At 45.0% G+C, this 143,255-nt stretch overlaps 5 protein-coding genes across 7 annotated transcripts; 1 reads left to right on the plus strand and 4 right to left on the minus strand.

Annotated features, from left to right (window-relative positions):
• Positions 1-4,815: 4,815 nt before the first annotated feature.
• ACAP1 (ArfGAP with coiled-coil, ankyrin repeat and PH domains 1) lies at positions 4,816-61,866 on the plus strand. Its single transcript, XM_067469695.1, has 23 exons — positions 4,816-5,142; positions 15,902-15,959; positions 16,057-16,176; positions 19,748-19,801; positions 20,639-20,697; positions 27,852-28,035; positions 28,442-28,486; positions 31,279-31,374; positions 34,395-34,469; positions 36,236-36,345; positions 36,443-36,494; positions 38,425-38,525; positions 40,762-40,873; positions 42,740-42,945; positions 44,470-44,539; positions 47,861-47,955; positions 49,117-49,286; positions 50,562-50,594; positions 52,276-52,469; positions 52,853-52,962; positions 56,198-56,308; positions 57,758-57,807; positions 61,131-61,866. The coding sequence occupies exons 1-23, from the start codon at positions 4,883-4,885 to the stop codon at positions 61,235-61,237; spliced, it is 2,472 nt and encodes an 823-aa protein (XP_067325796.1). The 5' UTR covers positions 4,816-4,882; the 3' UTR covers positions 61,238-61,866.
• A 2,609-nt stretch (positions 61,867-64,475) lies between these two features.
• LOC132779293 (monocarboxylate transporter 13-like) lies at positions 64,476-78,037 on the minus strand. The gene is made up of 5 exons (XM_060782980.2): positions 77,833-78,037; positions 74,244-74,387; positions 70,786-71,043; positions 66,761-67,276; positions 64,476-64,807 (listed from the first exon to the last, which is right to left on the minus strand). The coding sequence occupies exons 1-5, from the start codon at positions 78,035-78,037 to the stop codon at positions 64,599-64,601; spliced, it is 1,332 nt and encodes a 443-aa protein (XP_060638963.2). The 3' UTR covers positions 64,476-64,598.
• Positions 78,038-80,255: 2,218 nt separating this feature from the next.
• LOC132779175 (monocarboxylate transporter 13-like) lies at positions 80,256-86,137 on the minus strand. Its single transcript, XM_060782882.2, has 4 exons — positions 85,885-86,137; positions 85,286-85,429; positions 83,080-83,853; positions 80,256-80,551 (listed from the first exon to the last, which is right to left on the minus strand). Exons 1-4 carry the CDS (start codon positions 86,084-86,086, stop codon positions 80,364-80,366), a joined length of 1,308 nt encoding a protein of 435 aa, XP_060638865.2. The 5' UTR covers positions 86,087-86,137; the 3' UTR covers positions 80,256-80,363.
• Positions 86,138-100,187: 14,050 nt separating this feature from the next.
• On the minus strand, positions 100,188-114,344 carry LOC132777531 (monocarboxylate transporter 13-like). Of its 3 annotated transcripts, none has more exons than XM_060779867.2 (6): positions 114,194-114,344; positions 111,817-111,916; positions 110,142-110,357; positions 106,451-106,594; positions 102,952-103,725; positions 100,188-100,820 (listed from the first exon to the last, which is right to left on the minus strand). In XM_060779867.2, exons 3-6 carry the CDS (start codon positions 110,350-110,352, stop codon positions 100,558-100,560), a joined length of 1,392 nt encoding a protein of 463 aa, XP_060635850.2. In that variant the 5' UTR covers positions 110,353-110,357; positions 111,817-111,916; positions 114,194-114,344; the 3' UTR covers positions 100,188-100,557. The 3 variants fall into 3 exon arrangements, with proteins under 3 accessions (XP_060635850.2, XP_067325797.1, XP_060635849.2); XM_067469696.1 differs by having other exon boundaries at positions 111,817-111,923; XM_060779866.2 differs by having other exon boundaries at positions 111,817-111,952.
• Positions 114,345-127,400: 13,056 nt separating this feature from the next.
• BCL6B (BCL6B transcription repressor) lies at positions 127,401-141,289 on the minus strand. Its single transcript, XM_060779859.2, has 8 exons — positions 140,967-141,289; positions 137,458-137,679; positions 134,858-135,304; positions 131,071-131,126; positions 130,593-130,769; positions 130,210-130,340; positions 128,423-128,560; positions 127,401-127,701 (listed from the first exon to the last, which is right to left on the minus strand). The coding sequence occupies exons 1-8, from the start codon at positions 141,131-141,133 to the stop codon at positions 127,570-127,572; spliced, it is 1,470 nt and encodes a 489-aa protein (XP_060635842.2). The 5' UTR covers positions 141,134-141,289; the 3' UTR covers positions 127,401-127,569.
• Between the last annotated feature and the right edge of the window lie 1,966 nt (positions 141,290-143,255).

Consider the following 143,255-nt stretch of genomic DNA (forward strand, 5'->3'; position numbering starts at 1 on the left):
TATAAAATTATAATAATTGCATAATTGCATGCTGTGAGACTGATCGATTCTTAAACCTTTCTTTCTGGGAAAAGGGGGCGAAAGCGACTTGCAGGTTTGGCCAGGAACGGAGATATTCCTTGAAACCCTAAAACCTTGAATTATTTAAAGCCGTAGGGTTGCGTACGCATCTGTGTATTGTGTGTGTTTTTTTTAATTGTCTCCTTGTTTTGCTGGGAATTGATATTATTTTCTCCTCTTTTTTTGTATATAATGAATAAAGACTGTTTTGGACAAAAGTGAGTTTTGTTTGGATCCTGTTTTGGGGCGAAACGGTGGCTGAAAGGGCCATCTACACTGGAGAATGAATGCGGATTGACACCACTTTTAACTGTTGTAACTGTTCATAGAATCACAGGATCCTACAGTTGGAAGAGACCCCGAGGGCCATCCCGTTCAGCATCCTGCTAAGCAGGAAGGCACAGCCAAAGCCCTCCTGGCAGATGGCCATGCAGCCTCTGCTTCAAAAGCTCCAAAAAGGCGACTCCATTGCACTCCCAGGCATTACTTACTTACTTACTTTTACTTAGGCGATCCCTCGCTTTCCGAGGATGATTGTCTTCCAGTATTCTTGTGGGTCTGTATGTGGCTGTGGAGCCCTATTCTTGACCTGCATCTTCTTCCGCAGTGAGGGCATTGGTTTCCAGGTGGAAGGCGGTCCCGGTCGGGGTTGGCTTGATGTGCCTTCCTCTTGGCACGTTTCTCTTTTTCACCCTCCACTCGTGCCTCCTTGAATTCTACAGCACTGCTGGTCACAGCTGACCTCCAGCTGGAGCGGTCAAGGGCCAGGGCTTCCCAGTTCTCAGTGTCTATGCCAGAGTTTTGAAGGTTGGCTTTGAGCCCATCTTTCAATCTCTTTTCCTGTCCTCCAACATTACGTTTTCCGTTCTTGAGTTCGGAGTAGAGCAACTGCTTTGGGAGACGGTGGTCGGGCATCCGGACAACATGGCTGGTCCAGCGAAGTTGGTGGCGGAGGACCATCGCTTCAATGCTGGTGGTCTTTGCTTCTTCCAGCACGCTGACGTTTGTCCGCCTGTCTTCCCAAGAGATTTGCAGGATTTTCCGGAGGCAGCGCTGATGGAATCGTTCCAGGAGTTGCATGTGATGTCTGTAGACAGTCCACGTCTCACAGGCATACAGCAGGGTTGGGAGGACAATAGCTTTATAGACAAGCACCTTGGTCTCCCTACGGATGTCCCGGTCCTCAAACACTCTCTGCTTCATTTGGGAAAATGCTGCACTTGCAGAGTTCAGGCGGTGTTGTATTTCGGTGTCGATGTTGACTTTGGTGGAGAGGTGGCTGCCAAGGGAGCGGAAATGATCAACATTTTCTAATGTTACACCATTAAGCTGTACCACTGGCATTGGAAAGGGGTTGGCTGGTGACTGCTGGAAGAGCACTTTGGTTTTTTCAATGTTCAATGACAGGCCGAGCTTCTCGTATGCTTCTGCAAAGGTGTTTAGAGTGGCTTGTAGATCTTCTTCTGAATGGGCACAGACCACGTTGTCATCAGCATCAGGTGTATGTCCCAGGCATACACCACTATTGAATAGCACTTACTGTCAGGAGGATCTTCTTAATGTTCTCAGTGGTTCTCAACCTGGGGTCCCCAGAGGTTTTTGGCCTTCAACTCCCAGAAATCCTAACAGCTGGTAAACTGGCTGGGATTTCTGGGAGTTGTAGGCCAAAACACCTGGGGACCCACAGGTTGAGAACCACTGGTTCAGGTGGGTGTCGATGCAGGGAATGGCTTTGAGCAACATGAGCCATCATCCCCAACTGCTGTGGATTTGGGGATATGTTGCAGCATCTATCAACGATACTTCAAGTAGTGCCAAAGGGCATTCATTCTAGGCGAAATCTTTGGTTTGTAGGGGAAGACCTATCCTCCCTATTGTCACTGATAGGTAGGTATGTAGATAGATTAGATAGATTGATAAAACAGATTTATTTATTTATTTATTTATTTATTTATTTATCATGTCATCAGCAACCATACCATTGTATTACAATTCTAACAGAGCAAAACAAACACACAGATGAAAAAGAAAAAGAAAACACACAGATTTTGCAAATTTGGTAGTTGGTTAAATGTCCTTTGACCAGTATCTGGCCACTTGGAGTGCCTCTGGTGTTGCCGCAAGGAGGTCCTCCATGGTGCATGTGGTAGGGCTCAGGTTGCATTGCAGCAGGTGGTCAGTGGTTTGCTCTTCTCCACACTCACATGTCATGGATTCCACTTTGTGGCCCCATTTCTTAAGATTGGCTCTGCATCTCGTGGTGCCAGAGCGCAGTCTGTTCAGTGCCTTCCAAGTTGCCCAGTCCTCTGAGTGCCCAGGGGGGAGTCTCTCATTTGGTATCACCCATGGATTGAGGTGCTGGGTTTGGGCCTGCCACTTTTGGACTCTCGCTTGCTGGGGTATTCCAGCGAGTGTCTCTGTAGATCTAAGAAAACTATGTCTTGATTTAAGTCGTTGACGTGCTGGCTGATACCCAAACAGGGGATGAGCTGGAGATGTCTCTGCCTTGGTCCTTTCACTATTGGCTGCAACTTCCTGGCGGATGTCAGGTGGTGCAATACCGGCTAAGCAGTGTAATCTCTCCAGTGGTGTAGGGCGCAGACACCCCGTGATAATGCGGCATGTCTCATTAAGAGCCACATCCATTGTTTTAGTGTGGTGAGATGTGTTCCACACTGGGCATGCATACTCAGCAGCAGAGTAGCATAGCGCAAGGGCAGATGTCTTCACTGTGTCTGGTTGTGATCCCCAGGTTGTGCCAGTCAGCTTTCGTATGATGTTGTTTCTAGCGCTCACTTTTTGCTTGATGTTCAGGCAGTGCTTCTTGTAGGTCAGAGCACGGTCCACAGTGACTCCCAGGTATTTGGGTGCGCTGCAATGCTCCCGTGGGATTCCTTCCCAGGTAATCCTCAGAGCTCGGGATGCTTGTCTGCTCTTAAGGTGAAAGGCAAAAGGAGTTTTATCAATCCAATAAAACAGATTGGATTGATAAAACAGATTAGAGAGAGAGATAGGATGGGTAGATATAGATAAAATACATCTATCTGACAGATAGGTCAGATGGATGGATAGATAGACAGGAAAGCGACCTGTTGCCCTCTCCTCCGTGTCCCTCCTCCTCCCCCCCACCACCGCCATTCTCTGTTCCCGGCTCCTCCTCCAGGGGGCACTGTTCTCCGCCATTCTTGCCTTCCTTCCAGCCAGGTGTCTCTGCTCCACCTGGTTCGGATATATAGGTCAGATGGATTGATAGCAATTCTAGAGTTGGGTTGTTGTAGGTTTTTTTCGGGCTGTATGGCCATGTTCTAGAGGCATTCTCTCCTGACGTTTCTCCTGCATCTATGGCAAGCATCCTCAGAGGTAGTGAGGTCTGTTGGAACTAGGAAAATGGGTTTATAATTCTAGAGTTGGAGGAGACCCCAAGGGCCATCCAGCCCAACCCCAATAGATAGATTAGATAGGTAAGAAAGATAGGATAGGTCAGATAGATAGATAGATAGATAGATAGATAGATAGATAGATAGCAATTCTAGAGCTGGAAAAGACCTCAAGGGCCATCCAGTCCAACCCTGATAGATAGATAGATAGATAGATAGATGATAGATAGATAGATAGATAGATAGGGAGGTAGATAGATAGGGAGGTAGGTAGATAGGTAGGTAAGTAGGTAGATAGATAGGGAGGAAGGTAGGTAGATAGATAGATAGATAGATAGATAGATAGGGAGGGAGGGAGGTAGACAGATAGGGAGGAAGGTAGATAGATAGGTAGATAGATAGATAGATAGATAGGTAGATAGATAGATAGATAGATAGATAGATAAGATAGATAGGAAGGTAGGTAGGTAGGTAGATATATAGGGAGGTAGATAGGTAGATAGATAGATAGATAGATAGATAGATAGATAGGGAGGGAGGTAGACAGATAGGGAGGAAGGTAGGTAGATAGGTAGATAGATAGGTAGATAGATAGATAGATAGATAGATAGATAGATAGATAGATAAGATAGATAGGAAGGTAGGTAGGTAGGTATATATATAGGGAGGAAGGTAGGTAGGTAGGTAGATATATAGATAGATAGGGAGGTAGATAGGTAGGAAGATAGGTAGGTAGATAGGGAGGAAAGTAGGTAGATAGATAGACAGACAGATAGATAGATAGATAGATAGGGAGGAAGGAAGGAAGGAAGGTAGGTAGATAGATGGATAGGGAGGAAGGTAGGTAGGCAGATAGACAGACAGATAGATAGATAGATAGATAGATAGGGAGGAAGGAAGGAAGGTAGATAGGTAGGTAGATAGATAGATAGATAGATAGATAGAGAGGAAGGTAGACAGATAGACAGACAGATAGATAGGGAGGGAGGAAGGTAGGTAGGTAGGTAGGTAGATAGATAGATAGATGGATAGGGAGGAAGTTTGGTAGGTAGATAGATAGATAGATAGCAATCCTAGAGCTGGAAGAGACCCCAAGGGCCATCTAGTCCAACCCCAACTGATAGATTGATAGATAGGATAGGATAGATATATAGGATAGATTAGACGGGACCAATAGGTCAGATAGATGGATGGATGGATGGATGGATGGATGGATGGATGGATGGATGGATGGATAGATAGATAGACAGACAGACAGACAGACAGGAAGGCGTCCTGTTGCCCTCCCCTCTGTGCCCCTCCTCCCCCTCCCCCCACCCCCCAGTGCCTCCCTCTATTCCCGGCTCCTCCTCCAGGGGGCGCTCCTCCCCTCCTTCCTTGCCTGCCTTCCTTCCTTCGAGGAGGGCGCCTGGGCTGCCTTCCTCGGTGGGGCGTCCCTGGGGCGCATGGCTCCCCCTCCGTGGGGCGTCTCCGGGCGCCGCTCTCCCCGCCCTGCCGGGAAGAAGGAGCTGCTCCTCCTCTCCTCCTCCTCGCGCCCCTTCCTGCGGGCTCCCCTCCGAGGCTGCTCCCCGCCTCCCCCTCCTCCTCCTCCTCCGAGGCCGGTGCTGTGGTCCAAGTGGAGGAAGAGGAAGAGGAGGGGGCGCCAGGCCGAGATGACCGTCAAGCTGGACTTCGAGGAGTGCCGCAAGGACTCGCCCCGATTCAGGTGGGTCCCACCAAGGGGGAGCTCTTCGCCGTTGGCCGGCCGCCTCGGGCCGGCTTCGGACGCGCAGGGAAAGCCGTGCCAGGCGCCGGCACTCCCCGCCCGACTCTCGCCTCCAGCTGCAGAATCCGAAGGGGAACCCCAAGGGACATCTAGACCGACCCCCTTTGGGTCACTCCCGCTTCAAGACAGGCAGGGACAAAGTGGGAGAGGGCTGGAGGATCCTCCAATAGGGAGAAGACCCCTAAAAGCAGGCAGGGGCCAAGTTGGGCCCTCCAGGGGTTTGGGACTTCAACTCCCACCATTCCTAACAGCCTACCGGCTGTTAGGAATGGTGGGAGTTGAAGTCCCAAACCCCTGGAGGGCCCAACTTGGCCCCTGCCTGCCCAAAGGCCACTTCTGGGCACTCTTAAGTCAAGGAAGAGATTGACAAAGGGAAAGGTGTCCCCTATATCATGCTAAAGTTGGAAAGGACCCCAAAGGCTATCTAGTCCGTCCATCTTTTGCTATTTCTGGGTTCTGCAGAATGATGGGCAGAGTGTCCAGAGGAGGTCATAGAATCCTACAGTTGGAAGGGGCCCTAAAGGCAATCTACTCCAACCCCCTTTCGGCCATTGCTTGGCAATACAGGTCAAGAGAGATATTGGGTTGTGAGTTTGCCAGGCTGTATGGCCATGTTCTAGATGAAGCACTCTCTCCTGACGTTTCGCCCACATCTACGGCAGGCATCCTCAGAGGTTGTGAGGTCTGTTGGAAGCCAGGAAAATTTGGTTTATAGATCTGTGGAATGATGTCCAGGGTGGGAGAAAGAACTCTTGTCTGTTGGAGGCAAGTGTGAATGTTGCAATTGGCCACCTTGATTAGCATTTGATGGCCTGACAGTTTTTAGGTGTTTTTAGGTGACTTGAGGAACTCTTTGTTGAGAGGTGATTAGCAGTTCCTGATAGTTTCTTCTCTGGAGTTCCCCTGTGTTGGAGTTTTGTTTGAGATTGACACTTGGAAAATAACAAAGTCCAATTCCCTTCTGCCAAGCAGATATTATCTATCTATCTATCTATCGATCTATCTACCTATCTATCTATCTATCTATCTATTATTATTATTATTATTTAGAATTGGAGGAGACCCCAAAGGCCATCTAGTCCAACCACCTTCTGCCAGGCAGGAAGATAATAGTATCTATCTATCCATCCATCCATCTGTTATTATTATTATTGTTATTATTATTATTAGAGTTGGAAGAGATCCCAAAGGCCATATAGTCCAACCCCCTTCTGCCAGGCAGGAAGATAATAGTATCTATCTATCTATCTATCTATCTATTCATCCATCCATCCATCCATCTGTTGTTGTTGTTGTTGTTGTTGTTGTTGTTGTTGTTAGAGTTGGAAGAGACCCCAAAGGCCATATAATCCAACCCCCTTCTGCCAGGCAGGAAGATAATAGTATCTATCTATCTATCTATCTATCTATCTATCTATCTATCCATCCATCCATCCATCCATCCATCCATCCATTATTATTGTTGTTGTATTATTACTATTATTATTATTGTTAGAGTTGGAAGAGACTCCAAAGGCCATATAGTCCAACCCCCTTCTGGCAGGAAGATGATATCTGTTGTTGTTGTTGTTGTTGTTGTTAGAGTTGGAAGAGACCCAAAGGCCATCCAGTCCAACTCCCTTCTGCCAGCCAGGAAGATAATAGTATCTACTTATTATTATTATTATTATTATTATTATTATTATTATTATTAGAGTTGGAAGGAGCACCCAAAGGCCAATCCAACTCCCTTCTATCAGGCAGAAAGATAATATTCCCTATTATTATTATTATTATTATTATTAGATTTGGAAGAGACCCAAAGGCCATTCAGTCCAACTCCCTTCTGCCAGCCACGAAGATAATAGTATCTAATTATTATTATTATTATTATTATTATTATTATTATTATTATTATTATTATATTTGGAAGAGACCCAAAGGCCATCTAGTCCAACTCCCTTCTGCCAGGCAGGAAGATATTATTATCTATTCTATATTATTATTATTATTATTAGATTTGGAAGAGACCCAAAGGCCATCCAGTCGAACTCCCTTCTGCCAGGCAGGAAGATACTATTATTGGAAGGGACACCCAAAGGCTATCTAGTCCAACACCCTTCTGCCAGGCAGAAAGATAGTATCCATATTATTATTACTATTACTGTTAGTGTTGGAAGAGACCCCAAAGGCCATCTAGTCCAATCCCTGTCTGCTAGACAGGAAAAGCACAATCAAAGCCCTCCAGACAGATGGCCATCCAACCTCTGTTTCAAAACTTACAGAAAGGGGATTCCACAAGACCCTAGGACAGGCATGGGCAATCTTTGGCCCTCCTTCAGGTGTTTTGGACTTTAACTCCCACAATTCCAAACAGCCTAATGGCTTGTTGTAGGTTTTTTCAGGCTGTATGGCCATGATCTAGAGGCATTTTCTTCTGACGTTTCGCCTGCATCCAAAACACCTGAAGGAGAGCCAAAGTTTGCCCGTGCGTGCTCTAGGCAATAGCATATCCTTCCAATATTTAAGCATGGCTTTCATGTCGCTTCTCAGCAACCTATTCATCTTATTGATGCAGCCTGGAGTCCCATTGGCCTTTTTCGCTGCCACATCACACTGTTGGCTCATGTTCAGCTTGTGGCTTCCTTAAACCTCCTTGATCCGTTATGAGGAGCCTCTTGGGCTCCACCCTTGAAAAAAGTCCTCCCAAATCCTCCCATTCTCCACTCAATGCGCCCTAAAACCCTTCCCAAAGAAAGAGCATCACAACTCCACAACGTTTTCATTCTAATTCAATGGATTTTGGGGGGTTCTGCTGGAGTTTTTCAACTTTGGAGAAGGTGATGCCAATAAGTTGTTTTGCAAGTGCGACTGATTGGGGATTTGGAGATTTCTAAGTCCAAAAAACACGAAACTTTGGACCAGCTGTGGCTGAGAAACCAGAAGGCAGAATTCCCTCCAGAATTCCCTGCAGCTGTGTTTTCTTTCAGGCTCTCTCTTCTCTTTTTATTTTTTGACCCAAGACCTTGGAGAAAGTTACTTTTTGGGACTGGAGTATCCATTTCTGACCAATGGAATGAAAGCGTGGGGAATGTGCCTTTCTTTCATTATTTTCAAATCCCGCCGGCAGCATAGTTTTGTAGAGATGTCGTCTTTCAAGGGGAACGTTTTTTCCAAGCTTTTGGAACATCGTGGTGTTTGTTTGACAAAGCGGAAAAAAAGAATATCACTTTAAGGAGCCAAGGAAGAAATGACTCATGTGGCTTCTCTCTTAAGGGAGGTGGGACTGTTTGCTGCCAATGAAGGTTGCCAACTTTTCCAATCAGCCCTGCTCCTGCGTCTCTCTCTGTCAGCGTATAGAACGGCCTGCCTCAGGGGAGCGTGCTTGCTCCATCCATGTTTAACATCTACACAAATGACCAGCCACTGCCAGAAGGGACAGAGAGTTTCATCTATGCTGATGACCGTGCCATTACTGCTCAAGCAGGGAGCTTTGAGGTGGTAGAACAGAAGCTTTCCGAAGTTCTAGGTGCTCTTCCTGCCTATTACAGGGAAAACCAGCTGATCCCCAACCCATCTAAAACACAGATATGTGCCTTTCATCTCAAGAACCGAGAAGCATCCCGAGCTCTGAGGATCACCTGGGAAGGAATCCCACTGGAGCATTGCAGCGCACCCAAGTACCTGGGAGTCACTCTGGACCGTGCTCTGACCTACAAGAAGCATTGCCTGAACATCAAGCAAAAAGTGGGTGCTAGAAACAATATCATACGAAAGCTGACTGTCACAACCTGGGGATCACAACCAGACACAGTGAAGACATCTGCCCTTGTGCTGTGCTATTCCGCTGCTGAGTATGCATGCCCAGTGTGGAACACATCTCACCACACTAAAACAGTGGATGTGGCTCTTAATGAGACATGCCGCATTATCACGGGGTGTCAGCGCCCTACACCACTGGGGAAATTACACTATCTAGCTGGTACTGCACCACCTGATATCTGCTGGGAAGTGGCAGCCAATAGTGAAAGGACCAAGGCAGTGACATCTCCAGCTCATCCCGTTTGGGTGTCAGCCAGCACGTGAACGACTTAAATCCAGACATAGTTTTCTAAAATCTACAGAGACACTCGCTGGAACACCTCAGCAAGCAAGAGTCCAAAAGTGGCAGGCTCAAACCCAGAACCTCAACCAATGGCTAATACCAAATGAGAGACTCCCCCCTGGGCACACAGAGGACTGGGCGACTTGGAAGGCGCTGAACAGACTGCGCTCTGGCACCACGAGATGCAGAGCCAACCTCAAGAAATGGGGCTACAAGGTGGAATCCACGACATGCGAGTGTGGAGAAGAGCAAACCACTGACCACCTGCTGCAATGCACCCTGAGCCCTGCCACATGCACAAGGGAGGACCTTCTTGCAGTAACACCAGAGGCACTCCAGGTGGCCAGATACTGGTCAAAGGACATTTAATCAACTACCAAACTCACACATTTTGTATTTTCTCTGTTTGGTTGCTTTGTTCTGTTAGAAATGTAATATAATTGACTGGCTGCCCTCACACGAGAAAGAAAGAGCATATAGATCTGAAAAAACCAGCTGGGTAGGAATGGGACCATTCCCCTTTCTTGCCAGGGAGGATTTTACCTTCTCTTGGCTGCCTACAAGTTGAGCACAAGAGCAATCGTAGCTTGCTAAGTTGGCAACCTCGGTGGTAAAGCATGCTCATAGGAAAAATAGGACCATTTCCCTTTTTTCCTGCCAGGATTTTGTGTTTCCTTTGCTTCCTGCAGGTTGAGCACAAGAGCAATCATAGCTCAGTAAGTTGGCAACCTCGGTAGGGAAGCACGCTCATAGGAAAAATGGAAACATTTCCCTTTTTGTCTGCGAGGATTTTGTGTTCTCTTGGCTTCCTGCAGGTTGAGCACAAGAGCAATCGTAGCTTGGTAAGTTGGCAACCTCAGTGGTAAAGCATGCTCATCAGAAAAATGGGACCATTTCCGTTTTTGCATATGAGAATTTTACCTTCTCTTTGCTGCCTGCAGGTTGAGCACAAGAGCAATTGTAGCTCAGTAAGTTGGCAACCTCAGCAGGGAAGCACGCTCATAGGAAAAATGGGACAATTTCCCCTTTTACCAGGGACAATTTTACCTTCTCTTTCTGCCTGCAGGTTGAGCACAAGAGCAATCATAGCTTAGTAATTTGGCAATCTTGGTAGTATTTATTTTATTTATCGTGTCAGGGGCAACCAGACAATTGTATTACATTTCTAACAGAACAAAACAAACAAACAAACAGACAGACAAAACACAAAATTTGCAAGCTTGGTAGTTGATTAAATGTCCTTTGACCAGTCTCTGGCCCCTTGGAGTGCCTCTGGTGTTGCCGCAAGGAGGCCCTCCATTGTGCATGTAGCAGGGCTCAGGGTGCATTGACCCCAAATGACCAAGAGAAAGAATGATATGAGACCTTGAAGGTCATCTAGTCTGACCCACTGGGAGTAAGGAAATCGAGAGTTAAAGGAAAGCTCCTCAAGATGGAAGGCATGTTGATATATGTCCTACAAAGCTGACCACTTTAACACTCAACAAGCTGGTTCTTCAAGCTGCGTTGTGACACCTTTGTGACTTGAACCTGTGACCACTTCCTGTCTATGACATCCGTGTACAGGAAGTGTGCGGTTTCTACGCAAAGGCATGTGCACACCGGAAACCCCGCAAACCATTGGGGGTGGAAGAGAAGGGAGCACATGGCTGGCCTTTTCCATTCAATGGGTGACGAATGGAACCAAACCCAGCGCCTCCATGTTGGCGCCACTTCAACGTCCACTTCTCATTGATTACTGAGATCATTTTTGGAATCTTAAAAGACCTCTGTTTCTTTAAATTTGCGTTTTGCTACTTGTCTTTTGAATGAGCTAAAAACAATGAAGCACCCCAATACTTCCATTGCCAGAATGTCTTTCCTATGAGCATGCTTCACCACTGAGGTTGCCAACTTACCAAGCTTGGATTGCTCTTGTGCTCAACCTGCAGGCAGCAAAGAGAACACAAAATCCTTACAGGCAAAAGGGGAAATGGTCCCATTTTTCCTATGAGCATGCTTCACTACCACTGGAGAAATTACACTGCTTAGCCGGTATTGCACCACCTGACATCCGCCGGGAAGTAGCAGCCAATAGTGAAAGGACCAAGGCAGAGGCATCTCCAGCTCATCCTCTCTTTGTGTATCAGCCAGCACATCAATGACTTAAATCAAGAAATGGTTTTCTAAGATCTACAGAGACACTCGTTGGAACACCTCAGCAAGCGAGAGTCCAAAAGTGGCAGGCTAAAACCCAGAACCTCAATCAATGGCTGATACCAAATGAGAGACGCCCCCCTGGGCACACAGAAGACTGGGCGACTTGGAAGGCGCTGAACAGACTGCGCTCTGGCACCACGAGATGCAGAGCCAACCACAAGAAATGGGGCCACAAAGTGGAATCCTCGACATGCGAGTGCGGAGAAGAGCCAACCACTGACCACCTGCTGCAATGCCACCTGAGCCTTGCTACATGCACAATGGAGGACCTTCTTGCAGCAACACCAGAGGCACTCCAAGTGGCCAGATACTGGTCAAAGGACATTTAATCAACTACCAAACTCGCAAATTTTGTGTTTTGCCTGTTTGTTTGTTTGTTTTGTTCTGTTAGAAATGTAATACAATTGACTGGTTGCCCTGACACGACAAATAAAATATATAAATAAATACAGTGCAGATGCATTCCAGGAAGCAGAAATCAGTTTGGGATATATCCAGGTTATCAGAAGCTAAGGTTGAGACATGCTGTAAGTGACTGCAACTCCCACCATCCCCAGCCATCAAAAGTGAGGGCGAGGAATTGCTGTCTGCCTCCATTTAGGGGTCCACGTGGCTTTGCATTTCTGCATAAGGAAGGCCAGATCATGTTTTGCCAAACTCTCTCGCTTTTTCAGCCTCTTCGTTTTGTGGTTGCGTTGCAGTTTCCTGCCGCTTTCTGCGTTGCAACCGCTTCCTGTCAGTTGCCTGAAAGCTCACTATTTTCACCCTGATCTCAAGAGTCTCCAATTTGGGCCATTCACATAGACCTGCAGAGTGATGCATTAAGAGAATAATAATAATAATAATAATAATAATAATAATAATAATAATAATAATAGAGTTACAAAGTTGGAAGGGACCAATGCAAGTGACAAATGCAAGATACTCCACTTAGGCAGAAAAAACGAAATGCACAGATACAGAATGGGGGACAATGCCTGGCTCAAAAGCAGTACGTGTGAAAAAGATCTTGGAGTCCTCGTGGACAACAAGTTAAACATGAGCCAACAATGTGATGTGGCGGCAAAAAAAGCCAATGGGATTTTGGCCTGCATCAAGAGGAGCGTAGTGTGTAGATCTAGGGGAGTAATGCTCCCCATGCTCTATTCCGCTTTGGTTACACCACATCTGGAATATTGTGTCCAATTCTGGGCACCACAACTCAAGAGAGATATTGACAAGCTGGAATGTGTCCAGAGGAGGACAACTAAAATGATCAAGGGTCTGGAGAACAAGCCCTATGAGGAGTGGCTTAAGGAGCTGCGCATGCTTAGCCTGAAGAAGAGAAAGCTGAGAGGAGATATGATAGCCATATATAAATTTGTGAAAGGAAGCCACAGGGAGGAGGAGGGAGAAAACTTGTTTTCTGCTTCCCTGGAGACTAGGACGCAATGGAACAGTGGCTTCAAACTACAAGAGAGGAGATTCCATCTGAACATGAGGAAGAACTTCCTGACTGTGAGAACCGTTCAGCAGTGGAACTCTCTGCCCCAAAGTGTGGTGGAGGCTCCTTCTTTGGAAGCTTTTAAACAGAGGCTGGATGGCCGTCTTTCAGGGGTGATTTGAATGCAATATTCCTGCTTCTTGGCAGAATGGGGTTGGACTGGATGGCCCATGAGGTCTCTTCCAGCCCTTTGATTCTATGATTCTATGACCCCAAGAAGTCATCCAGTCCAACTCTTTTTGGCCATGCAGGAAGACACAACCCAAATTTTCCTGACAACCCAAGCTCTCCAGCCAATGCAGATGTCCTAAGAATGTCCAAAGATGTTGCAAAAATACCAAAAGTGGAAATGGATGGGGTAATTTGGAGACAATAAAGCAAGTTAGGGATTTGTGGTCCTTTGACGTTCTGTTGGTGATTATTATTGTCCTTGGAGCCTGACAGTTGTCCATCCCAATTCATCATGATGGCAATGGTCATAAAGTTTGGGAAAGATCTCTCCCAACCTCCTTCCAAATTTTGACTGCAACTCCCAGTACCTCCCAGCATTGACTGTAATGAGTAGGGGTTGCTGGGAAGAGGGGCCCAATAGCATCATAAGGGGCAGGGGATTCATAGTGTTTTTTAGTTTTACTTACTTTGCCTGTCAGAGCCTTTATTTTATTTGCTTTGATTAGAGGTAATTAGAGGTGCATCTAAATGGCAGAATTAATACAATTTGACCCTCGTGGACGACAAAGTTAAACATGAGCCAACAATGCTATGCAGCAGCTCAGAAGGTCAATGAGATTATGGCTTGCATCAAAATGAGTCTAGTGCCTAGATCCAGAGAAGTCATGCTACCCATGCTCTAGTTTGCCTTGGTCAGACCACACCTGGGAATCATAGTGTGTTCAGTTCTTGGCACCACAATGGAAGGGAGATGTTGACTCTAAGCTGGAATGTGTCCAGAGGAGGGCGACTCAAAGAGTCAACAGTCTGGAGAACAAGCCCTATGAGGAGCGGATTAAAGAGCTGCGCATGTTCAACCTTCAGATGAGAAGACTGAGAGGAGACACGATGCGGACCATGGATAAATACGTGAAGGGAAGTCATAGGGAGGAGGGAGCAGGCTTGTTTTCTGCTGCCCTGGAGACTAGGACATGGAGCAATGGCTTCAAACTACAGGAAAGGAGATTCCACCTGAACATGAAGAAGAAAAAACCTACAACAACCCAATGAAGAAGAACTTCCTGACTGTGAGAGAGAGCTGTTCAGCAGTGGAACTCTCTGCCCTGGAGTGTGATGGAAGCTCCTTCTTTGGAGGCTTGGAACAATGGCTTCAAACTCCAGGAAACGAGATTCCTCCTGAACATGAGGAAGAACTTCCTGACTGTGTGTGAGAGAGAGCTGTTCAGCAGTGGAACTCTCTGCCCCAGAGTGTGGTGGAGCCTCCTTCTATGGAAGCTTTTGAACAGCAGCTGGATGGCCATCTGTCGGGGATGCTTTGAATAAGATTTACTGTTATTATTATGTTTGGGATTTGGGCAGTTGATGCAAATGTCGCACAGACTGCAAGGACCCACCATGCCCAGCTCTGTGACTGTTGTCGTCTGAGAGTGATGGGAGCTGTAGTCCAACCCATGTGCTCAGGTTGGATAAGCCTGGCTGATCATGGAGGAGGTGGTGGCTCACAAAACCCTGCCATTGCTGAACATGCTTTCCAACAACTTGCAAAGTCTTGCAAACTTGCAAAGACTTTAGCATCCAAACCAGCTTCCTTTTTGTCCTTCTGCAAATGCAGAACGTGGAAGGATCGTACTTCCCTCCCGTCTACAAACTGCAAAACTCAAAACATGTTGCATTAAATGCCGATTTAAATGCCAATACTCCAGAGGACAGGAACAGGATTCAAAACGATCTTGACAGATTAGAGAGATGGGCCTAAACCAACAAAATGAAGTTCAACAGGGACAAATGCAAGATACTCCACTTAGGCAGGAAAAACGAAATGCAAAGATGCAGAATGGGGGACAATGCTTGGCTTGAGAGCAGTACGTGTGAAAAAGATCTTGGAGTCCTCGTGGACAACAAGTTAAACATGAGCCAGGAATGTGATGTGGCGGCAAAAAAAGCCAATGGGATTTTGGCCTGCATCAATAGCCTAGTGTCTAGATCTAGGGAAGTCATGCTCCCCATGCTCTGTTCCGCTTTGGTTAGACCACACCTGGAATATTGTGTCTAATTCTGGGCACCACAATTCAAGAGAGAGATTGACAAGCTGGAATGTGTCCAGAGGAGGGCGACTAAAATGATCAAGGGTCTGGAGAACAAGCCCTATGAGGAGCAGCTTAAGGAGCTGAGCATGTTTAGCCTGAAGAAGAGAAGATGGAAAGATGATAGCCATGTATAAATATGTGAGGGGAAGCCACAGGGAAGAGGGAGCAAGCTTGTTTTCTGCTTCCTTGGAGACTGGGACGCGGAACAATGGCTTCAAACTACAAGAGAGGAGATTCCACCTGACCATGAGGAAGAACTTCCTGACTGTGAGAGCCGTTCAGCAGTGGAACTCTCTGCCCCAGAGTGTGGTGGAGGCTCCTTCTTTGGAAGCCACAGGGAGGAGGGAGCAAGCTTGTTTTCCGCTTCCTTGGAGACTAGGACGCGGAACAATGGCTTCAAACTACAAGAAAGGAGATTCCATTTGAACATTAGGAATCTGTGAGAGCCGTTCAGCAGTGGAACTCTCTGCCCCTGAGTGTGGTGGAGACTTCTTCTTGGAGGCTTTGAAAGAGGCTGGATGGCCATCTGTCGGGGGTGCTTTGAATGCAATATTCCTGCTTCTTGGCAGAATGGGGTTGGACTGGATGGCCCATGAGGTCTCTTCCAACTCTTTGATTCTATGATTCTATGATTTAAAAAGTATGGCTACTTCATATGTCTCTTTTTCCCATCAGGGCGGCCATCGAGACGGTGGAAACGGAGGTGTCCTTGTTGGAGACGCAGCTGGAGAAGGTGAGCAAGGGGTTGACCTTCAGTGTGGGGTTGGCATAACAATCTGGAGAGATGAACTCCCTTGCTGATGCTTGACTTCTTTCCCCATTCCTCCCAGTTGCTGAAACTGTGTGCCACCATGCTGGAGTCTGGGCGGCAGTACTGTGCCCACAGCAAGACCTTCGTGTTGGGTGTCCAAGAGCTGTCCCACAATTCCGCAGGAGACACCATGATGAGCGTGAGTTTGCTTTGGAGTTTGAGTTTACGCTGTGGACAGAGGAAACAGCAGGAGGAGGGAGCAAGATGCATGCTAGGCCATCTATCTTGTAGACCAAGCATGGGCAAACCTGGTCCCACCAGGTGTTTTGAACTTCACACAAACCCCATCACCATTCAGAGTTGGCTATGTTGGTTAAATGATCCATTCTTGGTTGGGTTCATAGTGGTCTCTGGGTGTGGGTGAACTACAACTCCCAAAATCATGGGTCAGTCATGGGTCAATCCTTCCCAAATGCCATTAGTATTCAGGGTTGGCCATGTTGGGTCTGTGTGCCAATTTTGGTCCAGATCAGTCATCAGCTGGGTTCACAGTGCTCTCTGAATGCAAGTGAACTACAACTCCCAAAGTTCAAGGTCAATTCCTTCCAAACCTTACCAATATTCAGGCTTGGTCATGTTGGATGTGTGTGCCAAGTGAGGTCCACATCTATCACTGATGGAGTTCAGAGTGCTCTTTGATTGTAGGTGAACTATAATTCCCAGCATCCAAGGTCAACTCCCTCCAAACCCTGCTAGTATTCAAAGTTGGCAGTGTTAGGTGTCCATACTAGTGGTCCAGATTAGCTGTCAGTTGGGTTCACAGTGCTCGAGTAAACTATAACTCCCAAAGTTCAAGGTCAATTCCCTCCAAACCTTACCGATATTCAGGCTTGGTCATGTTGGATGTGTGTGCCAAGTGTGGTCCACATCCATTATTGGTGGAGTTCAGAGTGCTCTTTGATTGTAGGGGAACTATAATTCCCAGCATCCAAGGTGAACTTCCTCCAAACCCTGCAAGTATTCAAAGTTGATAGTGCTAGGTGTCCATACCAATGTTGGTCCAGATTAATTGTCAGTTGGGTTCACAGTGCTCGAGTAAACTATAACTCCCAAAGTTCAAGGTCAATTCCCTCCAAACCTCACCGATATTCAGCCTTGGTCATGTTGGATGTGTGTGCCAAGTGTGGTCCACATCCATCATTGGTGGAGTTCGGAGTGCTCTTTGATTGTAGGTGAACTATAATTCCCAGCATCCAAGGTCAACTTCCTCCAAACCCTGCAAGTATTCAAAGTTGATAGTGCTAGGTGTCCATACCAATGTTGGTCCAGATTAATTGTCAGTTGGGTTCACAGTGCTCGAGTAAACTATAACTCCCAAAGTTCAAGGTCAATTCCCTCCAAACCTCACCAATATTCAGCCTTGGTCATGTTGGATGTGTGTGCCAAGTGTGGTCCACATCCATCATTGGTGGAGTTCGGAGTGCTCTTTGATTGTAGGTGAACTATAATTCCCAGCATCCAAGGTCAACTTCCTCCAAACCCTGCAAGTATTCAGAGTTGGCAGTGTTAGGTGTCCATACCAATATTGGTCCAGGATAGTTGTCAGTTGGGTTCACAGCACTCTTTGGATGGGAGTGAACTATAACTCCCAAAGTTTATTTATTTATTTACTATACTTGTATACCATCTTTCTCAGTCTATCGGCGACTCAAGGCGGTAAAGGTCAGTTTGCTCCAAACCCTGCCATGTTGGGTCCATGTGCAAAGTTTGGTCCAGATCCATTGTCAGCTAAGTTCCCAGTGCCCTTTAAATGTGGGTGAACTATAATTCCCAGCATTCAATGTCAACTCCTTCCAAAACTGACCAATTTTCTAAGTTGGCCTTTTTGCGTATGCATACCAAGTATGATCCAGGTCCATCATCAGTTGGGTTCAAAGTGCTTTCTGGATATGAGTGAACTACATCTCCCAAATGTTAAGGTCAATTGTCTTCACCAAACTATAATGAGAAAAGTAGAAAAAGATAATAACAATACTAATAATAGTAATACCACCAAAGGAGAAAAGTAGGGTATAATAATAATCATTATAATCAAAGGAGAAAATTGAAACAGTAAACAAGCAGTGAGACAGGTAGGTCATTCTGAGGCCACCCACAGCAAGGTGTGTGTGTTGTGTGTCGGAGGTTTGGGGCTTTTCGGCATTGCGGATCTCCATTGTCTGTTTTCATATGGCTTTGGGCCTCTTTGTTTCCAACTTGGCTTGAAAGGCAGGTTTGGTCACAGCCCGGAAGGTCATGACCGGAGGGGGATATTTACCTGGCCAGACCAAAGGACACACCTTTGGCCCTCTTGTGTGTCTGCTTTGTCTTCCCAAGGGGACCAGACGAGATCTGAACAAAATAATAATCCTGTTGTGTAGTTTATTACCAGTCTGTTGTTGAATTTTGGAAGGTAAGCAGCTTGGACCTGGTTAGGTCTTAGATGGGAGATCAGCATGGAATAATTTAGGATTTCTGCGCACAGGTAGGAATAGATCTTACCTGGAACCTAGAGGGCTGTTGCTGCTGGTTAGAGATGGGAATATTGGGTCAACAGTTCTCTCTTGTGCCCAGAATCTCTCCCAGTCCTTTGTCCCAATGTTCACTGTGCGTCTGAACCCATACAGAGTGCTTTTCAATAGGGTGTAATTGGAACATGATAGACTGCCTTCTCCTGAGCCATACCATTGGTTTACTTAGCTTAATTGCACTGGGCCTCTGAACATATACAGAGTGCTTTAAAGTTGCATTGTGCCTCTGATCACAGTTGCACTGTTCCTTTGAGCATATACAGAGTGCTTTTGAGTTGCACAGTGCCTCTGAGCATATACAGAATGCCTTTGAGTTGCATTGAGCCTCTGAGCATATACAGAATACCTTTGAGTTGCACTGTGCCTCTGAGCATACACAGAGTGCTTTTGAGTTGCACTGTGCCTCTGAGCATATACAGAATGCCTTTGAGTTGCACTGTGCCTCTGAGCATACACAGAGTGCTTTTGAGATGCACTGTGCCTCTGAGCATATACAGCCTGCTTTTTGGTTGCACTGTGCCTGTGAGCATATACAGAGTGCTTTTGAATTGCACTGTGCCTCTGAGCATATACAGAGTGCTTTTGAGTTTCTCTGTGCTTCTGACCATATACAGAGTACTTTTGAGTTGCACTGTGCCTATGAGCATATACAGACTGCTTTTTGGTTGCACTGTGCCTGTGAGCATAAACAGAATGCTTTTGAGTTGTACTGTGCCTCTGAGCATATACAGAGTGCTTTTGAGTTGCTATGTGCATATATAGAATGTTTTTGAGCTGCACCATGCCTCTGAGCATATTCAGAGTGCTTTTTTAGCACATACAGAGTGTTTTTGAGTTGCACTGAGCCTCTGAGCATATATAGAGTGCTTTTGAGTTGCACTGTGCCTCTGAGCATATATAGAGTGCTTTTGAGTACTGATCAATTGAAACATGGAAACCGCCTCCTACTGAACCAGACCATTGGTCTATTTAGCTCAGTCACAATGTGCCTCTGAGAGAGTGTTTTTCAGCCATGGGCAATTGGGAAATGGGAGAGCCAGACCATTGCATTGTGCTTCTGAGCATATACAAAGTGTTTTCGAATTGCACCGTGCTTCTGAGCATTTATGCAGAGTGCTTTTCCCCCGTAAACAACTGGAACATGGATGCTAAGACCTTTGACGTATTCTTTCTCTGGCTTGCCTCCCTTTTCTTTTTCAGGAATGCCTAGAAAAGTTTTCCAAAAGTTTGACCAAGATGATTGACGGTCATGAGGTGAGTGATATATAATCCCTTCGTATCCTCCTGCCTTTTCTCCCTTCCCTCTCTTTTGGCAGGACATAAAACCTATGATGATGTGTTAAGGGTCTTTGTAGGATCAGGAAATTGGGTCAGGGGGCATTTTGGGGGGTTTGGGGCCTAAACATTCCTAGAGATGTCCTGCAAGATTAACTGAAACCCGCAAAAGCGGAGGACCATCTGGATGCCCTTCCAATCCATTTATTTAATGGGATGAAATTGAGCATGGACATTTGGGATGCCAGGATTATGTCAATTCCTTAGACAGATGCAAAAAAAGAGTACATTGTGTGCAAGCAACATTGCACAACGTCTCTCTGCAAAATTGCATTCCAGGGTTGCCAACATTATTCGGTGAAACCATCTCCATTCTTCCCCTTTCTTTTAGGGACTTGTTTTGTTGCAGAATGGATGCAGTTTGGCCCCACTTGAACTTCCCTGGCTCAATGCTGTGGAATCCTCGGAGTTGTAGTTTCCCTAAGACTCATTTACAATGTAGAATGAATGCAGTTTGACTCCACTTGAACTTCCCTGACTCAGTGCTAAGGAATCCTAGGAGTTGTAGTTTGGAGACTCTTCTGTCAATTGAGGTGAAAGACCTTAGTAAACTACAACTCCCAGGATTTCTGTTGAGCTGAGCCATGGCAGTGAAAGTGGGGCCAAGCTGCATTCATTCCACAATGTGGATGCACCCCTGCTTTCAAATACTTTCTCTCTCTTTCGTTGCCCTCAAGAATGTTGTCGTCTTTTTCGTAAACTGGTCAGACTGGCTTCAGATCTTTTTGTGACTTTGGATTCTTCTCTTTGCTGCAGGAACTCCTAGATGTGACCCAGCAGTCCCTCAAGAACCAGATCCAGAGCCTGGTGAAAGAGTAAGTGTGATGATGTGTATTTTTATTCCTATAGTCATGTATTGTTTAGACAGTAGTTAGTAATGGTAAGTATGTAGAATTGTATTTTATTAGGGATGGTGACTGGCTTGGCTTGCCTTGAGCTGAGTTGCCATAGCAACGGGGGCGGAGCCAACTGCCACTTGGCAGCGCAGCTTTTTGAAAGTGATCAGTCTGTAGCCGGAGAGTTACAGAAGAGGACTGATCTGTGAATCAGGAGTCTGTAGCCGGAGAGTTACAGAAGAGGACTGATCTGTGAATCAGCAATCTGTAACCAGAGAGTTACAGGAGAGGATTCTCCAGTGAGAGGATCAAGGAACTGATCTGTAGTTGTGAATTACAGAGGTAGTTGATCCTGTGTGGAAGTAGAAATCCAACAGGAATCCTGTAGTGATAGAACCGCAGGGAGGACTGATTCTTTGATTAAGAATCAAGATTTGGCTTGGAGCCAATACAGTCAAATAAGTCAAGCGGCTTATTTGTATTACCAGAACGGTTGTTAAAGAAAGAAACATTTGCCTAAAGAAACCTTTTGAAATCTGTTTAGTGCCTAGAGCAGTGTTTCTCAACCTCCCTAATGCCATGACCCCTTAATACAGCACCTCATGTTGTGGTGACCCCCCAACCATAAAATAATTATTGTTGCTACTTCCTAACGGTAATTGTGTTACTGTTATGAATCATAATGAAAATATCTGAAATGCAAGATGAGTTTTCATTCACTAGACCAAATTTGGCACAAATACCCAATAATGGAGCTCCATGCAGTCATGTCGGCCTTGGAGGTGTCTATGGACAACACCAGCTCTTCGGCCTAGAAATTGAGCACCAACCCCCAGTCTTGGACATGACTGGACTTAATGTCAGGAGAAACTTTTACCTTACCTTACCCAATATGCCAAATTTCAATACTGGTGGGGTTGGAGGGAGAATTGAGTTTGTCATTTGGGAGTTGTAGTTACTGGGATTTATAGTTCACCTAAAATCAAAGAGCATTCTGAACCCTACCAATGATGGAATTGAACAAAACTTGGTGCACAGAACTCCCATGACCAAGACAAAATACTGGAAGTATTTGGTAGGCATTGACCTTGAGTTTTGGAGTTGTATCCAGAGAGCATTGTGGGCTCAATGATGGATCTGGATCAAACTTGGCACGGATACTAAATATGCCCAAATGTAAACACTGGTGGAATTTGGGGGAAATAGACCTTGACATTTGGGAGTTGTACTAGTTGCTGGGATTTATAGTTCACCTACAATCAAAGAGTGCTCTGAATCACACTGCTGATAGAAATGGGCCAAACATCCCACACAGAACCCCCATAACCAACAGAAACTACTGGAGGGATTTTGGATGAACTGACAGTGATTTAGGGGAGATGTAGTTCACTTACATCTAGAGAGCACTGTGAACCCAAACGACTATGCCAAAGGGATTCTTACGATCATCAGAAATATGTGTTTTCTAATGGTCTTTGGCGACCCCTCTGAAAACCTCTCGTGACCCCTCCAGGGGTCCCGACCCCCAGGTTGAGAAACACTGGCCTAGAGCTATTCAAAAAACTCTATAAATGTAGCCAGCTAAGTTTGTGCCTCTAGAGTGAAGTAGCATTGAATCTATTCTACTCCTGTTATATTCCAATAAACTTGTTACTGTTTTTCTCAAGCCTTGCCTCTGATACAATTTTTTCTAAGTCAAACACCCCTGCACAAGAAGAAGAAGGACCAAATTAGGGTTATTAAACGTAAGCTACACTATCAAATAAGTAAACCCCCCTTAAATAGTGGTCCCTTGGCATTCAGTTCCTAAGTTGATATTGATAATTACACGGCTTCCTCGCAGTAAGCTTCCTGTCATGACTGGGATTCCTCAACTTGGAACGCTCTGGAGTTTTTGTATTGCAGCTCCCATTATCCTCTGCTCTTGGTTGCTTCACTCAAGGACTTGAGATCTTGGGTACATCTACACCAGGCATGGGCCAACTTTGGGCCTGCCTCCAGGTGTTTTGGACTCCAACTCCCACAATTCCTAACAGCCTACCTGATCTTCACAAAGTGTTTCTCAACCTGGGGGTTGGGACACCTGGAGGGGTCGCGAGGGGGTGTCAGAGGGGTCGCCAAAGACCATAATAGAACACAGTATTTTCTCTTGGTCATGGGGGTTCTGTGTGGGAAGTTTGGCCCAATTCGATCATTGATGGGATTCAAGGGGCTCTTAGATCTGGGTTGTTGTAGGTTTTTTCAGGCTATATGGCCATGGTCTAGAGGCATTCTCTCCTGACGTTTCGCCTGCATCTATAGCAAGCATCCTCAGAGGTAGTGAGGTCTGTTGGAACTAGTAAAAGGGGGGTTATATATCTGTGGAATGACCAGGGTGGGGCAAAGAACTCTTGTCTGCTGGAGCTAGGTGTGAATGTTTCAACTGACCACCTTGATGCACCAACAAGCCACACCAAACAACTGCCAGGCCATCAAATGCTAATGAAGGTGGTCATTTGAAACATTCAGACCTAGCCCCAAAGGACTAGAGTTCTTTGTCCCACCCTAGTCATTCCACAGATATATAAACCCATTTTCCTAGTTCCAACAGACCTCACTACCTCTGAGGATGCTTGCCATAGATGCAGGCAAAACGTCAGGAGAGAATGCCTCTAGAACATGGCCATATAGCCCGATAAAAACCTACAACAACCCAGTGATTCCGGCCATGAAAGCCTTCGGCTCTTAGATCGTAGGTGAGCTATAAATCCCAGAAACTACAACTCCCAAATATCAAGGTCTATTTCCTCCAAAACTCCACTAGCATTCACATTTTGGCATGTTGAGTATTCGTGCCAAGTTTGGTCCAGATCCATCATTATTTGACTCCACAATACTCTATGAGTGCAGGTGAACTACAACTCTCAAACTCAAAGTCAGTGCCCACAAAATTCTTCCAGTATTTTCTGTTGCTCGTGGGAGTTCTGTGTGCCAAGATTTGTTCAATTCCATTGTTGGTGGAGTTCAGAATGCTATTTAATTATAAAAAGGTAAAGGTAAAGGTAGTCCCCTGACATTAAGTCCAGTCATGTCTGACTCTGGGGTGTGGTGCTCATCTCCATTTCTAAGCCAAAGAGCCAGCGTTGCCCGTAGACACCTCCAAGGTCATGTGGCCGGCATGACTGCATGGAGCGCCGTTACCTTCCCGCCGGAGCGGTACCTATTGATCTACTCACATTTGCATGTTTTGGAACTGCTAGGTTGGCAGAAGCTAGGGCTGACAGCGGAAGCTCACGCCGCTCCCCGGAATCGAACCTGCGACCTTTCGATCAACAAGCTCATCAGCTCAGTGCTTTAACCCACTGCGCCACCGGGGGCTCCTATTAATTATATTATATTAATTATATTAATTATAATAATTATATTAATTATTTAATTATAGGTGAACTATAAATCCCAGCATCTACAACTCCCAAATGATGGGAGTTCTGTGTGCCAAGATTGGTTCAATCCCATTGTTGGTGGAGTTCTGAATGCTCTTTGATTGTAGGAGAACTATAAATCCCAGAAACTACAACTCCCAAATGACAAAATCATCGTCTCCCCCACCATCCCCACCAGTATTCAAATTTGGACATATTGGGTATTTGTGCCAAATGTGAATGAACATACACCCTGCACGGCTGGACCCCGTAAATAAAAATGAGGTGGGGAGGGGGGTAGAGGGGAAGAAAGGATATCGGCAAGGACCGAAAAATCAAATAACGAACAAAGCAGAAAGTAAGATCTTGTCTTTAGACTGCGACATGGAGGGGGGGAGGTGTTCCATTAGCCGAGGGGCCCCCATAGAGGTCGTGGTGGGAAGGAGGAGATGCGGGAAAAGGAGACCTCGAATTCGGCCTAATTCGGACCGCTTATCCATATTAACAATCCCCAACCGGTCTCCTAAGGTAAATTGGTGTAACCAGGTGAGCGGGCCCTCTGGTTTGAAGGTGGTGTTGTTGAACGCCAGATCTGTCAACGGAAAAACGACCTGGATCCAGGATTTAATCCTGGAGGAGCGGGCAGATCTGGCGTGCATCACGGAGACCTGGCTGGATGAAGCGGGGGGCGTAAACCTCTCCCAGCTTTGTCCTCCAGGCTTCTCCGTGCAACACCAACCAAGAGCCGGAGGACGGGGAGGCGGGGTCGCAGTGGTCTACAGAGATTCCATCCATCTGACCAGGAGCCCCATCCCGCAGACCACAAATTTCGAATGCGTCCACCTGAGGGTGGGTGACCAGGACAGAATAGGGATTCTTGTAGTGTACCGTCCACCTCGCTGCACTACAGTCTCCCTGCCTGAGCTAGCGGGGGTGGTCTCGAGCCTGGTGGTGGAGTCCCAACGGCTTCTTGTGCTGGGGGACTTCAACATCCATGCCGAGGCGACCCTCACAGGAGCGGCTCAGGACTTCATGTCTGCCATGGCAACCATGGGGCTGTCCCAACAAATAACTGGCCCCACCCACTGTGCTGGACACACATTGGACTTGGTTTTCTGCCAGGGATGGGAGCAGGGTGGCGGTGTGGAGGAGTTGTCTATCTCTCCGTTGCCATGGACCGACCACTTCCTGATCAGATTTAGGCTCACTGCGCCCCCTAACCTCCGCAAAGGTGGAGGACCCATTAAGATGGTCCGCCCCAGGAGGCTTATGGATCCGAATGGATTCCTAACGGCTCTTGGGGATTTCCCCGCTACCTCGGTAGGTGACCATGTCGAGGCCTTGGTCGCTCTCTGGAATGGGGAGATGACCAGGGCAATTGACAGGATCGCTCCGGAACGTCCCCTCTCAAGTAACCGAGCTAAACCAGCTCCTTGGTTCACTGAGGAGCTGGCAGCGATGAAGCGAAGGAAGAGGGAACTAGAGAGCGTGTGGCGCTTGGACCCAAGCGAGCCAAATCGAGCACGGTTTGTGTCCTTTCTAAGGGCATACGCCGCGGCAATAAAAGCCGCAAAGAAAACTTTCTTTGCGGCCACTATTGCGTCTGCAAAAAACCGTCCGGCGGAGTTGTTTCGGATTGTCAGAGGTCTTTTAACTCCCCCTACTTCAGGCGGGAGCCCTGACAACTCGGCCACGCGCTGTGAAGCATTTGCTCGGTTCTTTGCAGACAAAGTCGCTTTGATCCGTTCTGGGCTGGACGCCACATTAAATGCAGTCTCCGTGGATGTGACACAAGCACCTGCTTGTCCTATTTTGATGGATTCTTTTCAGTTTGTGAAACCCGAGGATGTGGACAAGATACTTGGAGGAATGAGGCCTACCACGTCCATCCTAGACCCCTGCCCATCCTGGCTTCTGAAAGAGGCCAGAGGGGGATTGGCTGAGTGGGTAACGGTGGTGGTTAATGCCTCCCTTCGGGAAGGCACGATTCCAGCGAGCCTAAAACAGGCTATTATAAAGCCGCTGTTGAAGAAACCATCACTGGACCCCACTAAATTTGACAACTTTCGGCCTGTTTCCAATCTTCCCTTCTTGGGCAAAGTCATGGAAAGCGTGGTGGCCTCACAATTCCAGGTATTCTTGAGAGACACGGATTATCTGGATCCGGCACAGTCTGGCTTCAGACCGGGACATGGTACCGAGACGGTCTTGGTCGCCTTAGTGGATGATCTCCGCCGGGAGCTAGACAGGGGGAGTGTGTCCCTGTTGGTGCTCCTGGACCTCTCAGCGGCCTTCGATACCGTCGACCACGGTATTCTTCTGGGACGCCTTGCAGAGATGGGCCTTGGGGGCACCGCTTTGCGGTGGCTCCAGTCATTTCTGGAGGGTCGTACCCAGAAGGTGTTGTTGGGGGACTCCTGTTCAACACCACAGCCTTTGACCTGTGGTGTTCCTCAGGGCTCCATACTGTCCCCCATGCTGTTTAACATCTACATGAAGCCGCTGGGTGAGATCATCCGGAGTTTCGGGGTGCGGTGTCACCTGTACGCAGATGACGTCCAACTCTGTCACTCCTTCCCACCCGCTACTAAGGAGGCTGTCGAAGTCCTGAACCGGTGCCTGGCCGCTGTGACGGTCTGGATGAGGGCGAACAAACTGAAATTAAATCCAGACAAGACAGAGGTACTCCTGGTCAGTCGCAAGGCCGAGCAGGGTATAGGGTTACAGCCTGTGCTGGACGGGGTCGCACTCCCCTTGAAGGCGCAGGTTCGCAGCTTGGGTGTGACCCTGGACTCATCGTTGAGCCTGGATCCCCAGGTTTCAGCGGTGACCAGGGGAGCATTTGCACAGCTTCGGCTCGTGCGCCAGCTGCGCCCGTATCTTGGGAAGTCTGACTTGGCCACGGTGGTACACGCTTTGGTCACATCCCGCCTCGACTACTGCAACGCTCTCTACGTGGGGCTGCCCTTGAAGACGGCCCGGAAGCTCCAGCTAGTCCAGCGCGCGGCAGCCATGTTGTTAACCGGAGCGGGACGCAGGGAGCACACAACGCCCTTGCTGTCCCAGCTCCACTGGCTGCCGATTTGCTACCGGGCCCAATTTAAGGTGCTGGTGTTATCCTACAAAGCCCTAAACGGTTCCAGCCTGCCTCACAGGCACGCCTGGCGGGGACGAGAGAGCGGGCCTTCTCGGTGGTGGCCCCCCGGCTATGGAACTCCCTCCCTGCTGAAATCAGACAGGCGCCTTCCCTCATGGCCTTCCGCAAGGGCCTGAAAACCTGGCTCTTCGAAAAGGCCTTCAATTAAGTGCTATGTTTTTGGAATGACCACCGGAATGGACTATGACTAGGAGATTGATTATGACCCCAAACAAGACGAAGCGGATTTTTAGTTTAATTAGTTGTGTATTCGTAAGATGTTGTGTTATGGTCTTGATCTATTGTAAACTGTTGTCTTTTCTATGTTCTATGTTTTGTACACCGCCACGAGTCGCCCTCGGGCTGAGAGTGGCGGTTAACAAGTGCAAATAATAAACAAATAAATAAATAATATTGGATATTTATATGACAATTCAGAACAGGAGCAAAATGACAGTTATGAAGTAGCAACGAAAATAATGTGATGTTTGGGGGTCACCACGACATAAGGAACTGGATTAAGGGGTCGCGGCATTAGGAAGGTTGAGATCCACTATGCTTTTCTGAAGTTTGGCTGAAATGGTTCTTCTTCATAGGGACATGAAGCAGTTCAAAGAGACCCGCAAGGAGTTCGAGCGTGGCAGCGAGAGCCTGTCCAGCGCCTTGCACCACAACGCGGAAGTGCCTCGCCGGCGCCACCACGAGGCTGATGAGGCGACGGTGGCTTTGAAGTGCGCCCGCACTACGTTTCATGCACGGGCCCTGGACTACGTCCTGCAGGTGGGATCTCCTTTCTCTTAGATCAGGCATGGGCCAACTTGGGCCCTCCATCCAGGTGCTTTGGACTTCAACTCCCACAATTCCTAACAGCCGGTAGGCTGTTAGGAATTGTGGGAGTTGAAGTCCAAAGCACCTGGACGGAGGGCCCAAGTTGGCCCATGCCTGTCTTGGATCAATTATATTACTTGACTAAATTGATATCCTGTTGCATTGATGGGGAGATGCATAATAGCCATTGCAGATAAATAATAATAATAATAATAATAATAATAATAATATACTTTATTTATGGACTGCCCTCTCTCCCCGAGGGGACTCAGAGCAGTTTGCATACAAAAAGGCAAACATATAATGCCATGCAAATAAATAGATAGATAATAAAGTGCCTTCCCCCTTTTTGTTTTAGATCAATGTGATCCAGTCGAAGAAGAAGTCTGAGATCCTGAAATTTGTAAGTATCCTTTGGGTAGTGATGCGTGATCTATTCCTTCTTGCGCAAAGATTTGGAAAATCCAAGTTTCCAGAAGTTCAACTTTTTTTTTTCCAAGGAGGGATTTCATTTTATGTTTGGGACAATGAAAAAAAGGAGTTTTGTAAGAAACCCAAGGATGCATCTGGGGAGAGGCGGATGAGCTCCCTCTATCAGTTCCAGCTCCTCATGCGGGGACATGAGAGAAGCCTCCCAAAAGGATGATAAAAACATCAAATCATCTGGGCGTCCCCTGGGCAACGTCCTTGCAGACGGGCAATTCTCTCACACCAGAAGCGACTTGCACTTTCTCAAGTCGCTCCTGACACAACCAAAAAAAAATCAACATTGCCACATGATCCAGTTTCAGGGTGCAGATCGGCTGCATTGGCAGTGTAGACTCATATAATCCAGTTCACATGAGTCCAGGGCCGTAGCCAGAAAAAAAATTCGGGAGGGGTTGAAAATTTTGCGGGGGGGGGGGGGGTTGAACATTTTGCGGGGGGAAGTTGAAAATTTTGTGGGGGGGGGGGTCTGAAACCTGCCTCCTAGCTCACTCTGAAGCAAAGAGCACAGTAGGGGACAGAGCAGCCTTCAATAGCCTGCAGCTCCGCCCCTATCAACCACCTCCACCAAGTCTGGCCTCCTTCATGAGAGCATTCAACACACACACCCAACTTGGTTGCTTCACTACATCAGCTATTGCTGCAAGTAGTGACAGTGTGAATAAACTGTCAATATTTGCTTGAGATAGTGCTTGCAGTTCTGGAGGGACTCTTAATATTTTGCATCTCATAGACTTAGCATGGGGATTTGGTTAACCAGTTAAAATTCATGAGTAAACCAGGTTTTTTAAAAAAATCTGAAACATTTCGAGGGGGGGGGTTTGAACCCCTAAAACCACCCCCTCGCTACAGGCCTGCATGAGTCTACACTGAGCATTACAGTGCAGTTCAAACTGCATTCTATGGCAGTGTAGGTGGGACCCAAGAATCAGTTTGGTAGAAAACCCAAGAGTCAAGTTTGAGTATTGGAAGGTAATAATATTTCGCTCTCCCTGAGGGGACTCAGAGCGGAGTACAGAATACATATATAGAATCATAGAATCAAAGAGTTGGAAGAGACCTCCTGGGCCATCCAGTCCAACCCCATTCTGCCAAGAAGCAGGAATATTCTGCCAAGAAGCAGGACGAACCCAGAGAGTGCTCACTAATGCTTCCTCTTCATCCTGGAAAGAAGTGACAAGTGGAGTGCCGCAGGGTTCTGTCCTGGGCCCGGTCCTTTTTCAACATCTTTATTAATGACTTAGATGAAGGGCTAGAAGGCAGGATCATCAAGTTTGCAGACGACACCAAATTGGGAGGGAGAGCCAAGACTCCAGAGGACAGGAGCAGGACTCAAAACAATCTTGACAGATTGGAGAGATGGGCCAAAACTAACAAAATGAAGTTCAACGGGGACAAATGCAAGATACTCCACTTTGGCAGGAAAAACGAAATGCAAAGATACAGAATGGGGGACAATGCCTGGCTCGCGAGCAGTACGTGTGAAAAAGATCTTGGAGTCCTCGTGGACAACAAGTTAAACATGAGCAAACAATGTGATGTGGCAGCAAAAAAAGCCAATGGGATTTTGGCCTGCATCAAGAGGAGCCTAGTGAAGTCATGCTCTATTCTGCTTTGGTTAGACCACACCTGGAATATTGTGTCCAATTCTGGGCACCACAATTCAAGAGAGATATTGACAAGCTGGAATGTGTCCAGAGGAGGGCGACTAAAATGATCAAGGGTCTGGAGAACAAGCCTTATGAGGAGCGGCTTAAGGAGCTGGGCATGTTTAGCCTGAAGAAGAGAAGGCTGAGAGGAGATATGATAGTCATGTATAAATATGTGAGAGGAAGCCACAGGGAGGAGGAGGGAGCAAGCTTGTTTTCTGCTTCCTTGGAGACTAGGACACAATGGAACAATGGCTTCAAACTACAAGAGAGGAGATTCCATCTGAACATGAGGAAGAACTTCCTGACTGTGAGAGCCGTTCAGCAGTGGAACTCTCTGCCATAGTGTGGTGGAGGCTCCTTCTTTGGAAGCTTTTAAGCAGAGGCTGGATGGCCATCTGTCAGGGGTGATTTGAATGCAATTTTCCTGCTTCTTGGCAGAATGGGGTTGGACTGGATGATGGCCCATGAGGTCTCTTCCAACTCTTTGATTCTATGATTCTATGATTCTATGACTGTGAGACCTGTTCATCAGTGGAACTCTCTGCCCCGGAGTGTGGTGGAGGCTCCTTCTTTGGAAGCTTTTAAACAGAGGCTGAATGGCCATCTGTCGGGGGTGATTTGAATGCAATATTCCTGCTTCTTGGCAGAATCAGGTTGGACTGGATGGCCCATGAGGTCTCTTCCAACTCTTTGATTCTATGATTCTATGTTGAAGTGGTTGAGATGCTATGAGATATTCACTGAAAAACGAGAGCAAAATGTGCTATAGCAGGATGTCCCTCCCGTGGAAACAAAGTTTTGGTAGTTTAATAAACTTCTCCCATGTTCACGTGATGGAAGCAATTAGGAAATGACCTTTATAACTCAGGATCAAAAATGGTATTACACAGTGTTATGAAACCCTTGGGTGAGTCACACTCTCTGAGCCGATGGCAAACCTCTTCCAAACACGTCTCGTGTTGGACCCATTTTTAGCCCCAAAGTATCAGAAACCTCCCAAATACTTCCAACTATGGTTGAATACGGTGTCAATGCAGTTGTTTGTCTGGCTTTCCAGATGCTGACGCTGATGGAGGCTCAGTCTTCCTACCTGGAGCAAGGCTTCAATATGGCGAAGCAGCTGGAACAGTATCGCAAGGACCTGGCGGCACAGGTAAGGATAAGAAGGGAGGAAAGGAAGGTGATTGATTGTCTCTTGGCACCGGCCTTGGTCCAGGGAGGAAGCAGAGAGGAAGGGAAGAGTTCATGCTGCCAGGAAAGACAGAGAGTTGGATAAAAACAGGATGCACGGCAGATTCGGAGCTGTCGGCATCGTACAGATAGGTCTCCGAAATGCAGCCGCTCTTGGTCTCCGCATCTGCCTTTCTGAAGGTAAAGAGAGCTTCTTTTGTCTCCGGGGACACATAGCCGCTTTAGGACACCCCTCTTTGGCAGGGAAGGCTAAAGGCCTTGTCAAACTACAACTCCCAAGCTTCCACAGCATTGAGACGTGGCAGTCCAAGTGGTGCCAAAACGGCATTTGTTGTACCATGTCGATGGACCCAAAGTTGTACTAAGGGTGAAGAATGAATGCATGCACTTTTAATGCTTCTTTAACTGCCATGGCTCATTGCTACGGACTCCCGGGAGTTATAGTTTTACAAAGTACCCCACTTTTGGGCACCTCATTTTGATGAAGGCATGAGTCAGTATGTACCAACCTCTTCCACCTATTGTACTAAGGGTGTCGATGGACCCAAAGTGGTGCAAAGGCTAACTCTTCCACCTATTGGACTAAGGGTGCGTTTACACTGAAGAATGGGTGCATTTTTGATGCTGCTTTAAGTGCCATGGCTCATTGCTATGGAATCCTGGAAGTTACAGTTTTACAAAGTACCCCACTTTTGGGCACCTCATTTTGATGTAGGCATGAGTCAGTATGTACCAACCTCTTCCACCTATTGTACTAAGGGTTTCGGTGGACCCAAAGTGGTGCAAAGGCTAACTCTTCCACCTATTGTACTATGGGTACGTTTACACTGAAGAATGAATGCATTTTTGATGCTGCTTTAAGTGCCATGGCTCATTGCTATGGAATCCTGGAAGTTACAGTTTTACAAAGTACCCCACTTTTGGACACCTCATTTTGATGTAGGCACGGGTCAGTATGTCCCAGCCTCTTCCACCTATTATACTAAAGGTGTGTTTACCTTGTGGAATGAATGCATTTTGATGCTGCTTTAAGTGCCATGGCTCATTGCTATGGAATCCTGGGAGTTATAGTTTTACAAGGTACCCTATTATTGGACACCACATTTTGATGTAGGCATGGGTCAATATGTCCCAATGTTTATCTCCTTCGGGAGAGAAAAATCAGGATAATGATGATGATGATGATGATGATGATGATGATGCGAGCATTGTGATCTTGTTTGCTGTGTACTACTCTTGTTGTGTATCTAACAACAACAACAATAACAATGATCAGAATGGACCAGATGACACTCTGGCATGGTTGGATTGCAACTCCCATCGTTCCTTACCCTTCCTGGTCCTGATAAGACTATGACCCATATCTTTATCTGAAAAATTAAGATTAGAGAGCAGAGAAATCAAAGAGAAATTGTTCTACGGAAACTATTTATCAGTTCTGTCTGACACCAGAGCAAGGGCAGGTTTAAACCATCGATCAGATGAAATTTTGGATCAATAACTGGGTAAGATAAGCCTATTATTAAGGAAATGAAACTATAGCATAGAGTCTTCTTAGAGTCTGTAAATGACTGTGACTTCAGGAGGATGGGATGATGCAGGATTTTGCATTATGATTTGTTCCTGTGTTGTGATAATGTATATAATTTTGGACTTCAACTCCCACAATCGGCTGTTAGGAATTGTGGGAGTTGAAGTCCAAAACACCTGGAGGTCCAAAGTTTGCCCATGCCTGCATATAATAAGAATAACAACAATAATAAATGTATTACGGTCCTCTCCCTGCAGCCCAATGTGGGATACAACATTATTTAAACAAGGGATGCAACACTATTAAATGACCTACTACAGGGTTAAAATGCAAGTTGAAATCCATTGATAAAGTTCAAATTAAAATGCATACTGTTGCCTTGGGGAGAAGGGTGGAGAAATCCCCTTCCCGTCCTCATTCATTTTGTGTCTCTTGCAAAGCAATGGAGAGTTCCAATCCTGCTCAGCTCATTTCCTGCTCAGGATAAAATGCATTTCCTAGCCAAGTGGACCCTTGACCTCTGTTTTGGCCCAAATCAAATGTTTGCTTTCCACATTTTCCAACTCAGTTTGACAGAGGAAGGGGAAAGAGACATACATACTAGAGGTGCATCTACACTGTAGAATTTATTTATATGTTTATTTTCTTAAAGTATTTATATTCCATCCTTCTCCCCCCCCCCCCTCTCCAATGGACTCAGGGCAGATTACCGTCCACTTGTGACACCGAGTCCTTTGATGGAGTACTTCCTCATTCTTCTGCATGTGGCTGGAGGGTTTTATGGCATCGTAAATTAGGTAAATTAGCCTCCCCTCATAAAGCGGTACCTAAATTTCCTACTTGACAGATTCAACTGTCTTTCGGGCTGCATAGGTTGATAGCAAGCTAGACTATTAATGGTCGAGAGCTCACTCTGACCCGGGCTGGCGTGTCACCGCCCACTTGTTATACCGGGTCCTTTGATGGGGTACTTCCTCATTCTTCTGCATGCATCTGGAGGGTTTTATGGCATCATAAATTAAGTAAATTAGCCTCCCCGCATAAAGCGGTACCTAAATTTCCTATTTGACAGATTCAACTGTCTTTTGGGCTGCATAGGATGATAGCAAGCTAAACTATTAATGGTTGGGAGTTCATTCCAACCCGGGCAGGCTTTGGTCAGTAGTGATTTAATGCAGCTGGCTACTACACATAACTAGCTTGCAAACTACAACTCTCAAGATTCCATTGCATGGAGCCATGGCAGCTAAACTGGTGTCAAACTGCATTAATTCTACAGTGTAGATGCATTATGGAGAGGTAGAAAATGACAACTAGGCTTCGTGTTCTTCGGGGTCCATACTTACCCCATAAGGAGAGGTGGGTAATAAAGATGTTGTTGTTGTTGTTGTGGTTGTTGTTGTTGTGGTGGTTGTTGTTATATGCTCCTTTGTTTTGAACTCTATTCTCAGCTCCATCAGTTGGTCCTGGAATCGGCCCGAGAGAAGCGGGATATGGAGCAGCGTCACACGGTCATCAAGCAAAAGGTGCGCTTTGGGTGATCTATTGGGGGCGCATCTACACTATGGAATTAATGCAGTTTGGCACCACTTTAACTGCTATGTCTCAAGTGCTATAGAACCCAGAGAGCTGTAGATTTGCAAAGTCTTTGGTCTTCCCTGCAAAAAGATACTGGGACCTCACCAAACTAGAACTCCCAAGACCCCATAACACTGAGCCATAGCAGTTCAAGTGGGGTCAGACTACATTCATACTGCAGTATAGCTGCACCCAAGGAAAATAGAGCTACATGTAAGTACTATATACGAGGGTTGAATGAAAAGTAATGCCTCCACCTTCCTCAACAGATGACAGTACTGGTATGCGGCAGGTACTGGCTTGTTCAGCAGACTCTCCTCATTTCGGTGGGAAGCCTTAGCATTGAGCAGTTGTGTTGTTAAAGTATGAATTAGGGAACCTTGCGCAGACGGTCAGTCAATGCGACTTAAGCAACGTGCCGTCATTGACTTCTTGACAGCAGAAGGTGTCACCCCAAAGGAGATTCATCAGAGAATGCAAGCTGTTTGTGGTGATTGTGTTGATGTGAGTACTGTGCGTCGTTGGGTGAGTAAGTTTAAAGATGTTGAGGTGGGAACATCTGACTTGTGTGACAAACAAAGAGTTGGACGTCCTGTGACAACAACCACCAAGTTTCACAAGCAAACGGTTGACAGATTGATTCAGGACGATCGTCGTATCACTCCGAGAGAAAATTCAAGCATAATTGGCATTTCACAAGAACGTGTGGGTCACATTATTGCTTTGCTTGGCTATCGGAAGATCTGTGCACGATGGGTACACAGCAGAACTTCAGAGACTGGATCTCACCACCGTATGGCATCCTCTATACAGTTCAGATTTAGCACCATCTGACTTCCATCTGTTCCCAATAATGGAAGAAGATCTGCAGGGACATCATGATGCTTTTCATAGAATCAATCATAGAATCATAGAATCAAAGGGTTGGAAGAGACCTCATGGGTCATCCAGTCCAACCCCATTCTGCCAAGAAGCAGGAATATTGCATTCAAATCACCCCTGACAGATGACCATCCAGCCCCTGTTTAAAAGCTTCCAAAGAAGGAGCCTCCACCACACTCCGGGGCAGAGAGTTCCACTGCTGAACGGCTCTCACAGTCAGGAAGTTCTTCCTCATGTTCAGGTGGAATCTCCTTTCTTGTAATTTGAAGCCATTGTTCCGCGTCCTAGTCTCCAGGGAAGCAGAAAACAAGCTTGCTCCCTCCTTCCTGTGGCTTCCTCTCACATCTTTATACATGGCTATCATATCTCCTCTCAGCCTTCTCTTCTTCAGGCTAAACATGCCCAGCTCCTTAAGCCGCTCCTCATAGGGCTTGTTCTCTTTTGATGAAGACGAGAGAACTGTGAGACACTGGTTGTGGAAACAGAGTGTTGACTTCTTCCGTGACGTCTTCAAAAAACTTGTTCATCGTTGGCAGAAATGTATCAAAGTGTCTGGTGATTATGTGGAAAAGTGAATAGTGGTAGTTAAAGAGCACATTCGAAAGATTATTTCTGCATTTGATTTATTAAAATATTCCCATCCAAACCCAAGTAACGAAGCTGGAGGCATTACTTTTCATTCAACCCTCGTAGCTTAATGGAGAAGGGAGGAAGAATTTCATCAACCATCTACTGTATACTCTCAAGTGGGAATTATAGCACTCCCAGTGAGCTGGACTATAACTCCCATCATCCACGAAGTAATGGGTTTGGTCTTTTTTGCATTTTGTAGGATTTGTCCCAGGACGACGTGATTCCCGAAATTAAGACGGAGCCTGGCGGAGTGGTGATGGAAGGCTATTTGTACAAACGGGCCAGCAATGCTTTCAAGACCTGGAGCAGGTGAGCACCAACAAACCATGATCTATCATAGATTAAACAAGCCAGGTTTTGTAAGCCAACAATAAACTACTATCTTTTTTTTGTATTTCAATGATAGGCGCTGGTTTTCGATCCAGAGCAATCAACTGGTCTATCAGAAAAAGGCCAAGGTAAAGGGATGAGGGTTTTATTTTCGTCGCTGTTTCTTATCTGGAATATGTCAACAGGGAAAGTATTTAGGAAAACAAATATGGACACTCTTGAGTTGGAGGGAATTATTCACATTGTCGTGCATTAGAGCAGGAACACCTCTGACTTTTATTGCCACACTAGCTTGGTAAAATCATCAAGCAGTTTATTGAAGAATATATGTCAGCAAAGCAGTAAAAATAGCAAAACTATAAAATACAAGTGAAATAGTCCTAAAATAGCACCGGGATTGTGGCGCAGCTGGCTGAGTGTCAGCTGCATTAAGATCACTCTGACCAAAAGGTCATGAGTTCGAAGCTAGCCTGGGTTGGAGTGGGTTTCCAACCAATTGTGTAGCCTGTTGTCGACCTTTGCAACCCGAAAGACAGTTGCATTTGTCAAGTAGGAATATAAGGTACCACTTTAAAGTGTGGGGAGGCTAAATTAACTAATTTATGAGGCCATAAAGACTTCAGCAAAAGCATGCGGGGAATGCGGAAGTACTTCATCAATGTCGCAGATGGACGATGAAAGCGACAGCTCCCCTGGCGGCCAGAAAAAGTTAAATAGCCTCTGTGTATGCCTGTATATGTTTGTATGTCAAAAATTGGCATTGAATGTTTGCCATATATGTGTACACTGTAATCCGCCCTGAGTCCCCTGCAGGGTGAAAAGGGCGGAATATAAAAGCTGTAAATAATAAATAAACCTCAAAGGAAAACAAGATCCAAAGTACATAAAATCCATTGAACTAGGCATTTGGAAGCATGAAACTAACCAGCAGAAAATGGGAGCTTGGCAAGAACTTGGTACATGAAACTAAGAACACTTGAAAACAAGACAATGATCAATTTCCAACATTGACCCGAATGAGGCAACATTTTCGCATGTATCAATATAAGGCTTTTCCAGGTTTCAAAACCGAATGCAAAGCATTTTTCTTGACCTTTCTATCAGATAATGGTTTGTTATCTTTCTTTTGCTCTAAGAAAACAGACTGTCTGAGTGCTTTCAGACTCTATGTTTGCAGAAACTTTGGTTTCTGTCTAATCTCTATTATCAGCTCTCTCTGCGCTCTCATTATTTTCTGCACTTGACAAATTATCTTCAGACATGTTCTAGAGGCATTTTCTGGGGGGAATCTCAACAAAAGATTCCCCCCAGGCACTTCCAAGCCATTAAATGCTAATCAAGGTGGTCAGTTGAAACATTCACACCTAGTTGCAGCAGACAAAAGTCCTTTGTCCCACCCTGGTCATCCCACAGATATATAAACCCATTTTCCTACTTCCAACAGACCTCACTACCTCTGAGGGTGCTTGCCATAGATGCAGGCGAAGCTTCAGGAGAAAATGCCTCTAGAACATGGCCATATAGCCCGGAAAAACCTACAACAACCCAGTGATTCCGGCCATGAAAGCCTTCGACAATATATCTTCAGACAGTTGTTCTGAGAAAGACTGTGAAGGGCCCCTCTCAAGAATGTGGCCTTGGGAATCTCCCTCTTCCTGAAACAGCTCAGGCCTCTCGTCTAGCTTAACTCAGGCGTAAGCAAACTCTCATCCCCAAAGCCACTATCAGGAACATCATCCTCATCATGAACATCATCATTAACATGAACATCAGGCACAATCACAGGCTGAACATACAACACACATTCATTTGGGTCTCATTTCCATAAGTTTCCATCCTGTGGCTTTGGGGTTTCTGGGAGTTATTGCCCTCCAAAAGTATTATTGGGTTGTTATCAGAGGAATTGTTTTTATTATTCGGCGGAAAAATGGGAATTGTTTAGTGTTTAAAATGGGAATGGGACTGGATGATATTTGGGGGTGAGAAGAAGGGGCCAAATTGATGTGTAACAATCCTTCTCTGCATTTTCTTTGCTCTCTGCTTTCTGCACATGCTCAGGATGTGGTAACAGTGGTTGTGGAAGACCTGCGGCTCTGTACAGTCAAGCCGTGCCCCGATCATGAACGTCGCTTCTGCTTCGAGGTGGTCTCGCCCTCCAAGTGAGTCTTTAGCTGGGCCCCCATTATTGTTGTTGTTGTTGTTACTATTATTATGCTTATTATAGCTTGCTTTTTCTCTCCACAAGGAGACTCAAAGCGGCTTCCATTGGGTAGCCCTGCAGATCTGACCTTGAGTTGGGAAAAGTCATTCCACAGATATATAAACCCATTTTCCTAATTCCAACACACCTCACTACCTCTGAGGATACTTGCCATAGATGCAGGCGAAACATCAGGAGAAAATGCCTCTAGAACATGGCCATATAGCCCAAAAAAAACCCACAAGAACCTAGTGATTCCAGCCATGAAAGCCTTTGACAATACATTTCTTTAGATACTCACTCCCAGGATTGTTTACAGAAAGTTGAGCCAAGTTTAAACCAATGATTGATGCTTTAAACAAACCCAAGTTTCAGAGGACAACCACAAACTGTGATAAGCCATGGTTTAAAGAAGTTATGTTTCAGAAGACAATAGCAAGCTGTGGTAAACCATGGCATAGACTACTGCAATGTGCTCTACGTGGGGTTGCCTTTGAAGACTGTTTGAGAGCTGCAAATGATCCAACAAGTGGCAGCGAGGTTGCTAACAGGAGCGGCGCTCAGGGAGCACACAACACCTCTGTCGCGCCAACTCCACTGGCTGCCAGTTTGCTTCCGGGCACAGTTCAAAGTGCTGGCTTTAGCCCATAAAGCTCCATCAAGAGGTGCATAGTGTCTAGATCTAAGGAAGTAATGCTATCCCTCTATTCTGCCTTGGTTAGGCCACACCTGGAATATTGTGTCCAATTCTGGGCACCACAATTCAAGAGAGATCTTGACAAGCTGGAATGTGTCCAGAGGAGGGCAACTAAAATAATCAAGGGTCTGGAGAACAAGCCCTATGAGGAGCGACTTAAAGTACTGGGCATGTTTAGCCTGAAGAAGAGAAGGCTGAGAGGAGACATGATAACCATGTATAAATATGTGAGAGGAAGCCACAGGGAGGAGGGAGCAAGCTTGTTTTCTGCTTCCTTGGAGACTAGGACGCGAAACAATGGCTTCAAACGACAAGAGAGGAGATTCCATCTGAACACAAGGTTGAACTTCCTGACTGTGAGAGCCGTTCAGCAGTGGAACTCTCTGCCCCGGAGCGTGATGGAGACTCCTTCTTTGGAAGCTTTTAAACAGAGGCTGGATGGCCATCTGTCAGGGGTGACTTGAATGCAATATTCCTGCTTCTTGGCAGAATGGGGTTGGACTGGATGGCCCATGAGGTCTCGTCCAACTCTATGATTCTTTGAAACGGTTTCGGTCCAACTTACCTATCCGAACGTATCTCTCCTTATGAACCATCTAGGAAGTTAAGATCTTCTGGGAAGGCCCTGCTCTCATTCCCACTTCCTCACAGATGCGTTTGGCAGGGACGAAAGACAGGGCCTTCTTAGTGGTGGCCCCTTGACTGTGGAACACCCTGCCTAATGATATAAGATCGGCCCCTTCCCTCCTGACTTTTCGAAGAAAGGTGAAAACCTGGCTCTTTGAGCAGTTTTTCCCAAATACGGCATAGTTATACAAAATCACGGAACCGCCTGACAAAACAATTGAATAATGACTTGACATGGAGACGCTCACGATAATGTTTTTAAGGCTTTGTATGCTTTTTAAAATATTCTTATATTGTATGCTAATGTTTTTAACAGTATTTTATTATTGTTTTACTTGTTGAAATTGCTGAGACATCGAATTGTTGCCAATTGTGAACCGTTCCGAGTCACCTCTGGGCTGAGAGGGGTGATATATATAAATGTGGTAAACAAACAAACAAACAAACAAACAAACAAACAAATGATTTAAAGAAGTTATGTTTCAGAAGACAATAGCAAGCTGTAATAAACCATAGTTTAAAGAAGTCGGGTTGCCAACAGCCAACACATGTGATAAACCATGGTTCAAATAAGTCGGATTTCAGAAGCCAACCACAAGCCATGATAAACCATGGTTTAGACAAGTCAGATTTCCCAAAATAAATTGTGATAAGACATGTGCTGCTGGCTAGGAGATTCTGGCAGCTGAAATATAAGGAAAGTCCACTTTTCTCAACTTTGGTTTACTCACCTGCAGAATGTGGCTTTTGGAGGTGGAGGTGAGCCTTTTGTGGCATTTCCAGGAGATCCTTGAACTCTGAATTTGGGACTGAGGAGCCCGTTCCCCTTTCCTTTCATGACTCCTTTTTGTCTTTCCATTTCCTTGGGCAGGAGCTGTCTTCTCCAGGCAGACTCGGAAAGGCACCAGCAGGCCTGGGTTTGTGCCGTTCAGAACAGCATTGCGTCGGCTTACAACGAGGAGCGGCCGGAATTCCCTGGGCAGGTAAGGCCCCAAAGGAAACTTTTCTACCTGGAGGGGGAAATACGGGCATTTTGGCAAACCTATCTTGTTCATAGTATTGTTGAAGGCTTTCATGGCCGGAATCACTGGGTTGTTGTAGGTTTTTCCGGGCTATATGGCCATGGTCTAGAGGCATTCTCTCCTGACGTTTCGCCTGCATCTATGGCAAGCATCCTCAGAGGTAGTGAGGTCTGTTGGAACTAGGAAAAGGGTTTATATATCTTGTTCATAATTTGGGAACTGCCTGTACAGTAGCCCTGTGACTTCTCTCTCCATTTCTATTGATCCAGCCTGGGATTGCATTGGCTTTTTTGACTGCTGTGTCATACTATTCGTTCACATTGACTTTGTGGTCTGCTACGACCCCAAGATCCCTTTGACATTTCTGAATCTTCTACTTCATTTGAATGAAAGGACTCGCAGGTGATCCTGTTCCTTTCCGGGCTGGGTTTTAGCACAGCTGGTAAATTACCAGCAATGATAAGATCTATTTTATTTATTTTTATTTTGAGCATTTATAGTAAGATCACTCTGACCAAAAAGGTCATGAGTTCGAAGCCAGCCCGGGTTGGAGTGGGTTTCCAACCAATTGTGTAGCCTGTTGTTGACCTTTGCAACCCGAAAGACAGTTGCATCTGTCAAGTAGGAAAATTATGTACTACCTTAAAGTGTGGGGAGGCTAAATTAACTAATTTATGAGGCCATAAAAAAGACTCCAGCAAGCACTCCAGCAAAAAGCATGCGGGGAATGCGGAAGTACGTCATCAGTGTCGCAGATGGACGATGAAAGCGACAGCTCCCCTGCTGGCCAGAAAAAGTTAAATAGCCTCTGTGTATGTCTGTATATGTTGTATGTTAAAATTGGCATTGAATGTTTGCCATATATGTGTACACTGTAATCCGCCCTGAGTCCCCTGCGGAGTGAGAAGGGCGGAATATAAATGCTGAAAATAAATAAATAAATAAATAAATAATATCCCGTTCTTCTCACCTCCAAAGAGGGACTCGGGATGGCTTACAATAGGCAACCATTAGATGCCAAACAATACATTAAAGCACACAGTTACAATTAAAACAGCAATTAAAACCATTATAAACATTCAATTTAAAACAGTCCGTATGACAGTATATAAATCAATTCTGGCATTTTCTTAAATTAACTAATAATGTCTAAATCTAAGTACATTCTAAATCTAAATGTATAATATTCACATAAAGTAATTGATTTATTATAACTATTTCAAAAGATTGCCAGTTCAAATCCCCGAGTTGGCATGAGCTCCCGACTGTCAGCCCAGCTTACTGTTTACCTAAGCAGTTCGAAAACTGCTTGAGCTGTAAGTAGAGAAATTAGGTACCGCTAAAACTAGCAGAGGAGATATTTTACAACACTAGAAAGAAAAATATCAGAAAAAATGCCTGGCAATCAAAAGGAAGTAGGAAGTCCTGATGGCTCTTTGTCATAGAGCAGTGGTTCTCAACCTGTGGGTCCCCAGGTGTTTTGGCCTACAACTCCCAGAAATCCCAGCCAGTTTACCAACTGTTAGGATTTCTGGGAGCTGAAGGCCAAAAACATCTGGGGACCCCAGGTTGAGAACCACTGTCATTGAGGATGGAGTGACAGCACCCTCCTGTGGCTGGATTAGAGCACAGCCTCCAAAGGCACCAAAAACCTGGATATCGGCACAATATACCTCCTTTCTGTTCTGTCTGTCTCTGTCCTGTCTATCCAAAACGGCACTGAATGTTTGCCATGTATACTGTGATCTGCACTGAGTCCCCTTGGGGAGATAGGACGGAATATGAATAAAGTGTTGTTGTTGTTGTTGTTGTTGTTGTTCCCCACAGGCCCTGGAACGGACAACCTCCCTCTCGGCCACGCTCCAGTCTCCATCCAGCCGCAAACTCCGGGGAGGAGTGGACAAGCACGTGGTGGACCAAGTGCAGCGGCTGGAGGGGAACGCCCAGTGCTGCGACTGCCGCGAACCGGCCCCCGAATGGGCCAGCATCAACCTGGGCATCACCCTTTGCATCGAATGCTCCGGCATACACAGGTGAGTTAGTTCTTCCGGCAGCCATGATGGGAGATGTAGTACACAACTGAAGACTGCTCTTTGCATTCTGCTTTGATCCTGACTCAGAGGGGAAGGGGCTTGAGGCAGGTGGGAGGAGCCTTACCCAGATTTGGTGGGATGATGGGAGTTGTAGTGGGAGGGCACCAAATTGAAGACGGCTGGGCATGGATATCACCGTCGGAACGTAACAAGTTACAAGTAACTTTGCAGATAGGAATGAAAGTTTGTTTCGGTGGAGAAGCTGCAACAAGATTGCATGTCAAAAATCATTTAGAAAATAGACACTGTATTACTGAAACAATATTTTCTAGTTACACTTTGGAAACAAGGTCTCAAGTATTTTCATTATTGGGTTGCTGTAGGTTTTTTTGGGCTATATGGCCATGGTCTAGAGGCATTCTCTCCTGACGTTTCGCCTGCATCTATGGCAAGCACCCTCAGAGGTAGTGAGGTCTGTTGGAACTAGGAAAAGGGGTTTATATATCTGTGGAATGACCAGGGTGGGACAAAGGACTCTTGTCTGCTGGAGCTAGGGGTGAACGTTTCAACTGACCACCTTGATTAGCATTTGATGGCCTGACAGTGCCTGGAGCAAACTTTTGTTGAGAGGTGATTAGATGTCCTTGTTTGTTTCCTCTCTGTTGTTGTGCTGTTGTAATTTTAAGAGTTTTTAAATATTGGTAGCCAGATTTGGTTCATTTTCATGGTTTCCTCCATTCTGTTTTCATAATATTTTCATTATTTCTTAATTCTTCACATTCGATCCAACTCTAGCTAGGTTTGGAAATAATATGACCGACCAATAACAGCAGATGAAACTGAAAAAATAACTTCCCAAAGCTGATTAAGTTTAAATTGTAGTTTTGTGACTGGGCTTGAGAACCTTAGGTGCATCTGCATTGTAGAATTAACACATTTTGATTCCACTTTCACTGTCAGGGATCATTGCTATGGGTTTGTAGTTTAGTGGGGCTCCAGCCCTGTCTGGCAGAGAAGGCTTTGTTTATTATCATGTCAGAAGTGATTTGAGAACATACTGCAAGTTGCTTCTGGTGTGAGAGAATTGCACAGGAGATGCTTAGATGTGTTACCATCCTGTGGAAGCTTTTCTCATGACTCCGCATGGGAAGCTGGGGCTGACTGATGGGAGCTCACCCCATCTCCTAGATTCAAACCATCAACCTTTAGATCAGCAGTTCAGCCAGCACAAGGGTTTAACCCAGGCATGGGCAAACTTTGTCCCTCCAGGTGTTTTGGACTTCAACTCCCACAATTCCTAACAGCCTACCGGCTGTTAGGAATTGTGGGAGTTGAAGTCCAAAACACCTGGAGGGACAAAGTTTGCCCGTGCCTGGGTTAACCCACTGTCCTACTGCAATGGCTAAAGTCTTTGTAAAACTACACACCCCATTATTTCTAGCATTGAGCTTTAGGTATCAAAGTGGTGTCAAACTGTGTTAATTCTACAGTGTAGATGCACTCCTTGTCTCCATCTTTACACAGGAGTCTGGGTGTCCATTTCTCCAAGGTGCGATCGCTGACGCTCGATTCCTGGGAACCGGAGCTTGTTAAGGTAAAGCAGGAGAGATCTGTGCAAACTAGTTAATTGCAAAAGCTTATTTAAATAAAAATATCATCAAATAGACCCTGAGTGCATCTGCACTGTAGCATTAATGCAGTTTGATTCTACTTAAACTGCAGTGGCTCAGTGCTATATAATATATAATAATGCATTATTTATTTTAATATATATGTTATTTTTATTCTTAATTACCATATTATAAAATGTTATATTTTATTATTATACACCGCTGTATTATTTTGAATTTATATTTATTATTATATAATATAGTATTTTTATAATATATACATTTGTATTTATATTCTATTACATAATAATATCTAATAATATATTTTATTATGTTTAATACTGTTCTAATATTTGTATTATTTTAATTTTATATTTATTATTATATAATATTGTATTTTTATTATATATAAATTTGTATTTATTTTCTAATATCTAATAATATCGAATAATATATTTTATTATGTTTAATACTGTTTTAATATTTGTATTATTTTAATTTTATATTATTATTATATAATATTGTATTTTATTATATATAAATTTGTATTTATATTATATTGCATAATAATATCTAATAATATATTATATTTTGTTTAATACTGTTTTAATATTTGTATTTTAATTTTATATTATTATTACATAATAATGTATTTTATTATATATAAATTTGTATTTATATTTTATTACATAATAATATCTAATAATATATTTTATTATGTTTAATACTGTTTTAATATTTGTATTATTTTAATTTTATATTATTATTATATAATATTGTATTTTTTATTATATATACATTTATATTTATATTCTATTATATAATATCTAATAATATATTTTATTATGTTTAATACTGTTTTAATATTTGTATTTTTAGATGTTATATTTATTATATAATATTATATTTTATTATATATACATTTGTATTTATATTCTATTATATAATATCTAATAATATATTTTATTATGTTTAATACTGTTTTAATATTTGTATTATTTTAATTTTATATTATTATTATATAATATTGTATTTTTTATTATATATACATTTGTATTTATATTCTATTATATAATATCTAATAATATATTTTATTATGTTTAATACTGTTTTAATATTTGTATTTTTAAAAACTGTATTGTAATGCTTTTCATGTTAGCCACTATTGGAAATCAATAGTAGAAAATGGCTTAAAGTGCAAAAGACGAAGAGTGAATACCATAAAAATAAGGTGCAGAGCAGAAGAGAAAACTAGCAAAAGAAGGCTCTCCATGGACAGTTCCTGGGGAAAACAGAGCAAAATGGATAAGGAAAAACATGGCTGTGGCTCACAAATGGAACTTGGAAAAAGGAGACAAAGGAGGGCCTGATTCTGCCAGCCCAAGAACAAGCCATTTGAACCAAGGCCATCCAAGCCAGAACTGAAAAGTTGACAATAGATTGCAAGTGTAGACTCTACAAAGAAGCAGATGAAACAATGGGTCACATCCTCAGCTGCTGCAAGAAGATCAGACAGACTACAAGCAGAGGCACAACTCCATTGCTCAGGTGATCCATTGGAACTTGTGCCAGAAATACCACCCTCCTGCGACAAAGAACTGGTGGGATCACAAGCCAGAAAAGTTACATAGAAAGAACACGCCAAACTCCTCTGGGACTAATGGATTCAGACAGACAGAGTTTTGGAGCACAAGACTCCTGACTTCATGATCGTGTTAAAAAACCAAGTATGGATCGTCAATGTTGCCATCCCAGGTGACGGCAGGATTGAAGAGGAACAACTGGAAATGATGACACAATATGAGGATTTAAAGATTCAACTGCAAAGACTCTGGCACAAGCCAGTAAAGGGGGTCCCAGTGGTGATCGGCACACTGGGTGCAGCGCCTAAAGACTTTGGCCTGCACTTAAACACAATCAGCACTGACAAAATCATGAGCTGTCAGCTGCAAAAGGTTACCCTACTTGCGGATACATCACATAGTCCTGGACACTTGGAAAGTGTCCCTTCCTTAGCGATCCCTCGTTGGACGAGTAGGATAGTCTTCCATGATCAGTATTCTTGTGGATCCGTAGGTGGCTGTGGAGCCCTACTCTTGACCTGCATCTTCTCCCGCAGTGAGGGCATTGGTTTCCAGGTGGAAGGCAGTCCCGGTTGGGGTTGGCTTGACACGCCTTCCTCTTGGCACATTTCTCTCTTTCGCCTTCCATCCGGGCCTCTTCAAATTCTGCAGCACTGCTGGTCACAGCTGACCTCCAGCTGGAGTGCTCAAGGGTCAGGGCTTCCCAGTTCTCAGTGTCTATGCCAGAGATTTTAAGGTTGGCTTTGAGCCCCTCTTTAAATCTCTTTTCCTGTCCTCCAACATTCCATTTTCATTCTTGAGTTCGGAGTAGAGCAATTGCTTTGGGAGGCGGTGGTCAGGCATCCAGACAACGTGGCCGGTCCAGGAGAGTTGATGGTGGAGGACCATCGCTTCAATGCTGGTGGTCTTTGCTTCTTCCAGCATGCTGACATTTATCCGCTTGTCTTCTCAAAACATTTGCAGGATTTTCCGGAGGCAGCTGTGATGGAATCATTCCAGGAGTTGAGTGTGATGTCTGTAGACAGTCCATGTTCCACAGGCATATCGCAGGGTTGGGAGGACAATAGCTGTATAGACAAGCACCTTGGTATCCCTACGGATGTCCCGGTCCTCAAACACTCTCTGCTTCATTTGGAAAAATGCTGCACTTGCAGAGCTCAGGCGGTGTTGTATTTCGGTGTCAATGTTGACTTTGGTGGGGAGGTGGCTGCCAAGGGAGCGGAAATTGTCCACATTTTCTAATGTTACACCATTAAGCTGTATCACTGGCATTGGAGGGGGATTGGCTGTGATCCCACGTGTGATCCAATACAAAAGCCAGCAGAGTGAACTTGTTTGCTGTGTACTAATCTTGTTGTGTACCTAATAATAATAATAATAATAATAATAATAATAATAATAATAGAATTATTGGAGGTTGAGAAGGATTGGTATAAATGGTCTAAATAAATAAATAATAGAATCGTGGCAATTATAGTTTTAAAGGGCCTTTAAGCAGCTGAGATTCATTGTTGGTCTCCCATCCAAATCCTAACCAAGACTGACCCTGCTTAGCTTCCAAGACCTGACAGACTCTGTTGCCTTTAGGTTATTTCTGCCAGTTTTTACCCATTTTTTAATCTGTTTTAATAATCTTCTGAGCTGCCTCATATCTCAGGTATAAGGAAAAGAGGGTCTATAAATCAGATTAAGAATTAAAACTCTATCTCCCATCATCCACAGCTGATGTGCGAATTGGGGAACCTCCGCATCAACCAGATCTATGAGGCTCGGGTGGAGGAGATGAACATGAAACGCCCACATTCCGGCTGTTCAAGGTAAGACCAGTGTACGTCATTCCCCACCTGTCCAGTAGGTGGCGCTGTTACAGATGTGTCAAGTTTCACTCGGCTGATGAAGGAAGCATGTGCAAAGTTAACTTCTAAGCACTTGCTTGCTTGCTTGCTTGCATGCTGGTCGCTTCTGTGGTGATCTTCAGAAGCATCCCGAGCTCTGAAGATCACTTGGGAAGGAATCCCACTGGAGCATTGCAGCGCACCCAAATACCTGGGAGTCACTCTGGACCGTGCTCTGACCTACAAGAAGCACTGACTGAACATCAAGCAAAAAGTGGGTGCTAGAAACAATATCATACGAAAGCTGACTGGCACAACCTGGGGATCACAACCAGACACAGTGAAGACATCTGCCCTTGCGCTATGCTACTCTGCTGCTGAGTATGCATGCCCAGTGTGGAACACATCTCACCATACTAAAACAGCTCTTAATGAGACATGCCGTATTATCATAGGGTGTCTGCACCCTACACCACTGGAGAAATTACACTGCTTAGCCGGTATCGCACCACCTGACATCCGCTGGGAAGTTGCAGCCAATAGTGAAAGGACCAAGGCAGAGACATCTCCAGCTCATCCCTTGTTTGGGTATCAGCCAGCACGTCAACGACTTAAATTTAGACATAGTTTTCTAAGATCTACAGAGACACTCGCTGGAACACCTCAGCAAGCGAGAGTCCAAAAGTGGCAGGCTCAAACCCAGAACCTCAACCAATGGCTGATACCAAATGAGAGACTCCCCCCTGGGCACACAGAGGACTGGGCGACTTGGAAGGCGCTGAACAGACTGCGCTCTGGCACCATGAGATGCAGAGCCAACCTCAAGAAATGGGGCCACAAAGTGGAATCCTCGACATGTGAGTGGGGAGAAGAGCAATCCACAGACCACCTGCTGCAATGCAACCTGAGCAACCTGGAGGACCTTCTTGCAGCAACACCAGAGGCACTCCAAGTGGCCAGATACTGGTCAAAGGACATTCAATCAACTACCAAACTCACAAATTCTGTATTTTTTCTGTTTGTTTGCTTTGTTCTGTTAGAAATGTAATACAATTTGACTGGTTGTCCTGACACGACAAATAAATACTTCTAAGCACTGCTTGATGAAGCTTCTGATGGGGTTTCCCTATTTTTCCTACCCAGGGCAGAGAAGGAGGCCTGGATCCGAGCCAAGTACGTGGAAAAGAAATTCATCACCAAGTTCCCCAAGACTGGGTTGCGAAGTAGTCGGAGCGGAGAGAGTGGTGGGTTTGCGAAGCCCCCAAAACCTTTCCCCAAACCCAAGCCTCTGCGACAGACCCGAGGGACCACAGGTAAGGGAGGAAACCCACAGGTTGGAAAAAAATCCCAGTTGTCACAATGGTTGGATGGTGAAAGAGTCAGAACAACACAGGACAAATTAGCCAGGAGCAGGCATGGGCAAACTTGGGCCCTCCAGGTGTTTTGGACTGCAACTCCCACAATTCCTAACAGCCGGTGACTTTGGGCTAGGTATAGGCAAACTTGGGCTCCCCAGGTGTTTTGGACTGCAACTCCCACAATTCCTAACAGCCGGTGACTTTGGGCTAGGTATAGGCAAACTTGGGCTCCCCAGGTGTTTTGGACTACAACTCCCACAATTCCTAACAGCCGGTGACTTTGGGCTAGGTATAGGCAAACTTGGGCTCCCCAGGTGTTTTGGACTGCAACTCCCACAATTCCTAACAACCGGTGACTTTGGGCTAGGTATAGGCAAACTTGGGCTCTCCAGGTGTTTTGGACTGCAACTCCCACAATTCCTAACAGCCGGTGACTTTGGGCTAGGTATAGGCAAACTTGGGCTCCCCAGGTGTTTTGGACTACAACTCCCACAATTCCTAACAGCCGGTGACTTTGGGCTAGGTATAGGCAAACTTGGGCTCCCCAGGTGTTTTGGACTACAACTCCCACAATTCCTAACAGCCGGTGACTTTGGGCTAGGTATAGGCAAACTTGGGCTCCCCAGGTGTTTTGGACTACAACTCCCACAATTCCTAACAGCCGGTGACTTTGGGCTAGGTATAGGCAAACTTGGGCTCCCCAGGTGTTTTGGACTGCAACTCCCACAATTCCTAACAGCCGGTGACTTTGGGCTAGGTATAGGCAAACTTGGGCTCCCCAGGTGTTTTGGACTACAACTCCCACAATTCCTAACAGCCGGTGACTTTGGGCTAGGTATAGGCAAACTTGGGCCCTCCAGGTGTTTTGGACTTCAACTCCCACAATTCCTAGCAGCCAGTGACTTTGGGCTAGCTATAGGCAAACTTGGGCCTTCCAGGTGTTTTGGACTTCAACTCCCACAATTCCTAACAGCCGGTGACTTAGAGCTAGCTGTAGGCAAACTTGGGCCGTCCAGGTGTTTTGGACTTCAACTCCCACAATTCCTAAGAGCCAGTGACTTAGGGCCAGGTATAAGCAAACTTGGGCCTTCCGGGTGTTTTGGACTTCAACTCCCACAATTCCTAACATCTGATGTTACTATAAATGGGTGCAGGTGTATTCAATGGTTGATACAGTTAGAGTTGCAGAAAAATTCTGCTTTCTTATACATCTTTTCCCCTTTTTTCCAGGCAGTACTCCGAACCGTTCCAGCCCCATCCCAGGTAGGGCAGTTGTGGGTCCCAACATCTCTGTTGCACACTTTGGTTGTGTTGCTGGTGTTTTGTTTTGTCTGTGAGCACAAACTACACAGAAAAGCAGGTATTGCTGGTGGTGAATAAGCTGGGTTGGTTTTCAGGGGTAAAGCCTCTCTCTCCAAAGTACTAGATCTGTACTACATTTCAGGTAGCTGCTTTCAAAATTCTAGGGAAAGTCTGAGGTGGAATCTTTGCCCTGCGGACACGGAAGCTGTTAGCCAGGTCCTTCCTTCTTTCCCTCCTTTGTCTTCTTTCCTTTCTTTCCTTCTTTCCACCTGTTTACTCCTCTCTTTCTTCCTCTCTCTCTTCCTCCACTTTTCCCTTTCTGTCCTTCATTCCTTCCTTCGTTCATTCTTTCCCTCCTTTCCTTTTTTTCACCTGTTTACCTCTTCCTCTTCCTCTACTTCTCCCTCTCTGTTCTTCGTTTCTTTTCTTTTTCCTTCTGTCCACCACTTTACTATTCTATTTCTCTTCCTCCTCTTCTCCCTCTCCTTCCTCCCTCTTCTTCTTTACACCTGTTTATGCCTCTCTTCCTCTTCCTCTGTTTCTCCCTCTGTCCTTCCTTCCCTTTTTCCCTCTTTCTAACTGTTTACTCTCTCTTCCTCTGCTTCTCCCTCTCTGTTCTTCCTTCTTCCCTTCCTTCCCTTCTTCCTTTCCATCTGTTTACTCCTCTAATCCTTTCCTTCCTCTTCTCCCCTCCCTCCCTCCCTCCTTCCTTCCCTTCCCTTCCCCTTTCACTTCCTCCTTTCTGTTTAATCATCTCTTCCTCCTCTTCTCCCTCTCCTTCCTTCCCTTCTTTCCACTTGTATACTCTTCTATTCCTCTTCCTCTTCCTCCTCCTCTCCCTCTCCTTCCTTCCTTCCTTCCTTCCTTCCTTCCTTCCTTCCTTCCTTCCTTCCCTCCCTCCCTCCCTCCCTCCCTCCCTCCCTCCCTCCCTTCCTTCTGTTTACTCCTATGTTTCTCTTCCTCCACTTCTCCCTCTCCTTCCTTCCTTCATTTCCCCCCTTCTTTCCACTTTCTGAATCCTTTCTTCCTCTCCCTCCTCTTCTCCATCTCCTTCCTTCCTTCCTTCCTTTTCTTCTTTTCTTTCTTTCCACCTGTTTATTCCTCTCTTCCTCTTCTTCCTCTTCTCCCTCTCTGCCCTTCCTTCCCTTTTCTTTTTTCCTTCATTTCATTTTTTCCACCCATTTACTTCTTCCTTTTCCCCTCTTTTCCTTCTCTTCCCCCCTCTCTCCTTACTTCTTTCCTTTTCTTCTTTCCTTCTTTCCACCTGTTTGCTCTCTTTCTTGCTCTCTCTCTTCCTTCTCTTCTTTCTCCCTGTCCTTCCTTCCTTCCCTTTTTTCCTTCCTCTTCTTCTACTTCTCCCTCTGTGTCCTTCCTTCCTTCCTTCCTTCCTTCCTTCCTTCCTATCCTAAGGTCCTCTTTCCTTCCTTCACCTCCTTTCTCAGTCCTTCTTTCCTCCTTCTTGCTCCTCTTCACCGGGGATAGTGGGCAGTCTAACACTTGCATTCCTTGTCCCCTTTGGGTGATATACTTTTTGTTGAGGGGGTGCTTGGGTTGTGTGTCCTGCCTGGCCCAATGGGGTTGGACTGGATGGCCTTTGGGGTTCTCCTCCGGCTCTAGGGTTCTCTCTCTCTCTCTTCCAAAGGCTCCCCAGGGGGCTCTGCTTCCCCGACTCCAGAGGACCTGCAGAACTTGCACCCGGGGGCCCTGCTCTTCCGCGCAGCCGCCGCACCCCCCAGCTTGCCCACCATGGCGGACGCCTTGGCCCACGGCGCAGACGTCAACTGGGTGAACGTGGCCCAAGAGAGCCGGACCCCTTTGCTCCAGGCAGTGGAGGCTGTGAGTCTGGGAAAGGGGGAGGAGCCAGGCAGGGAGGGGGTGTGGCCACAACAAAAGGGGCGGGGTTAGAATGTTGGTGCTGTCCATTGCTCCCTTCCCTTTGGGCCCTCCCTCCAGGTGTTTTGGACTTCAACTCCCACAATTCCTAACAGCCTACTGATTGTGTCTTAATGTAACACTGTAGGTTTTATAAAGTAATATTAAATGATCACTCACAAGCCGGTTTTGCTTGGAAATGAATATATTGCTGTTAGGAATTGTGGGAGTTGAAGTCCAAAATACCTGGAGGGAGAGCCTAAGTTTGCCCATGCCCCCAAGTATTAGAATACAGAATATATTGTTTTTAGTTCACAAGTCCTTCGTCTCTTTTTTTGTTTACCCAGAATTCCTTGCTGGCCTGTGAGTTTTTGCTGCAAAACGGTGCCAACGTCAACCAGGCGGACGTCCGAGGGCGAGGACCCCTGCACCACGCCACCATCTTGGGCTACACAGGGTCCGTCTCTTTATTTACGTGTATGCATGTGCGTGTGTGTGTGTGTGTGTGTGTGTGTGTGTGTGTGTGTATACAAGCTGGGTAGATGCGGGGAATGCCGTGGATGTAGCGTACCTGGATTTCAGGAAGGCCTTCGACAAGGTCCCCCATGACCTTCTGGCAAGGAAACTAGTCCAATGTGGGCTAGGCAAAACTACAGTGAGGTGGATCTGTAATTGGTTAAGTGGACGAACACAGAGAGTGCTCACCAATGCTTCCTCTTCATCTTGGAAAGAAGTGACGAGCGGAGTGCCGCAGGGTTCCGTCCTGGGCCCGGTCCTGTTCAATATCTTTATTAATGACTTAGATGAAGGGCTAGAAGGCATGATCATCAAGTTTGCAGACGACACCAAATTGGGAGGGAGAGCCAAGACTCCAGAGGACAGGAGCAGAATTCAAAACGATCTTGACAGATTAGAGAGATGATGGGCCAAAACTAACAAAATGAAGTTCAACAATGACAAATGTAAGATACTCCACTTTGGCAGAAAAAATGAAATGCAAAGATACAGAATGGGGGACAATGCCTGGCTCGAGAGCAGTACGTGTGAAAAAGATCTTGGAGTCCTCGTGGACAACAAGTTAAACATGAGCCAACAATGTGATGTGGCGGCAAAAAAAGCCAATGGGATTTTGGCCTGCATCAAGAGGAGCATAGTGTCTAGATCTAAGGAAGTAATGCTACTCCTCTATTCTGCTTTGGTTAGACCACACCTGGAATATTGTGTCCAATTCTGGGCACCACAATTCAAGAGAGATATTGACAAGCTGGAATGTGTCCAGAGAAAGAGGGAGACTAAAATGATCAAGGGTCTGGAGAACAAGCCCTATGAGGAGCAGCTTAGGGAACTGGGCATGTTTAGCCTGAAGAAGAGAAGGCTGAGAGGAGATATGATAGCCATGTATAAATATGTGAGAGGAAGCCACAGGGAGGAGGAGGGAGCAAGCTTGTTTTCTGCTTCCTTGGAGACTAGGACGCGAAACAATGGCTTCAAACTACAAGAGAGGAGATTCCATCTGAACATTAGGAAGAACTTCCTGACTGTGAGAGGCGTTCAGCAGTGGAACTCTCTGCCCCAGAGTGTGGTGGAGGCTCCTTCTTTGGAAGCTTTTAAGCAGAGGCTGGATGGCCATCTGTCAGGGGTGATTTGAATGCAATATTCCTGCTTCTTGGCAGGGGGTTGGACTGGATGGCCCATGAGGTCTCTTCCAACTCTTTGATTCTATGATTCTATATATGTGTGTGTGTGTGTTCCCTCACTTATCATGGGTGTTACGTTCCAAGACCACCTGCGAAAAGTGAAAATCCACAAAGTAGGGATGCTATATGTGTGTGTGTGTGTGTGTATGTGTGTGTGTGTGTGTATGTGTGTGTGTGTATGTATGTGTGTGTATGTATATATATATATATATATATATATATATATATATATATATATATATATATAAGCATTGGGACTGTGGCACAGCTGGCTGGGAGTCAGCTACATTAGGATCATTACTGACCAAAAGGTCATGAGTTCGAAGCCAGCCTGGGTTAGAATGAGCTTCCGACCAATTTGTGTAGCTTGCTGTCGACCTTTGCAGCCCGAAAGACAGATGCATCTGTTAAGTAGGAAATCTAGGTACCGCTTATACGGGGAGGCTAATTTACGACGCCATAAAAACCTCCAGCAAGCATGCAAAGAATGAGGAAGTACTTCACCAGTGTCTCAAATGGACGGTGAAGCGACAGCTCCCCCCAGTGGCCAGAATACCCTCATGAAAAAGCTGGAATGTTAAATAGCCTCTGTGTGTCTGTCTATATATGTTGTGTGTCTATGGCATTGAATATTTGCCATGTATATGTACATTGTAATCCGCCCTGAGAAGGGGTGAGAAGGGCAGAATATAAATACTGTAAATAATATATATATATACAGCATCCCTACTTCATGGATTTTCACTTTTCCCAGGTGGTCTTGGAATGTAACACCCGTGATAAGTGAGGGCAGAAGTGAGGAGAGATTTAAAGGCACCATGCACCTTTTTTTCCAGCTATAAGGAAAAATAAGACACCCCCTGAAAATAAGACCTAGGGCATCTTTGGAAACAAAAATTAATATAAGACACTGTCTTATTTTCAAGTAAATTTGGTGTGTGTGTGTGTGTGTGTATGTGTGTATGTATGTGTGAGTGTGTCTGACTTGGCCACGGTAGTCCACGCTCTGGTTACATCCCGTTTAGACTACTGCAACGCTCTCTACGTGGGGTTGCCTTTGAAGACAGCTCGGAAGCTCCAACTAGTCCAACGCTCGGCAGCCATGATTTTAACAGGAGCGGAGCGCAGGGAGCATACAACCCCCCTGTTGCGCCAACTCCACTGGCTACCAATCTGCTACCGGGCTGAATTCAAAGTGCTGGCGTTGGCCTTTAAAGCCCTAAACGGTTCCGGCCCTAGCTACCTATCTGACCGCATCTCTGCCTATGAACCCACGAGGAGTTTGAGATCTTCCGGGGAGACCCTGCTCTCGATCCCGCCTGCTTCTCAAGCTCGGCTGGCGGGGACGAGAGATAGGGCCTTCTCGGTGGTGGCTCCTCGGCTGTGGAACGCCCTTCCTACGGACGTTAGACTAGCACCATCTCTAATGGTATTCCGCAAAAAAGTGAAGACATGGCTGTTTGTGCAGGCGTTTGAGTAATTTAGTGCAATCTGGTAATGGAACATAGGAATGGAACAATGGACGACGAACCTGGACTACGCTTGGATGATGAGAAGATTGGGTACGGTTGTTTTTTGTAATAATTGTGCATTGTAATTGCTTATTGGTAATTTATGGATAATGTGTTAAGTCAATTGTTATATGTTGTATGGAACCACTGCTGTTTCTACTGTTTTTACTGTTTGTGAACCGCCGTGAGTCGCCTTCGGGCTTGAGATACAGCGGTGTGTATATATATATATATATATATATATATATATATATTATATAGAGACAGTCAGACTTCTATTGTCCCAGATAGGTCAGAGTTTGGAAATAATTTCTTTATTTGTATAAAAGTAATATGGTGCAACCCATTTGCTTTGCCCTCACCAACTTTCCTCTTTAGGGAATATTTTCTGCAAAATGGGTCTGAAATGCACCAAAAGTGCCGCAAAACAGCCCTTTAAGACAAGGTATTTCTCCCTCCTTCCTTCCTTCCTTCCTTCTATTAGGCTTGCGTGTCTGTTCCTGAAGCGAGGAGCCAACATGAATGCGGTCGACAGTGAAGGGAAGGATCCACTCAGCATCGCCATCGATTTAGCAAATGCGGACATTGTGACCTTGTAAGAGAAAGGCAGAGAAGGGAAGATCTCTCTCGCTCTGGGATGCAAAAGATCCCTGAAGTATAGGGCCTGGGAGTTGGAAGCATGGTTATTTGTTTATATATTTTGCTTTTATAAGGCATTGAATGTTTGCTGACTATGTTGTTCATCGCCCTGAGTATCTTTGGGGCGATAGGACAGTATATTATTATTATTATTATTATTATTATTAATAATAATAATAATAAGTATTATTATTATTATTATTATTAATAATAATAATAAGTATTATTATTATTATTATTATTATTAGTATTAGTATTAGTATTAGTATTAGTATTCTGAAGCTGGATTATGGAGCAGTGTAGAGCCAGCCTTAGTTTTCCCTTTCCTCTGAATCACAAACTCTACTCTGGACAGCCTTCAAGGACAGCCCCTTGTCCAGGACATTGCAGTAGTCTAGTCTAGGCAATGAAGCAGCTTTCCAGGTGGGATTGGATTGCAGTTCCCAGCATCCCTTCCTCCTGTCCATATTGGCTCAAAGCTGTTGGATTATGGAGCAGTGTAGAGCGAGCCTTAGTTTTCCTTTTCCTCTGTATCATAAACTCTACTCTGGACAGTCTTCAAGGGCAGCCCCTTATCCAGGACATTGCAGTAGTCTAGTCTAGGCAATGAAGCAGCTTTCCAGGTGGGATTGGATTGCAGTTACCAGCATCCCTTCCTCCTGTCCATACTGGTTCAAAGCTGTTGGATTATGGAGCAGTGTAGAGCCAGCCTTAGTTTTCTCTTTCCTCTGTATCATAAACTCTACTCTGGACAGCCTTCAAGGACAGCCCCTTGTCCAGGACATTGCAGTAGTCTAGTCTAGGCAATGAAGCAGCTTTCCAGGTGGGATTGGATTGCAGTTCCCAGCATCCCTTCCTCCTGTCCATACTGACTCAAAGCTGTTGGATTATGGAGCAGTGTAGAGCCAGCCTTAGTTTTCCCTTTCCTCTGTATCACAAACTCTACTCTGGACAGTCTTCAAGGGCAGCCCCTTGTCCAGGACATTGCAGTAGTCTTGTCTAGGCAATGAAGCAGCTTTCCAGGTGGGATTGGATTGCAGTTCCCAGCATCCCTTCCTACTGTCCATATTGGCTCAAAACTGTTGGATTATGGAGCAGTGTAGAGCCAGCCTTAGTTTTCCCTTTCCTCTGTATCATAAACTCTACTCTGGACAGTCTTCAAGGACAGCCCCTTGTCCAGGACATTGCAGTAGTCTAGTGTATGCAATGAACCAGCTTTTTAGGTGGGATTGGATTGCAGCTCCCTGTATCCCTACCTACAATCCATACTGGTCCAAAACTGTTGGGAGTTGTAGTTTATCCACTTCCATTCTGGTTCCTACCCCTTGAATAAGGAAAGATTTGCCCTCTCTATTGTGACCTGCAATGCTTTCTCTTTTCTTTCTCCCTTTTGCGGCCTCTGAAGACTGCGGTTGGCCAAGATGCGCGAAGCAGAAATCGCCTTGGGTCAATCAGGTGAGTGTCCATCTTATATTGGGAGTGGGATTGGATGCAGAAGGGTATGAGTAAGAGTAATTATGGTGGTCTGAATGCAAGTTTTGCATTCATTTGGTAAACTCAGGATGCATCTACACCAGAAATGGGACAACTTGGACCCTCCTGGTGTTTTGGACTTCAACTCCCACAATTGCAAACAACCTTTTTCTTTTCCCCCTCAGTCACTTAAGCTGTAGTTTTTGCATACACCAACCCTCTCCTTCCCATGGAGAAGAGTAGCGGGTGGGCCAGACTCCTCTGGTCTGCCACAATTTTGGAATATAGCACTATTTCTTGCTGATGTTGTTCCAAAGTTGTAAATGAATGATAGATGATTTTCCAGCCTGAAACATCCTGGCTTCATCTCAGTTCCTGGCAGATGTTGACTCTCCTTAATTGGTGTTGGTAAATGTAAGGAGCCTTGTGTTGACTTCCTTCTTTACATAAGGAACCCTGTAAACACTTCCTTAACTTAAAGGTCCATTGTCTCTGATAATGTAAACATGTTGTTTCCCCCCAAAAGTTCAACAGTTAATTATTCTCACAGTTCTCATCAGCAACTTTTAATTACAGTCCATGAATTCTTCACCTCCTTCTTGTAGTAGTAGTAGTAGTAGTAGTAGTAGTAGTAGTAATGTATTGTCGAAGGTTTTCATGGCTTTTCATGGAATCACTGGGTTACTGTAGGTTTTTTTGGGCTATATGGCCATGTTCTAGAGGCATTTTCTCCTGACATTTCGCCTGCATCTATGGCAAGCATCCTCAGAGGTAGTGAGGTCTGTTGGAAGTAGGAAAATGGGTTTATATATCTGTGGAATGACCAGGGTGGGACAAAGGACTCTTGTCTGTTGGAGCTAGGTGTGAATGTTTCAGCTAACCACCTTGATTAGCATGTGATGGCCTGGCAGTACCTGGGGCAATCTTTTGTTGAGAGGTGATTAGATGTCCTTGTTTGAAGCCATTGAAATCCACAAGCATGTGGACAATTTCAACAGAAAGGAGGAAACCATGAAAATGAACAAAATCTGGCCACCAGTATTAAAAAACTCTAAAATTACAACAGCAAAACAACACAGAGGAAACAAACAAGGACATCTAATCACCTCTCAACCTCTCATTATTTCATGACAGCTGCATTAGTTCTAGTGTAGTTGCAGCCTGTGAAGGAATCTGTTCATTGCATTGTGGGGCATGGAGAGACAAAGTTGCATTTCTTTAGAAACAGTGTTTCTCAACCTTCCTCATGCCGTGACCCCTTCATACACTTCCTCATGTTGTAGTGACCCCCAACCATAACATTATGTTTATTGTTACTTCATAACTGCTATTTTGCTACTGTTATGAATCGTCATGTAAATATCTGATATGCAGGATGTATTTTCATTCACTGGACCAAATATGGCACAAATACCTGATATGCCCAAATTTGAATACTGGTGGGGTTGGGGAGAATTGATTTTGTCATTTGGGAGTTGTAGTTGCTGGGATTTATAGTTCACCTACAATCAAAGAGCATTCTGAACTCCACCAACGATGGAATTCAATCAAACTTGGCACACAGAACTCCCATGACCAATAGAAAATACTGAAAGGGTTTGGTGGGCATTGACCTTGAGTTTTGGAGTTGTAGTTCACCTACATCCAGAGAGCATTGTGGACTCAAACCATGATGGATCTGGACCAAACTTGGCACAGATACTTAATAGGCCCAAATGTAAACACTGGTGGAGTTTGGGGAAAGTAGACCTTGACATTTGGGAGAAAGGTTTTGAGAGCTTCTCAAACCCACCTTGAGTTTTGGAGTTGTAGTTCACCTACATCCAGAGAGCACTGTGGACTCAAACAATGATGTATATGAACCAAACTTGGCACGGATACTCAATAGGCCCCAGTGTGAACACTGGTGGAGTTTGAAGAAAATAGACCTTGACATTTGGGAGAAAGGTTTTGAGAGCTTCTCAAACCCACCTTGAGTTTTGGAGTTGTAGTTCACCTACATCCAAAGAGCACTGTGGACTCAAACAATGATGTATATGAACCAAACTTGGCACGGATACTCAATAGGCCCCAGTGTGAACACTGGTGGAGTTTGAAGAAAATAGACCTTGACATTTGGGAGAAAGGTTTTGAGAGCTTCTCAAACCCACCTTGAGTTTTGGAGTTGTAGTTCACCTACATCCAGAGAGCACTGTGGACTCAAACAATGATGTATATGAACCAAACTTGGCATGGATATTCAATAGGCCCCAATGTGAACACTGGTGGAGTTTGGGGAAAGTAGACCTTGACATTTTGGGAGAAAGGTTTCGAGGGCTTCTCAAACCCACCTTGAGTTTTGGAGTTGTAGTTCACCTACATCCAGAGAGCACTGTGGACTCAAACCATGATGGATCTGGACCAAACTTGGCACGGATACTCAATTGGCCCAAACATAAACAGTGATGGAGTTTGGGAAAAGTAGACCTTGACATTTGGGAGAAAGGTTTCGGGGGCTTCCCAAACCCACCTTGTGTTTTGGAGTTGTAGTTCACCTACATCCAGAGAGCACTGTGGACTCAAACCATGATGGATTTGGACCAAATACTCAATAGGCTCAAATGTAAACACTGGTGGAGTTTGGGTAAAGTAGACCTTGGCATTTGGGAGAAAGGTTTCGGGGGTTTCCCAAACCCACCTTGAGTTTTGGAGTTGTAGTTCACCTACATCCAGAGAGCACTGTGGACTCAAACCATGATGGATCTGGACCAAACTTGGCACGGATACTCAATAGGCCCAAATGTAAACACTGGTGGAGTTTGGGGAAAGTAGACCTTGACATTTGGGAGAAAGGTTTTGAGGGTGTCTCAAACCCACCTTGAGTTTTGGAGTTGTAGTTCACCTACATCCAGAGAGCATTGTGGACTCAAACAATGATGTATCAGAACCAAACTTGGCACGGATACTCAATAGGCCCCAATGTGAACACTGGTGGAGTTTGGGGAAAGTAGACCTTGACATTTGGGAGCTGTAGTTGCTGGGATTTATAGTTCACCTATAATTTGCCATCTGTTTCCAAAAAGGAAGATGTGAAAATATGTGTTTCCTGATTGTCATTGGCGATCCCTCTGAAACCCCCTCATGACCCCTCTAAGTTCAGAAACACTACTTTAGAAGAAGCTAACCAGTACCAACAAACTTGCATTGCTGACTAGGGGATTTTGGGAATTGTTATCCAAAAAAAGTATGCTTTTCCCAGCTCTTTCTCCAAGAAGGTGGGTTTCCTTTGGCGATGATGTCCTCATAGTCTTTCTTCTTTCTTCCAGGGGACGAAACGTACCTTGATATTTTCCACGACTTTTCGCTCATGGCCTCCAATGATCCGGAGAAACTGGCCAGGAGGAGCTACGACCTGAAGCTGACCACATTGTGAACCACGAAGGGGGGGAAGAAGACACGAAAGCAGCCGCTACGTACAAATACGAAATGTGTGGATCCCCATCCAAACCTATGGGGACAGAAGGAGGAAATCTCAGATCCTATTTTTGGGCACTTTTGGGGGAATAATTTCCCCCTCTTTAGAGTGAGGAAGAACTGAGCTTTCTGTATGCTCTGTTTTGGGGATCTTTATCTTCTTTTTATTTATTGCTTTGTGGGACCGAATGTTTATTTCTGATGGAGAGGAAACGGATGAAGTATCTTCCCAACTTGGTCCACTTCCTTTGAGTTTGGTGAAGAAACCACCACTGCAAAAAAGGGGAAGACGTGAATTAAATGAAGGGTGTCCCCAATTATAGGGGAAAGAGCATGCTTTCTAGGTGTGCATTTTGAGCATGGAAATGGCTGGAAGCCTTGGGACTGAGTCTGCAAACAGGGACCAATTTGCTCCCAAACTTTTGCAAACTTCTTTTGTTTTATTCATGGTGAGTCCAGACCACACCAGCAAACTATACATTAAAATTTGTCTCCTTTTTAAAAACCTTTCTTTGGTTATAAGGGTTCGAAATGACCCAAGTGTTTTAATTTATTTAGCCCATGTTTATTAAAAAAGGAAGAAGGATGGCTGGGATGCTATTGTTGTTGTTATTGTTGTGTTTCTTGAAGTTGATGTAAACATAGGTTGTTTTAAGGCCAGATTTGTTCAACAAATACCATAACTGCACTTGTTGCACAGTGTAGATCAGGTATGAGCCAACTTCAGCCTTCCCTCCAGGTGTTTTGGATTTCAGCTCCCACAATTCCTGACATCTGTGCTAACGATCGTGTCATCACCGCTCAAGCAGGAAGCTTTGAAATAGTTGAAGAGAAGCTCTCCCAAGCTTTAGATGCTCTTAGTGGCTAAGGTTTCCCTTGACATTAAGTCTAGTAAGGGTTGTCCCCTGACATTTAGTCCAGTCATGTCTGACTCTGGGGTGTGGTGCTCATCTCCATTTTTAAGCCAAAGAGCCGGCATTGTCCATAGACACCTCCAAGGTCATGTGGCCAGCATGACTGCATGGAGCGCTGTTACCTTCCCACCTGAGCGGTACCTATTGATCTACTCACATTTGCATGTTTTCGAACTGCTAGGTTGGCAGACGCTAGGGCTGACAGCGGAAGTTCACGCCGCTCCCCGGAATCGAACCTGCGACCTTTCGATCAACAAGCTCAGCAGCTCAGTGCTTTAACCCACTGCGCCACCGGGGGCTCCAGACTTAAGTCTAGTCGTGTCCAACTCTAGGAGTTGGTGCTCATCTCCATTTCTAAGCCAAAGAGCCGGCATTGTCCGTAGACACCTCTAAGGTCATGTGGCTGGCATGACTACATGGAGCGCAGTTACCTTTCACATACTCAAAGGAAAGCGGGAACCTGTGGATCCAATGCTTTCGAACTGCTAGGTGGGCAGAAGCTGGGGCTAACAGGGAAAACCAGGTGATTCTTAATCAATCTAAAATGCAGACGTGTGCTGTTCACGTTAAGCAGCTTGGGCTCTGAGGATTACCTAGGGTCATAGAATCATAGGATGCTAGAGTTAGAAGAGAACTCATGGGCCATCCAGTCCAACCCCATTTTGCCAAGAAGCAGGAATATTGCATTCAAATCACCCCCGACAGATGACCATCCAGCCTCTGTTTAAAAGCTTCCAAAGAAGGAGACTCCACCACATTACAGGGCAGAGAGTTCCACTGCTGAACGGCTCTCACAGTCAGGAAGTTCTTCCTCATGTTCAGATGGAATCTCCTCTCTTGAAGTTTGAAGCCATTGTTCCATTGCGTCCTAGTCTCCAGGGAAGCAGAAAACAAGCTTGCTCCCTCCTCCTCCCTGTGGCTTCCTCTCATATATTTATACGTGGCTATTATGTCTCCTCTCAGCCTTCTCTTCTTCAGCCTAGCTCCTTAAGATGCTCCTCATAGGGCTTGTTCTCCAGACACTTGATCATTTTAGTCCTTCCACACAGCCCTATATCCCAGAATATCAATGCAGGAAATCCCACATTAGCTGAGTGTGGACACAAATAACCCAATTCAAAGCAGACATTGTGGGATTTTCTGTCTTGATATTCTGGGATATGGGGCTGTGTGGAAGGGCCCCTAGGAAGGGATCCCACTGGAGCATTGCAGCGCACCCAAATCCCAGGGAGTCACTCTGGACTATGCGGGCTCTGACTTACAAGAAGCACTGCTTGACTATCAAGCAAAAACTGGGTGCTAGAAACAATAACTGACTGGCACAATCTGGGTATCACAACTAGATACAGGGAAGACATCTGCCTTTGTTCTTGGCTACTCTGCTGCTGAGTATGCATGCCCAGTGTGGAACACATCTCACCAGGCCCGTAGCCAGGATTTCGATTCGGGGGGGTGGGTGAGTTTGTTTCGGGGGGGGGGGGGGCTGAGTCTGAGTGAAAGAGGGTCTAGCCTAGCAAACCTTTTGTATCATTATCCCAATACCCAGTAAGGCCTTTTCGTGAACCATCATGAGAATTTCAGGGGGGGGCTGAAGCCCCTCAAGCCCCCCCCCCCGCTACATCCCCCCCCCCCCGCTACATGCCTGCATCTCACCATGTTACAACAGAGGATGTGGCTCTTAATGAGACATGCCGCATTCCCACAGGATGCCTATGCCATTGGAGAAATTATACTGTTTAGCCGATATTGCACCACCTGTCATCTCGGAAGTAGTAGCCAGCAATGAAAAGAGCAAGGCATGGACATCTCCAGCTCATCCTCTATTCGGACATCAGCCAGCATGCCAACATCTTAAATCAAGAAATAGCTTCCTAAAATCTACAGAGATACTCGCAGGAACACCTCAGCAAGCAAGAGTCCAAAAGTGGCAGGCTCAAACCCAGAATCTCAATCAGTGGCTGATACTGAAGGAGAGTCTCCCTCCTGGGCACACAGAAGACTGGACGACTTGGAAGGTGTTGAACAGACTGCGCTCTGGCACCACGAGATGCTGAGCTAATCTTAAGAAATGGGGCCACAAAGTGGAGTCCACAACATGCGAGTGTGGAGAAGGGCAAACCACTGACCACTGCAGCCTGAGCCCCGCCACATGCACAGTGGAGGACCTTCTTATAGCAACACCAGAGGCACTCCAAGTGGTCAGCTTCTGGTCAAAAGACATTTAGCAGAATGCCAAGTTTTTAATTTTGAGAATATAATTTTAATATTCTCAATTTGCTTCTGACAGGCTGTTAGGAATTGTGGGAGTTGAAGTCCAAAACATCTGCAAGAAGGGACGAAGTTGGCCTATGCCTGTTGTATATCCTCCGAGATGCTCAATCCCAACCCAAAGTCTTGGCCTTTTTCTTAGGCAGAGTAAAGTCTATTCCGATGGTTCGGATCCGGCGACTCCTCCGGCTTCTCTCCTTCTGGAAAATCAAGTTTTTTGGGGGAGGCAGGAGGGCGAAGGGAGAAGAAACCAGGCAACATCAGAAAAGCCAAACCTCCGGCGGTGACAAAAGCACCTGCCGCCAGGAAAGACGCGTTGTAGCTGCCGGTCCGGTCACGGATCCAACCTGAAATCGAAAAAGGGAGACTGCATCGATTACTCCATCTTTGTATTGTCCAAAGGCTTTCATGGCTGGAATCACTGGGTTGTTGTAGGTTTTTCGGGCTGTATGGCCATGTTCTAGAAGCATTCTCTCCTGACATTTCGCTTGCATCTATGGCAAGCATCCTCAGGTTGTCAGACCTCACAACCTCTGAGAATGCTTGCCATAGATGCAGGCGAAACGTCAGGAGAGAATGCTTCTAGAACATGGCCATACAGCCCGAAAAACCTACAACAATCCACTCAACCTTTGTTAGCAAAGGATAACAACTAATTTTAAAGTACTTTTCAATGTCCAAAGTACAATTAAACAGGAAATAACACTTTGAAACCAGAACAGAAATCGTTTCAAATTTTGTTACATAGTGTGATCTGTCTAACTCAGGCATGGGCAAACTTGGGACCTCCAGGGGTTTTGGACTTCAACTCTCTCTCTCTCCTTTTCCTTTCCCTCCCTCCCTCCTTTTCTTTCTTTCTTTCTTTCTTTCTTTCTTTCCTCCCTTTTTTCTTTCTTCCCTCCCTCTTTCTTTTTTCTTTTCTTTCTTTCTTCTTTTCTTTACCTCTCTCCTTTTCTTTCTTCCTTTCTTTCCTCCCTCCCTCCCTCCCTCCCTCCCTCCATCCCCCTCTCTCTTTTCTTCCTTTCGTTCTTTCTTTCCTCCCCCTTCCTTCCTTCCTTCCTTCCTTCCTTCCTTCCTTCCTTCCTTCCTTCCTTCGTCTCTCTCTTTATTTCTTCTTTTCTTCCCTCCCTCTCTTTTTCTTCTTTCTTTCCTCCCTTCCTCCCTCCATCCCACCCTCCCTCCACCCTTCCTTCCCTCCTTCCTCCTTCCTCCTTCCTCTTCCCTTCCTTCCTTCCTTCCTTCCTTCCTTCCTTTCCTCCTTCCCTCTCTCTTTCTTTTTTCTTTATTTCCTTTCTTCCTCCCTCCCTCCCTCTCTCCATCCCACCCTCCTTCCTTTCTTCCCTCCCTCCCTCCCTCTCTTTCCTTCTTTCTTTCTTTCTTTCTTTCTTTCTTCCCTCCCCCTCCCCCTCTCTTTCTTCTTTTCTTTCCTCCTTTCCATCCCTCTCTTTCTTTCCTCCTTTCCTCTTTCTTTTTTCTTTTCTTTATCTCCATTCCTCCCTCCCTCCTTTTCTTCCTTCCTTTCTTTCTTTCCTCCCTCCCTCCCCCTCTTTCTTTTCTTTCTTTCATTCCTTCTTCCCTCCCTCTTCCCTCCTTGCCTCTTTCCTTCCTTCCTTCCTTTGTCTCTCTCTTTATTTCTTCTTTTCTTCCCCCCTCTCTTTTTCTTCTTTCTTTCTTTCCTTCCTTCCTCCCTCCTGCCTCCCTCCCACCTTCCCTCCACTCTTCCTTCCTTTCTTCTTTTCTTTCTTTCTTTCCTCCCTCCCTCCCTCACTCTTTCTTTTTTCTTTCCTTCCTCCCTCCCTCCATCCATCCTACCCACTCTCCTTCCTTCCTTCCTTCCTTCCTTCCTTCCTTCCTTCCTTCCTTCCTTTCTTTCTTTCTTTCTTTCTTTCTTTCTTTCTTCCCCCCTTCCCTCCCTCCCTCCCCCCTCCCTCCTTCCCTTCCCCTCTCTTTCTTTTCTTTCCTCCTTTCCCGCCTTCTCTTTCTTTTCTTTTCTTTCCTTCCTCCCTGCCTCCCTCCCTCCCTTCTTTTCTTTCACCCCTTCCTCTCTCTCTCTCTCTCTGGAGTCATCAAAGGGCATTAATCCTACAGTGTAGATGTGCCCACAGTTAGAGAGAGAGCTGGATGGAGCTCCAATCCAGTCAACTGGTTGAAGGATAATTCTGGGATACTTCATCCACATTTGGAAGATCCCTAGTTCTGCCCCGATGGTCCCTCACCATCAATGATGCTGTTTAGAGGCAATCTGAGCTATAGATCTGAGTTCTCTCTGAATTGGAAACCACACTGTCTCACGTCCGCACCTGAGAGTGGAGGTCCGACCAAAGCCTCGAAGCTTTCCAGCATGTGGATCAGCCCGATGGCGCCCATGATCTGCTCAGTGCCCACGATCTCCACCAGGCTGGAGAACTTGAGTGGGATGACGGCGCTGGCCAAGAACCCGTAGCCCACACTGATGGCCATCATGGCTGCGTAGCTGCGCCCCAAGGGCACCACCAGCAAGGAGAGGCCCGTCAGCACCGTCCAGATGGCCAGGTTGTGGACCAGGCGGAGGGAGGTCCAGGCGGCCAGCCCTCCGGCCAACACCCGCCCCACGATGTCCGAGATGCCCACCGCGGAGACCAGGAAGGCGGCCTGGTACTCGTCGAGACCCATCTCCCTGGCGTGGGGCACAAGGTGGGCGAAAGGGATGAAGTAGCCACAGATGATGAGCATCCCTGCGCCGCTGAAGATGAGGAAGTCGCGATGGACGAGCAGGTTCAGCCCAAAGAGAAGCACCAGTCGCTGCCCTCGGCTTGGTGGCTCCAGGGACCCCTCGTCTAGGATGGAGAGAAGGTCAAGAACCATTGTCAGAGAAGACATGAAAGATGAGTTTCCTGAGCATAAGGACATTGACCCATGGAATCACAGGTTCCTATAGTTGGAAGAGATTCCAAAGGACATCCAACCCAACCCCATTCTGTTATACAGGAAGACACAATCCAAGCCCTCCTGACAGATGGCCATCCAGCCTCTGTTTAAAGGGCCCACTACTTTAGAAGAGAAAGAAGATCAAGAACCATTGTCAGAGAAGAGATGAAAGATGAGTTTCCTGAGGGTAAGGACATTGACCCATGGAATCACAGGATCCTAGAGTTGGAAGAGACCCCAAAGGACATCCAGCCCAACCCCATTCTGCTATACAGGAAGACACAATCCAAACCTCCCGACAGATGGCCATCCATCCTTGTTTAAAGGCCCCTAAAGAAAAAAAGTCCACTACTTTTTCAATACAGTGTAGAGTTGGAAGGGACTCCAAGGCCAACCGGTCCAAACACATTCTGCTATGCAGTAAGACACAATCCAATCCCTCCTGACAGATGGCCATCCAGCCTCTGTTTAAAGACCTACAGAGAAGTAGACTACAATACTTTAACAATGTGGTCTTCTCATAGAATCATAGAATCGGAAGTGACCCCTAAGGCCATCCAGTCCAACCCTATTCTATGTTGGGAGACACAATTCAATCCCTCCCAACAGATGGCCATCAAGCTTTTCTTTAAAGACTAACCGAGAAGGAGACTCCACTATTCTAATGTGGTATATTAATAGAATCATAGAGTTGTAAGACACTCCAAAAGGCCATCCTGTCCAACCACCTTCTCGTATGTAAGAAGACACAATCCAATCCCTCCTGACAGATGGCCATCCAGCCTCTGTTTAGAGACCTACAGAGAAGGAGACTACAATACTTTTACAATGCAGTCTTCTCATAGAATCATAGAATTGGAAGCGATCCCAAGGGCCACCCACTCCAACCCTATTCTGCTATGTGGGAAGGCACAATTCAATCCTTCCTAACAGATAGCCTCTGTTTAAATGCCTCCAAACAAGGAGACTCCATTACTTTTTCAGGGCACTGTATTCATAAAACCATATCATTGGAAGAGATCCCAAAGGCCATGCAGTCCAACCCTATTCTGCTATGTGGGAAGGCACAATTCAATCCCTCCTGACAGATAGCCATCCAGCCTCAGTTTAAAGACCTACAGAGAACGAGACTCCAATACTTTTACAATGCACTTTTTTCATAGAATCATAGAATTGGAAGTGACCTCAAGGGCCACCCGCTCCAACACTATTCTGTTATGTTGGAAGACACAATTCAATCCCTCCTGACAGATGGCCATCCAGTCTCTGTTCAAAGAGCTCCACAGAAGCAGCGTATTCATAAAATCATAGTATTGAAAGAGACTCCAAGGGCCACCTACTCCAACCCTATTCTGCTATGCGGGAAGACACAAATCAATCCCTCCCAACAGATGGCCATCAAGCCTGTGTTTAAAGACCTATAGAGAAGGAGATTCCAATATCCTAATGCAGTATATTCATACAATCATAGAGTTAGAGGAGACTCCAAAAGGCCATCCAGTCCAACCACCTTCTCGTATGCAAGAAGACACAATTCAATCCTTCCTGGCAGATGGCCATTTAGCTTCTGTTTAAAAAGCTCTGCAGAAGCAGTGTATTCATAAAATCAGAGGCCCCAAAGGCCAACCAGTCCAACTCTATTGTGCTATGTGGAAAGACACAATTCAATCCTTCCTGACAGATGGCCATGTAGCCTCTGTTAAAAACCTCCAAAGAAAAACAGTCCACTATTCCAATGCAGTGTATTCATAAAATCATAGCGTTGGAAGAGACCCCAAGGGACATGCAGCCCTTTCTGTTATGTTTGAAGACACAATTCAATACCTCCTGACAGATGGCCATGTAGCCTCTGTTTAAAGACCACCAAAGAAAAAGACTCCAGTGCAGTGTATTAAAAGAATCATAGCGTTGGAGGAGACCCTAAGGGACAAACAGTCTAACCTCCTTCTGTTATGTATGAAGACACAATTCAATCCTTCTTGACAGATGGCCATCCAAACGTTAGAAAAACTTCCAGAGAAGGAGATTCCCCAATAAAGGAACACATTCGTTGGTTGAAAATCCCTTCATTCAGGAAGTTCTTCCTAATGTTTAGGTGGAATTTATTTCCCTATCATTTGAATCCATCGCTTCATGTCTGTTGTTGTTTCTAGAGCTACAGAATGCAAATGTGTTCCTTCCTTGATGTGACAAGATCAGCCTCTGTTTAAATGCTTCCAAGGAAGGAGTTTTCACCAGACTCCAGGCAGAGAGTTCCACTGCTGAACAGCTCTTACAATCAGGAAGTTCTTCCTGGAAGAGAGCACATGGGCCATCCAGTCCAATCCCCTGCTATGCAGGAAAAGCACAAAGCACCCCTGACAGATAGCCACCTGGCCTCTGTTTAAAAGCTTCCAAGGAAGGAGTTTCCACCAGACTCCAGGCAGAGAGTTCCACTGCTGAACAGCTCTTACAATCAGGAAGTTCTTCCTGGAAGAGACCACACGGGCCATCCAGTCCAATCCCCTGCTATGCAGGAAAAGCACAAAGTACCCCTGACAGATGGCCATCCAGCCTCTGTTTAAAAGCTTCCAAGGAAGGAGCTTCCAGCAGACTCTGAGGCAGAGAGTTCCACTGTTGAACACAGCTCTTACAATCAGGAAGTTCTTCCTAATGTTCAGGTGGAATTTATTTCCCTATCATTTGAATCCATCGCTTCATGTCTGTTGTTGTTTCTAGAGCTACAGAATGCAAATGTGTTCCTTCCTTGATGTGACAAGATCAGCCTCTGTTTAAATGCTTCCAAGGAAGGAGTTTTCACCAGACTCCAGGCAGAGAGTTCCACTGCTGAACAGCTCTTACAATCAGGAAGTTCTTCCTGGAAGAGAGCACATGGGCCATCCAGTCCAATCCCCTGCTATGCAGGAAAAGCACAAAGTACCCCTGACAGATGGCCATCCAGCCTCTGTTTAAAAGCTTCCAAGGAAGGAGTTTCCACCAGACTCCAGGCAGAGAGTTCCACTGCTGAAAAGCTCTTAAAATCAGGAAGTTCTTCCTGGAAGAGACCACACGGGCCATCCAGTCCAATCCCCTGCTATGCAGGAAAAGCACAAAGTACCCCTGACAGATGGCCATCCAGCCTCTGTTTAAAAGCTTCCAAGGAAGGAGCTTCCAGCAGACTCTGAGGCAGAGAGTTCCACTGTTGAACACAGCTCTTACAATCAGGAAGTTCTTCCTAATGTTCAGGTGGAAGCTCCTTTCCTGTAATTTGAACCCATTGCTCTGAGTCCTAGTTTGATTAAACCCTCCCAATTCCAGAAGAGCCATGAGATGCATAGCAGGGACTTCCTTGGACTTTTGGGACTCTTATGTCAAGGAGGTATTTGCAGTATTTGTCCTTGCAGAGGAAAGTGATATTTGGAAAGATGAAGATCCTTACCCTTGGTCTCCTCGGTGGCCAGGCGCAAGGGTCGCAGGAGCGCACCACAGACGACCAGGTTGAAGACCATTCCGGACAAGATCAGGAGGCCTCCGCGCCAACCATAGCCATCCACCAGTAACTGGAAAAGTGGCGAAAAACCTAGGGTCGCAATACCCGCACCGGAGAAAGCCACCGCATTGGCCACGGCTCGGCGCCGGTCGAAATACCGAGCTACCAGAGAGAGGGAAGGGGCGAAGATTAAGGCCCCGCCAACACCTGAGGAGGAAACAGCAAGTTAGGGAATTAACTTCTCTTGAAATTTTTCTAAAGTTTGGATGGCCATCTGTCAATTATTATTATTATTATTATTATTATTATTATTATTATTATTATTACACTTGTATACCACTAATATCTCAGCCTAAGTCGGCGACTCATTGCGGTTTACAACATCTAAAAACAACAATATTCAATTTAAAAGCATAAAAACACATATAAAATACAGAATTATTGGGCCACCAATAACAATCCAAGTGCATCTCGTAACTGGGATCACAATCCAAATTCGTCGTCCGTAATTACCAGTCCTTAATCGTCAAGGTTCGTTTCGTCGGATTATCCGAATGCTTGTTCAAACATCCATGTCTTAAGTTTTTTCCGAAACGCCATCAGCGAAGGGGCTGACCTTATCTCTATAGGGAGGGTGTTCCAAAGCCGGGGGGCCACCACAGAAAAGGCCCTATCTCTCGTTCCCGCCAGCCGCACCTGTGAAGCCGGCAGGATAGAGAGTAGGGCCTCCCCAGAAGATCTTAGGGTCCTGGCAGGCTGATAGGCCGAGATACGTTCGGATAGATAAGTTGGGCCAGAACCGTTTAGGGCTTTAAAGGCCAACGCCAGCACTTTGAATTGAGCCCGGTAGCAGATCGGCAGCCAGTGGAGCTGGTACAGCAGAGGAGTTGTGCGCTCCCTGTGCCCCGCTCCTGTTAGTATCATGGCTGCCGCCCGTTGGACTAATTGGAGCTTCCGGGCAGTCTTCAAAGGCAACCCCATGTAGAGAGCGTTGCAGTAATCAAGGCGGGATGTAACCAGAGCGTGGACTACCGTGGCCAAGTCAGACTTCCCAAGGTACGGTCGCAGTTGGTGCACGAGTTTTAACTGTGCGAAAGCTCCCCTGGTCACCGCCGAAACCTGGGGTTCCAGGCTCAGCGATGAGTCCAGGGTCACACCCAAAGCGATGAGTCCAGGATCACACCCAATCTGTCAAGAGGGATTGAATTGTGTCTCCACGCATAGCAGAAGGGGATTGTACTGGTTGGCCCTTGGGGTCTCTTCCAACGCTATGATTCTTTTAATACACTGCATTGGAATAGTGGAGTCTTTTTCTTTGGAGGTCTTTAAACAGTGGTTACATGGCCATCTGTCAAGAGGGATTGAATTGTGTCTTTCCACATAGCAGAATAGAGTTGGACTGCATGCCCTTGGGGTCTCTTCCAACGGTATGATTTTATGAATACACTGCACTGAAAAAGTAATGGAGTCTCCTTGTTTGGAGGTCTTTAAATAGAGGCTAAATGGCCATCTGTCAGGAAGGATTGAATTGTGTCTTCCTGCCTAGCAGAAGGAGGTTGGACTGGTTGACCTTTTGGAGTCTCCTCCAATTCTATGATTCTATGGATATGCTGCATTAGAATAGTGGAGTCTCTTTCTCTTTAGGTCTTGAAACAGAGGCTGGATGGCCATCAGTCAGGAGGGATTGAATTGTGTCTTGCCACATAGCAGAATAGGGTTTGAGTGGATGGCTGCTTCCAATTCTATAATTCTATGAGAAGACTGCATTGTAAAAGTATTGGAGCCTCCTTCACTGTAGGTCTTTAAACGGAGGCTGGATGGCCATCTGTTGGGAGGGATTGAATTGTGTCTTCCCACATAGCAGAACAGGATTGGACTGGTTGACTTTTTGGAGTCTCCTCCAATTCTATGATTCTATGAATATACTGCATTAGAATAGTGGAGTCTCCTTTTCTTTAGATCTTTAAACAGAGGCTGGATGGCCATCTGCTAGGAGGGATTGAATTGTGTCTTCCCACATAGCAGAATAGGGTCGGAGTGGATGGCCGCTTCCAATTCTATAATTCTATGAGAAGACCGCATTGTAAAAGTATCGGTGTCTCCTTCTCTGTAGGTCTTTGAACAGAGGCGGGATGGCCATCTGTCGGGAGGGATTGGATTGTGGCTTCCTGCATAGCAGAATGTGCTTGGACTAGTTCCAACTTACTTCCAACTCTATGATTCTATCAATACACTGCAGCAAGTTGATCCTGATGAACTGTGGAGTCCTTGGGTTTGCTTACATCAAGTTTGTTTACATCAAGCATGGGCCAACTTTGGCCCTCCAGGTGTTTTGGACTTCAACTCCCACAATTCCTAACAGCCGGTAGGCTGTTAGGAATTGTGGGAGTTGAAGTCCAAAACACCTGGAGGGTCAAAGTTGGGTACTTTTTGCATTATTTTTGCAGTTCGAGAGTGAGAGTGCACCAGGGAGTAAATTCTCCTCTGAGTATATTCTCTACTGGCCTTTAACCTTGCTTAGACACAGAGTTTTCTCCTCCCTGCTGCGTCTTTACCTGCCTGTTGACACCAGGATGTACCTGTTATCACTCACCTGTGTCCTATTAGCAATCTACACCTAGATCTGTTCTCATCGCCCTTTGCTGTGCCAGCAGATTTTCTTTAACCCTTCTTTTGCAAAACATTATGCAATAGATTTTTGCTATCTGTTGGGATAGTTGCATCGCATCAGTTGAAGTGAGATGAGGACAAAGGGAGGAGAAAGCCTGGGACTTTTGGATACTGTTACATTTTTGTTCAGGCTTCAGCTATGCATATGCAAAAGAGAGAAGCAAAGAGAGAGTTTGGAGTGCAATCAGGCTGAGCCTGGGACTTTTGGATACTGTTACATTTTGGTTCAGGCTTCAGCTGCTATGCACATGCAAAAGAGAGAAGCAAAGAGAGAGTTTGGAGTGCACTCAGGCTGAGCCTGGGACTTTTGGATACTGTTACATTTTTGTTCAGGCTTCAGCTATGCATAAGCAAAAGAGAGAAGCAAAGAGAGAGTTTGGAGTGTACTCAGGCTGAGCCTGGGACTTTTGGATACTGTTACATTTTGGTTCAGGCTTCAGCTGCTATGCACATGCCAAAGAGAGAAGCAAAGAGAGAGTTTGGAGTGCACTCAGGCTGAGCCTGGGACTTTTGGATACTGTTACATTTTTGTTCAGGCTTCAGCTATGCATAAGCAAAAGAGAGAAGCAAAGAGAGAGTTTGGAGTGTACTCAGGCTGAGCCTGGGACTTTTGGATACTGTTACATTTTTGTTCAGGCTTCAGCTATGCATATGCAAAGAAACCGGGACATTCAAAAAGCCAAAAGTCGGGTTCTAGACTATTCGTGCCAGAACTTACCTATTGGGCTTTGGCTTACCTGTGAGCAGGCCAATGAAGACGTAGAGCTGAGCCAAGCTGGTGGCAAAGGAGGCCAAAAGGAGGCCGAAGCCGGAAAGGAAGCCGCCCAGCATGGCAACGGGCCGTTCTCCGAAACGTTTGCCCAACCCGGTGGCCAAGGGACCTGCCAAACACAAAGGAGAAACAGAGGGAGCGATCAGGAATCCTGTTAAGTTTTGTCATCTCTGTTTGGGAAGGAGGAGAGTTTGCAAAGAAATGTGGGAGAACGTATCTGATTGAAGAATGCAAGGAATCAGAGTGTGTATGTGTGTGTACTGTAAAATAAGATGCATGAAGCTGATTGGTCAGGCAATGCACAGGGAGCAGACTGAGTCTGGGACTTTTGGGTACTGTTATATTTTTGTTCAGGCTTGAGCTATGCATATGCAAAGAGAGAAGCAAAGAGAGAGTTTGGAGTGTACTCAGGCTGAGCCTGGGACTTTTGGATACTGTTATATTTTTGTTCAGGCTTGAGCTATGCATATGCAAAGAGAGAAGCAGAGAGAGTTTGGAGTGTACTCAGGCTGAGCCTGGGACTTTTGGATATTGTTACATTTTTGTTCAGGGTTGAACTATGCATATGCAAAGATAGAAGCAGAGAGAGACAGAGTTTGGAGTGTACTCAGGCTCAGCCTGGGAGTTTTGGATACTGTTACATTTTTGTTCAGGCTTGAGCTATGCATATGCAAAGAGAGAAGCAGAGAGACACAAGAGTTTGGAGTGTACTCAGGCTGATCCTGGGACTTTGGGGTACCATTACATTTTTGCTCAGGCTTGAGCTATGCATATGCAAAGAGAGAAGCAGAGAGAGATAGAGTTTGGAGTGTACTCAGGCTGAGCCTGGGAGTTTTGGGTACCGTTACATTTTTGTTCAGGCTTGAGCTATGCAAGTTTAGTGAGAGATGTTGAGAGAAGGGGAGATAGACAGAGTTTGGAGTGTACTCAGGCTGAGCCTGGGACTTTTGGATGCTGTTACATTTTTGTTCAGGTTTGAGCTATGCATATGCAAAGAGAGAAGCAGAGAGAGACAGAGATTGGAGTGTACTCAGACTTTTGGATATTGTTACATTTTTGTTCAGGCTTGTGCTAGCAGCGACAGAGAGAGAAGCAGAGAGAGGCAGAGTTTGGAGTGTACACAGGCTGAGTCTGGGACTTTTGGATACTGTTACATTTTTTTCAGGCTTGAGCTATGCTGGTGCAGAGAGAGAAGTCTAGAGAAGCAGAGAAAAACAGAGTTTGGAGTGTACCAGGCTCATTGCTCTAACTTTTCTTTCTTTCCCAGCTACTGTACTCTCGCTGCATGATACGATAGAGGTAACCTTACTCTACTGAAAGCATCTCTTCTTTTTCTGATTGACTGATTGGAACCATGAATCTGAAGCTCAAAGAAAGAGTCGTCATTGAATTTCTGGCTAAAGAAGGTTGTGTGCCATCCTGCAAAATCCATCATTGCTTGAAGAATATTTACGATTTGATCCCTTCTGACTTTGACCCGTTTGGACCTCTAAAAGACAACCTAGGTGGTTTCAGATGCAATGACTTGAATGACATTCAAACAGCTTTAAAATCCTGGGACACGATGCAAAACCTTGAATTTTTCCAAAATTGTTTTGATACCTGGGTTAAATGATGGTACAAGTGTTCAAATTGATGGTGATGATGTTGAATGGTAGGTTTGTGTAGAGGACAGTTCAGGTTAGGATCTGCTGTTCTAGGTGCATTCATAACGATGGAGCCCCCAGTGGCGCAATAGGTTAAACCCTTGTGCCGGCAGGACTGAAGCCCGATAGGTCACAGGCTCGAATCTGAGAGGAGCGTGGATGAGCTCCCTCTGTTAGCTCCAGCTCTCCATGCAGGGACATGAGAGAAGCCTCCCACAAGGATGGTAAAACATCAAAACATCTGGGCATCCCCTGGGCAATGTCCTTGCAGACAGCCAATTATCTCATACCAGAAGCGACTTGCAGTTTTTCAAGTCACTCCTGACATGAAAAAAATTAACATTTTTATTACACAGGAGGCAAAAAGTTTTGACCCACCTGCATATGTATATATGTATATGTTTGTGTGTGTGTGCGTGTGTATCTATATCTATATCTATATATGAGGGTTGAATGAAAAGTAATGCCTCCACCTTCATAACTCCTCCACAGATGGTAGTACTGGTATGCGGCAGGTACTGGCTTGTTCAGTAGACTCTCCTCTACAGTTCCATTTTAGTGGGAAACCTTAGCATTGAATGGTTGTGTTGTTAAAGTGCAAAGTATGGAACCCTGTGTAGACTGTCAGTCAATGCGACTTAAGCAACGTTCAGTCATTGAATTCTTGACAGCAGAAGGTGTCACCCCAAAGGAGATTCATTGGGGAATGCAAGCTGTTCCCATCCAAACCCAAGTAATGAAGGTGGAGGCATTACTTTTCCTTCAATTCTCTTCTCTCTGTGTGTGTGTTTATCTATATCTGTATCGATATCGGCTGGAGTTATACTTCAAATGTACCAGTGTAGATAGTCCCAGGGTGCATCTACACTGTAGGATTAATGCTGTTTGACTCCACTTTAACTGCTATGGGAACAATGTGTGGATACCAGGCCTAGCTGAGGATTGTTGACTTGCAATATGTCACTTATCTGAGAGTTAAAGGGAAAGGTTAAGCCATGGCTTAACCTCAGATCATTGAAAGGCAAACCGGGGAATGTTTCAGTGTCTTTCTTTGTGCCGCAGTTTGGAAAAGTGACTTTTTGTGGACTGAAATTCCCCAAACTCCCCTTTTGGGCTTTTAAGGACCATGTGAAAGAATGCCATGGACAGGCGGATGAATTTGGATCTTGGTTTGCTTGGGGATGCTGGGTTAGGGTTAGGGTAAAAGTGAGCTTTAAAAGGAATATATAGAATATCAAGGACAGGTGGATATATTTGGGTCTTGGCTCAGGGATTCTGGGAGGTGCAATCCAAAAAGTGACCATTAAGGATCATATGAAAGGATGTCTTAGTTGGAATGAATTTGAATATTGGCTTGCTTGGGGATTCTGGGAGTTGCAGTTAAAAAAGTGCCCTTTAATGATCACACAAAAGAATAACAAGGACAGATGGGTGAATTTGGATGTTAGTTTAGGGATTCTGGGAATTGCAACCCAAAAAGTGACTTTTAAGGAAAGAATGCCACTGAAGAGAGATGCATTTTGGTAAGGCTGTCTAGGGAATTCTGGGAGTTGCAGTCACAAAAATTACCTTTAAGGACCATAAACAAAAAAAAAAACTCTACCATGGACAGATGGATGAATTTGGATCTTGGCTCGTTTGGGGATTCTGGGACTTGCAGCCTAAAAAGTGGCCATTAAGAATCCTACGAAAGGATGCCTAGATGGATGGATTTGGGTCTTGGATCTTTTGGTGTTTCTGGGAGTTGCAGCCCAAAAAGTGACCATTTAGGATCCTACGAAAGAATGCCTAGATGGATGGATTTGGATCTTGGCTAGCTTGGGGATTCTGGGAGTTGTAGTCCAAAGGACAGATGGGTGGATCTGGAAAAGCTCTCCAAAAAGGCCATCGCAATGACTCCGCACTTACTTCCGCACATCAAGGTGGCGATGGAGACGGAGGTGATCCAAGAGGTGCTGCTGGACGACTCCTGGAAGTGAGCCACGAACTCCACGAAGAAGACCCCGAAGGAGCGCAGCACCCCAAAAACCAAGGCCGACTGGCAGAAGGCCGCCAAGACCACCATCCAGCCCCAGCCCCCATCGGGGGGCTTGGCGAAGACCGGGGGGCTCATGGGTCCTTGAGTGGAGGAGGCCCGTCACATCCAAGAGCCGGCATCCGAGCCCAGCTTCGGCCCCCCAAAAGCCACCGAGAAATGTGCAAAGAGGCCCATCTCATGCGCTCTTTCCTCTGCAAGGTTGGCCATCCTCGCGCAAGAGGAAGGGCACAAACGCCGCTGGGAGAGCAGCTCCTTATCAAGGTCAAAGTCTACAGGGAGGTTTGCATATATGTTTATTTCTGCATGCCTATATGTTCCTCTTTGGGGCAGAGAGAGGAATTTACACCCCTGTTACAAGGTTGAGAGGTGTTATAGTTCAACAGCAATGCCTAGAATCATAAAGTTGGGAGAGATTCCCAAAGGTCATCCAGTCCAAACTCATTCTGCCACTCAGGAAGACACAATCAAAGCCCTCCCGACAGAGAGCCATCCAGCTTCTGCTTGGAAACCTCCAGAGAAGGTATTCATGGGTTGTTGTAGGTTTTTTCGGGCTATATGGCCATGGTCTAGAGCAGTGTTTCTCAACCTGGGGGTCGGGACCCCTGGGGGGGGGTCACGAGGGGGTGCCAGAGGGGTCGCCAAAGACCATCAGAAAACACAGTATATTCTTTTGATCATGGGGATTCTGTATGGGAAGTTTGGCTGAATTGTATCATGGGTGGGCTCCAGAATGCTCTTTGATTGCAGGTGAACTATAAATCCCAGCAACTACAACTCCCAAATGTCAAGGTCTATTTTCTCCAAACTCCACCAGTGTTCACATTTGGGCATATTGATTATTTGTGCCAAGTTTGGTCCAGATCCACCATTGTTTGAGTTCACAGTGCTCTTTGGATGTAGGCAAACTACAGCTCCCAAACTCAATCAAAGAGCATTCTGAACTCCACCAATGATGGAATTGAACCAGTCTTGGTACACAGAACTTCCACGAACAACAGAAAATACTGGGTTTAGTGGGCATTGACCTTGAGTTTTGGAGTTGTAGTTCACCTACCTTCACCACGCTGGTGTTTTCTCTGGCCACGCCTACCCAGCGCCGCTCCGCCAATTGCGGACACCCTCTGCTCTGGCCGCTCTGCTCTGCAGAGGACCCACCTGGGAGGCTTCTCCCTCCCACACAGGCAGAGTGGCTGGAGCAGAGGGTGTCCATAATTGGCGGAGCGGTGCCGGGTGGGCGTGGCCAGGCCAGGCCAGGCCAGGCCAGGCCAGGCCAGGCCGCGCGGGCCGGAGAAATGCCCTCGGCGGGCCGCATACGGCCCGTGGGCCGTAGTTTGGGGGGCCCTGCTTTAGACCATGGCCATATAGCCCGAAAAAACCTACAACAACCCAGTGATTCCGGCCATGAAAGCCTTCGACAATACAAGGTATCCATGCATTGTATTCATAGAATCATAGAACCAGAGAATTGGCAGAGACTCCCAAAGGCCTTCCAGTCCAACCCCATTCTGTCGTTCAGGAAGACACAATCCAAGCCCTTCCGACAGATAGCCATCCAGCTTCTATTTAGAAACCTCCAAAGAAGGTATTCATGCATTGTTTTCATAGAATCATAGAACCAGAGAATTGGAAGAGACTCCCAAAGGCCATCCAGTCCAAATCCATTCTGTCATTCAGGAAGGCACAATCCAAGCCCTCCCGACAGATGGCCATCCAGCTTCTGTTTGGAAACCTCCAGAGAAGGTATTCATGCAGTGTATTCATCAAATCACAGAACCAGAGAAATGGAAGAGACTCCCAAAGGCCATCTAGTCCAAACCCATTCTGCCATCCAGGAAGTAGGAAGACACAATCAAAGCCCTCTCGACAGATGGCCATCCAGATTTTGTTTAGAAACCTCCAGAGAAGATATTCAATGCAGTGTATCTACAGAACCATAAAACCAGAGAATTGGAAGAGACTTCCAAAGGCCATACAATCCAATTTTGCCAGGCAGGAAAACACGATTCAAGCCCTCCTGACAGATGGCCATCCAGATTTTGTTTAGAAACCCCCAGAGAAGATATTCATGCATTGTATTAATAGAATCATAGAACCAGAAAATTGGAAGAGACTCCCAAAGATCATCCAGTCCATCCCCATTCTGACATTCAGGAAGACACAATCCAAGCCCTCTCAACAGATGGCCATCCAGCTTCTGTTTAGAAATCTCCAGATTTCAATGCAGAATAATAAAACCAATCAACTGTTTTTCAGTCCCAGTTTAGAAAGGCAAAACATTTAATCATTTTTCCCAACAGAATGAGAACAAGATGATGAAGGATAGAAAGTTTGCTGCTGACTTTGAAGTCCCTTGTCACTTCTTCCAGTGCTTTGGAGACTGGAGTTGACTAACTAGTCTCCTTCAGTCTTGGGTCAATTCATATACCTCTGGGTCCAAAGCTGGCATGGTTGTCTTCCTCCTGGTTTCCAACAGCTTGGAATGGGAGAAGTAGTTTGGCAAGGTCAAAAGGAGCAAGGCACCAGCCAGGAGGAAGACCCCAGAGGCCACGAAAGAGGCCGTGTAATCTCCGGTCATGTCCCTCAGCCATCCTGGAATGGAAAAAGGATTGGTCAGTGGCAAGGATTCGATCCCAAAGGAAAGGAGGGACCTGTAACTTGTTGCTTTGGAAGTTACATGGGGAAAAGGAATGAAAATACTATCCAAGGGTACGCTGGAGAAAGAATGCAGCTTGGCAGCCCTTGAACTGCCATGGCTTGGTGGCACAACCCTGGGAGTTGTAGTTTTACAAGGTCTTTTGTCTTTTCCGCCAAGGAGTGCACATCCCAGGGCAGCATTGCATAGAACAGGCATGGACAAACTTTGGTCCTCCAGATGTTTTCAACTCCAAAAATTCCTAACAGCCTCAGGCCCCTTCCTTTCCCCCCTCAGCCATTTAGGCTCTTCCCCCTCAGCCATTTATTTAATTATAAATGGCAGTTCCTAATTGGTTCTATCATAAAAATCAAAATAATGGAATAATAATTAAATTGTGAAAGTTTTGTTAGAGTTCTGAAATTTTCACCACCAGAACTTTAGTTTTGTAAGTACTTTAGAACCATTTAGAACCATGGATTGCCCAGGCCTACTGTCTTGCCATGTTCCAGAAGCATTCTCTCCTGACGTTTCACCCACATCCATGACAGGCATCCTCAGAGGTTGTAAGGTCTGCTGGAAACTAGACAAGTAAGGTTTAGAAATCTGTGAAATGTCCAGAATGGAACAAAGAACTCTTGTCTGTTGGAGGCAAGTGGGAATGTTGCAATTAATCACCTTCATTAGCATCAAAAAGTCTTGCAGCTTCAAGGCCTGGCTGATTCCTGCTTGGGGGAATCCTTTGTTGGGAAGTGTTAGCTTTAAATTGTTTCCTGTCTAAATTTACCCTATTTTTTGAGTGTTGTTCTTTATTTACTGTTTGTTTGTTTTTTAATACCGGTAGCCAGATTTTGTTCATTTTCATGGTTTCCTCCTTTCTGTTGAAGTTGTCCACATGCTTGTGGATTTCAATGGCTCCTCTGTCTAGTCTAACATGGTGATTGTTAGAGTGGTCAAGCATTTCTGAGTTCTCAAATAATATGTTATAATCAGGTTGCTCTGCTATGGTTTCCACAGATATATAAACCCCATTGGCCTAGTTTCCAACAGACCTCACAACCTCTGAGGATGCCTGCCATAGATGTGGGCGAAATGTCAGGAGAGAATGCTTCTGGAACACGGCCAGATAGCCTGGAAAACTCACAACAACCCAGTAATTCCAGCCAGGAAAGCCTTCAATAACACATAAAGGTAAAGGTTTTCCCATGACATGAAGTCCAGTTGTGTCTGGGGTGTGGTCAGAGGCGGCCCTAGGTAATTTTCAATGGTAAGCAAACAGTATTTTGCCCCCCCCCCCCCAAACCAATCGCTGATATATATTTTCTGTTCGTCGTGGGAGTTCTGTGTGCCATATTTGGTTCAATTCCATCATTGGTGGAGTTCAGAGTGCTCTTTGATTTTAGGTGAACTATACATCCCAGTAACTACAACTCGCATATGTCAAGGTCTATTTTCCCCCAAGGGCGCCTCAAGAGTGCCCCTGGGCAAAATCAACTATACTGCAAATGCTTACTTTGTGTAATGGGCCAGCCGCCCCTGGGTGTGATGCTCATCTCCATTTCTAAGCCGAAGAGCCAGCGTTCTCCATAGACACCTCCAAGGCCATGTGGTCAGTATGACTGCATGGAGCACTGTTACCTTCCCGCAAGAGTGGTACCTATTGATCTACTCACATTTGCATGTTTTCAAATTGCTCAGTTGGCAGAAGCTGGGGCTGACAGCGGAAGCTCACTCCGCTCCCCGGATTCTAACCTGCAACCTTTCGGTCAACAAGCTCAACAATAACACATATCTTCCTATTATTTCATTCATTTCATTCCATCCATCCATTCATGCATCCACTTGTCCATCCATCTATCTCCAGGCTCAGTCTGTCTGTCTACCTGTCTGTCTGCCTTAGGGGATTGGAGAGACAGCTCTTGGAATGGGTTGTTGTAGGTTTTTTCGGGCTATATGACCATAGTCTAGAGGCATTCTCTCCTGACGTTTTGCCTGCATTTATGGCAAGCATCCTCAGAGGTAGTGAGGATGCTTGCCATAGATGCAGGCGAAACGTCAGGAGAGAATGCCTCTAGACCATGGCCATATAGCCCGAAAAAACCTACAACAACCCAGTGATTCCAGCCATGAAAGCCTTCGACAGCTCTTGGAATATCTTCCTATTCTTTCATTCATTTCATTCCATCCATTCATCTATCTCTAGTCTCTGTTTATTTGTCTATCTATCTATCTATCTATCTATCTATCTATCTATCTATCTATCTATCTATCTATCTATCATCTATCTTAGGGGATTGGATGGGTTGCTTTTGAGGCTTTTCCTACTCTTTCTCTCCATATATCCATCTGCATCTATCTGTATCTATCTATCTATCTATCTATCTATCTATCTATCTAATCTATCTACCATTTATCTATCTTAGGGGCTTGGACTGGATGGTCTTTCAATTCTAGGATTCTGTACAAAGTCCATCGCTGGCCTTACCTGAAAGTGGGGCTCCCAGCAAAGCCCCGATGCTTTCCAGCATGTGCATGAGTCCGATGGCTCCGAGCAAGTACCCGGTGCCCACGATTTCCACCAAAGTGGTGAACTGGAGTGGCACCAAGGCGCCCGCGAAGAAGCCGTAGCCGACACCAAGGGGCACCAAAGAGGAAAAGCTGTGCCCCAAGGGGAGCAGAGTGAGGGAGAGCCCTGTTAGGAGGGTCCAAAGAGTGAGGCTATGAACCAAGCGGGCGAAGACTTTGGCATCTGCAATCCAGCCAGCCAAGACCCGGCCGAAGATGTCCGAAACGGCCGCAGCGGACATGACAAAAGCAGCTTGGTATTCGTCGCACCCATTCTCCCTGGCATGGGCCACCAAATGGGCATAGGGCACGAAGTAGCCAGTGTCTACCAGGACGAAGACCAAAACGTAGCGCATGAAGGGTCCGTGGCGCAAGAGCTCCAGGGAGAAGAGGGAGGACAATGTCTCCGAACAGCCGGCATCACTGGATTTCTCTGGGACGTCTAGTTCTCCTTCCAAAACCAAAGGTCGGAGCAAAGCACCGGATGCCACCAAGTTTAGGGACATCCCAGATAACAAAATGAGGGCCCCTCGCCATCCATAGACATCAAGCAGGTATTGGAAGAGGGGCGAAAAGGCCAAGGAGGAGATGCCAGCGCCGGAGACAGCCAAACCGGTGGCCAGTGAGCGATGCTTGTTGAAATAACACGACACAGCAGCAATGGATGGGCTGAACACCAAGGCCCAGCCCAGGCCTGCAATGGCAAAAAGCAAAATAAGTTGACACTTCTCTGGTTCAGGTCGATTATGATTACACTATGCAACATGAGTTTTGTTCCTGGGATATAGATGTCATTTTGTAATTGGATCATAAGAACATGGGAAAAGTTTATTAAACTGCCAAAACATTGCTTTGGCAGAAGGGAGATCCCGCAGCACATTTTGCTATAGTTCTCCAACGAATATCTCATCGAGGTGCATCCAATTCAACATAGTTTATGGTACAGAAAAAAAAGTTTTTGGAGTAGAACAACTACTTTCAAAGTCAGCACCATACAATTATACAGGAAATAATACTTCCAAACAAAGAAAGGAAACTTTTCCAAATATTGTTACAGACTGTTATGAATCCACCTGTCCCATTAATAGTGACACGCAGTAAATAATAATAATAATAATAATAATAATAATAATAATAATAATAATAATCTTTATTTATACCCCACCACCATCTCACCAATGGGGACTCGGAGCGGCTTACATGAGGCCAAGCCCAAACAACAATTTACAATAAAGTAAAACCGAAAATACAAACCAAAAATGCAAACATTTACTCCAATGAGGACATATACTCCAATGACAAAATGTTGAGGCTAAGCAATAGTATGAGATTGTATACCTACTCATCAAAGGTACAGCGGAAGAGCCAGGTTTTAAGGTAAAGCTTAGTATAATAATGTATTGTTGTTGATGTTGTAATTGTTATTGCTATTATTTCCCCACCTTTTGTCTACAACACAGTTAGGAAGAGAAAGGGGAAGAGGAGGAAGAGGTGGAGGAAGAGGAGGAAAAGAAAAGGTATGAATCTTACCAAAGTTTTTTGGGGTTTTTTTTGTCGTGTCAGGAGCGACTTGAGAAACTGCAAGTCGCTTCTGGTGTGAGGGAATTGGCTGTCTGCAAGGACGTTGCCCAGGGGACGCCCAGATGTTTTGGTGTTTTGCCATCCTTGTGGGAGGCTTCGCTCATGTCCCCGCATGGAGAGCTGGAGCTGATAGAGGGAGCTCATCCGCCTCTCCCCAGATTCGAACCTGCGACCTGTCGGTCTTCACTCCTGCCGGCACAAGGGTTTAACCTACTGTGCCACTGGGGGCTCCAAAAGTTATGTTGGTTATTCAATAAGGATAATAATAATAATATTAATAATTATATTATGGCAGTTCTACAAAGTATGTAGATGCCCACCTAGAACAGAGAAATGGTGAATCCAGTCCAGGTTTTGCATACGTTTGCATGAACTCTCCAAGGTGCTGGATCTATTTCTGAGAGAGTTCAGGACCCAGGACAGTGTTTAAATCAGAGGGGAAAACGTGGACCGGATTTCTGTCTCAACAGGATCCGGAACATCTTTTTCCACCTTCTGTTTTTGCTAGTTTTGAAAAGTGAAGAGGTCAAGAAAAGCAGACTCACCTGCGACCAGGCCAACACTCAGGTACAGGTGAGTGAGGCTGGTGGAGAAGGAGGCAAGCAGTAACCCCAAGCTGGCAAGCGAACCTCCGGTCATCACCACCAGACGCACCCCAAAGCGGGCACTGAGGGCACTCCCCATTGGGCCTGATGGAAGCAGAGCAACACAGGTAAACCATAGAGTCATAGATTTGGAAGGGACCCCTAAAGGCCATCCAGTCCAACCCCCTTCTGCTAGCCGGAAGACACCATCCAAGCCCTCCCAACAGATGGCCATCCAGCCTCTGCTGGAAAACCTCCATAGAAGGGGGCTATGACTTATGTTGATGTAATAACTCATTGTCTAGGAGTATTGCAATCCTGCAAAGTATGCATTTATTGTTTAAGTAACATGTGACAATCCTCAATGTTTACATATTAATCAACCAAATTTGCCTACAGCTCACCAAGCAACAGTTCATTGATTCTGATTGGGACAAACTAAGAAGAGTAAGGTCAGCGTTGTTTAACCTAAGGAAGATATTCTTTGCAAGAGATAAGAAGCTCAGTGTCTTTGTGCGTCAAGTAGTATCTCATTGGTAGAAGTTGCATTTCCGCCTTACTTGCAAACTGTAGGGTGGCCACTCCGACGGAAACCACCCAGGAGACGCCACTGGAGGTTTCCCCGAAATAGGCCACAAACTCCACAAAGAAGACCCCAAAAGAACGGATCACCCCAAAAACCAGCGCAGTCTGGACGAACCCAGCCAGGACCACCATCCATCCCCATCCGCCGTCCGGAGCCATAACATCTGGAGTCTTCATAGGTGAACAAAGAAAAGAAAGAACTGGAAAAGTAGGGCAGAAAGAGGCAAAATCCTGGAGTTATACATTTGGAAGGGAACCCCAAAGGCCATCTAGTCCACCTCAATGCTAGAACAGTAGCCCATGCAAAGGCATCCCTCTAAGGGTCCAATCTATTATATATCTAATTATAATATATTGTATGTCCATATAATTTTGATAATAATAGGTAATAGAATACAACAACAACAACAATAATAATAATAATATAATGATATATTTTATATTGCATGTAATATTACTAATAATATTGCAGTATAGTGATCATAATATTGTAATACAATAATAATAATAATAATAATGATATATTTTATATTACATGTAATATTACTAATAATATTGCAGTATAGTGGTAGAGTACTATATAGTAATATACAAGACTAATATTGTGCTATGCTAATATATTGTATGTACCTAATACTTGTAAGCCACTTTGAGTGCCCTTCTGGGTGAGAAGGGTTGGATATAAATATCATAAATACATAATAATAATAATAATAATAATAATAAATCAATACTGCAAAATGAATGTAGTTTGACCACACTGGAACTGCCATGGCTCAATACTATGGAATCCTGGGAGTTGTAGTTTGGTGAGGCACCAACACTCTTGGTCGGAGAATTATTATTATTATTATTATTATTATTATTATTATTATTATTATTATTATGCAGAATGAAATACAAGTGATGATTATGGGACAACAAAGTCAGAATAATGAGTAATGGTAATTAATACTGGCTGATGATGAGGACAAGGATGATGATGACCATTTGGAATCTTTTGCATATAAGTGGTCATTATGGTGATAACAAAAGTCAGAACAATGAATAATCATAAGAATTAAATAATAATAATAATAATAATAATGTAATCCATTTGGAATTCCAGGTTTGGGAAGGAAAGTGGAATATTAATCATGATAATGGTGATAACAAAGGTCAGAATAATGAATAACCATACGAATTAATAGCAAATAATAATAATAATAATAATAATAATAAGCTGTAAACAATTTGGAATCCCATCTTTGGGAAGGAAAATGGAATATAAGTGATGATCATGGTGACAAAACTTAGAATCAGAATAATTAATAATCTGGTCACATCCCGCCTTGACTACTGCAACGCTCTCTACGTGGGGCTGCCCTTGAAGACGGCCCGGAAGCTTCAGCTGGTTCAGCGCGCGGCAGCCATGCTACTAACTGGAGCGGGTAGCAGGGAGCACACAACGCCCTTGTTGTCCCAGCTCCATTGGCTGCCGATTTGCTACCGGACCCAATTTAAGGTGCTGGTTTTGGCCTACAAAGCCCTAAACGGTTCCGGCCCAAAATACCTTTCTGACCGCATCTTGGCCTACGAGCCCACGAGGACCTTGAGATCGTCTGGGGAGGCCCTTCTCTCGATCCCGCCTGCATCACAGGCACGGCTGGCGGGGATGAGGGAGAGGGCCTTCTCGGTGGTGGCCCCCCGGCTGTGGAACACTCTCCCTGCAGACATCAGACAGGCGCCCTCCCTCATGTCCTTCCGAAAAAGCCTTAAGACATGGCTGTTCGAGAGGGCATTTAATTAAGTGCTATAACAATGTGGTAAAGATGACTGGAACGGAACAAGGAATATGAGTTTGGCTACGATTCCACTATGAGACGAAGCGGATTTTTAGTGTAGTTTTGTAATTGTTGTGTAGTTTATAGGTTGTTGTAATTGCCTCTTTGTAAATTATCTTTATATGTGTGTACACCGCCATGAGTCGCCCTATAGGGCTGAGAATGGCGGTTAATAAATGCATCAAATAAATAAATAAATAAATAAATAAATAATAACATGATGATGGTGATGATTTGGAATAATAATAATAATAATAATAATAATAATAATAATAATAAGATGTTGCTGTAAACAATTTGGAACGTCAGGTTTGAGAACAAAAATGGAATATAAGGGGTGATTATGATGACAAGAGAAGTCAGAATAACAAATAATCACAATAAGTAAAGTAAAGTTTCCCCTGACATTAAGTCCAGTTGTTTCCGGCTCTTTGGGTTGGTGCTCATCTCCATTTCTAAGCCAAAGAGCTGGTATTGTCCATAGACGCCTCCATGTGGCCAACATGTCTGCATGGAGGACTGTTACCTTTCCGCAATAGCGGTACCTATTGATCTACTCACATTTGCATGTTTTTGAACTGCTAGGTTGGCAGAAGCTGGGGCTAACAGTGGGAGCTCACTCCACTCCCTGGATTCGAACCACCAACCTTTTGGTCAGCAGGTTCAGCAGCTCAGTGGTTTAGCCCTCTGTGCCACTGGGGTTTCCATAATAATCACAATAATTAATAGTTAATAATAATAATAATAATAAGATGATGATGATGATGACGATATTAACGATGGTGGTGGTGATTTGCAATAATAATAATAATAATAATATATTGCAAACAATTTGGAACCTCAGGTTTGGGAAGGAAAGTGGAACATAACTGGTGATTATGGTGATAACAAAAGTCAGAATAATAAATAATTACAATAACTAAGTAATAATAATAATAATATGATGATGATGATGATGATGATGAGGTTAATGATGATTATGGTGGTGATGATTTTGAATAATAATAATAATAATAATAATAATAATAATAGGGTTGTAGTTTTTTTCTGGCTATATGGCCATGTTCTAATATTATTAATAATAATAATTCCAAATAATAATAATAATAATAATAATAATAATAATAATAATAGTAATAATAATATATTGCAAACAATTTGGAACCTCAGGTTTGGGAAGGAAAGTGGAACATAACTGGTGATTATGGTGATAACAAAAGTCAGAATAATAAATAATTACAATAACTAAGCAATAATAATAATAATAATAATAATAATAATAATAATATGATGATGATGATGATGATGATTATGGTGATGATGATTTTGAATAATAATAATAATTGGGTTGTAGGTTTTTTTGGGCTATATGGCCATGTTCTAGTAATAATAATGATAATGATAATATGATTATGGTGATGATAATAATAATATGATGATGATGAGGTTAATGATGATTATGGTGGTGATGATTTTGAATAATAATAATAATAATAATAATAATAATAATAATATGATGATGATGATGATGATGTATTATTGGGTTGTAGGTTTTTTTCGGGCTATAGGGCCATGTTCTAGTAATAATAATGATAATGATAATATGATTATGGTGATGATAATAAATAATAATATGATGATGATGAGGTTAATGATGATTATGGTGGTGATGATTTTGAATAATAATAATAATAATAATAATGATATGATGATGATGATGATGATGATGATGATTAGGTTAATGATGATTATGGTGGTGATGATTTTGAATAATAATAATAATAATAATAATAATAATAATAATAATAATAATATGATGATGATGATGATGATGATGAGGTTAATGATGATTATGGTGGTGATGATTTTGAATAATAATAATAATAATAATAATAATATGATGATGATTAGGTTAATGATGATTATGGTGGTGATGATTTTGAATAATAATAATAATAATAATAATAATATGATGATGATGATGATGATGATTAGGTTAATGATGATTATGGTGGTGATGATTTTGAATAATAATAATAATAATTATTATTATTATTATTATTATTATTGGGTTGTAGGTTTTTTTCGGGCTATATGACGATGTTCTAGTAGTAATAATGATAATGATAATATGATTATGGTGATGATGATTTTGAATAATAATAGTAATAATTGGGTTGTAGATATTTTGGGCTATATGGCCATGTTCTAGTAATAATAATAATAATAATAATAATAATAATAATTCCAAATAATAATAATAATAATAATAATAATAATAATGTGCTGTAAATTATTTGGAATCTTAGGTCTAGGAAAGAAAGTGGAAAATAATTTGTGATTATGGTGGTAACCAAAGTCACTATAATGAATAATCATAAGAATTTAGAGCTAATAATAATAGGTAACAAGGACAGCAATTGCACAGACTGAATGAGACAAGATCCCCCTTTCTTCCCCACTCACCTGGGGCATGCAACCTCCAAGAAATCCAGGATTTTTTGGGTGCCGAGTGTGAAATCTGGGACCAAAGTCTCCCTCTGTGTCCTTAAGTCACCTCCTTCTTCTCAGCCAATGGAATCTTTGCATTTGGCCAGATATATTCTTATATTTTTCTCTCTCTTTCTCCAGATGGTTTGTACTGTAAAGGGTCACGGATCCTGTGCGAAGGATGGCCTCGGGTGAATGAGCTTGGCCCGGGTTCAGGTCTGGACACAGGAGGACTCAAATCACCTCTGACGCCTTTCTTCCAAATACTTGCAAAGATATAAACAAACAGCTCCTATGGACCCTCCCATGGGGCAGGGTTGGTGGGTTTTCCTCTGGCCTCCAAGTGGCCAATGCTAGCCCAAAGCCTTTGGGACTAAATGCCACTCCCCATTTCAACATATGTCCTAAAAATTTTGGCCGTTTCCTCTCTCTATATTTTTTCAAGGCCTGTTCAAATTACTACACCACACTTCCCGAATTCCTTCCATTGCTGTTTCTTGCCTACCTTTTTCCGTCATTTTCTCCTTCCCTTTCTTTTTCATATCTCCTGTTCAGCATAGATAGCATATGCTGATGATCATGCCATCACCACTCAATCAGGGAACTTTGAGATAGTTGAACAGAAACTCTCTGAAGCTTTAGGTGCTCTAACTGCCTATTACAGGGAAAACCAGCTGATCCCTAATCCATCTAAAACACAAATGTGTGCTTTCCATCTGAATAATAGACAAGCATCTTGAGCCCTGACGATTACCTGGGAAGGATTCCCATTGGAGCATTTCAGCACACCCAAATACCTGCGAGTCACTCTGGACTGTGCTCTGACCTACAAGAAGCACTTCCTGAATATCAAGCAAAAAGTGGGCGCTAGAAACGATATCATATGAAAGCTGACTGGCACAACCTGGGGATCACAACCAGACACAGTGAAGACATCTGCTCTTGTGCTTGGCTACTCTGCTGCTGAGTATGCATGCCCAGTGTGGAACACATCTCACCACGCTAAAACCGTGGATGTGGCTCTTAATGAGACGTGTCGCATTATCACAAGGTGTCTGCACCCTACACCAGCCAATAGTGAAAGGACCAAGGCAGAGACATCTCCAGCTCATCCCCTGTTTGGGTATCAGCCAGCACGTCAACGACTTAAATCAAGAAATAGTTTTCTAAGATTAACAGAATGATATTATATTGTTTAGCTGGTATTGCACCAGCTGACCTCCATCGGGAAGTAGCAGGCTGTAATGAAAGAACCAAGGCAGTGACATCTCCGTCCCATCTTCTGTTTGGATGCCAGCCAGCAAGCCAATGTGTTAAATCAAGAAATTGCCTCCTAAGGTCTACAGAGATACTCACAGGGACAACCCAGCAAGCAAGAGTCCAAAAGTGGCAGGTGAAAACCTGGAATCTCAATCTGTGCCTGAGACTGGATGAGAAACTTCCTCCTGGGCACACAGAAGACTGGGAGACTTGGAAGGCACTGAACCACGAGATGAAGAGCTAACTACATCTATCTTCCAATCCGCCTTTATCTCAGTCCATTATTCCATCTTGTTTGAAGTCTTCTATCATTGTTCCCTTAGCAAAGAAGTTCCCTATTGATAATTTAATGGACTTCAGACCACCATCATCATGAAGTGCCTTGAACAACTGGTCTGCAAGCATCTCTATCACTTCTTGCCTTCCATATATATTTGGTAAACATCAGTTTGCATATAGAGCTAACAGATCTACGGAGGATGCTACAGCCATCACTATCCGCACTGCTCTGAATCATCTGGGACGATGGGGGAACTATGTGAGGAGGCTTCTTGCAGACTTTAGTTCTGCATTTGACACAATCCTCCCACATGGATTGGTGTCTAAACTTATGAATCTTGAATGGCCATATTCAATCTTACTACCTCTGACCTCACTACCTCTGAGCATGGATGCAGGCGAAATGTCAGGAGAGAATGCCTCTAGAACATGGCCATATACCCCGAAAAAACCTACAACAACCCATAATCAATCTGTTCTTGGGTTATGGACTCCTCATCTTGATGTTCGCAAGGAGGGTTTCAGAGGGCTCGCCAAAGACCATCAGGAAACACATATTTTTGATGGTCTTAGGAACCCTTTTGGCAGAGAAGGCTGAAGATTTCTCTGTCTGTCCTTCTCTTCCTTTTTGGTGTTGGTGAACTACAACTCCCAGAATTCAAAAACAGCCCCCTCCCCCCAATCCCACCAATATTCAATGTTGGCCTTGTAGGTAGTGTGCCAAGTTTGGTGCAGATCCATTGTGGGCTGAGCTCAACGTGCTCTTTGATTGTAGGTGAACTAAAAATACTGGCAACTACTACTCCCAAAGGTCGAGGTCTATTTCCCCCAAACTCCACCAGTGTTCACATTTGGACATATTGAGTATTCATGCCAAGTTTGGACCAGATCCATCATTGTTTGAGTCCACAGTGCTCTCTGGATGTAGGTGAACTACAACTCCAAAACTCAAGGTCAATGCCCACCAAACCCTTCCAGTATTTTATGTTGGTTGTGGGAGTTCTGTGTGCCAAGATTGGTTCCATTCCATCATTGGTGGACTTCGGAATGCTCTTTGATTGTAGGTGAACTATAAATCCCAGCAACTACAACTCCCAAATGTCGAGGTCTATTTTCCCCAAACTCCACCAGTGTTCAAATTTGGGCATATTGAGAATTCATGCCAAGTTTGTTCCAGATCCATCATTGATTGAGTCCACAGTGCTCTCTGGATGTAGGTGAACTACAACTTCCAAACACAAGGTCAATGCCCATCAAACCCTTCCAGTATTTTCTGTTGGTCGTGGGAATTCTGTGTGCCAACTTTGGTTCAATTCCCTTGTTGGTGGAGTTCAGAATGCTCTTTGATTGTAGGTGAACTATAAATCCCAGCAACTACAACTCCCAAATGTCGAGGTCTATTTTCCCCAAACTCCACCAGTGTTCACATTTGGGCATATTGGGTATTCGTGCCAAGTTTGTTCCAGATCCATCATTGTTTGTATTTCTATCCTGCCATAAACCTTTTGATACAAAGGTGGCGCCATTGACTAACCTCTTGTTTACTTAATACCAAGCATGGGAAAACTTAGGCCCTCTGGGTGTTTTGGACTCCAACTCCCACAATTCCTAACAGCCGGTAGGCTGTTAGGAATTGTGGGAGTTGAAGTCCAAAACACCCGGAGGGCCCAAGTTTACCAGTGCCAGCTTAATACACTTTGACACTTAAAAAAAAGTTATAGAATCCTGGGAGTTGCAGTTTTACAAGGTCCACCTTGCAAAACGCTACCAATCTTTTGGCAAAGAAGGCCCAGGGCCTTGTTAAACTACAACTCCTTGGATTCCATTGCATGGAGCCATGGTAGCTCAGGTAGTCTCAAAATGCATGCATTCCACAGGGTATTAAAGTAACTATATGAGCTGTGCAACACATACTTCAAAATCAGATTGCATCTTTAAAGTTCTGACTAAAATCCGGAGCGGATTCGATGACATGAAAGCTGCCTATCTATCGGGTGTGGGGAGATAGGGGCACAGATTAAAAAGATTGAAAAAATATATATCGGAAACTAAATATGCAACAAACTGAATAATAGTAGAGAATGGAAAAGCTATTTTGGAGGACTACAAATACCATTATCCACAATGGTTTCGGGGATACTGGAAATAGCAGTTCAAAAAGTCATTTCCATTAGCTCTGGTTTATTCTTTCTGCACGGCCTCTGCAGCTGTTTGCTTCAAGGATTTTAGTGCATCCTCCAGCTGGACTACAACTCCCATAATCCTTAGCTTAGGTTGGGTTAAGGCAATCATGTCTAAAGATAAGTTTTTTTGGCTCCCTGACAAAAGGGAACTCGGGGACATCTACAACGCAGAATGATTGCAGGTTGACGCTCAATGCTAGGGAATAATGGGAGTTGTAGTTTTGCAAGGTCTTCCACCTCCTACAATCCTAGGATTCCATAGCATTTAGCCAGGCCAGTTCAAATGAGGTCAAGGCAGCTTTGCGACCCCCGGAAAATGGCCCAGTGACCCCCTTGGGGGTCGCAATCCCCAGTTTGAGACAATTGAGAGACAGGATGATAGGAGTTGTAGTCCAACACAGTTGGAGGTCAGGCATTTAGGTCAGGCATGGGCCAACGTTGGCCCTCCCTCCAGGTGTTTTGGACTCCAACTCCCACAATTCCTAACAGCCTACCGGCTGTTAGGAATTGTGGGAGTTGGAGTCCAAAACCCCTGGAGGGAGGGCCAAAGTTGGCCCATGCCTGCTTTGGGTTATTGAGAAGGGAAAAGTGAGCTCTGCCATGCATTTAATCCAATGCAAAGCAGGTAAAACAAGGCTCCAAAGGGCAAGAGAGAGATGATTTGGCCCCTGGCAAAGAGCCAAATGGAGGCAAAGTCCTCTCTTTCAAGGTCCACCAAACTATGCTGGTGTTTCCTTTCTCCTAGTTTTCCAAGGGCCCTCTAGAGATCAGCCAGACAAGCCCCAAATCCTAGCCATTTGAGACCATGCTTTTAAGAGGAACCCTAAGATCTATATCTCCAAAAATCAAGTACCCAAACCTACCTTAGAAGTCATTGTGGCAAAGCTCCAGAGCATATGCAGAGTGCAAAAAACCAACCCCTAAGATCTATATCTCCAAACATTAGGAAGCCAAACCTACCTTAGAAGAAGTCATTGTGGCAAAGCTCCAGAGCATATGCGGAGTGCAAAAAGCCAACCCCTAAGATCTATATATCCAAACATTAGGAAGCCAAACCTACCTTAGAAGAAGTCATTGTGGCAAAGCTCCAGAGCATATGCAGAGTGCAAAAAACCAACTCCCAAGATCTATATCTCCAAACATCAGGTACCCAAACTTACCTTAGAAGTCATTGTGGCAAAGCTCCAGAGCATATGCGGAGTGCAAAAAGCCAACCCCTAAGATCTATATCTCCAAACATTAGGAAGCCAAACCTACCTTAGAAGAAGTCATTGTGGCAAAGCTCCAGAGCATATGCGGAGTGCAAAAAGCCAACCCCTAAGATCTATATATCCAAACATTAGGAAGCCAAACCTACCTTAGAAGAAGTCATTGTGGCAAAGCTCCAGAGCATATGCAGAGTGCAAAAAGCCAACCCCTAAGATCTATATCTCCAAACATTAGGAAGCCAAACCTACCTTAGAAGAAGTCATTGTGGCAAAGCTCCAGAGCATATGCGGAGTGCAAAAAGCCAACCCCTAAGATCTATATCTCCAAACATTAGGAAGCCAAACCTACCTTAGAAGAAGTCATTGTGGCAAAGCTCCGGAGCATATGCAGAGTGCAAAAAACCAACTCCTAAGATATATGCCAAACTTACCTTAGGAGAAGTAATTGTGGCAAAGCTCCAGAGCATATGCAGAGTGCAAAAATCCAACCCCATGATTCTCATACTGGAAACCAACAATGAGAAAGCAGCCTTTGGGTCATTCTCACTTCTGCTTTAAACCCAAATGGCTGCTAGTTTCTGGTTGCGTGAGAGTTACTATTAAAAATAGGCCTAAGTCATACTATACTCTATTCTGTTCCATACTATACAGGAGTATTGGCTTGATATTAATGTTGAAGTGCCTATGGGGAGAGATAAAGATCATACTAATAATGGGTTGCTGTGAGTTTTCTGGGATGTGTGGCTATCTTCCAGAAGAAGCATTCTCTCCTGTCATTTCACCCACATCTATGGCAGACATCCTCAGAGGTTGTGAGGTCTGTTGGAAACTGAGCAAGTGGGGTTTATATATCTGTGGAATAATGTCCAGGGTGGGAGAAAGAACTCTTGCCTGTTGGAGGCAACTGTGAACGTTTTATTATTCTATCTGTGTATTTGGCCTACCCTATTTGTTTGACTTTTATTATGTTATTTTGCATTGTTCATTTTGTTTTGTGATTTTATCTATTTTGTTCTGATGTAATTTTTCTGTTGTTTTGCATTTTATTTTACTGTATAGTATTTTTGGGCTCGGCCTCATGTGAGCAGCCCCAAGTCCTCTTTGGGTAGATAGTGGCGGGGTATAAATAAAGTTTATTATTATTATTATTATTAACATAGAAATTGGCCACCTTGATTAGCCTTGCAACTTCAAAGCCTGGCTGCTTCCTGCCTGGGGAATCCTTTGTTGGAAGGTGTTAGCTGTCATTTCAGACTACTCATAGAAGCCATTGAAATCCACAAGCATGTGGACAATTTGAACAGAAAGGAGGAAACCATGAAAATGAACAAAATCTGGCTGACAGAATTAAAAAAAAAACCCTATAGAATCAGGACAATAAATAAAGTGGAACATTCAAGCAACAGGGAATTCCAGACAGGAAATAATCAGAACTAGCTAATACCTCCCAAGAAAAGAGTGCTGTTACCTTCTCGCCGAAGCGGTACCTATTGATCTACTCACATTGCATGTTTTCAAATTGCTAGGCTGGCAGAAGCTGGGCCTAGCAGTGGGAGCTCACCCCGCTCCCCAGATTCGAACTGCCAGCCTTTCAGTCAGCAGGTTCACCAGCTCAGCGGTTTAACCCGCTGCACCATCAGGAGTTCCAAGTCATACTATATCCTATTCTAGATCAAACGGCACAGTCTGTATTGGATAGATATTGATATTGAAATAATGTCAGTTTGGGTCAGGAGAGGTCAAGCTTTTTGAACTTGGGATTCCTTGGCCGTGATGCTTCGGCTCGCAATTCGCTAACTTGCAAAAGGCTGCTGCAAACACGAAGCTGACCACATTCAATGATTGACAGAGGCAAAACCATCGCATCGAGGAATTTACTGAGTCAGTGTTGCATTTTACGAAAGCTCTGGTTTTCGCAGGAGCAAAGGTTGTTTTCAGAGAAACTTTCCCCAAAGTGAGTCCGGGATTTAATTTTGAGCTCAGCTTCAATTTCAAACCATTGGAATTAAATTGTGATTTGATCAGAGCACTTTACCTGGAATTGATGCCGAATTCTCCCCAGACCCCTGCTTTCCAGCTGATCTGACCAGCTGCAGAGAGTTCCGCAGTTCCTGGATGCTCCATTGGGCAAGTGCTGATGAAATGTGCCCCAGCAGCAGCCTCAACCAAAAACTCTTTGCAACCTTGAGCTCTCTCCTTTCGTTTCTTTCCCCTGCCCAAACATTGTAACTAAACCCTTAATAAAGACTAATTGAATTGTAACCTCCACCTCTTCATAGTGATACATTGTGTCCCATTCCTGACTCACCAGTATGTAATGTATGAATTCAACCTTTTTCCAGGTCGCGGGAAGCCGCTGGCCCGCCTGGGATGCCTTCCAGGTGTCCCAGGGAGGCCGAATCTGCGTTTCTTCAAACCGTGGATATGGAAACCCCTCAGGCCCCCGTATCCGCGAGTTGACGAAACGACTCCATTTTGGTGCCATATTTTCCCTAGCTTCCTGACTGTGAGAGCTGTTCAGCGGTGGAACTCTCTGCCGCAGAGTGTGGTGGAGGCTCCTTCTTTGGAGGATTTTAAGCAGAGGCTGGATGGCCATCTGTCGGGGGTGCTTTGAATATGATTTCCCTGCTTCTTGGCAGAATGGGGTTGGACTGGATGATGGTCCACCAGGTCTCTTCCAACTCTAGAATTTCATGACTATGAAAATTCGAATGTTTCCTGGTTTCTCCAAGGAGAGAAAAGCTGACCAAACCAGTGGCTTCATTAATCTCTTGCTAATTTTTATTCCACAAAACGCTGAAATTACTCAGTTAATTATTAATAAATACAAAATAAAAGACATGACCGTGGTAATAGACGTTGTCAATAACAACAACAACAACAACGAAAACCGGAGAGGCTTTTGAAAAGGAAGAAAAATTGCCAAATGCAATTTTTTAAAATTATTATTATTTTGACCAAATCGAGTAGCAGCTCAAAACTCACAAATGACTCCAACTCCCATCATCCCCATCCATGCATTTCACAGTGAAAAGGAGGTGAAGTCAGTGTGGAAAAATCATAACATTGGTCCCATATTTGCAGGGAATTGGTCCCTTTTAGCTAGCCTACTTTTGAAAAGTTATGTTTAGGGATTGCAGCTCCCAGAATCCCCTAACCATTGTGGTCAATGGTAATTTTGGGTATGCTGTTCCCCTCCAAACACAACTTTTCAAAACTTTTGGTGCCTATAGCTTTTAAATTCAAATTTACACATACAATTATGGGATTCTGGCCCACGGTCCCGTAGTAAATTCAACACCATCCCATCTGTTTCCTATAGCTGAATATATGCTACGCTGTAGCCCTCCAAATGTAACTTTTCCTAGCTTTTTTGTGCTTGTGGTTTCATGGCAGGGATGATATGTGTGTGTGTGTGTATGGCGGTAAATTGAAACACACACACACCGGTAATGGGTATAGGGGATTATGGGATATGCTTCAGTTGCATCTGGCTTCATGGCAGGGCTTCTAAACATATATATATGGTGGTAAATTAAAACACACACACCGGCAATGGGATATAGGGGATTATGGGATACGCATTCCTGAAATGTAACTTTTGCCAGCTTCAGTTGCATCTGGCTTCATGGCATGGCTCCTAAACATACATACATATACATATACATACACACACACACACACACACACACACACATATATGGGGGTAAATTAAAACACACACACACACTGAGGCAATGGGATATAGGGGATTATGGGATATGCAGTCCTGAAATGTAACTTTTGCCAACCTCAATTGCATCTGGCTTCATGGCAGGGCTCCTAAACACATATATATGGGGGTAAATTAAAACACACACACACACCGGCGATGAGATATAGGGGATTATGGGATACGCAGTCCTGAAATGTAACTTTTGCCAGCTTCAATTGCTTCTGGCTTCATGGCAGGGCTCCTAAACATATATATATATGGGGGTAAATTGAAACACACACACACTGGCAATGGGATATAGGGGATTATGGGATACGCAGTCCTGAAATGTAACTTTTGCCAGCTTCAATTGCAACTGGCTTCATGGCAGGGCTCCTAAACATATATATATATGGGGGTAAATTGAAACACACACACACTGGCAATGGGATATAGGGGATTATGGGATACGCAGTCATGAAATGTTACTTTTGCCAGCTTCAATTGCAACTGGCTTCATGGCAGGGCTCCTAAACATATATATATGGTGGTAAATTGAAACACACACACACACACACACACACACACCAGCAATGGGATATAGGGGATTATGGGATATGCAGTCCTGAAATGTAACTTTTGCCAGGTTCAATTGCAACTGGCTTCATGGCAGGGCTCCTAAACATATATATATGGTGGTAAATTGAAACACACACATACACACCGGAAATGGGATATAGGGGATTATGGGATATGCAGTCCTAAAATGTAACTTTTGCCAGCTTCAGTTGCATCTGGCTTCATGGCAGGGCTCCTAAACACATATATATGGGGGTAAATTGAAACACACACACAGGCGATGGGATATAGGGGATTATGGGATACGTAGTCCTGAAATGTAACTTTTGCCAGCTTCAATTGCATCTGGCTTGACAATAGGTATGGATGGATCTGTCAAACAACTCAATTTTGGCCAATATGGTACCCGCAAATCAGGAATGAATTCATCAATTCTCTATTGCTGGATGCTGGGAGTTGCAGTCCACATTCGGCATGACTCCTAGCCCTATTGCTAAGCAGGAAAAGAGCAATCATAACCTCTGACACTCATAGTCAAAGAGGAGCTTGGGGGGAAAAAGTCTCTTTTGGTCCCTGTTTCCAGGATCTTTCAGTCTGTTTGTTTATCAAAGGATGCTGGGAATTGAAGTCCAAAAAGGGGGACACTTCCCAAGCTTTGGATAGGCAACAGGTAATAAAGCACGACAACTAGAAAAAGGATTTTCACAGTTCTTCCCCAAACAAAACGTAGTTTGTTTTGCTAAATAACCAGGAGCCCAGTCCTTTGGGAAAGAAACACTTTATGAAAGACGAGGGAAGTAAACAGAGACACAGCACAGCCCTCCGGTCATCGCTGGACTGCTGCACCTATCATCCCCACCACTGGCTCTGCTGGTTGGGGATGATGGGAGCTGTAGTGCCATCATTTTTAGAAGGAAGGGTCACACTTTTCTCTATCTTTCTGCAACCATTTTGGGTGGCTCAGAGGAAAGACGGAATGGCGGATAAGGCACAGACTCGACATAGTTCCAAACCAGCATTTGCAACACATGATCTTTCTCGATCCTTGGTTCATTAAAGACGTAAACAAACACGCAGACAATATCTGAACTTGGGTGCTTTCTTTCTCATTGGGTATCTATCTGCCCACCGATCAGGAGACGACCTCCTTCTCAGACATAGCTTTGTAGAGGTGGCAGTTTTCAGGGGAGATGGGCACCGTGGGGACAGGATCCCCCGGGGCCAAGGGAGTGCCTTCACCCGCCTCCGCTTTGGCAACGGGTTCTTGCAACGCAAGTGGAGCCAAGCAGGTGAAGAAGTTGGGCACCGAGAACAGGACCAAGCTGCCAGTCAAGATGAAGGACCCGGCAACCAAGAATGAAGCGGTGTAGTCGCCCGTTACGTCCCTCAGGAAACCTGGGGGAAGGAAGGAAAGAGAGGTGGTAAGAATGACCTAGAACCTCGATGTCACTGCAAACTTATAACCTCAGAGCATCATATTGTCAACCACTTTGGGTCCCGTTTATGGAGCAAAGCGGAACATAAACAAAGATTTATTATTATGATGATGCCCTGGTGATAACCTACTTCCCAGGTAACTAGAGAAACCACCCGTTACGTCCCTCAGGAAACCTGGGGGAAGGAAGGAAAGAGAGGTGGTAAGAATGACCTAGAACTTGGATGTCACCGCAAACTTAGAACCTCAGAGCGTCATATTGTCAACCACTTTGGGTCCCGTTTAGGGAGAAAAGTGGAATATAAACAAAGATTTATTATTATTATGATGCCCTGGTGATAACCTACTTCCCAGGTAACTAGAGAAACCACCCGTTACATCCCTCAGGAAACCTGGGGGAAGGATGGAAAGAGAGATGGTAAGAATGACCTAGAACCTGGACGTCACTGCAAACTTAGAACCTCGGAGCGTCATATTGTCAACCACTTTGGGTCCCGTTTAGGGAGAAAAGTGGAATATAAACAAAGATTTATTATTATTATGATGCCCTGGTGATAACCTACTTCCCAGGTAACTAGAGAAACCACCCGTTACGTCCCTCAGGAAACCTGGGGGAAGGAAGGAAAGAGAGGTGGTAAGAATGACCTAGAACCTGGATGTCACTGCAAACTTAGAACCTCGGAGCGTCATATTGTCAACCACTTTGGGTCCCGTTTAGGGAGAAAAGTGGAATATAAACAAAGATTTATTATTATGATGATGCCCTGGTGATAACCTACTTCCCAGGTAACTAGAGAAACCTAGAACCACCGCAAACTTAGAACCCCAGGGCGTCATATTGTCAACCACTTTGGGTCCCGTTTAGGGAGAAAAGCGGAATATAAACAAAGATTTATTATGATGATGATGCCCTGGTGATAACCTACTTCCCAGGTAACTAGAGAAACCTAGAACCACCATAAACTTAGAACCCCAGGGCGTCATGTTGTCAACCACTTTGGATCCCGTTTAGGGAGAAAAGCTGAATATAAACAAAGATTTATGATGATGATGATGATGCCCTGGTGATAACCTACTTCCCAGGTAACTAGAGAAACCTAGAACCAATAATAATAATAATAATAATCCCTCATTTATACCCCACCAACATCTCCCAAAGGACTCGGTGTGGCTTACAAGAGGCCGAGGCCCAACACATCAATATAACAACAGCATAACAAATACAACAATAAATAAAACTCAAAAAACAAGCAATTAAAACAATAGCAATAAACATTAGACAATAACACCACGACGCATTTAAAACTAAGGCTGGGCCAAATGTAATGATTAAAAATTTAAAAAATGCTGGACATTTTTAAAAGGTCCAAAGGCAGATCTGGAACCTAGACTTCAAGGCAAATCTGGAAACCAGGCACCGGGCATATCTAATAACCAAGTCCCAAGGCTAATGTAGAGCCTAGGTTTCATGACAGACCCAAAAATCCAGGTCCCTTTGAAAACTTAGAACAGATCCCAAGATGCTCCCAGATCCAGGTAAATCTAGAACTGACTCCCCAAGGCAAATCTATCACCCAGGATTGAAGCAAACTTAGAACTCACACCCCATGGGAAATCTAGATCTCATAACTCACGGCAAGCCTTGAACCCAGTGTTCAAGATAAACCTAGAACCCAAGCTCTAAGGCAAACCTTGAACATAAAGTTACTAGACCTTTTACAGACTGATCATACACTGGACTATGAACAGGAATGGGCAAAGTGTTGCCTTTTTGGTATTGTCAGCCTGCAATTCCCACCTCTACTCTTGGTTGATGTGTGGAAAAGAAACAGAGGTGGTTAGAGTAACCTAGAACCCAGACACCAAAGCACACATTTTATTTCGTGGATTTCTTACCCCGCCCTTCTCAACCCCTGAGGGGGGACTCAGGGCGGCATAGAACCTGTGCACCAAGGAATACCTAGAAGCTGAGCCCTAAGACAAACCTAGAACTCAGGCTCTAAGTCAAGATCTGTTATGTGGCCCCAAAAGTCACCACATGGTTATAGTATTGAGGGGGAGAGCTGTGGTTCAAAAGGGTCCTCTGCTTACCTGAAAGTGGGGACCCCAGCAGGCCTCCGATGCTCTCAATCATTTGCAGGAGCCCCATAGAACTGAAGATGTTCCCGATGCCCACAATCTCCGGAATAATGGAGAAGACCACGGGTGTGAGGGCGCCAGAGAAGAACCCATAGGCGAGGCTGATGGCCACCAGAATGTGGTAGGTGCGTCCCCAGGGAATCAGCAGCAAGGAGACGCCCGTCAAAGAAGTCCAGGTCACCAAGATGTGGATCAGCCGGAAAGCCCTGCAGTTGCCCAGCCATCCGGAGAAGAGGCGTCCACACAAGTCGGCCACGGCTGCCATGGACATCAAGAAGGCGGCCTGGTATTCGTCAAAGCCCAGCTCCCTGGCCCGGGCCACCAAGTGGATGTAGGGGATGAAGTATCCGGTGTTGATGAGGGTGATGGCAAAGACATAGCGCATGAAGGGCCAGTGGGAGAGGAGGTGGAGGCCGAAGAGCGTGGAGAGCCTCTGCCAACAAGGCTTATCGGGGTCTCCGCTCAAGGGGCACGAGAGGTCCTCCTTTAAGGTCAGGGGCCGGATGAGGGCCCCGCACACCATCAGGTTGAAGGACATGCCAGCCACGATCATGAGGGCCCCCCGCCAGGCGTAGGTGTCCACCAGGAGTTGGAAGAGCGGGGAGAAGGCGAAGGAGGAGAGGCCCACGCCAGTCAGGGCCATGCTGGTGGCCAGCGTCCGGCGCTTCTTGAAGTAGCGGGACACCGAGGCCAAGGAGGGCGTGAAGACCAAGGCCCAGCCGAAACCTGACCACAGAAGGAGGGACAACTCAGGGATGGGACCATGTACAACAACGGTACCCCATTGTAGCTCTCCAAGATGGTGGCTATGGTACTATAAGTTCCCGAAAGTTGAGATGCCTCCTATAGAGGAGCATCAGCCCAACGTCCCCTCAGTGGTCTTGCAAATGCTCCGTGGACCCAATAAACCATGGAGCAAAAAACTGACCACCAGAAGTAGTATAGTCCATACTGTATTTGTGAAATTTGAGACACTGAGGATCTGTAAATTGTGAGGAAGCAAGGGAAAAAGAGAAGGAAGAAAAAACAAAAGGGAAGGAAGGAAGGATGAAAGGGAAGGATGGAAGGAGAAAGAGGGAGGAAAAGGAGGAGGAAGGAAAGGGAGAAAGAAGGAAAGACAAAAGAGAGGGAAGGAAGAAAGGGTGGAAGGGAAGGATGGGTGGATGTCTGGAATGGAGGGAAGGGGGAAGGAAAGAGAGAAGAAAGGATGAAAGGGAGAAAGGGGAAAGAGGGAGAAAGAAGGATGGATGGAGGGGAAAGAGAGAAAGAATGAAGAACAAAAGGAAGGGAGGGAGGGAGGGAGGGAGGGAGGGAGGGAGGGAAGGAAGGAAGGAAGGAAGGAAGGAAGGAAGGAAGGAAGGAAGGAAGGAAGGAAGGAAGGAAGGAAAGAGAAAGAGGGAGGAAGGGGAGGAGGAAGGAAAGAGAGAAAGAAGGAAAGACAAAAGCGAGGGAAGGAAGAAAGGGTGGGAGGGAAGGATGGGTGGATGTCTGGAATGGAGGGAAGGGGGAAGGAAAGAGAGAAGAAAGGATGAAAGGGAGAAAGGGGAAAGAGGGGGGAGAAAGAGGGATGGTTGGAGGGGAAAGAGAGAAGGAATGAAGAACAAAAGGAAGGGAAGGAGGGAGGGAGGGAAGGAAGGAAGGATAGAGAAAGAGGGAGAGAGAGAAGAAAGAGGGAAGGAAGGAAGGAAGGATGAAAGGATAAAGAGGGAGGAAGGGGAGGAGGAAGGAAAGAGAGAAAGAAGGAAAGACAAAAGGAAGGGAAGGAGGGAAGGAAGAAAGGGTGGAAGGGAAGAATGGATGGATGTCTGGAACGGAGGGAAGGAGGAAAGAAAGAGAGAGGAAAGAATGAAAGGGAGGAAGGGGAAAGAGGGAGGGAGAAAGAGGGGTGGATGGATGGAGGAAGAGGAAAGAATGAAAGGGAGGAAGGAGAAAGAGGGAGGGACAAAAACGGGTGGATGGATAAAGAGAAAAGAAAGGAAGGACAAAAGGGGAAGGAAAGAAAGAAAGAAAGAAAGAAAGAAAGAAAGAAAGAAAGAAAGGAAGGAAGGAAGGAAGGAAGGAAGGAGGGAAGGAAGGAAGGAGAAAGAGGGAAAGAGGGAAAGAGGGAAGGAAGAGGGAAGGGGGGACGAAAGGGTGGCAGGGAAGGATGGAAGGAGAAAGTTTGATTCTATTCTATGATTCTATTCTATGATTCTATGAGGGAGGAAAGAAGGAAGAACGAAAGGGGGGAAGGGGAAAGAGGGAGGGAGAAAGAAGGGTGGATGGATGGAGAAAGAGAAAAGAAGGACAAAGGGAAGAAAGGAAGGAAAGAAGGAAGGAAGGAGAAAGAGGGAGAGAGGGAGGAAAAAGGGAAGGAAGGACGAAAGGGTGGAAGGGAAGGATTGAAGGAGAAAGAGGGAGGGGAGGGAGGGAGGGAGGAAAGAGAGAAAGAAGACAAAAGAGAGGGAAGGAAGGATGAATGTCTGGGAGGGAGGGAGGGAAGAGAGAAGAAAGGATGAAAAGGAAGAGGGGGGAAGAGGGGGGAGAAAGAGAGATGGGTGGAAGGGGAAGAGTGAAGGAAGGAAGGACAAAAGGGAAGGAAAGAAGGAAAGGAATGAGAAAGAGGGAGAGAGGGAAGGAAAGACGAAGGGATGGAAGGGAAAGAGAAAGAGGGAGGGAAAGAGGAAGGAAGGAAGGAAGGATAGGATGGTGAGAGAAAGGAGGGCCTAAGAAGAGGACCCAAGGGGCCACATCCAGACTGGGTTTGCCCGTGCCTGGTGTAGAGAGACTGAGGATTTGGGGAATGGCATGAATCCATGCTTCCCACCGTTTCGCAGGTCCTTAGTCTCTCTCCAGCCCCCAAAAATATAGTACTTATTCTACCACTCCACCTAATGGCACTTGATTATCTGTGGATCTGGGTATTCATACAAAGTTATGGAATCAATCCCCTGTGGATACAGAGGGAAACATTGAAAGTTTGGCATCTCTCCTTAGAGAGGAAATCCCTGGCAAGAAGTGGCAGCCATTCTGAAAGTGATATTGCCATTCCCTTTCGGCTGCCAGCATTAATCTTCACTGAAAAACCTGTTTTTCTCGCTACTCCATTGGTAACTCATCTTTAGACACTGAAGGTTAATCAATTTCCTATCGGGACTGGCTTTGCTCCCGTGGCTTTTCACCCAATTTAAAAGCTCCTTGATGCAAAACAAATGATGCAATTGGATTAAAAAAATAAAGTCACATTAATTACATCATACTGACTTCACTGAATGGAGACTTTCCCAATCTGAGGTGCTTTCAGGTGCGCTGGACTACACTTCCCATGGTCCCCAGTCACTGGGGATGATGGGAGGTGTAGTCATGGGTTAGGGACAAAGCAGACTGAGCCGAACACATTCCAGGTGCAGAATTAGATTCCCTCCCGCTACATTTTGTGGATTGCATTAAGATAAAGGGTGCCTGGTCTTACCTGAGAGGAGTCCGATGGAGAGGTACAGGTGAGCCAGGCAGGTGGCAAAGGAGGCCAAGAGGAAGCCCAAGCCAGAGAAAAACCCGCCGGCCAAAATAACCGGACGTGCCCCATAGCGAGAACTCAAGGCGCTGCCCACTGGACCTGCCAGAGAGAATACATCCATTTTACTGCCTTCCGGTGACCCCAAAGGTGGTTCCCCAAATGTTGCTGGACTACAACTCCCAGCATTCCTCATCACTAGCTATGTTAGGATTGATGGAAATTGTTTTTATGTGTACCATTTCTATGCAGACGCCAAAGAGTGCCGCATGCCGCAGTCTCTATGGTTTGCAAGGACTGGAGGTAAGAAATAATTATCATAACAACAATAACAACAACACTGTATTTCTGCAGTTCTAAGACACACTTTTTCCTGTATACGCATCTCTAAAAAGAGGGTGTGTTTTAGAATCACAGGTGCACCTTATGTATTTTTGTTGGTGGTATTGAAATTGGGGTGCGCCTTACAATCGTTGGCGTCTTACAATTGAATAATAATAATAATAATAATAATAATAAATGAATGCTAAGCCAAATCAACCACCTTTTGTAGTTACTACTTTAACTAACTAATCATTTGATGACCTCTAGACTGGACTACTGCAATGCAACAGACATGGGGTTGCCCTTGAAGTCTATCCAGAAGCTGGTTTAGATTCTACATGTCTGTAGTCATTTGATGACCTCTAGACTGGACTACTGCAATACTATGGACATTGGGCTGCCCTTGAAGACTATCCAGAAGCTAGTTTAGATACTACATTTCTGTAGTCATTTGAGGGCCTCTAGACTGAACTACTGCAATGCTACAGATATAGGACTACCCTTGAAGACTATCCAGAAGCTGGTTTAGATACTACATTTCTATAGCCATTTGATGACCTCTAGACTGGACTACTACAATGCTACAGACATAGGGCTGCCCTTGAAGACTATCCAGAAGCTGGTTTAGATGCTACATTTCTGTAGTCATTTGAGGACCTCTAGACTGGACTACTGCAATGCTATGGACATGGGGCTGCCCTTGAAGACTATCCAGAAGCTGGTTTAGATGCTACATTTCTGTAGTCATTTGAGGACCTCTAGACTGGACTACTGCAATGCTATGGACATGGGGCTGCCCTTGAAGACTATCCAGAAGCTTGTTTAGATACTACATTTCTGTAGTCGTTTGATGACCTCTAGACTGGACATGGACATGGGGCTGCCCTTGAGGACTATCCAGAGATTGAGATATAACTCAACTACCGATCTTCCTTATTACTGACTTGCTGCTGCTGAGAATTATAATAATAATAATAAATTAATATTAAACCAAATCTACCACCTTTTGTGATTGCTACCTTGACACTTGTTTCTAATGACAACAACAACAACAACAACAACAACAACAATAACAGTATATTAACGCTAGGCCAAATCAACCACCTTTTGTAGTTACTAACTTGAGACCTGTTTCTAATAATAATAAAAAATTGATATTAAGCCAAATCTACCACCTTTTGTGATTGCTACCTTGACACTTGTTTTCAATAACAACATCAATAATAATAACAATATATTAATGCTAAGTCAAATCAACCACCTTTTGTAGTTACTAACTTGAGACCTGTTTCTAATATTATTTTTTTTCGTATCAGGAGCAACTTGAGAAACTGCAAGTCGATTCTGGTGTGAGAGAACTGTCCGTCTGCAAAGATGTTGCCCTGAGGACATTGCCCGGATGTTTTATATGTTTTACCATCCTTGCGGGAGGCTTCTCTCAGGTCCCCGCATGGGGAGCTGGAGCTGACTGTGGAAGCTCAACCCGCTCTACTCAGATTCAAACCGTTGACCTGTTGGTCACCAGTCCTGTCGGCAATAGGGTTTGACCCACTGAGCCACCGGGGGCTGATAATAATAATAATAATAATAATAATAATAATAATAATAATAAATTAATACTAAGCCAAAACTAAGCCAAATCTACCAACTTCTGTGATTGCTACCTTGAAAGCTGTTTCTAATAATAATAATAATAATAATAATAATAACAAATTAATATTAAGTCAGATCTTACCACCTTTTGTAATTACTACCTTGAGAATTGTTTCTAATTATTATTATTATTATTATTATTATTTAATAAAAAGCTACAAAACAGGAGCTTTTTTGTTGAGTTTCAGGTCTGAGAAGTGAAAACAGAAGCATGCCTCAGGGAAGCATGCTTGATCCATCAATGTTCAACATTTACACAAATGATCAGCCACTGCCAGAAGGGACAGAGAGTTTAATCTATGCTGACGATTGCGCCATCACCACCCAAGCAGGCAACTTTGTGATAGAATCATAGAATCATAGAATCATAGAATCAAAGAGTTGGAAGAGACCTCATGGGCCAACCCCATTCCAACCCCATTCTGCCAAGAAGCAGGAATATTGCATTCAAATCACCCCTGACAAATGGCCATCCAGCCTCTGCTTAAAAGCTTCCAAAGAAGGAGCCTCCACCACACTCCGGGGCAGAGAGTTCCACTGCTGAACGGCTCTCACAGTCAGGAAGTTCTTCCTCATGTTCAGATGGAATCTCCTCTCTTGTAGTTTGAAGCCATTGTTCCATTGCGTCCTAGTCTCCAAGGAAGCAGAAAACAAGCTTGCTCCCTCCTCCCTGTGGCTTCCTCTCATATATTTATACATGGCTATCATACCTCCTCTCAGCCTTCTCTTCTTCAGGCTAAACATGCCCAGTTCCCTAAGCTGCTCCTCATAGGGCTTGTTCTCCAGACCCTTGATCATTTTAGTCGCCCTCCTCTGGACACATTCCAGCTTGTCAATATCTCTCTTGAATTGTGGTGCCCAGAATTGGACACAATATTCCAGGTGTGGTCTAACCAAAGCAGAATAGAGCATGGGGAGCATTACTTCCTTAGATCTAGACACTATGCTCCTATTGATGCAGGCCAAAATCCCATTGGCTTTTTTTGCCGCCACATCACATTGTTGGCTCATGTTTAACTTGTTGTCCACGAGGACTCCAAGATCTTGATGGTTGAACAGAAACTCTCCGAAGCTCTAGGTGCCCTTACTGCCTATTACAGGGGAAACCAGCTGATTCCTAATCCATCTAAAACACAGATGCATTTTTTAAATCTTAAGAACAGACAAGGATCGCGAGGTCTGAGGATGACCTGGGAAGGAATCCCACTGGAGCATGGCAGCACACCCAAATACCTGGGAGTCACTCTGGACCGTGCTCTGACCTATAAGAAGCACTGCCTGAATATCAAGCAAAAAGTGGGTGCTAGAAATAATATCATACGAAAGCTGACTGGCACAACCTGGGGATCACAACCAGACACAGTGAAGACATCTCCCCTTGTGCTTGCTACTCTGCTGCTGAGTATGCATGCACAGTGTGGAATACATTCCACCATGTTAAAACAGTGGATGTGGCTCTTATATGAGACATGCTGCATTATCACAGGTGAGATAGCAATGAAAAAGGTATATTTGTGGGGGGCGGGGAGAGAGAAGATTTAGTTCAGGATCGTAACTTCTCATTGGACGATCCCTAATACACCCTTTTAACATCTCCCCCAACCTTTGATTAGACATTGAATTTTTTTTTTTGGATAACAGTTCCCAGTATCCTCGAACTAGTGCTACTCACTTGCAAACTGTTGCACTGCGATCCCGATTGACGTGATCCAGGAGATGCGCCCCGACAGCTCCCCGAAGTAGGTCACAAACTCCACGAAGAAGACCCCGAAGGAGCGGATCACGCCGAAGACTAAAGCAGATTGCAGGAAAGCCGCCAGGACTATCATCCAACCCCAGCCGCCATCCGGGGGTTCGGCGTGGACCCCTCCCTGCAGAGGCATGGATCCTGCGGGGAGATGGAGGCACCGGAAGATTACACCATGTAACACAGTCATGGGCTAACTTGGGCACTCCCTGCAGGTGTTTTGGACTTACAACTCCCATAATTCCTAACAGCCTCAAGCCCTTTCCTTTTCCCCTTCCGCCGCTTAAGCGGATAAATGGATAGTCTTCAAGGGCAGCCCTAGGTCCATAGCATCGCAGTAGTCCAGTCCAAAGGTCATCAAATGGCTACAGAAGTGTAGTGTCTAAACAAGATTCTAGATAGTCTTCTAGGGCAGCTGCATGTCCATAGCATTGCAGCAGTCTAGTCTAGAGGTCATCAAAATGATGAAAACAGGGGTAAGATTTATACGGCGGAGGGGGAAAAGGAAAGGCTTGAGGCTGTTAGGAATTGTGGGAGTTAAAGTCCAAAACATCTGGAAGGCCCAAGTTTGCCTGTGCCTGATGTAATCCAGAAGCTGGTTTAGACACTACATTTCTGTTGTAGTCATTTGATGACCTCTAGACTGGACTACCGCAATGCTATGGACATAGGACTCCCCTTGAAGACTATCCAGAAGCTGGTTTAGATACTACATTTCTGTAGTCATTTGAAGACCTTTAGACTGGACTACTGCAATGCAACTGACATAGGGTTGCCCTTGAAGACTACATTTCTCTAGTCATTTAATGACCTCTACACTGGACTACTGCGATGCTACGGACATAGGGCTGCCCTTAAAGACTATCCAGAAGCTCGTTTAGATACTACATTTCTATAGCCATTTGATGACCTCTAGACTGGACTACTCCAATGCTACAGACATAGGGCTGCTCTTGAAGACTATCCAGAAGCTGGTTCAGAGACTACATTTCTGTAGTCATTTGATGACCTCTAAACTGGACTACTGCAATGCTACGGACATGGGGCTGCCCATGAAGACTATCCAGAAGCTGGTTTAGATTCTACATTTCTGTAGTCATTTGATGACCTCTAGACTGGACTACTGAAATGCTATGGACATGGGGCTGCCCTTGAAGACTATCCAGAAGTTGGTTTAGATACATTTCTGTAGTCATTTGATGACCTCTAGACTGGACTACTCCAATGTTACAGACAAAGGGCTGCCGTTGAAGACTATACAGAAGCTGGTTTAGATACTACATTTCTGTAGCCATTTGATGACCTCTAGACTGGATTGCTGCAATGTTATGGACCTGGGGCTGCCCTTGAAGACTATCCAGAAGCTGGTTTAGATACTACATTTCTGTAGTCATTTGATGACCTCTAGACTGGATTACTGCAATGCTATGGACCTGGGGCTGCCCTTGAGGACTATCCAGAGATTGAGATATAACCCAACTACCGGTCTTCCTTATTACTGACTTTCTGCTGAGAATTACAATCTATTATTATTATTATTATTATTATTATTATTATTATCTGATTTTTCGCTCTTAGAAATTCAAACCATGTTGCTCACCCCTCTTATCAGCTGCAGCAACCTCCGGCTCTGCTTTCCATTAAGGCCATGGAGCGGGACTTGGGTGCACTAGAAATCCCAAGGTCTGTATTCCAAAATCCTTCAAGCTAGGAGGATGAAGAAAACGAGTGTATACCTAAAAAAAAGTTTGAAAATAATAATAAAAGAAGGAAAATTAACTTGAACTATAGGAACCCCATACTAGAAAATCAGAGTTACTATATATATATATATAGAGAGAGAGAGAGAGAGAGAGAGAGATTATAATGCAATACTCACCCAGCTTTCAGAGATTTGCATGAATTTGGGAAATAAATGTATATATATGTAAATGAAGATTGTAATGCAACCTCCAACCCTATCCGAGTTTGCCTGATCTTGCAAAATCTCTCCCTCTCCCTCTCTCTCCCTCTCTTTAAACAGTTCAATTAGTTAGTCTTAGATTTAATTCTATTTTAGTGTTCAGATTTTAAATTGTAAATTGTATGACTTTAGCATTGATGGCCACACTGAGTCTCTTTCATGGGAGAAAAGCATAATAATAATGGGTTGCTGTGAGTTTTCTGGGCTGTCTGGCCACATTCCAGAGGCATTCTCTACTGACGTTTCGCCCACATCTTTGGCAGGCATCTTCAGAAGTTGTGAGGTCTGTTGGAAACAAGGCAAGTGGGGTTTATATATCTGTGGAATAACAAGACCATTCAATGCTAATCAAGGTGGCAATTTACAACATTGATTTTAGCACTGTTGGCCACATTGGGTGTCTTTTAAGGGAGAAAAGCATATTATTATTATTATTATTATTATTATTATTAATGCAATATCCCCATCTTTCAGCTACTTGCCTAAATTTAAAAAATAATAATTTAAATATATCTAATTTAAGATTGTAATGCAACATCCAACCTCCACAGGTTTTAGGGACTTGCCTGCATTTGCAAAATAAATTATATATATATGAATTCTAATGGTTTTAACTATTTATTTTAATCGTCCGAGGTTTAATTTTAACATTTACAGGGTTTAGATTTTAAATTGCTCAATGTATTGATTTTAGCACACAAAAGCAACATATAAATAACAATAATAATAATAATAAATATTATAATGTACTTACCTGCATTTGAGTAAATAAATACATTTAAATATATTTAAATTAAGATTGTCATGCAACATCCAACTTTCACAGGTTTCAGGGACTTGCTTGCACTTGCACAATAAATCATATACATATACATATATATGCACATAAAAGGAAAATAATAATAATAATAATAATAATAATAATAATAATATATTATTATTATTATGCAACACCCCATCTATCAGCTACTTGCCTGCATTTGAAAGAAATACATTTGAAGCACATAAATAATAATAATAATAATAATAATAATAATAATAATATATTATAATGCAACGCCCGGCCTATCAGGTACTTGCCTGCATTTGAAAAAAAATACATTTTAAGCACATAAATAATAATAATAATAATAATAATAATATATTATTATTATAATGCAACGCCTCGTCTATCAGCTACTTGCCTGCATTTGAAAAAAATACATTTTAAGCACATAAATAATAATAATAATATATTATAATGCAACGCCCTTTCTATCACCAACATTTTAAGCACATTTTAAGCACATAAAGCAAAATAATAATAATTAATATTATAATGCAATATCCCCATCTTTCTGCTACTTGCCTGCATTTGAAAGAAATATATTTTAAGCACATAAATAATAATAATAATAATAATAATAATAATAATATAATAATAATGCAATGCCCGTCTATCAGCTACTTGCCTGCATTTGAAAGAAATACATTTTAGGCACATAAATAATAATAATAATAATAATAATAAATTATAATGCAACACCCCGTCTATAAGCTACTTGCCTGAATTTGAAAGAAATACATTTTAAGCACATAAAAGCAACATAATAATAAATAATAATAATAATAATAATAATAATATAATGCAATATTCCCATCTTTCCGCTACTTGCCTGCATTTGGAAAAAATAAATGCATTTAAATATATGTAAATTAATATTATAATACAACACCTTCCACCTATCAGCTACTTTTCAGTCTGCATGCAAATGTATGTAAATTAAGGTCATCATCATCATCATGCCTCATCCAACCTCTTTCCCCCTCTTGCTGGTCTGAAGGGTAAGGGCATCACAGGTCATTGAAATGTAACTTCTGGCATTCAAAGGCCTTGCAAGCATGGCCAAATAAGCAACCCCCCTATGCCCTCCCCCTTCCCAATTGGGAATCCCTGCTGGGAAATATCTGGTGACCTCCAGTGACCTGCCATGCAGGAGCCCCTTTGCATTGACCCCCGAGGAGACCCACTTACCCTCTGTTCCAAGCCTCTCTTTGCCTCCCGGAGGAAGGGAAACCGGATCAATGGCTCCCCTCCAATTGGGAGCAACGCAGGATAGAGCAGCGCCGAAGGCAAGCTTGCAAGGTTGCAAAGGGGGCGGGGCGCGCCGGGTCAAGCCACGCCCACCACCTCTCAGCGGCGAGCCAGTCTTTCAAGATTCTAAGGGGGCGGAGCTTGCCCTGTTAAGCCACGCCCACTACCTCTCAGTGGCGAGCCAGTATTGCAAGATTCGAAAGGGGCGGGGCTTGCCGAGCTAAGCCACGCCCACTACATCTCAGTGGCGAGTCAGTATTGCACGATTCGAAGGGGGCGGGGCTTGCCCGGTTAAGCCACGCCCACTACTGCTCAGCGGTGAGCCAGTATTGCAAGATTCAAAAGAGGCGGGGCGTGCTGGGTTAAGCCACGCCCACTATCTCTCAGTGGCGAGCCAGTATTGCAAGATTCGAAAGAGGCGGGGCGTGCTGGGATAAGCCACGCCCACTAACTCTCAGCGGCGAGCCAGCCTTGCAAGATTCGAAAGGGGCGGGGCGTGCTGGGCTAAGCCACGCCCACTACCTCTCAGCGGCGAGCGTCTTGCAAGATTCGAAAGGGGCGGAGCGCTCCGGGTCAAGCCACGCCCACTACCTCCCAGCGGCGAGCCAGTATTGCAAGATTCAAAAGAGGCGGGGCGTGCTGGGTTAAGCCACGCCCACTGCCTCTCAGCGGCGAGACAGTATTGGAAGATTCGAAAGGGGCGGGGCGTGCTGGGCTAAGCCACGCCTACTACCTCTCAGGCGAGACAGATTCGAAAGGGGCGGGGCGTGCCGGGACAAACCACGCCCACTACCTATCAACGGCGAGCAAGGGTTGAAAGATTCCAAATGGGCGGGGCGTGCCGGGAGAAGCCACGCCCACTACCCCTGGCGGCTCTTTCATCGGGTTCCAAACACATCAGCAGAGCACAGGTGACGTCCGCGCGCATGCGCAGAAGGAGCAAGCTCTTTGAAAGCCGTTCCAGGAGGGTCTCGAGCAGGATGTTGCAAAAGTATCCTTAGGGAAGTTACTTTTCCTAACGTTACCAAGCCTCCCTAGAAACCACCAGGACTTGGTGGGGACTACAAATCCCATAATCTCTCATCTTTGAGCCTAGGAAAGGGTATTTGGTGGTACTACAACTCCCAGTATCCCTAGACCTGGTTTGGAAATGTACTTTGCAGGCTAACAACTCCCATCATCCCTTAAACTTGGGCCTAAGGAAGGAGATGATGGACATACACTGTAGAATAAGTGCAGTTTGACATTACTTTTGGGATTTGTAGTTTGGTGAGGCTTTAGCTCTCTCTGGAAGGGAGTTCAGGCGAAAGACGTGGGAAACCACAGCTCCCAGGATTCTGTAGCCTTGAGCCATGGTAATTGAAATGGTATCAAACTGCATTAAATTCCTTGTGTAGATGCCTGGCTGCCTGACTTGCAAGGGTTCCTTCCACTCCACTTTCCCTTTTGAAACTCAGCAGGACTGTTCAGATTCTGTTTTGTTGAAGAGGCGCTTGAGGAATAATAATCGGTGTTATTTCTGGCTTGATGCGCCCTGTCTCACGCTGCTGAGAAAATGCCAGAGCCGAGGTTTGCCATAGAAACTGCAGCTTTTGAGCTTGACATTCCGATCTATGAGCCATGTATTAAATGTATGTCTATGAGCCACATCTTTATCATGCAACGGTGGCCCACATCCACTCTACATGCGCCGTATGTTCCTTATATCACAGTGGGCCACATATATTTCTGCGTATGTTTATGGATCATATGTTCCTTAGCATGCAACGGTAAGCCAAGTCTTCTGTTTGTGGCTCTGGACCATACGTTTCTTGATAGGGCCCAAAGTCCTATACAGAATAAGTGGCCCCCAGTTTCTTATGGCGCATGGCCTCACCTGAAGATATAGTCTTGCATGGCCTGTGTGTGGCCGAGAGCCATGCGCAGGTGAGGCCATGCGCCATAAGAAACTGAGGGCCACTTATTCGGTATAGGACTTTGGGCCTGATGGTCTGTATATAGATAGGTGTGGCCCACTGGCTGCATTTTCACCACTACAGATAAGTAAGCATCATCACTCAGTAGGTAAAGAGAAGCAGAATTTTGGGGCCAGTTTTGCTTTGTTTTGCTTGCCCTTCCTTCCTTTCACCTTCCCTCCCTCCCTCCCTCCCTCCCTCCCTTCCTTCCTTCCCTTCCTTCCCTCCTTTGCTTTCTTTTCTTCCCTTCTTTTCTTCCTTCCTTCCTGCCCTTCCCTTTCTGTGTCTGTCTTCCTTCCTGTCTTTCTTCCCTTCCTTACCTCTCTTATTTCCCTTTCTTTCTTTTCTTTCTTTCCTTCCTTCCTTCTTTCTCTCCATTCCTTTATTCCTTCCCCCCCGTCCCTCCTTTACTTCCCTTTCTTTCTTCTTTCCTTCCCTTTCCTTCCTTCCTTTACTTTTCTCTCTCCCTTCCTTTTCTTTCTTCCCTTCCTTCTTTCTTCCCTTCCTTCATTCTTTCTTTCCTTCTCCCTTTCCTTTCCTTCCCTTCCCTTTCTTTCCTTTATTCCTTCCCTCCCATCCCTCCTTTACTTCCCTTTCTTTCTTCTCTTCTTCTTTCCTTCCCTTCCGTTCTCTTCCCTTCCTTCCTTCCTTCCTTCCTTCCTTCTCTCCTTTGCTTTCTTTTCTTCCCTTCTTTTCTTGTGAGAGCCGTTCAGCAGTGGAACTCTCTGCCCCGGAGTGTGGTGGAAGCTCCTTCTTTGGAAGCTTTTAAGCAGAGGCTGGATGGCCATCTGTCAGGGGTGATTTGAATGCAATATTCCTGCTTCTTGGCAGAATGGGGTTGGACTGGATGGCCCAGGAGGTCTCTTCCAACTCTTGATTCTATGATTCTTCCTTCCTTCCTTCCTTCCTTCCTTCCTTCCTTCCTGCCCTTCCCTTTCTGTGTCTGTCTTCCTTCCTGTCTTCCTTCCCTTCCTTACCTCCCTTATTTCCCTTTCTTTCTTTCTTTCTTTACTTTCTTTTCTTCCTTCCTTCATTCCTTCCCTCCCATCCCTCCTTTACTTCCCTTTCTTTCTTCTTTCCTTCCCTTTCCTTCCTTCCTTTACTTTTCTCTCTCCCTTCCTTTTATTTATTTATTTATTTATTTAGTACACTTGTATACCGCTAATATCTCAGCCTAAAACGGCGACTCATTGCGGTTTACAACATTTAAAAACAACAATATTCCAATTAAAAATATAAAACACATACATATACAATACACAGTATTGGGCCACCAATACAGACCAATGCATCTCTTAAATTAAAATCATAATCCAATTTCGTTGTCTGTGATTGCCAGTCCTTGATCAGAGATTTCCTTCCTTCCCTTCCGTTCCCTTCCTTCCTTCCTTCCTTCCTTCCTTCCTTCCTTCCTTCCTTCCCTTCCCTTCCCTTCCCTTCCCTTCCCTTCCCTTCGTTTACTTTTCTCTCTCCCTTCCTTTACTTTTCTTTCTTCCCTTCCTTTTTTCCTTCCTTCCTTTTTTCCTTTCTTCTCCCTTTCCTTTCCTTCCCTTTCTTCCCTTCCTTTATTCCTTCCCTCCCATCCCTCATTTACTTCCCTTTCTTTCTTCTCTTCTTCTTTCCTTCCGTTCCCTTCCTTCCTTCCTTCCTTGCTTCCTTCCCTTCCTTTTTTACTTTTCTCTCTCCCTTCCTTTCCTTCCTTCCTTCATTCCTTCCTTACCCTCTTCCTTCCCTTTCTTTTTCTTTCCTCCCTCCCTCCCTTCCTTCCCTTCCTTTCTTCCCTTCCCCCTTCCTCCCTCCTTCCCTTCCTCTCCTTCCTGTTCCTTTTCCTTTCTGTCTCCTTTCCTTTCCCCTTTTCTCTTCTTTCCTTTCTCTTCATTTGAGGCCCATCTAAGTCTGGGAGTCAAAAGGCCCAAGGGCAATGAACCACAGCTGTTTATTTCAGATAACCCCCCCCCCCCCCCCAATGTATCTGTGGAGACTAGTTTGTTTCCACTCCATTAGATGCATGAGACTAGGACACAGAGGAGCCATGGATTCAAGTGGCAGAAAAGAGATTCCACTTAAACCTTAGTAAGACCCTCCTGAAGGTAAGGGTTGGTGGAATCTCCTTCCCTCTAGGTTTTTCAGCAGAGGCTGGATGGCCATCTGTTGGGAGGGCTCGCGTTGTGCCTTCCTGCATAGCAGAAGGGGAGTGGACTGGATGGCCCTTGGTGTCTCTCCCAAGCCTAGTATTCTATGAGTCATTGCAGAGGAACTCATTGAATCGTGATTCAACAAGGAGTCACACCAGGCACAATAACAATGGCAACCTGATTTGCAAACCTCTTGCCTCTTTTTGCAAGGGCTAGGTATCGGTGTCATACCTCTGCTGACCATAAAAAGGTGGGTGAAGATCTGCTCCCAGAATTCCTGGCATAGTTGGCTGGGGATGCTGGGAGTTGAAAACCCAACAAACCATATTAAATGGGTGGAATCCATGGGGAATTCCGCCCTAGAGTGATATCATCAGCGGCAGAGGAGGAGGAAGGGCTGGTTTGCTGGGATCGTGGCCTTTGCACCTGTTTCCTGCAAGAGCCTCACAGGGGAAGTCCTCTGTTTGCATGGGTTTGTGATGCTTGGCCACCATCCTGCCTTAGTTTGCTGCCTCCTCCTCTTCCTCCTCTCTTGCAGGAAGTCCAGAGGAACTGGACTCCAGCCATACGTACGTTCGAAGGTGACCCGACTGACCTTCTTCTTGAATCGAGGACTAAAAATACAGACATGCAAACAGGAATTGAGAGGCGAAAGGGCTAGGAAAGCAGCCCTACTCACATTTTGCAAGGAGGGACATGTCGGGTGCATAATTACGGTGCTTCTGTCCTTGTGCTTTGCCACTCTGCTGCTGAATACGCATGCCCAGTGTGGAATACATCTTACCACATTAAAACAGTGGATGTTGCTCATAATGAAACATGCCGCATTAGCATAGGGTGTCTATGCCCTACACCACTGGAGAAATCATACTGTTCCAGTGGTTCTCAATCTGGGTTCCCCAGATGTTTTTGGCCTACAACTCCCAGAAATCCCAGCCAGTTTACCAGCAAAAAAATCAGGGGACCCCAAGTTGAGAACCATTGGTTTAGATCAGTGGTTCTCAACCTGGGGGTCGGGACCCCTGGAAGGGTCGCGAGGGTTTTTTAGGGGGGTCGCCAAAGACCATCAGAAAACACAACATTTTCTGTTGGTCTTGGGGGTTCTGTGTGGGAAGTTTCGCCCAATTCTATCATTGGTGGGGTTCATAATTCTCTGATTGTAGGTGAACTATAAATCCCAGCAACTACAACTCCCAAATGTCAAGGTCTATTTTCCCCAGACTTTACCAGTGTTCACATTTGGGCATACTGAGTATTTGTGCCAAGTTTGATCCAGATCCATCATTGTTTGAATCCACAGTGCTCTCTGGGTGTAGGCGAACTACAACTCCCAAACTCAAGGTCAATGCCCACCAAACCCTTCCAGTATTTTCTGTTGGTCATGGGAGTTCTGTGTGGGAAGTTTGGCCTAATTCTATCTTTGGTGGGCTTTTGAATGCTCTTTGGTTGTAGGTGAACTATAAATCCCGGCAACTACAACTCCCAAATGTCAGGGTCTATGTTCCTTGAACTTCACCAGTGTTCACATTTGGCCATATTGAGTATTTGTGCCAAGTTTGATCCAGATCTATCATTGTTTGAGTCCACAGTGCACTCTGGATGTAGGTGAACTACAACTCCAAAACTCAAGGTCAATGTCCACCAAACCATTCCAGTATTTTCTGTTGGCCATGGGAGTTCTGTGTGCCAAGTTTGCTTCAATTCCATCATTGGTGGAGTTTGGAATGCTCTTTGATTGTAGGTGAACTATAAATCCCAGCAACTAGAACTCCCAAATGACAAAATTAATCCCCTCAACCCCACTAGTATTCAAATTGGATCCAGTGATGAAAATACATCCTGCATATCAGATGTTTACACAATAACAGTAGCAAAGTTGCAGATATGAAGTAGCAATAACAATAATTTTTTTCTTGGGGGTCATCACAACATGAGGAACTGGATTAAGGGGTCGTGACATTAAGAAGGTTGAGAACCACTGGTTTAGATGGTATTGCACTACCTGACATCCACACAGAGGTAGCAGCCTGTAATGAAAGGACCAAGGCAGTAAGATCTCTGGCCCATTCTCTATCCAGATATCAGCCAGCAAGCCAATACCTTAAATCAAGAAATAGCTTTCTAAGATCTACAGAGATACTTTTCCCTTGAGGCCCGTCTACATCCGGGAGTCAAAAGGCCCAAGGGCAATGACCCACAGCTGTTCATTTGAGATAACCCCCCCCCCTCCTCAAATGTATCTGCAGAGACTATGTTTCTGTACCACCAACACTTCAGCAAGCAAGAGTCCAAAAGTGGCAGGCGAAAAATCAGAATCAGTGGCTGATACCAGGTGATACACAGAAGACTGGGAGACTTGGAAGGCACTGAACAGGCTGCGCTCTGGCACCACGAGATGCAGAGCCAACCTTAAGAAATGGGGCCACAAAGTGGAGTGCACAGCATGCGAGTGCAGTGAAAAACAAAGCACAGACCACCTATTACAATGCAGTCTGAGCCCTGCCACATGCACAATCGAGGGCATTCTCACAGCAGCATCAGAAGCACTTCAAGTGGCCAGCTTGTGGTCAAAAACATTTGGCATCATGCCAAGATTGTAACTTTGTGTTTTAAAATACAATATAGCTGTACCCTCAATTCGCTTCTGTGTTTTTTGTGTGTGTGTGTGTGTTTTTTATCTGTTTGTTTGTTCTGTTAGAAATGTAATACAATGTTCTGGTTGCAGATGACACGATAAATAAATAATTTGCTTCTGACACAATAAATAAATAAGAGCATATGGATGTAATGCGTACATATGGCAAATGGATGTCATGCATGCTGAACTGGTGCCTGGCCGCTGTGACGGTCTGGATGAGGGCGAACAAATTGAAATTGAATCCAGACAAGACAGAGGTACTCCTGGTCAGTCGCAAGGCCGAACAGGGCATAGGGTTACAGCCTGTGTTGGATGGGGCCACACTCCCCCTGAAGATGCAGGTTCGCAGCTTGGGTGTGATCCTGGACTCATCGCTGAGCCTGGAACCCCAGGTTTCGGCGGTGACCAGGGGAGCATTCGCACAGCTAAAGCTTGTGCGCCAGCTGCGCCCGTACCTTGGGAAGTCTGACTTGGCCACGGTAGTCCACGCTCTGGTTACATCCCGTTTAGACTACTGCAACGCTCTCTACGTGGGGTTGCCTTTGAAGACAACTCGGAAGCTCCAACTAGTCCAACGCTCGGCAGCCATGATTTTAACAGGAGCGGAGCGCAGGGAGCATACAACCCCCCTGTTGCGCCAACTCCACTGGCTACCGATCTGCTACCGGGCTGAATTCAAAGTGCTGGCGTTGGCCTTTAAAGCCCTAAATGGTTCCGGCCCAAGCTACCTATCTGACTGCGTCTCTGCCTATGAACCCACCAGGAGTTTGAGATCTTCCGGGGAGACCCTGCTCTCGATCCCGCCTGCTTCTCAAGCTCGGCTGGCGGGGACGAGAGATAGGGCCTTTTCTGTGGTGGCCCCCCGGCTTTGGAACACCCTCCCCATAGAGGTACGATCAGCCCCTTCGCTGATGGTGTTTCGGAAAAGATTGAAGACATGGATGTTTAAACAAGCATTCGGTTAATCCGTTGTAACGAATTGTGATGACTAAGGATTGGTTATACACGGACGATGAATTTTGGATTACGATTCCAGTTATGAGATGCATAGGATTGTTATTGGTGGCCCAATAATTTGTACTGTATATGTGTTTTATGCTTTTAACTGAATATTGTTTTTTAAATGTTGTAAACCGCAATGAGTCGCCGATTTAGGCTGAGATATTAGCGGTATACAAGTGCATTAATAAATAAAATAAATAAATATAGTAGGTGTGAAGGGTAGACTGTAATGTTATTTTAACACAATGTAACAATATATAAAACTAAGATAAATATAAAAAATAATATAGGAAAATAATATAAAACATAAATAAAAATTATAAAAATATAAAAATAAAACGTAAAAAATGTAAAACTATAAAAATATTAAAAAATGAAAAACAGGAAAATAATATAAAATATCTATATTTATAATAATGTAATGTTCGTTTGTGGGATTAACATAACTCAAAAACTACTGGACTAATTGACACCAAATTTGGACACGATACACCTATTGAGGCAACAAAACTCTGAAAAACACAGCGGAAAAGGCCTTAAAAAGCAAAAAACCACAACAAAAACATTACAACGCATGCGCAAACGCACATATACACAAATATATGCATGCATATATATACACACAAAACACATATACACAGACTGGGCCACAGCAATGCATGGCAGGGGACGGCTAGTATAAAATAAAAATATAAAAATAAAAAGTAAAAATATGTAAAACTAAGAAAAACATTTAAAGTAACATAGGAAAATAATATCAAATATCAATGTAAAAATATGTAAAATTATTAAAAATATATAAATAAAAAGTAAAAATAGATAAAACTGTGAAAATATGAAAAATGAAACAAAATAGAAAAATGTGAAATGTATAAGTAAAAATGAAAAATTGTAAAAATATTAAAATAAAATGTAAAACTAAGAAAAATATAAAAAGGAAAATAGGAAAATAATATAAAATATATGCAAATAAAATAAAAATATCCAAATTATAAAATATACTAAAATAAAATAAAATAGGAACCTATTATTTTATTGTATCCAGGAACATCCTGTATACAAATAAAATATAACATATGCAAATGAAGTCAAATATGCAAAAATAAAATGCAGAACATTAAAATATATCACAAAGATGAAATAGAAAAGACAGATCCTTTGCATTTTAAATTATAGGAATTCCATCTTGCTTGCTCTTGACCATGGATGTTTGACCAGCTATGCAGGGAAATTTCCCTTTTAGCGGTCAAGGGTCAGTTTGGAAGATGCTGGGTCAGAAGGAAAGAAATTGGGTCAATCCAAGATACTTGCAAACTTCAGGCTACAAGCCAAGACCCTTGTAGTGTCTCCCTTTGGCCACTAGTTGGAGCTCAAGTACATGCTGGTCTTAGTTTGCATCTCTGCATTGTATGAATGCAACTAGATCCAACTTTTCATTGCTATGGAACCCTGGGAGTTGTAGCTTGGTAAGGGCCCAGCACTGTTTGGCAGAGAAGGCTCAAGGCCTTATATAACTACAACTCTTAGGATCCCATTGCATGGAGCCATGACAGTTCAGGCATTCATTCAACCATCCTATGCTCTGGATGCCTGGGAGTTGTAGTTTGGTGAAGGCACCATCCTCTTTGACCGAGAAGGCTCAGGACTATACACACTGTAAATTGGTCACTATAGAAAAAAATTCCTTTTTAAAAAAGTAATGGCATAATTGGATTCTAGACTTGGAAGGGAACCCCAAGGGTCATCTAGTCCAGCTCTGAGGATGACCTGGGAAGGAATCTCACTGGAGCATTGCAGTGCACTCAAATAAATGGGAGTCACTCTGGACCGTGCCCTGACCTACAAGAAACACTGCCTGAATATCAAGCAAAAAGTGGGCGCTAGAAACAATATCATACGAAAGCTGACTGGCACAACCTGGGGATCACAACCAGACACAGTGAAGACATCTGCCCTTGCGCTATGCTACTCTGCTGCTGAGTATGCATGCCCAGTGTGGAACACATCTCACCACACTAAAACAGTGGATGTGGCTCTTAATGAGACATGCCGCATTATCACAGGGTGTCTGCGCCCTACACCACTGGAGAAATTACACTGTCTAGCCGGTATTGCACCACCTGACATCCGCCAGGAAGTAGCAGCCGATAGTGAAAGGAGCAAGGCAGAGACATCTCCAGCTCATCCCCTGTTTGGGTATCAGCCAGCACGTCAATGACTTAAATCAAGAAATAGTTTTCTAAGATCTACAGAGACACTTGCTGGAACACCTCAGCAAGCGAGAGTCCAAAAGTGGCAGGCTCAAACCCAGAGCCTCAATCAATGGCTGATACCCAATGAAAGACTCCCTCTTGGGCACACGGAAGACTGGGCAACTTGGAAGGCGCTGAACAGACTGCTAGTAATATGGGGACTGAGCGAAAATGTTATTTGTGGTCAGAATTCTAATTGTAGAAGGCAATGATCTCATATTCTTTTCAGGCAACCGTCCATAACACTGCCCCAGTTTGCAATCTCAGCCTTGAGACATTGGTCTGGACACAGAAGGCCGGATGCAGCTGGCGAGGAGACCTTTTGTTTGGAGAGGAAATCCCTGTCCGTCACGCTCTGGGTTTTTGGAGAAAGTACTATATAACGCTCAGGAAGCCTTTGAGGTGGGCAGAAAGTTGTATGTAGCGCAGCTGTGTGGCTCATTGTGAGTCATTTGGCAACCAGCACTGTCTGATTTGTCGTAGTCCATTTCTGCTTGGACTTTTCATTGCATCTACATTGTCAAATTAATTCAGTTTGGTCCCACTTCAGTGGCTTGATGCTGTGGAATCCTGGGATTTGCAGTTCGGTAAGGCACCAGTATTCCTGGGTGGAGAAGATTGAAAGACCTTGTCAAACTACAACTCCCATTATTCAATAGCACTGAGCCAATCAAACAACATTAATGTTTCCACTACCTGCTTCTTACAATTCTCTCATCCTGGGTACCCATCGTGCACAGATCTTCCAATAGCCAAGCAAAGGAGTAATGTGACCCACACGTTCTTGTGAAATACCCATTATTCTTGAAATTTTTCTCTGAGTGATACGACGATCGTCCTGAATCAATCTGTCAACCTTTTGCTTGTGAAACTCGGTGGTTGCTGTCACAGGACGTCCAACTCTTTGCTTGTCACACAAGTCAGATGTTCCCACCTCAATATCTTTAAACTTACTCGCCCAACGATGCACAGTACTCACATCAACACAATCCCCATAAACAGCTTACATTCTCTGGTGAATCTCCTTTGGGGTGACACCTTCTGCTGTCAAGAATTCAATGACTGCACATTGCTTAAGTCGCACTGACCAACAGTCTGCACAGGGTTCCATACTTTGCACTTTAACAACACAACCGTTCAATGCTAAGCGTTCCCACCAAAATAGAACTATAGAGGAGAGCCTACTGAACAAGCCAGTACCTGGCGCATACCAGTACCGCCATCTGTTGAGTTACGAAGGTGGAGGCATTACTTTTCATTCAACCCTCGTATATTTGCATATTTAGGTATATATTTGCATATTTAGGTATATATTTGCATATTTTGCAATGAGATATTTTGGAGATGAGCCTAAGTTTTAGTGTTAGCTGCTTTGAGTCTCCTTTGGCAGAGAAAAAAGGGGGAATAATAATAGTAACAGTAATAATAACAATTTTGGTATATTTGCACATAGGTATATTTGTATATAGGTACGGGGGTTGAATGAAAAGTAATGCCTCCACCTTCGTTACTTGGGTTTGGATAGGAATATTTTAATAATATTTGGCAGAGAAAAAGGGGGGGATATAAATACATAATAATAATAATAATAATAATATTAAATACATTTGGTATATTTGCATATATTTGCATATACATAATGAGATACTTTGGAACCAGACTCTAATCTAAACTGAACATTCATACACATAGGTCATTTTATACAATATTGTTTTAATAACGGTTATGTATGAAACATAGCTTGTGTACACTGAATCATTAGAAAGGGTCACTCTCTCAGCCACAAATGGGAACAAATAGTGTTGGGCCATATATGCTTCAAAGGCTAAGCTGTGCCCAGTGAACACATCTACACTATAGAACTATAGAACTGATGCAGTTTGAAACCACTTGAACTGCTTTGCCTCAGTCTTATGGAATAGGGCGAAAGTCCTTGCATAACTACACCTCCCAGGATCCCATAGTATTGCACCAGGTTCAAGTGGTGTCAAACTGCATTAAATCTATGGTGTAGATGCACCCTCGGTGGCTGACCCCGCTATACATACATCCGTTTCATCCCTTCCTTCCTTCCAGATACAGAAAAGAGGTTCCAGACCTCTTCTAGAATATTATTTATTGAAGGTTCCAGACCTCTCTTCTTCGTCAACTCAATTCCAAAACAGACATCCCAATACCTTTCCTGAAGGATCACAGAATGAGCAAAATTGCAAAGAGGAAGATGGGCAGAAATAGGAAAAAAAGCAGAAAAGGAAATATCATTATCATTATTATATGTGAAACACATGATTATAAAACAATAAATCCCCATTAATTTAGGGTTCACTGACCTGGCATGCTCCAGGCCTATTGGACTACAACTCCCATCATCCCTAGCAAGATTGGTAAGAGAATTATGGGGTATAGGTCAGTCCTGGGCAAACTTGGCCCCTCCCTCCAGATGTTTTGGACTTCAAGTCCCATAATTCCTAACAGCCTCGGGCTCTTTCCTTTTCCCCCTCCGCCGTATAAATCTTACCCCTGTTTTCATCATTTTGATGACCTCTAGACTGGACTGCTGCAATGCTATGGGCATGGGGCTGCCCTAGAAGACTATCCAGAAGCTGGTTTAGACACTACATTTCTGTAGTTATTTGTTGACCTCTAGACTGGACTGCTGCAATGCTATGGACATGGGGCTGCCCTAGAAGACTATCCAGAAGCTGGTTTAGACACTTCATTTCTGTACTCATTTGATGACCTCTAGACTGGACTGTTGCAATGCTATGGACATGGGGCTGCCCTAGAAGACTATCCAGAAGTGGTTTAGACACTTGATTTCTGTACTCATTTGATGACCTCTGGACTGGACTGCTGCAGTGCTATGGACATGGGGCTGCCCTAGAAGACTATCCAGAAGCTGGTTTAGACACTACATTTCTGTACTCATTTGATGACCTCTGGACTGGACTACTGCAGTGCTATGGACCTAGGGCTGCCCTTGAAGACTATCCACTTATCCGCTTAAGCAGCGGAGGGGGAAAAGAAAGGGGCCTGATGCTGTTAGGAATGATGGGACTTGAAGTCCAAAACACCCGGAGGGCTGAAGTTTGCTCAAGTCTAGACTACAATGACCATATAATGAAGTTGCAAACCTCTTTGCTCCTGAAGCATATCAAGCTTTATAGAGTTTTGATGCATTGGCTCTGCCAGCAGAGCTCTGCAAGTGCATCTGCACTGCGAAGGAATTGTGGGAGTTGTAGTTTGGTAAAGAACTCGCACTTTTGGTTGTCAAGGAAGGCCAAAGACCTTGCAAAACTACATCTCCCGGGATTCCAAAATGGGTTGCTGCACCTCAGCAAAGGGTGGCATACGGGCCATCCAGGACTTTGTAGCGCATCTTGGTGTTGGTGACGGCGCCGTGCTTCTGCCGCAGGTGAAGCCGGAGCTGGCTCTTGTGACGGAAGCGGATGTTGCATTTCTCGCACTGTTGGAAGAAGAGTCAATAGGGTTTGCAGGAAAAACTAGCGGTGCATCTACACTGCAGAATTAATGTGGTTTGACACATGGAGTCCCATGGCTCAATACAAATGAATTCCTGAGAGTTGTAGTTTCGCAAGGTTACAATCTCCTCTAGAGATTTTTCATCTGGCCATCTGTTGGGGGTGATTTGATTGTATCTTCCTGCATAGCAGGAGGGGATAAGACAGGAGGTCTCTTCTAACTCTATAAGTACATGATTCTAAAATCTTTAGTCTTCTTTTATTTGATTTGATTTGATAGCATTTTACATTGGCAGTCAAAGTGGTATTGTCCTCCATATTTGGTGCATTGGCATATCTTTGTTCCTAACAGTTCAGAGAGATAACCAGGCATACCAGTCTAACAACTGAGAAACCTAATTTGCCTTGCATGAATACTATTGGATGTTTACCACTAAAGAGAAGATCCACTAAATGAGTATTTAACTCTTCTCAAGAAGATCATACTTTACAAAAAGGTTATGATCATTCCAAATGGTGTGAATGCCAATTAATCTCCAAAAGGTCATGTTTCCAAAAGGCTTTGGAGATTCTGGTTTTCCAAAAGGTTGTGATCTCAAAGGACATCCTTTTCCCAAAAACAGTGTCGTACTAAATGAGTTTGAGATTCCTATTTGGTCCATACCCAACTTTAGGGTCATTTGAAACCCCCCCAACTGGACTCACCTGGTAGGGCTTCTCTCCAGTGTGGATGCGGATGTGGCTCTTGAGGGTCTGGAGGTGCCGGAAACGTGTCCCGCACGTCCCGCATGGATACGGCTTCTCCCCGGTGTGGATCAGGACGTGGGCCCGCAGGTGGGCCACCTGGAAGCAAGCATGGAAGCAAGCCATTGAGTAAGCAACCTGGGTATTCCAAGGTAAGAAAGTTGTATGTCATTGCCCACCTGGACAGTAGGTGGCGCTGTTGTGAAATGTGTTAAGTTTCAATAGGCTGATGAAGCATGTGCAAAGTTAACTTTTAAGCATTGTTTACTTTTTACATGTTTGGTTGTATGGATTTAATCTGAATTGTTTTTAATACTAATGATGTTTAATGCAGTTTTAATATTTGGGTATTTGTATATTTTAACTTGTATGATGATGTTTTTATGTTTATTTATTTGTCGTGTCAGGACAACCAGTCAAATTATATTACATTTTTAACAGAACAAAGAAAACAAACAGACAAAATACAAAATTTGTGAGTTTGGTAGTTGATTAGATGTCCTTTGGCCAGTATCTGGCCACTTGGAGTGCTTCTGGTGTTGCCGCAAGGAGGTCCTCCCTTATGCATGTGGCAGAGCTCAAGTTGCATTGCAGCAGGTGGTCAGTGGCTTGCTCCTCTCCACACTCGCATGTCGAGGATTCCACTTTGTGGCCCCATTTCTGAAGGTTGGCTCTGCATCTCGTGGTGCCAGAGCGCAGTCTGTTCAGTGCCTTCCAAGTCGCCCAGTTCTTCTGTGTGCCGAGGGGGGAAGCTCTCATTTGGTATCAGCCATTGGTTGAGGTTCTGGGTTTGAGCCTGCCACTTTTGGACTCTCACTTGCTGAGGTCTTCCAGCGAGTGTCTCTGTAGATCTTAGAAAACTATTTCTAGATTTAAGTCATTGACGTGCTGGCTGATACCCAAACAGGGGATGAGCTGGAGATGTCACTGCCTTGGTCCTTTCACTATTGGCTGCTACTTCCCGGCGGATGTCAGGTGGTGCAATACCAGCTAAGCAGTGTAATTTCTCCAGTGGTGTAGGGCGCAGGCACCCCGTGATAATGCGGCATGTCTCATTAAGAGCCACATCCACTGTTTTAGTGTGGTGAGATGAGTTCCACACTGGGCATGCATACTCAGCAGCAGAGTAGCATAGCGCAAGGGCAGATGTCTTCACTGTGTCTGTTTGTGATCCCCAGGTTGTGCCACTCAGCTTTCGTATGATATTGTTTCTAGCACCCACTTTTTGCTTGATGTTCAGGCAGTGCTTCTTGTAGGTCAGAGCACGGTCCAGAGTGACTCCCAGGTATTTGGGTGCACTGCAATGCTCCCGTGGGATTCCTGTTATAGTCGTTTTTATGTTAAACGACTATAACAACAAACAACAACAATAACAACAGCAACAGCAACTGGGATTCTTTGGCAATCTCCCTTCCAAGCCCTTCCTAAGGCCAACTGCACTTAGCCTCCAAGACCAGACAGGATGGGATACATTGGAAAGTTTGTTTACTTTTGCAGAAAAGCAAAAATACATATTTCCCTGTAGGTTGCTTTTCTGTGCAGAAAATACTTTTTTCTCCAAAGTAGGAAGTCTATCTGTGCAAATGCATTCATCCCAAATGGCACAGAATTGTGTCCTAACCTCACACCTGTCCCTATCCTTCCCAGTTGGGGTTTTCTGACATTTAGATCTTGCTTTCCCCATCTCTTTGCAGTGCATGGTATGCCTGGCTCCTTTGCAACGGTCCCCATATAAGCGCAATCTTTACCTGTACGAACCGGGATCCGCAGGTCTCGCACTTGTAGGGCTTCTCACCAGAATGGATGCGCAGGTGGGTTTTGAGATTGGCCGGCCGGTTGAACTGTGCCCCGCAAATGCCGCAGTGGTATGGCTTGTCACCTAAATGGGAACGGAAGGCGGGATGTGATGAAGGAATGGGAAACGGGGGACAGAGATGGGACAGAGATGTCCCTGCTCATGGCTCAAGGCTGGTCACAGCACAATTAAAACACACAAACATTGCAAGATTCTATAAACACACATATTAAAATGAAGTTCTATAAAAAAATACATATTAAAACCTTCCAAAACCAATGGGGATACCACCAATTGGCAGGTGACTTGAAGGCACACCTGTGCAAAATGACATACCTGTATGCAACGTCCGATGGCTTGCCAGGTTTCCTTTGTAGCGGAAGCCTGAGCTGCAGAAGTGACACTTGTATGGCTTCTCTAGGGAGTCATTGGTGGCTGTTGGGGGATTGGGCCCTCCAATACCTTCCTGAAGAACCGGCAGATCAAACTCCCCAAAGTGGTATGATCCCTGGCCTCGAGGAAGGTAAGATACAGAAGTGAGCTTCAGGTTGTCATTTCCAAAAAATAATCAAAACAACTTTCATTCTACACTGTGGAATTAATGCAGTTTGGTCCCACTTCAAATGCTATACTAGGAGTTGCAGTTTGGTGATGCACCAGAGGAAGCTGAAGACCTTGTAATAGTTATATGCACCAGTTCCAAAGACTTCTCAAAAGTTGGAACCCAACTTCAGGTACATAGAAGTCCTCAAGGTGACAAAGACTCCGATCATCCATTAAACAACCCATCATCCTCTTCTCTTCTGGGACTCACCAACACCAAATGAGTCTTGGTTGCAGACGGAACAGCGGGGAAGAGCCAAGGAAGTCCTACAGAAAGAGGAAAAAGAGATTTCTAACCCAGGAATAATGTAATTCAAGCACTCCACATAGACAGACATCTAGCCTAGGTATGGCAAACATTAGACTGGACTACTGTAATGCTACAGACACAGAGCTGCCTTTGAAGACTATCCAGAAGCTGGTTTTGATACTACATTTCTGTAGTCATTTCATGACCTCTAGGCTGGACTACTGCAATGCTACGGACATAGGGTTGCCCTTGAAGACTATCCAGGAGCTGGTTTAGATACTACATTTCTGTAGTAATTTGATGACCTCTAGACTTGACTACTGCAATGTTACGGATATAGGACGGGCTCTGAAGACTATCCAGAAGCTGGCTTAGATACTACATAGGGCTGCCTTTGAAGACTATCCAGAAGCTGGTTTAGATACTACATTTATGTAGTCATTTGATGACCTCTAAAGTGGACTACTGCAATGCTACGGACATAGGACTGCCTTTGAAGACTATCCAGCAGCTGGTTTAAATACTACATTTCTGTAGTCATTTGATGACCTCTAGGCTAGACTACTGCAATGCTACAGATATAGGTCTGCCCTTGAAGACGATCCAGGAGCTGGCTTAGATACTACATTTCTGTAGTCATTTGATGACCCCTAGACTGGACTACTGCAATGCTAGGGACAGTGGGCTGCCTTTGAAGACTATCCAGAAGCTGGTTTAGATACTACATTTCTGTAGTCATTTGATGACCTCTAAACTGGACTACTGCAATGCTAGGAACATAGGGCTGCCTTTGAAGGCTATCCAGAAGCTGGTTTAGATACTACATTTATGTAATCATTTGATGACCTCTAGACTGGACTACTGCTATGCTACGGACATAGGGCTGCCTTTGAAGACTATCCAGAAGCTGGTTTAGATATTATATTTCTGTAGTCATTTGATGACCTCTAGACTGGACTACTGCAATGCTAGGGACATAGGGCTGCCCTAGAAGACTATCCAGAAGCTGGTTTAGACACTTCATTTCTGTACTCATTTGATGACCTCTAGACTGGACTGTTGCAATGTTATGGACATGGGGCTGCCCTAGAAGACTATCCAGAAGCTGGTTTAGACACTTCATTTCTGTACTCATTTGATGACCTCTAGACTGGACTGCTGCAATGCTATGGATATGGGGCTCCCCTAGAAGACTATCCAGAAGCTGGTTTAGACACTACATTTCTGTACTCATTTGATGACCTCTGGACTGGACTGCTGCAATGCTATGGATATGGGGCTGCCCTAGAAGACTATCCAGAAGCTGGTTTAGACACTACATTTCTGCACTCATTTGATGACCTCTAGACTGGACTGCTGCAATGCTATGGACATGGGGCTGCCCTAGAAGACTATCCAGAAGCTGATTTAGACACTACATTTCTGTACTCATTTGATGACCTCTAGACTGGACTGCTGCAATGCTATGGACATGGGGCTGCCCTAGAAGACTATCCAGAAGCTGGTTTAGACACTTCATTTCTGTACTCATTTGATGACCTCTGGACTGGACTGCTGCAATGCTATGGATATGGGGCTGCCCTAGAAGACTATCCAGAAGCTGGTTTAGACATTTCATTTCTGTACTCATCTGATGACCTCTGGACTGGACTGCTGCAATGCTACGGACATGGGGCTGCCCTAGAAGACTATCCAGAAGCTGGTTTAGACACTACATTTCTGCACTCATTTGATGACCTCTAGACTGGACTACTGCAGTGCTATGGACATGGGGCTGCCCTAGAATCCTATCCAGAAGATGGTTTAAACACTTCATTTCTGTACTCATTTGATGACCTCTAGACTGGACTGCTGCAATGCTATGGACATGGGGCTGCCCTAGAAGACTATCCAGAAGCTGGTTTAGACACTACATTTCTGTACTCATTTGATGACCTCTGGACTGGACTACTGCAGTGCTATGGACCTAGGGCTGCCCTTGAAGACTATCCACTTATCTGCTTAAGCGGCGGAGGGGGAAAAGAAAGGGGCCTGAGGCTGTTAGGAATGATGGGACTTGAAGTCCAAAACACCCGGAGGGCTGAAGTTTGCTCAAGTCTAGTCTACAATGACCACATAATGCAGTTTCAAACCTCTTTGCTCCTGAAGCTTATTAAGCCTTATAGAGTTTTGATGCATTGGCTCTGCCAGCAGAGCTCTACAAGTGCATCTGCGCTGCGATGGAATCGTGGGAATTGTAGTTTGGTAAAGAACTGGCACTTTCTGTCAGGGAAGGCCAAAGACTTTGCAAAACTACAACTCCCGGGATTCCAGAAGGCTATCCAGAAGCTGGTTTAGATACTACATTTATGTAATCATTTGATGACCTCTAGACTGGACTACTGCTATGCTACGGACATAGGGCTGCCTTTGAAGACTATCCAGAAGCTGGTTTAGATATTATATTTCTGTAGTCATTTGATGACCTCTAGACTGGACTACTGCAATGCTAGGGACATAGGGCTGCCCTAGAAGACTATCCAGAAGCTGGTTTAGACACTTCATTTCTGTACTCATTTGATGACCTCTAGACTGGACTGTTGCAATGTTATGGACATGGGGCTGCCCTAGAAGACTATCCAGAAGCTGGTTTAGACACTTCATTTCTGTACTCATTTGATGACCTCTAGACTGGACTGCTGCAATGCTATGGATATGGGGCTCCCCTAGAAGACTATCCAGAAGCTGGTTTAGACACTACATTTCTGTACTCATTTGATGACCTCTGGACTGGACTACTGCAATGCTAGGGACATAGGGCTGCCTTTGAAGACTATCCAGAAGCTGGTTTAGATACTACATTTCTGTAGTCATTTGATGACCTCTAGGCTAGACTACTGCAATGCTATGGACATAGTGCTGCCCTTGAAGACTATCCAGAAGCTGGTTTAGACACTTCATTTCTGTACTCATTTGATGACCTCTAGACTGGACTGTTGCAATGTTATGGACATGGGGCTGCCCTAGAAGACTATCCAGAAGCTGGTTTAGACACTTCATTTCTGTACTCATTTGATGACCTCTAGACTGGACTGCTGCAATGCTATGGATATGGGGCTCCCCTAGAAGACTATCCAGAAGCTGGTTTAGACACTACATTTATGTAATCATTTGATGACCTCTAGACTGGACTACTGCTATGCTACGGACATAGGGCTGCCTTTGAAGACTATCCAGAAGCTGGTTTAGATATTATATTTCTGTAGTCATTTGATGACCTCTAGACTGGACTACTGCAATGCTAGGGACATAGGGCTGCCCTAGAAGACTATCCAGAAGCTGGTTTAGACACTTCATTTCTGTACTCATTTGATGACCTCTAGACTGGACTGTTGCAATGTTATGGACATGGGGCTGCCCTAGAAGACTATCCAGAAGCTGGTTTAGACACTTCATTTCTGTACTCATTTGATGACCTCTAGACTGGACTGCTGCAATGCTATGGATATGGGGCTCCCCTAGAAGACTATCCAGAAGCTGGTTTAGACACTACATTTCTGTACTCATTTGATGACCTCTGGACTGGACTACTGCAATGCTAGGGACATAGGGCTGCCTTTGAAGACTATCCAGAAGCTGGTTTAGATACTACATTTCTGTAGTCATTTGATGACCTCTAGGCTAGACTACTGCAATGCTATGGACATAGTGCTGCCCTTGAAGACTATTCAGGAGCTGGTTTAGATACTACATTGCTGTTTTTTCCAACCTGCGAAGGATGCTTTGTCCCATTCCAGAGGTGTTTCTACCCGTATCCGTGTGGGTAAGGGATGTTGGGGGGTCCAGCCTCCCTTCCTCCTCCTCCTCCTCCTCCTCCTCCTCTTCATGCAGCCTGGAGTTCAGGATGATGAACCTGTACTTCTTCCAGTGGCAAGCCTTGGGGTCAGGGGTGCTGGACCCCCGAGGTGACGCTGGCCGGCCCGGAGGAGACTGACCCCCGTTTCCAGGGGAGAGAAGGGACCCCAATGGCTTGTCTTTGGGACTGTAGGATATGGCGGGCAAGGTAGTGGTGATTGCAGCCGGAATGGGACCATCTGGCGCCTGTCTTTGATAAACGGCAGCGGATGAGCCTTCTTCTGTGCCTTCTACAGCATGGAAATCATGGTGGAGGAAGGCGGGTGCCGGAGGGGCCAATAAAGAGTTGACACAGTCATAGCTGCAAGAATCAGAGAGAAATCAATGGCATTGTTATCTCTGGTAGCACTATTACTCCACATCGTCTCCAGTATCTCCAAGCAGTGTCCGCTCCAGGCTTTAGTCAGAACTCCAAATAAACCATCCAATGTGCTGAACCAACTCCTCAAACAATAGTCATGAAGCTGCAAAGTCAGTGGCCCCTGGGTTGCTGCTGCTGCTATTATTATTATTATTATTTGAAACACAACAAAATGAGTCCACAGGAAACAAAATTGTGGACTGTCTACAGATGTGGACTGTCTACAGACATCACATGCAACTCCTGGAACGATTCCATCAATGTTGCCCCCGAAAAATCCTGCAAATCTTTTGGGAAGACAAGCAAACAAATGTCAGCGTGCTGGAAGAAGCAAAGACCACCAGCACTGAAGCAATGGTCCTTGGCCATCAACTCCGGCCACATTGTCCAGATGCCCGACCACCGTCTCCCAAAGCAGTTGCTCTACTCCAAACTCAAGAACGGAAAACAGAATGTTGGTGGGCAGGAAAAGAGATTGCAAGATGGGTTCAAAGCCAACCTTAAAAATTCAGGCATAGACACTGAGAACTGGGAAGCCCTGGCCCTTGAGCGCTCCAGCTGGAGGTCAGCTGTGACCAGCAGTGCTGTAGAATTTGAAGAGGCAAGAATGGAGGGCGAAAGAGGGAAACATGCCAAGAGTAAGGCATGTGAAGCCAACCCCAACCGGGACTGCATTCCATCTGGAAACCGATGTCCTCACTGCAGGAGAAGATACAGATCAAGAATAGGGCTCCACTGTCACCTATGGACCCACTGCCAGGACACCAAACTTGGAGGACAATCGTACTCGGACTATGAGGGATCACTTAAGTAAGTAAGACCCCCCCCCCCCCCCAAAAAGAGCTTCTCTATTGCATGACAAACACATTGACTAAAGGATTGCAACTCTGAGATTCAGCTCATTTTTGGAATAATATTTTGGGTGGTATTGTCAAAACGTCATCATTATCAACAACAACAACTTTTGACTTGGGGATTACAACTCTAAGATTCGGAGCATTTTTGGAAGGAGATTTTGGGTGGTATTGCAATAAAAACAAAACCTGCATCTCATGATAGTTATGCATATTAGCTGGGGGATTCGGGGAGCTAACGTGGCATCGTTGTTTGAGTGTTGGAGACTAGGGGAGCATTTGCACAGCTAAAGCTTGTGCGCCAGCTGCGCCCGTACCTTGGGAAGTCTGACTTGGCCACGGTACTCCACGCTCTGGTTACATCCCGTTTAGACTACTGCAACGCTCTCTACGTGGGGTTGCCTTTGAAGACAGCTCGGAAGCTCCAACTAGTCCAACGCTTGGCAGCCATGATTTTAACAGGAGCAGAGCGCAGGGAGCATACAACCCCCCTGTTGCGCCAACTCCACTGGCTACCGATCTGCTACCGGGCTGAATTCAAAGTGCTGGCGTTGGCCTTTAAAGCCCTAAACGGTTCCGGCCCAAGATACCTATCTGACTGCATCTCTGCCTATGAACCCACCAGGACTTTGAGATCTTCCGGGGAGACCCTGCTCTCGATCCCGCCTGCTTCTCAAGCTCGGCTGGTGGAGACGAGAGATAGGGCCTTCTCGGTGGTGGCTCCTCGGCTGTGGAACGCCCTTCCTACGGACATTAGACTAGCACCATCTCTAATGGTATTCCGCAAAAAGGTGAAGACCTGGATGTTTGTGCAGGCGTTTGAGTAATTTAGTGCAATCTGGTAATGGAACATAGGAATGGAACAATGGACGACGAACTTGGACTACGCTTGGATGATGAGAAGATTGGGTACGGTTGTTTTTTGTAATAATTGTGCATTGTAATTGCTTATTGGTAATTTATGGATAATGTGTTAAGTCAATTGTTATATGTTGTATGGAACCGCTGCTGTTTCTACTGTTTTTACTGTTTGTGAACCGCTGTGAGTCGCCTTCGGGCTTGAGATACAGCGGTATATAAGCAAAGTAAATAAATAAATAAATAGGGTCTGAATGTCCATTTGATCATAAAAACCCATTGGGTTGCCTTGGGGTTGGCATAAATTGAAAACGGCACAAGTGCACAAACCAACAAAGATCCTAAACATTGCTCCTGCCGCCCCAACTCTGATGCCCATACCTGGCTTGGATGAAGCGATGGCAGCTTTCGGCCACATGTTCCATCTGCAAGTAGGACGCGGCAGCCAGGACGGCCGGCACGGTGCCCGGGGTGAGGAGCAGGCGAGACGTGTACATGAAGTCCAGGATGGCCTGGAATCCGGCCGGTTCAATGGAGCTGGGGAGGGTCAAGACGCTCACTTGGTGGCCCCCTTGGCCCAAGAAGATGGAGTAAAAGAAGCCGCTGTTGGGGAAGGAAGGACAGAAGCATTGGTCAAGGCGAGAGATCCACAAGCCAAGGCCGGTTGACATTTTGCAGGTGCAAAGCAGGACATGGGAGCCACGTCACAGTGACAACAAAAAGGTATTAATATGGAAGCGCCAACAAGCATATTATTTGAGAACACAGAAATGCTGGACCACACCAACAACCACCATGTCAGACTACACAGAGAAGCCATTGAAATCCACAAGCATGTGGACAATTTCAACAGAAAGGAAGAGACCATGAAAATGAACAAAATCTGGCTACCAGTATTAAAAAACTCTAAAATTATAACAGCTAAACAACAGAGAGGAAAAAACCAGGCACAGATTAACACCTCCCAGGAACAGATTTTCCCAGGCTCAGGCAGACCTTCAAATGCTAATGAAGGTGATCAGCTAAACATTCACACCTAACTGCAGCAGGGAAGAGCTCCTTGCCCCACCCCAGCCATTCCACAGATATATAAACCCATTTTTCCTACTTCCAACAGACCTCACACCTCTGAGGATGCTTGCCATAGATGCAGGCGAAACGTCAGGAGAAATGCCTCTAGAACATGGCTCTATAGCCCGAAAAAACCCACAAGAACCAAGTTAGGGGAGGTTTCTGCAGTCTGTTTTGGACTGAGCCAACTGTTTTCTTGTCCTGCAGAGTGCAAAGATTTTCTTTGCAGTAATTGAAGCAAGCTGAGGACCAAGGAGGAAGGCGGAAAGAGAAACCAGGACATTTTTACAGCAGATAGGAAAAATAGAACACCAACTGGGGCAACTACGGGGTGTATAAGGCCTCGAGAGGACCATAATGGGAAGGGAACCACAATCCCCAGGATGTTCTCAAACATTTAAAGCCATGGAGTCCTTTCTGAAGTCCTTGAGGGGCCCCAAGAAACTTTTGGACACGGAAGCCACATCGCATTTTAAAATTTGACAGTATTTCAGCGGAATACCCCAGGGCCATCCAGCCTTTGCAATAATAATAATAATAATAATAGGTGTAACCCAGGGGCCACCCAGTGCAACTAGTTTCAGCCATGCAGTAAAAGCACAAATCAAAGCACCCACAATAGATGGCCACCAAGCTTTTGCAATAATATACTACCACTACTACCACAACTGCTGCTGCTACTACTACTACTACTACTACTACTAATAATAATAATAATAATAATAGTAAAAGCAACCCAGGGGCCACCCAGTTCAATCTGCTTCTGCCATACAGTAAAAGCACAAATCAGAGCATCCTGAACAGATGATCACCCAGTCTTTGCAATAATAATAATAATAATAATAATAATAATAATAATAGGAGCAACCCAGGGGCCACCCAGTCCAACCTGCTTCTGCCTTGCAGGAAAAGCACAGTCAAAGCACTCCCAACAGATGGCCATCCAGCCTTTGAAATAATAATAATAATAATAATAATAATAATAATGATGATGATGACTCTGGCACAAGCCAGTCAAGGTGGTCCCAGTGGTGATCGGCACACTGGGTGCAGTGCCTAAAGACCTTGGCCTGCACTTAAACACAATTGACGCTGAAAAAATTACCATCTGCCAGCTGCAAAAGGCCACCTTGCTGGGATCTGCACACATTATTCGCCGATACATCACACATTCTGAGACACTTGGGAAGTATCTGACGTGTGATCCAAGAGTGATCTTGTCTGCTGTGGACTCATCTTGTTGTGTTTCAAATAATAACCATAAAAAAAATTAACTCATCAAATTACTCTGGGACTTCCGAATTCAGACTGACAGTGTTTTGGAGTACAGTACTCCTAACCTCACAATTGTGTTAAAAAAACAAAGTATGGATTGTCGATGTTGCAATCCCAGGGGACAGCAGGATTGAAGAGAAACAACTGGAAAAGCTGACACGATATGAGGATTTAAAGATCGAACTGCAAAGACTCTGGCAGAAGCCTTTCAAGGTGGTGATTGGCACACTGGGTGCAGTGCCTAAAGACCTCGGCCTGCACTTGAAAAACACAATCGGCGCTGACAAGATTACCATCTGCACGCATTATTTGCTGATACATCATACAGTCCTAGACACTTGGGAAGTGTCCGACGTGTGATCCAATACAACAGCCAGCAGAGTGACCTTGTTTGCTGTGGATTCATCTTGTTGTGTTTCAAATAATAATAATAGTAATTATGATAATAATAATAATAATAATAATAATAATAATAATAAGAAGAAGAAGAAGAAGAAGAAGAAATGCAAAGAGACAGAATGGGGGATGCCTGGCTCGAGAGCAGGACGTGTGAAAAAGATCTTGGAGTCCTCGTGGACAACAAGTTAAACATGAGCCAACAATGTGATGTGGCGGCAAAAAAAGCCAATGGGATTTTGGCCTGCATTAATAGGAGCATAGTGTCTAGATCTAGGGAAGTCATGCTCCCCATGCTCTATTCTGTTTTGGTTAGACCACACCTGGAATATTGTGTCCAATTCTGGGCACCACAATTCAAGAGAGATATTGACAAGCTGGAATGTGTCCAGAGAAGGGCGACTCAAATGATAAAGGGTCTGGAGAATAAGCCCTATGAGGAGCGGCTTAAAGATCTGGGCATGTTTAGCCTGAAGAAGAGAAGGCTGAGAGGGGATATGATAGCCATGTATAAATATGTGAGAGGAAGCCACAGGGAGGAGGAGGGAGCAAGCTTGTTTTCTGCTTCCTTGGAGACTAGGACGCAATGGAACAATGGCTTCAAACTACAAGAGAGGAGATTCCACCTGAACATGAGGAAGAACTTCCTGACTGTGAGAGCCGTTCAGCAGTGGAACTCTCTGCCATGGAGTGTGGCGGAGGCTCCTTCTTTGGAAGCTTTTAAACAGGGGCTAGATGGCCATCTGTCAGGGGTGATTTGAATGCAATATTCCTGCTTGGCAGAATGGGGTTGGACTAGATGGCCCATGAGGTCTCTTCCAACTCTTTGATTCTAAGAAGAAGAAGAAGTAACCCAAGGGGCCATCGAGTCCAACCTCCTTCTGCCTTGCATGCACACGCACATTCAATCCTCTCCTAAGGCTAAATTCACAGCAAGGAAAGCTCCAAGATGAAATGCACAAGTATTTTGGACTTGCTTTGTCTCTTGCTGCAAGTAAGGCCACTGCTGTGATGCTTTACCCTAGCCACCAGCCATATGGGCTCACTTGCCCCATGAAGACCACCACTGAGAAGGTTTGCATGCCCATCCAGAACAGCTGGCATGCCAATCAACCTGGCAGGGTTAGTACTACGTCCCGCTCTCTTACCTGCAGGCGGTCAGGACGGCTTTGTGGGCATGTAGTGGGCACCCTCCAACTCTTAAGGTGACATCGGTCAGGATGCATCGCTTGCGCAGTTCGTTCAGGTTCATCAGGACGTCACTGGAGTGGCGGGTGAATTCCCGAACGTAGCTTTGGTCGCCTGGGCCAGCCATGGCACCTGTCTGCTGAACCAATGTGGGGCCCCTTGGGCATCCGTCCCCTGCCAGCAGGTGTGGGGCCCCTTGCGGGTGAGGGGGTCCCAAACCCAGCTGGAACCCCCCTTGTCCCTTGAGAAGCCCCGATGCTCCTGAGAACCAGCCTCAAAAGCCAGGCGGGCCAGGGAGGGCCTTTTATAAGGTCGGGTCCAAACAGTAAAGGAAATGGTGTAATTCACATCCTTCCTATCTTCCTTTGAGCTCAGCCGTCAAGGGAAGGACGGAGGGGGCAGCCGAGCCGTGGATTTAATTATAGAGCTTTCAGGAAGAGAAAGACCCATCACTCACTTCGAAACCAGGAACGTTTCCAGCTCGGCAACCTTGCCAGTTGAAACATCAATAGTGTTAAGAGGGGACCCCAAAGGCCATCCAGTCCAACCCCTTTCTGCCTTGCCATTGATGCTGAAATTGCTTCTGCCACTACTTTTGATGCCCTTGGATGTAGTTCACCTGGCCCCAGAGACTTGAATTCATTTACATTAGGTGCATATTCTTTACCTATTCTGTGTGGCCTTTCCTGTAATGCAACCTCTTGAATTTATTTGGAGTAGCCAGACATTCCTGTGTTGCCTGTTTACCTATTCTGTGTTGCATCCCCATTATCTCTTGAATCATAGAGTTGGAAGAGACCCCATTCTGCCAAGAAGCAGGAAAATCACCTTCAAAGCACCCCCGACAGATGGCCACCCAGCCTCTGCATAAAAGCCCCCAAAGAAGGAGCCTCCACCACACCCCAGAGCAGAGAGTTCCAATGCTGAACAGCTCTCAAAGTTAGGAGGTTCTTCCTCATGTTCAGGTGGAATCTCCTTTCCTGTAGTTTGAGGCCATTGTTCCATTGCGTCCTAGTCTCTCAAAGCCAACCTTAAAAACTCTGGCATAGACACTGAGAACTGGGAAGCCCTGGCCCTTGAGCGCTCCAGCTGGAGGTCAGCTGTGACCAGCAGTGCTGCAGAATTTGAAGAGGCGCAAAAGAGAGAAGCGTGCCAAGAGGAAGGCACGTCAAGCCAATCCCGACCGAGACCGCCTTCCAACTCGAAACCAATGCCCTCACTGCGGGAGAAGATGCAGATCAAGAATAGGGCTCCACAGACACCTATGGACCCACCAGAACACCGATCCTGGAAGACTATCCTACTCGGCCAACGAGGGATCGCCTAAGTAAGTCTCCAGGGCAGCAGACAACAAGCTTGCTCTCTTCTCCCTATGACTTCCTCTCACATATTTATACATGGATATCATGTCTCATCTCAGTCTTCTCTTCTCCAGGCTAAACATACTCAGCTCTTTAAACCGTTCCTCATAGGGTTTGTTCTCCAGACCCTTGACCATTTGAGTCACTCTCTTCTGGACACATTCCAGCTTAAAGTCAACAACTCCCTTCAATTGTGGTGCCCAGAATTGAACACAGTGTGATTCCAGGTGTGGTCTGACCAAGACAGAATAGAGCTATGGGAAGCATGACTTCCCTGGATGTAGATGCTAGACTCCAATTTATGTGGGCCAAAATCCCATTGACTTTTTTAGTTGCTGCATGACATTGTTGACTTGTGTTTACCTTCCTCCCCACGAGGACTCCCAAGATCACAGAATCATAGAGTTGGAAGAGATCTCATGGGCCATCCAGTCCAACCCCTGCCAAGAAGAAGGAAAATTGCATTCAAAGCACCCTCAACAGATGGCCATCCAGCCTCTGTTTAAAAGCCTCCATAGAAGGAGCCTGCACCACACCCCAGAGCAGAGAGTTCCACTGCTGAACAACTCTCAGTCAGAAAGTTCTTCCTAATGTTCAGGTGGAATCCCCTTTCCTGTAGTTTGAAGCCATTGCTCTTTTCCCCACGTCCTGCTGTGGAGCCAGGCATCGTCCCCCATTCTGTCTCTTTGCATTTTCTTTTTCTTCCTCAGTGGATTCTCTTGCATTTGTCCCGGTTGAATTTCCTTGTGTTAGCTTTGGCCAATCATCTCTCTAATCTGTGAATATCGTTTTGAATTCTGCTCCTGCCTTCTAGAGTTTTGGCTCCATCCACTGCATTCCCAGCATCTATCAAGCTTGTAACTCTATTGAAAAAAGAGATCAGATGAG

Source organism: Anolis sagrei, chromosome 6 (assembly GCF_037176765.1).
Source record: "Anolis sagrei isolate rAnoSag1 chromosome 6, rAnoSag1.mat, whole genome shotgun sequence".
NCBI classification, from domain to species: Eukaryota; Metazoa; Chordata; class Lepidosauria; order Squamata; family Dactyloidae; genus Anolis; species Anolis sagrei.

What these genes read in the sequence shown, in the direction of transcription:
- ACAP1 (XM_067469695.1), top strand. Translation starts at nt 4,883, where the DNA reads ATGGCTCCCCCTCCGTGGGGCGTCTCCGGGCGCCGCTCTCCCCGCCCT. An exon ending in AGTCTGAGATCCTGAAATTT is followed by an intron (nt 28,487 to 31,278) that starts GTAAGTATCCTT and finishes CTGGCTTTCCAG; the next exon opens with ATGCTGACGCTGATGGAGGC. An exon ending in ACCATCTTGGGCTACACAGG is followed by an intron (nt 52,963 to 56,197) that starts GTCCGTCTCTTT and finishes TCCTTCTATTAG; the next exon opens with GCTTGCGTGTCTGTTCCTGA.
- LOC132779293 (XM_060782980.2), bottom strand. Translation starts at nt 78,037, where the DNA reads ATGAGCCCCCCGGTCTTCGCCAAGCCCCCCGATGGGGGCTGGGGCTGG. An exon ending in CGCCACCTTGATGTGCGGAA is followed by an intron (nt 74,388 to 77,832) that starts GTAAGTGCGGAG and finishes TGTGTTTGGCAG; the next exon opens with GTCCCTTGGCCACCGGGTTG. An exon ending in CTTCATTGGCCTGCTCACAG is followed by an intron (nt 71,044 to 74,243) that starts GTAAGCCAAAGC and finishes TTTCCTCCTCAG; the next exon opens with GTGTTGGCGGGGCCTTAATC.
- LOC132779175 (XM_060782882.2), bottom strand. Translation starts at nt 86,086, where the DNA reads ATGAAGACTCCAGATGTTATGGCTCCGGACGGCGGATGGGGATGGATG. An exon ending in GAGTGTTGGCCTGGTCGCAG is followed by an intron (nt 83,854 to 85,285) that starts GTGAGTCTGCTT and finishes TTGCCATTGCAG; the next exon opens with GCCTGGGCTGGGCCTTGGTG. An exon ending in GCTGGGAGCCCCACTTTCAG is followed by an intron (nt 80,552 to 83,079) that starts GTAAGGCCAGCG and finishes TTTCCATTCCAG; the next exon opens with GATGGCTGAGGGACATGACC.
- LOC132777531 (XM_060779867.2), bottom strand. Translation starts at nt 110,352, where the DNA reads ATGCCTCTGCAGGGAGGGGTCCACGCCGAACCCCCGGATGGCGGCTGG. An exon ending in CGCAGTGCAACAGTTTGCAA is followed by an intron (nt 106,595 to 110,141) that starts GTGAGTAGCACT and finishes TCTCTCTGGCAG; the next exon opens with GTCCAGTGGGCAGCGCCTTG. An exon ending in CTCCATCGGACTCCTCTCAG is followed by an intron (nt 103,726 to 106,450) that starts GTAAGACCAGGC and finishes TTCTGTGGTCAG; the next exon opens with GTTTCGGCTGGGCCTTGGTC.
- BCL6B (XM_060779859.2), bottom strand. Translation starts at nt 141,133, where the DNA reads ATGGCTGGCCCAGGCGACCAAAGCTACGTTCGGGAATTCACCCGCCAC. An exon ending in GGACAAAGCATCCTTCGCAG is followed by an intron (nt 131,127 to 134,857) that starts GTTGGAAAAAAC and finishes CTCTTTCTGTAG; the next exon opens with GACTTCCTTGGCTCTTCCCC. An exon ending in GCGGATCCCGGTTCGTACAG is followed by an intron (nt 128,561 to 130,209) that starts GTAAAGATTGCG and finishes GCTTGCTTCCAG; the next exon opens with GTGGCCCACCTGCGGGCCCA.